The sequence below is a fragment of the Manacus candei genome, unplaced genomic scaffold (genome assembly GCF_025592945.1).
Source record: "Manacus candei isolate 608988 ecotype Guabito, Panama unplaced genomic scaffold, ASM2559294v1 h1tg000027l, whole genome shotgun sequence".
NCBI classification, from domain to species: Eukaryota; Metazoa; Chordata; class Aves; order Passeriformes; family Pipridae; genus Manacus; species Manacus candei.
The window spans coordinates 1,571,076-1,715,254 of NW_026138075.1; the positions used below are offsets into that span (position 1 = coordinate 1,571,076).

General features: G+C 40.8%; 3 protein-coding genes across 4 annotated transcripts; all 3 read left to right on the plus strand.

The window, feature by feature from the left end:
- The first annotated feature begins 15,942 nt into the window (after window positions 1–15,942).
- LOC127471862 (maestro heat-like repeat-containing protein family member 7) lies at window positions 15,943–21,249 on the plus strand. The gene is made up of 14 exons (XM_051789254.1): window positions 15,943–16,191; window positions 16,476–16,537; window positions 16,641–16,781; window positions 16,967–17,121; window positions 17,474–17,621; window positions 17,891–18,078; window positions 18,168–18,305; window positions 18,797–18,911; window positions 19,231–19,368; window positions 19,624–19,800; window positions 19,934–20,089; window positions 20,407–20,502; window positions 20,657–20,811; window positions 21,078–21,249. The coding sequence occupies exons 1-14, from the start codon at window positions 16,056–16,058 to the stop codon at window positions 21,247–21,249; spliced, it is 1,977 nt and encodes a 658-aa protein (XP_051645214.1). The 5' UTR covers window positions 15,943–16,055.
- Window positions 21,250–21,257: 8 nt separating this feature from the next.
- LOC127471911 (maestro heat-like repeat-containing protein family member 7) lies at window positions 21,258–26,266 on the plus strand. Its single transcript, XM_051789413.1, has 9 exons — window positions 21,258–21,683; window positions 21,773–21,910; window positions 22,402–22,516; window positions 22,701–22,838; window positions 23,094–23,270; window positions 23,404–23,559; window positions 23,728–23,829; window positions 24,251–24,353; window positions 24,937–26,266. The coding sequence occupies exons 1-9, from the start codon at window positions 21,373–21,375 to the stop codon at window positions 25,158–25,160; spliced, it is 1,464 nt and encodes a 487-aa protein (XP_051645373.1). The 5' UTR covers window positions 21,258–21,372; the 3' UTR covers window positions 25,161–26,266.
- A 2,134-nt stretch (window positions 26,267–28,400) lies between these two features.
- On the plus strand, window positions 28,401–75,686 carry LOC127471879 (3'-5' RNA helicase YTHDC2). Of its 2 annotated transcripts, none has more exons than XM_051789315.1 (30): window positions 28,401–28,596; window positions 28,863–28,953; window positions 30,497–30,693; window positions 32,403–32,602; window positions 33,269–33,435; window positions 36,151–36,253; window positions 36,778–36,934; window positions 38,713–38,820; window positions 40,537–40,685; window positions 41,063–41,198; window positions 41,581–41,707; window positions 42,011–42,076; window positions 50,106–50,284; window positions 50,451–50,547; window positions 50,628–50,715; window positions 50,808–50,888; window positions 51,757–51,839; window positions 52,842–52,947; window positions 53,082–53,201; window positions 53,570–53,842; window positions 54,351–54,477; window positions 55,476–55,681; window positions 56,105–56,300; window positions 57,440–57,549; window positions 58,831–59,120; window positions 59,537–59,714; window positions 60,716–60,919; window positions 62,721–62,903; window positions 64,086–64,189; window positions 64,329–75,686. In XM_051789315.1, exons 1-29 carry the CDS (start codon window positions 28,416–28,418, stop codon window positions 64,164–64,166), a joined length of 4,284 nt encoding a protein of 1,427 aa, XP_051645275.1. In that variant the 5' UTR covers window positions 28,401–28,415; the 3' UTR covers window positions 64,167–64,189; window positions 64,329–75,686. The 2 variants fall into 2 exon arrangements, with proteins under 2 accessions (XP_051645275.1, XP_051645274.1); XM_051789314.1 differs by having other exon boundaries at window positions 28,441–28,596; window positions 28,891–28,953.
- Window positions 75,687–144,179: the final 68,493 nt, after the last annotated feature.

Genomic DNA, 144,179 nt, shown 5'->3' on the forward strand with positions numbered 1-144,179 from the left:
CACAGGTCTAATCCAATTGATAGCTCCCAGTAGCTTCTGGAGGTCATTTAAAGTTTGGACTCGCTTGTCAATTGACATGGACTGCGGCCTGATGGTTTTCGTAGTGATCTGGAGCCCAAGATACCTCCAGGGTGCTTCCCTCTGCACTTTTTCAGGGGAGATTTCCAATCCTTTATCACTTAGCACTGAAATTGTTGAATTTAGCGTCTTTTCTACAGCCAATTGTGTTTTGGCGGAGATCAATACATCATCCATATAATGGAAGATGATTGACTGCGGAAATTTCTGCCTAATTGGTTCCAACACTTTAGCCACGAACATCTGGCACAGTGTTGGGGAATTTTTCATCCCCTGAGGAAGCACCTTCCACTGGAACCTGTGGTGAGGTTCACAGGCGTTGATGGCAGGGACAGAAAAAGCAAATTTAGCCGAATCAGCCAGATTGAGATATATGTGAAAGAAACAGTCCTTTATATCGATAACCACTAGGGGCCGTTCAGCAGGAGCATAGATGGTGATGGCATTCCCTGCTGGAGGGCTCCCATTGGTTCTAGGACCTCATTCACTTTTTGCAGGTCCTGAAGAAATCTCCAGGAGCATGAGGATTTTTGGATAACAAACACTGGAGTGTTCCAGGGACTGGTGGAAGACTCCAGGTGCCCTTTCGTCAATTCTTGATTCACTAATTCATTTAAAATTTGCAGCTTTTGTTTTGGCAGGGGCCACTGATCTACCCAAACTGGCGTTTCCATCTTCCAGCTCAGTTTGGGGAGCTGCAATTGCTCAGTGACCCCTCCTAAAAATTTTCCTCATGGGACAGGGTCCTCAATGTGAGCTCCCATTGCTCCATAGCGTCCCGTCCCCATAGTGTAACTGGTATATTTAATACGTACGGTTGGATCGATGCTGGTCTGCCCTCTGGCCCATATACTGTAAGTACCACTTTGCTTCTGACGGGGTATTGTGATCCCCCTACCCCACTAACTTTGACGTAAGCTGTCTGCGCTGGCCAGCCAGATGACCAGGAGGCTATGATGGTGACATCCGCCCCCGTGTCAAGAAGTCCTTCCACCTTGACTTGCTGCAGAACCCTGGGCTGGGAAAAGTAAACAAGACAAGTTAGGAGAGGGCGAGAGGTTTTCACGGTGGTGGTCCAGAGGGCTTCCCTCTGCATCCTCTCTCTCTGCTCCTCATCTGATGACAACACGCAAAGCAAGTCATTGGTGGAGACCATCTTCGCCATGGGGAAGCGGTCCTCCAGCTGCACAGGGGGGAGATGCACAATTAGACAAATTGCGATGTTTGAATTTGTCAGCCCCGTCAAAAGTGTGGGTACTACAATTAAGCCCTTCTCCACTGCCGAAAGATGAGATGTGATTAGGTATGTCTTATCAGAGTCCACTGGGGCAGATGGCCTGACTCCAGCCAACTGCTTGTAAGAACTTAAATGTGTGGAAGGGTGTACAACCGAAAGGATAATCCAATTAAGGGGAGTGCATTGATTTTGGGTTGGGATGGGGTCCGCCAGGGGTTGCCGGGTTACGGGGTAGCTGTCGTGTGTGGGATGGAGCGCAGGTGGGAGGCTACTTTTGTCATCGTGCTTCCCCAAGTGCTCTGCTCCCCGTTTCCTGACGGCTCGCAGGAGCAAGGTCTCAGATCTGGTAATGATTGAAACGTGACCCTTTTTTGTAGCTTTGGGGATCTCCTAGGGGGAAGGGGTTCACCATTAATATTCGTCACTGATCGACAACTAGACGACCAATGGCGTCCCTTCCCACACCTGCGACACAGAGTCTTGGGGGAATTAAGCTCGGAAGCCAATTTTGGGCAATGTTTCCTAAAGTGACTCTTCTCACCACATCCAAAACAATGTTGGGGGCCTGTAAACGTGGCAGCCAATAGGCGTGCTTTATGGGAGTTGGAACTGATATTTTTGCATGCATCAATCATTTTGAGTAGAGTGGGATTTTTCAACATCTTTAAAGCTCTTTGGCAGTCCTCATTGGCCTTTTCGATAACCAATTTGCTAAACAGAATTTCTTGGCTCTCTTTCTGATGGACCTGCCTACTTATTGCTTCCTTAAACCGAGATGAATTCAACAAAAGGTTCTTTTGGGCCTTGATTAATCAAAGTAAAAGAGTGTGTCTGCACATACGCATCCGCCACTCTTTTTATGGCCTCTAACGCCAATTCCTTAGTGACATCTAACAATTTAGGGTCAATTCTAGCTTGATCCCCTCTCCTCGAATAGTTCCCCTCTCCATATAACATGTCTATTGCTTGCCTAACAGGGATTCCCCTCCTTTCCATCTTATTATTTACAAATGCCGCAATTAACTTCTTCCATTCAGCCTCAAACACGGAGGACTGTACGGTGGTGAATAGTCCTCCGATTACAGCCCGAATATCATAAGGGATTAGTGTATACGCTTTAAAAAAGGACTCAAATAAACCAATGGTGAAAGGAGCCCCTAATCCATATTCGACGATTGCTTTTTTGATATCCTTCAACATAGGATAGGATATTGGCCTCCATTCGGGGGCCTTTCCTTCGTTGTAGTACACCGGAAACGCTTTTAAAAACTCGGTGTCCTTTGCACTGGTGGCCTCCTCCCTGAAGGCTCTCCAGATGTCTGGAATCTTAGGTTGCCATTCAGGGGAGTGCTGCGCCAGATCACAGTCCAATCCAGGGTTGCGGTAGATGGGTAGGCTTCGGTGTTAAGTGGCCTATGGGCGCGGCCATCTTGGCAGAAAGACGCTTTGACTTTCGCCCTGGTCCCACCCACTGCTGTTCTTCCGGCCCGGGAGGATGACACCTCTGGAGAAGAGGCGGGGCTGGCGGAAGTGGGCATGCTTATGGGTGTACCAGGGGAGGAACTTCTCGTGCGGTGGAACTTCTCCAGAGGGTGGAGCTACAGGGGCCCACCTCCTTCTTTCCCGCACTGATCTTTCCCGCGGTTCCCCTTCCTGCTTTTTCCTCGCGCGGTCCTGGGGTCCCTCCTCCTTGACGCCATTTTGCTTTCGCCACGATGACTCCTCTTCCTTTCCCCCGCCATCTTGTTTGTCAAGCTCTGTCTCCCTCCTGCCATCGTGAGTGTCCGTGTATTCTGGGTCTTTGTCCGTGTGTGCAGTGCTTGTCTTGTGGAGGCTGATATTCTTGCTCATCACCTGGTGCTATAGCACCATCAGAACAAGCCTCCACGCAATAAGCGCCTCTTTTGCCAAGCGGTCCCCTTTATCACTGTCACGCCAGAGGCTGTAGCCTAAGGCTTGCCACTTCTCCAGATTGGTGTTGTCTGTGAGTCTGTAACCTTGGCGGTCAAGCCACCTGGCAAGTGTTTTTGCTGATTTTTTGTCGAATGGGTGACTGTACTTGATGACAAAGTCTTTCAGGCACCGATAAACAAACTTTTGGGAAGTGGAGAGTGTGAGCCCCATTGCGGTGTTAATCGGGTCTCGACGCAGTCTCTCGATGTAACTCCTTCCCTTTTTCTATAGGCTTAGGTGGTGGGTGTTGGGGTAGGGTGAGGAATGTCTGCGACAGCTCACCTGTCCAGCATGCAACCCGTGCGGCTCCTTCCAAGCCCACAGTCATCCATACTGCTGCAGAGGACCGGCGGGACGATTGCCTCTCCTAGTGTCGCCTGAGCCCACGTGAAGGCACAGGAATTCCCTTAATATAAGAGCCCTCAACTGTGCCCCACGTTGGGCGCCACTTGCCACGGTCCGCGGGGGTAAAGGGAAATGGGACTGGGCACTGCATTCAGGGTCTTGACACAGTTGAGGTCTCGTGCAGCAATGCCGCTTTATTAAGGGTAACAGCGACTTAAATAGGGTAGTCTGAGGGGAGGATCCAGAACTAGGGAGGAGCAAAAGATGGGCAGCTCAGGGAAGGTAGTGATTGGGAGGCAGGGAAAAGGTGGGTGGAACTCCTGTGTAACTAAGGGGATGGGCCAATGGGAGCTCTCTCCGCACTGCAGCAAACTGTAGCCAATCAGGTGCGGAGGAGCGGGAAAGCAGGGGAGGATAGGGAATAAACAAGTTTAGGCAGGAAAATGTGAGGGAAGAAGGGGACAATATGGAGGATATAAAATTTTCCACAATAAACTGGGGTACATAGAAATTCACAACAATATACCAATAAACTGGGGTGAAACTGGGGAAAAACTGTCCGTCCGGTGAGTGTCCAGTCCCGCATGAGAATGTCCATTTAGTTTTCATTTATTTTTCTCCACGCCTGGTATTTCTCCCACTCTGATTCTTCCTCCGCCACAATTTACTGCACGGCTAACATTGATCAGTGACTTACAGGGCTCGATGAAGGAAGAAGGACACCTCAGTGGGGAAAGCCAAGGTTACTAACAAACCTATGTCACCCTGCTGCTGCAGAGCTCTGGCATCACAAAGAAGCCCTTTGGGTTCTGTGACTCACCTGCAGGAACTTCCCTGGGCACATCTGTGAGGCACAGAGAACTGACTATAGAGTGGACATACAGAGAGGAAGAAAAGAAAGTTAAAACCCAATGTGGGACGACTTTGAAGGTGGTGGTAGGAGGAAACCAGTGGGCCCAAATGGGCAAGTGCCATTTAATAGGGGAGTTACGAGGCAGAGACCAAAGAGATGAGATGGTGGGCAGACCTCAGGAAGGCACGGTGAGGAAAACAGAAAACCAGAAGCCTTGCAAAGTTTGAAAGCATCCTTCCCCCTTCCGCGTCTTTCAAGCCATTTTTTTCTCCTACGTAAAATTACATTCCTGAGCATTACCAGCAAGGGACTGGAAAACTCTCCTTTGATTTCCTTTCTCAATTAAAAAATAAAATGAAGAAAGAGCTGGGTTTTTGCTGTTTGTCTAGTCTTGAGACCAAGCTAGCAGTCCACATCAGAAGACATCTAGAACAGCTGGTGGGTGTAGGGACTGGATTTCAGGAAGGATTCTGGATGAGGCATCCAGGGAAATGAAGTCCAAATGTACTCCCATGCACATGGGTAATGAGGTACCCCTGGTGATTGGTCAGGGGAGTCACAAGTGGCTTTGAGGTGCATATATAAGGTGTTTTCTCATTTGAATAAAGAGGATTTGGCTCAGAATCCCCAATCAGCTCGCTGGGTCCGTATAATTTATTTACATATTATATTTATACACCACAGATGGGTTTTTTTGGCTCTGTCACCTAAATAGGTGGGATAAATGAAATCCTCCAGCACTGTCTTTTAAGTGTTAGTGAGTCTTGCTTTACATTATGCTTGCCAGGGTGTGTGTAGCGAATAAAGTCCGGCTCCCACACGCTCACACACACAACCTTTCCACGTATTTAGATATTTTTAGCAAACAAATTGGTTCATTGGTTCTAAATTACAAAATTCTCTTTAATAATTAGTATTCTATCCTGTATTGGTTATTGATTTCTCACTACTCATGGTAATTAGTTCACATTTTTCACTCTTTTTACCAGATAAGGAGTCACATACTGAATGGTCTTTTTTGGCCTCTTCTTTATCTTCTCGTTTCTGCAAAATGTCCTTGTGGTACCTAAATTCTGCACTTCTTGTGTCCAATTTCAGCAATACATCTCTCCCAGGATTTGTTCACTGAAGCACATTAAGGTTAGCTTAGCAAAACTTAAAGTTTCAGTAGTTTTCCCAAGCTCTGTTCACAGAAAAGCAGCTTATGACAAACTTTGCTAACTGCTGGCTAAGACTAATTTAAGAATAACACACTGTTTGTGACTAATATACTGGCTATGATTAATTTAAACAATTAATTAAAAGTTAATTAAAACCAATAATTAAAACAATTAAAAAGTTATATAATTTCATTGGAAAATTTAAGAGATTAAAATATAATAATTGCTATTAAACTACTAAACTGTAAATAAAGCATATTAGATCAAGCTTATTATTTTTATCAGAGTACTTCATATCTGAAAACATGGAATCCAATCTTTTTTAAGACTAACTTAACTTATCGTATTGAAATTATCCAGTACCTTAACAGTACTAATGAAGATCCTTAACACTATGTGAACAAACTTAAGTTTATAAAAAAATTCCATTATACAGAGTAGCCAGCCATCCTTTTGAGACCTATTTTAGTTTTAGATAAGATAGTTTTCATTAGATCTGCACATTCTGTTACATCCCATTTTGCTAATTTGGAATAAAATCCATAAACCAACAATTAATACCAAAATTTAGATAATTATGCCAATAAGTTTTCTTGTGATTGCACTTGAATTTGGGATCCATGACATTATCCAACAGATTTTCCCCTTGATTTTCTTGTATTTCCTGAAAGATTCTGGTGTTCTTTCGAATGTCCTCCAAATCAATCTGAATCCTCGAAGTCTGATCTAGAGCTGTTCAGTTTTGTTTGACTAATTTTGAAAGGCTGGTAGTTTCTTGTAGCAAATAAATTGGATCATTTGTTTGGTTTTCTGTTTGTTCAGTAACTCTCGATATGTTCACTGTAGCTTTCTCCAATTCAGGTACTCCTAACCATGGTAGAAATCCTCTCACAAACTTATGGAATCCAGAGGACCTCTAAATTATTAGATTTAAATTTCATTTGTGTCTCGTTATAAAAGTGTCATTGAACACCAGAGGTCTTAATAACTGCTATTTCAACTGACAGAATTTGTGGATCTATGAAGGATTGGACTGCTTTTCTCTCCAAAAGGAGCATCACTCCAGTTAGAGGAAGAGCACTGGAGAATACACTTTGTATTGGAACTCCCATCATCTGAATACTTTCATCTTAATGAACGGGAAATTAGGAAGAAATCCAGCAGTAACTGCTTTTTGTTATTAGCTTGCATTAGTTTTAAGTGTGAATTTTTCTTCCAAGGGTCAGGTAGTATTTGTCCTATTTTTGTCATATTAGAGTGGTCCTTAGGGAAAAGGACATAATTCTCTTTCCCTTCTTGCCCTCTTACCCTCCAGGGACTCGAAGCTGTACTTGCCACTACAATTGTTAGCTGCAAGGCCTTGCTAGGGTGGTTGACTACTCCAGGCACAAATGACTGTGCTGCAATACTGGAAACACTGCTCTGAAACAAAAAGATACACCATTTAACATCTCTTATTGCAGAGCTTTATCTGCAGCGGATTTGCTGTTTGCTGTACTGTCCAGTGCAATCCTTCTGTGTCCAAGGCTGGCTTAATTCATGTGAATCCAGGAATCCCTGCCTGTTGTTTTCATGCCTGTGTAGGCAGTCAAAAGAACTTGAAATGGTCCTTTCCACTTCTACTTGAGAGGTTCTTCACTCCATGACCGCATGTACACCCAGTCTCCCATCTGATGAGGATTTACTTGAACATCCAAGATTACTGGTGTGGCTAAAATGAACTTATGCAGTGATGAAAGTGTTTTTCCCAAGGAAATTACATATTCTCTTAAATTTTGATTACCTATCATGTGGCTCTCTCTAGGAATAGTTACAGTTTGATATGGTCTCCCTTAACAGATTCAATATGGGCTTACTTTTTCCGTGCAGCTTGGCTGGATTCTGGTTCTCAACAACGCCAAGGGAAGAACCTGTGGCTGTTTAAGTGAGATTTCTTGACAGATTTTGTTTATCTGCCTTTTTAGGCTTTGGTTCATTCTCTCAACTTTCCCACTAGATTGTGGTCTCCAAGGTGTATGTAAATTCTTTTTGATTCCTATGTTTTGGACAATTTTTGCACAATTTCTGCTACAAATTGAGGTCCCCTATCTGAGAACATTCCCAATGGAATTTCAAATCGCGGTATTACTTCTTTTAACAATACTTTAGTAACTTCCCTTGCTTTGTTGGTACAACAGGGAAAAGCTCAGGCCATCTAGAAAACACATCGACTAAAACGAATAGGTATCAATATCCTTCTTGTCAAGGTAACTCAGAAAAATCTATTTACCAGTAATCTCCAGGACCATTTCCTCTCTCTGTAGTCCCTAAAGGAGGGCTTTTGTAGGACTGTGGATTGCTTTGCAAACGTATTTTACACTTACTGACTACACTTTTGATGACTCCAGCCATTTTTTACATTGATTGCTTGATGCTTCAAGTTATCTATAATAGCTTCTGCTCCCCAGTGTGCTTCTCTGTTGGAGTATAGAGATTATATGTGAACAATTTCTATTGCATTTCTGTGAGCATTGCCTTGGCATAATTGGGTGTGGACAGTAAAACTAACTGTGTAGTTAAATATGGCTACAGGAGCTGAAGTTAGAACAAAAAAGGCTTTTTGCCAAGGTCAAGGAGGAGTTTTTGGCAGGTGAACAAGTTTTCTCATCTCCTATGGCCACCTGCTGTGATCCAATTAGCACCATACAACAAAGTATGTTTTCCTTATGTATCCAGTGTTCTGTGTACAAGAAACACATGTCTGAGTGTCATAAGCAGTATATAAGGTGTCTTTCTTCTAATAAAGCCAACATTTTGCCGACCATACTGGTCTGTGAGTGATCTGTCCGTACCTCTTCATCAATAACTGGCGCCCGAACAGGGAGTCCTGGTTCGTCGAGTTCTGTGGGACGTAAGGCGAACAGAAGGAGCTGAGAGAAGCAGTCGTTAGAGGTGGCATTCCCCCCCAGCGCCACGAAAAAAACCTGCGTGCAGTACACAGAGAAATCTTACCCTGATCAGGTGAGTCGACTGAGGGAGGAGAAACGGGGTCTGCTCTTTCAAAAGAAGAAGAGGCGGTGCAAAAGCTCCTTCATTTAATTATCTCTGAGAGAGATTCTAATTATGACGAAAAAGCCCTTAAAGGGTTACTAGGATGGGCTAGAGTGAAGAAACTAAGCCCCACAGCTCAAACTGCCTTTGAGGTATCCACATGGAATGCTATAAAGGAACAGTTATGGGAAGAAATGGAAAAAGGGTCAAAAAATGTTAAAAAGTATAGAAAATACCTTAAAGTCTGGCGTTTTGTCATTGAATTACTGCAACAGTTAAGCACTGAGCGGCGAGAACTTATAGCTGCTCAGGCAACTTTGTCGGGAGACAGCGGGACTGCGGCGTGTCTCCGTGCCGATCAGTCTGCCTTTGGGGAGGTCCTAGCGCCTGCAGCTGCAAAGTCTCGAACGCAAAAAACCTTAAAAACAGCGGGACTGACTCAGTTTAGCAGCATGCTTGTGCCAGCAGTCAATGCAGAGACTGTGACAAAAGCGGGAGCAGCAGAGGACAATGCTGGCGCCATGCCAGCGCCACCACCCTTCTCTGCGCCTGCCCAGCCTGCACTGCCACCTTTCTCCATGCCTGTGCTGGTCGCAGAGCCGGGAGTTGTCATTGCTCAAGCACTGCCTGGAACGAAGCTGCTAGGAGCCTCCAGGTCACTAGATGTTGCTACATCGCTATCCCCTAGAACCACCATGTCGCCTGGATATACGTCATCAAGAGTAGTCGCATCAGAACACAGAAGTCTGCCCATGGAAACCGCGGCTGCTGTAACCGGAGCTACCCCTGCAAGTGTTGCTGTAGCAACTGGAGCTATTTCGGCAGGGACTGCCGCCTTGGCAGAAACTGCTGCCATCTCAGTGGGAGCTGCCGTCCCAACAGAAGCCACCACCATTCAGACGGGGACCGGAACTGCTGCCAAAGCGATCATAGTTTCTCCACCGAGACCGGCACTTACAGCTGAATCAGCCTTTGCTCTCAGTGCTGTGCCTGCATCAGTACTGCTGCAAGAGAAGGAAGAAAAACTTAATCGTGGTAACACAAAAGAGCTATTTTCATCATTTCCATCCTCAAGCTTGTCTTCTGATGACAAGAGCTTGGACAATGGAAGTGAGAAAACTACTATGCTTGCAATAAAAGACCACAGAAACACTTTATTGCTTCGCTTTCAAGAGCTTGAGTCTAAATTAGTGGAGAGACAGCTTGTTCAGCTGAATACAGACTCCTCTAATGTTTCAGCTTTGATAGAGAATAAATGCTGGGAAGCTTTAGACTGGAAGACTCTAAAAGAAGCTAAAATAACTGTTACACAACATGGTTTAAAGAGTGATTATACATGATTAGTAATGCGACATCTCTTTGCTGCTCATTTGTTAACACCATATGATATTCATATAATTATAATTGTGTTGCTTTTTCCTTCTCAGCAGGTGCAATTTTTCAATGAATGGAGTGCCAGTTGTGCAGCAACTATTGCACAACCTAAGCAGAAAGGACACCCTCTCTTTGGTGTTACTACTGATATGCTCATGGGCTCTGGTCAGTATGACAGTGTAAATTTGCAAACACAGTTTCCAAATGAGGTGCTACAAACTAGTCAAAGCTTAGCTTATAAATCATTGCTTGCAGTGAGGGATGTAAGGACAGGACCCTCATATACTGAGATCAAACAGGGACCTAATGAACCACATGATCAATTTGTGAATCGTTTGCGTCAAGCTATAAACTCAGATCCAGACATGGATAGTGACATGAAGGCAAAGTTCATAGACTTGTTAGCTTATGACAATGCCAATGACAAAACAAAGCGAATATTAAGCACATCACATAAGGGTGCTAGCACAAGGAGATGTTTAGAAGCTATGGAAAAGATGATCGAGCATTCTGTTTGGCTGATGCAATAAGTGCAGCAAGAAGACCTTTTATGTTTGAAGATACTGATACTTCTTCAGAATCAGATACAAGTTCTGATGATGACAAAGAAGAAAATAATGCTGGAGTTTAGAACAGACCAGTAACATTCTTAGAATTTTTTTCAGAATTATTAGAAAATAGAATTAGTATACAGTGTAGTTTGTTGTAGAATAAAACTGTTATAGGTCTAGAATTACTAGCACAAGAGTATTTAGTAAAGAGATTAGTGATTTAAGAATTTTTAAAACACTTTTGCAAAGCAGAAACGGGGAGAGAAGGATGTCAGGTCCCCCTCTGTTAACTTGTAAAAGGTGTTTCATGTGTTTAAGTTTTTTTGCACACAGGTGTTCTTTGGCTATCTGCACATGGATGAAGCCTTGGAAAGAAGCGGGTACTTTAGAATAAGGCTGATGTTGTTGCTGTTGCAGGTAACAATGAATTAACAAAAGAGCACAGTATTTTTAGTCTTATTAGAACACAGTTTTTTGAGCGCAGTTTTTTCAGTATTACAAAAGCACAATTTTTAGTATTATGAGCACAATTTTTTCAATATTTTTAAGGCACATAAGTCTAGGAGTTAAGAAGCACATAATTATAGATGTTTAGAGTTTAAGAAAGTGTGTTGTGTGCATTTTAGATTATTCACTATGTATTAGTAAAAGAAATTTTATCTGTTTGGTTAAGAACCTTTAACATTATAAGGTACTAGAGAATTATTTTAATCTTTTAGCTTATAAAACACAGCGATATGGAACTCAAAAGTATGTTTGTGTGAAGGTATGTTTGACAGTGGCCACTGTGAGAGTTTGTATGTGTGTATGGGTGTGAATGTGTGATGATTAATGTGTTTTGATAACAAATACACAAACACCTTTAAATAAAAACAGAAGACACATAACCCAAAATTGAAGGGAGTTCCATTTACAGCAGTGTTTTAGACTGAATAAAAACTTTTAAGAATAAATCTTATATTTAGAAGCACTTTTAAGCAAAATTTAAGAGCACAAATCTTGAAATTAATAGGTTATTAAGTTTGTTAATGGTAGTAGTATTGTTATATGTAATTGTGTTTATTGATATGTTATTGGTACAATAAAAAATGTTAAGGAAATGCAATTTAAATTGTTCAAAACTTAAATGGAGATTTGTTGGAGTATAGAGATTGTATGTGAACAATGTGTCCGTACCTCTTCATCAACACTTCTCTGTGTTTATCTTCTGCTACTTGTCTCATCACTGCTTGAGGTACTATGACTTGTTCTTCTGCTGTTACCCACCATCCTTCAGAATTAAGATGGTCTTCCAAAATTTCAGCTAACTTTTCATCTTGACCTTGGTACTCTGGGGTTACATTTGAAAAGTTCATGCATTTTGATGGAGCAACTATTAGGATGCTTTTATCTGCCATGTCTCTACAAGTTCTATCTGCTAGTCAATTTCCTACATTAGTTGTTGCATTTTCAAATTGATGAGCTTTACAATGCATGAAAACCACTTCAGTTGGTAACTGAATATTTTCTAGTCATTTCCTAATAACATCTCCAAATTTTACAGGGGATCCTTGTGCTGAAAGGAGCCCTTTCTTTCTAGATAGCTCCATACTCCTAATGCATATCTAGAATCAGTCCATATGCTGACATTCTTACCTGCAGACAATTCTAGGGCTCACTGCAGAGCGATGAGCTCAGCTTTTTGTGCAGAGATGTTAACAGGTAACAAGTTATCTTCAGTTATTTCTGTTTGGGTCATACACAGATTTCTGCTTTCCTTTGCACACAAAACTGCTCCCATCTGTCAATAGTTCCCAGCCCGGATCTTCTACTGAAGTATCCCTTAAATCTTATCTGCTGGAGTAAACCTGCTTGATAGTTAGAAGACAGTCATTTTGTAAGTCTTAGCATTCTGGTACAGATTCAAGGAATATAGTTGGGCAGTAGTCATTTTCAGTTCTACATCATCCTGTTCCAACAGGATGACTTGATATTTATGCATCTTATTTGGAGATAACCAGTGACCCCTCCTTTTGTTCTAGAACAGAGATAACCATGTGTGGAACATAAACAGCAATTTTCTGGCCCATGGTCAATTGCCAGTCTTCTTGTATTAAAAGGACAGTTGCTGCTACAACTCATAGGCAGTTATAAGTCTCTTATTTACATTGTCCAGTTCTTTGGAAAAATATCCCATGGCCCTTTTCCATGCCCCCAGCCTATGAGTTAGCACACCTAATGCAAGGTGTGAGTGTTCATGTACAAACAGTTCAAAAGGTTTGGTCAAATCAGGTAATTCCAACACAGAGGCTGATATTAGAACTGTACTTAAGTTTCTGAAAGCCGTCTGGTATTCTGAACTCCACTGTAGTATCTCCTTAGAGTTTCTCAGGGCCTCATATAAAGGTCTTACCAACAGTCCATATTAGGAATCCATAGCTGACACCAACCTACTATTCCTAGAAATGTTCTTAACTCACGTACAGACCATGGCTCCAGAGTTTGGCAAATTCATAGAATCATAGAATCAACTGGGTTGGAAAAGACCCCCGAGATCATCAAGTCCAACCCTTGATCCAACACCACCGTGGTTACCAGACCATGGCACTGAGTGCCACATCTGGTCCCATCTTAAAAACCTCCAAGGACAGGGAATCCACCACCTCCCTGGGCAGCCCATTCCAGTGTCTGATTACACTCTCTATAAAGAATTTCTTCCTAATATCTAACCTAAACTTCCCCTGGCACCGCTTAAGATCATGCCTTCTTGTCCTACTTCTGGTTGCCTGGGAGAAGAGACCAACCCCCACCTGGTTACAACCTCCTTTCTGATAGTTGTAGAGAGTGATGAGGTCTCCTGTGAGCCTCCTCTTCTCCAGGCTGAACAGCCCCAGCTCCTTCAACCTCTCCTCATAGGACTTGTGCTCGAGTCCCTTCACCAGCCTGTTGCTCTTCTCTGGACCTGCTCCAGCACCTCCACATCCTTCCTGAACTGAGGGGCCCAGAACTGGACACAGTACTCCAGGTGTGGCCTCACCAGCCCTGAGTACAGGGGAAGAATCACTTCCTTGGACCTGCTGGCTACACCGTTCCTGATCCAGGCCAGGATGCCACTGGCCTTCTGGCCACCTGGGCACACTGCTGGCTCATGTTCAGCTTCTTGTCAATCCAAACTCCCAGGTCCCTGGCTGCTCTCCAGCCACTCTGTGCCCAGCCTGTAGCGCTGCATAGGGTTGTTGTGGCCAAAGTGCAGGACCTGGCACATGGCTTTGTTAAACCTCATCCCGTTGGATTCAGACCATCTCTCCAGCTTGTCTGAAGAGCCCTCCTGCCCTCCAGCAGATCAACACTCCCTGCCAACTTGGACAATCTGCAAATTTGCTAATGGTACTCTCAATCCCCTCACCTATATCATCAATAAAGATACTAAACAGGACTGGGCCCAACACTGATCCCTGGGGGACACCACCGGTGACTGGTGCCAACTGGATGCAGCACCATTCACCACCACTCTCTGGGCCCGGCCCTCCAGCCAGTTCCTAACCCAGCACAGAGTGCTCCTGTCCAAGCTGTGGGCTGCCAGCCTTTTCAGGAATATGCTAAAAAAGCTCCTTCCTTTTTGGTCTGAGGCTTTGCTGTACCCAGGAAATGGTGAATCCCAGATATGTCACATGCTTTTTGGCAATCTGGACCTTCTTGCTGGTTACCCTGTAACCAGCTTGTCCCAAAAAGTTTAGTAAACTTACAGTCGTTTTAATGCATCCAGTTTGAGTTTCTGTAGCAATTAAAATATCATCTAATACTGCAGCAAAGTGATTTCTTCATTCCCCTTTTTCCATATTTCCAATTCATTTGCCAATTGGTTCCCAAACAAAGTGGAGCTATTTTTAACCATTTTGGGAGAACAGTTCACAGTAATTGGGTTTTACAGGCCATTGGGCTTTCCCGTTCAAAGGCAAACAATGGTTGACTTACAGTTTCAAGCGGTATGCAGAAGAAAGCATCCATAAGATCCAAAACACTGAACTGCTCATCAGATCCTTTAATTGTGTTAAAAGTTCATAAGGATTTGCTACTACTGGGTATATGTCTTGCACTATTTTATTAATAGCTCTGAGATCTTGTACTAGCTAGTATTCATTGGTATGTGGCTTCTTTAGCAGTAGGATAGGAGAATTATATTCTGTCTCATGTTTCCTTGTTGCAAAAATTTAGCAATTAATTCTTCTAACCCTTGCCTAGTGTCTAACTTCAAAGGATATTGTTTCTGCCTTACTGGTCTGGCAGCAGGTTTCAACTGTATTCTTACTGGTTCTACTGCTTTCGATTTCCCTGAAATTCCAGTATCCCACACCAACGAAGTGACAGCGTTTTGCACCTCTGGGACATTGCTGCTGCACTGGTAACTAACTGGCTAGGGAGAATTTTAAATGCATTTGGGTTTTCCATGTCAGGGTGGCTACCTAGCCTCTTTCAGACTTTGATAATGATTACAATTGTGATTATTGTAATTTGGATTACTGTCCATTGCATTAAGATCACTATAATAAAATCAGTCTCCACAGTAAAATATACTCCCTTAAACCCCACCTGTGACACTGACATGCTCCCAAAACTGACCTATATAATTGACATTCCCCATCTGCCTCCTGTCAACGTTAGATATCCTCATAGAATGCTAATATGTCCCTGTTTGTCCATTGCTACTGTTAATTGTTCCTATGATGTTGGTTACTACTGCATGCTTATTTATTCTCATTGTTGATTGATTGTTCATTGCTAATGGTACTTGAAGAATGATAATCCACAGTAGGCATTGCAACTCAATAATATTGTGTGTCCTATTAACTTTGAAGGCAAGAGGTGTCCACAGTGTCACTCCAAAGACACTGGTTGGATCATGATGGTGGTGCTGGGGTAGAGTATGGCAGAAGCACCCAGTATCCCCACTTTCAGCATTGTCATTGGTGTTGATGCCCTGCTGAGGAGGGAAAGACCTTCTGGGTTGTGCTTTTTTGTGCTACAAATGAGGTGACTTTGATGTGGTATGTTTTGTCTCCCTGTCTATTTGCACTGTATTACAAGAGGCCTGTGGGGAGGTTGCCGTCTGACCCATTGGGACAAGCATGAGAACCTTGGAGGATGAAGACATAGGGGTTTGAGAGAAGATCTGACAGAGAATCCAGGTAAAGAACACGTCTGGAGCCATCCTCAAGGCAACACATGCCCATAGTTCAGACATCTTCTGTATGAACATGATCTCTCCATCAATAAACATATATTCATGGCAACTGCCTACCACAATAGGCACTGCTGATTGTCGGTACATGTCACAGAGCCCTCTGTGAGCCACTGCCTTTGTGACCTGTCTCTGGCATTGACACAGCCACCCCACATAACGCTGGCAGACAAAACAAGACAGGATAGGACAAAGGGGTGCTGCAAGGAGCCTCTGTACAACCACTTCATGCTTTTCTGATGCAAAATTCAATGGGATGGCAGAAAAATTGCCCAGTATGCCCTGGCTGGCCTGGGTTGGGCGGGGAGGGGAGGAGGAGGAGGAGAAAGGCCGAGGGGCTGCCCAAGCACAACAGCCTGAAGAAGTGGAAACAGTCCAGCCACTGCAGACAGGTAAGTGGCTGAGCTGGGCCATAGGGCTAGGGCTGCAGCTCAATCCTATCCCCCGTGGACATCCCCAGGGAGCAAGGAGCAGTGGGAATGGAGCTGATTCCCCCAGCATCCAACTCCATCCACCAGGCACCCTCAGCCCCAAGCTGCTGCCAGAAGAGACAGGAGTTGGTGCCCCCACTATTCCCTGTCCCAGGACTGTCCGTACCTGGGGAGTGGAAGGCTTGACTGTGTTCTCCAGCCTCTCCAGCAGTCCCTAAGCCCTGACTGTTCTTGGGTTTTGCCAGATCCACTTGGGGAACTGCCAGAGGAGGAGCACACCCATGGACTCTTCTACAGATGCACACAGGTATCCACAGACTTCCATGCCTGGGATGGGGCTGCTGTTTCTGCTTAGTGGATGACAGCTGTCAGAGCACTGGATGTGACATCCTTCTCTTCCCTGCCCTTAGATGTTTTCAGACTTCCATAAGACCACTAATCATGAAGGCATGGTCCTTGAGGGCACAGCAAACTCCAGCTCCTGCAAAGCAGAGGATTGTGCTGCCATAGTGGATATTATCATGGGAAGTGGCAGCTCCCATTTGAATAAAGTAAGTAACTTGTGGCCAGGGCTGGAGTCCCCCATGAAATGTGAACCCTCTCAAGCTGGGTCTGCTGGCCATCCAACAGACTTTCAGATCAGCAAAATAGGGTAGAAAAGGAAGCATTTCTCATGGGAAGCTGTTGAAATGCCTCACTCTATCAACACTCCAGTTCTCTGCTGTGTCTCCTCCAGGTGCCAACCATTGTGAGGGAAATTCACCAACAGCTTATGAAGAACACATATATGTCTCAAGAAGACAGGTTGAAGAAGACCCTTCAGGAGATGACAGTTGCAGAGCCCCATGATGTGGTGGTGACCCTTCTGCGCTGCGCCCCATCGTGTGACAGGTACGGAGCCCACCTTCTCTGAGGGCTCAGGACTCACAAGCCATTAGAGCCCACCAGCCTACAGAGCCAATCTCATGTGGGCTGCCAGACAGATAGAGATTTTCAGGTGCCTCTGACCCCTCTGTGTGCTAGCTGTGCTATGCCAGCCACAGAGCCCATTGCCACACTCCCTTTGTGTCCATCAATGCACCATTACTTGTCTACCTGCTACCTGCAGAGGCAGGCTCACTGAGTGCTGCTGGTGAGGGGCAGTGGACAGAGGCAGGGCTGGTGGCCAGCCAGGGCCTCTATGGCTGCCCAGGCCATGGTGTTGTGGCCAAGACCCCACTGACACAGAATTCTGGGCCTGCAGAGCTGCTGTGACCATGTGGAAGGCAATCGTCTCCTCAACCAGAGCTGCGGAGAAGGTGCTGCCGGAGCTGCTGTGCGTGCTGGAGGACTGGCCGCTGCACAGCACATCCACCTCTGACAAGGACGACTCAGACATCTTTTCCCTGGCTGTGAGTTGCTGGACTAGACCGTAGCACATCCTCAGGGGCTACCTCTCTGGCATCTCTCTATCCTTCCTCCTGCACCAGTGATCTCCCCACCTCATGTGATGGGCTGGAAATCTTGGTTAAGGGCAGGTTCAGAGGCAGCCATGTCAGATGCTCCCCCTGCATCTCCCCTGGACCAGGGCAATGCCTGAACCTCACCCTCCCACACTTGGGCCCTGCCATGGGGATGTCTCAGTGCTGAGTGCAGTCTTTGGGTGTTTTGTTTTTTGCAGGCAACTATAGCACTGTGGGAGATCACCCATCTGCCCCACCATCCAGAGGCACTGATGATGTACTTCCCCCGCCTCTTTGTGGCTCTGCTATTCCAAATCTTCTCCAGCACAGCACAGATGCCAGTAGAAGTCAATACCTTCTGGAGGAGATGCCAGCAGGAGCACTGCCTTCCCACCAACCCCAACAGGTGTTCCATCACAGTCCTCCCGCCCCTCCCATGCCCTTGGAGCTGGGCTCAGGAATCCTGGCATGACCTGGGCTTTGCTCTGTACACAGATTCATAGTGCAGACCATGAAATCACTGCTCTGCCATCTTGAGTATGAGGATGTGGTGTCTGAAGTTGAACATGAGTGTGGCTGGGACACATTCCTCAACATTGACAATCACCAGTATGCAGTGGGTCTGCTGGCCAGGTGAGACCTCCCTTCTCCCTGCTCCCCTGTCATTTCTCCCCAGGAGATGAGGTGTCCCCGACATAATCCCTGTGGTCGTGGGTGGAGGGACTTGTCACTGAGGCATGGCCCTGCAGAGTGGAAAAGCCTGGGAGAGCTGGGTGCTCTGGAGCAGCCACAACCCAAAGTGCCAGTATGGCCTCCCGTGAGTCCTGGGCTGATGGCACAGAACAGGAGGTCTGTCTGCAGCGAACCTCACTGAGGATAGCCTGTCAGGGCCAGAGAGATTTGGGGCCAACCATTGATGGCCATCCACAGCCTGGCTGCTCATATCCCCTGTGCGTAGAAAGGTGTTTTTTCAGTCTGGTCATCCTCAACAGTCCCTGCTGGTGTTGGGTACTGCCTTTCTCCTTTTGAGAGGTGGTGGAGAAGGATCAGGCTTTGGTAATTCAGTCTCCGGAGAGGTTTGCCCACCCTGCTCAGGGTCAACGATGCCTTTTTTCCTCCTCCAGAGCAATGCTCAGGGTCTCACAGTGCTTGTGTTACCGGATTGCACGCTACCTGTTCAGGCTGCTCCGCAGAGAGGAGGCTCGCTGGGAGGTCTCTGCCATGGCATTCTTTGTTGAGGTGAGCCTGATGGCAAGTGCTGCCTCGCTGAGCTGCCTCCCTCCACTCTGCCCTGTTCAACACACAGCTGTGGGGGGAATTGCAGTTTGTGGAGCTGGGGCAGAGGGTGGGCTCTGCTGTGTGCTCTTGGCCCCCTGCTGCTAGAGTCAACCCTGCTTCCAACTTCAGCTTCACATTTTCAAGATTCTTTTGCTTATCTACATGCAGTGCCTGGACATGATGGAAGGAGAAGAAGCAAATAACTTTCTGCCTGTATTTCAGCATCATATTATGCCACGAACACCACATATGACCACAGTCACTGCTCTGTACGTTTCAGCTCCTGCCTTGCCTTAACATAAAGGAATGGGATGAACGTATCCTGCAACTTTTCCCAATCTACCTCAGGAGAGATTGCAGAGAGATGCGTCTCCTGCTGCTCAGATGCCTCCTACTGCTCTGCAAGAGACCCTCTATGGTAAGAAGCAGGCAGCTGGCTGAAGCTGTGCTGGCCATGTGGGGCTGGGTAACACAGTAGTTTGGACTTGTCTGGGCTTCAGGAGCTGTGTCACCTGCTGCCAGCATTCCTGACTCCCCATTCAGCCACTGGAGTCCTTCAGAACTGGCCTCTGGCTTCTTTGTTCTGAGGCAGTAGTGTGGGGTTGAACTGCTGGAGTGGTTTTGGCAATGCAGCCTTTGATTGCTTCAGAACATTGCATTGTGCTCCACGCAGGCCAACACTATCCGGGCCTTGACTGAAAGCCTCACAGAGGTACTGAAGGATAAGGACAGAGAGCTGGTGGGCATGACCCTTTCTGTGCTCAGCGAGGTGCTCCGGGACGCAGATGTGTCAATTGTCAGTTCCACTGCTGTGCAGCTGGCTGAGGCACTCCTGCCACTATTTGAGAACGTAAGGCTCTGTGCCTCCTGCCAGGGGCACTGGGTGCTGCCAGGAAACTTTATACCCTGCGGAATTTCAGGCCCATGCCCAGGTGGGCCTGGAGAAGCTGGTGCTGAGGTCTTGCCCTCTTCATTTCCACTAGGACATTAGCCATGTGCAGCTCCTCTCCATTCACCTCTTTCAAGTGCTAATGGAGTTGGTAGAGGAAGACGGAAAAAAGCTCCTGGAGAAGAGTGTGCGCCAGAGCCTGTTCCTACTGTTCCGCCACTTGCATGATGAGAACCAGTGTGTGGCACAGGTGAGGACTTCTGAAATGTTGGTGTCCATGTTGGAGGTGACTCAACTGCCTCCTGTGCTCCCGTCTCTTCCTGCTCTTAGCTACAAAGCAGCAGTTCTGGGAACCTCTGTTCTCCTGTCCTGGCAGCACCAGATGCCTGAGATGGGGGTTGACCCATCACTTTACCCAGGCACCAAACCCACTGATGGACAAGTTTCCCAGATGCTGCATATTCCCACTAAGGGCCAGGAAAGGCCAGGAGCCTTGTCAAGGTATAAGGGATGCAGGTCCTGTGCCCTCATCAGTGGTTCCATCTCCCGGTATCTGCTGCTCTATAGGCTTTTTGGGAAACTCTGCTTCAAGCCAACATGTTCCTGCAGGAGAGGAAGCTCGAGCAACTGTTGGAAAAGACATGGAGTGTTGACAAGTGCCTGGTGAGGATAGATTCAAAGCCCCAGACTCATCCTGGGGACTCAGAATCCCTTTTAAGGCCAGCACAGTGTTGTAGAAAAGGAAACATTTCTCGTGGGAAGCTGGGGAAATGCCATGCTCTATCAGCAATCCAGTTCCCTGCTATGTCTCCTCCAGGTGCCAAGCATTGTGAGGGACATGTATCAATGGCTCACATTCATAATGGATGTGTCTGCTGAGCACAGACTGGACAAGAGCCTTCAGGAGATGAGCCTTGCACAGTCTCATGATGTGGTGGTGACTATTCTGCGCTGCGCCCCATCATGTGACAGGTATGAGGTTTATCTGCTTTGAGTGCTGAGGACTCACAACTGATTAGAGCTCATCAGACCCATGACCCCTCTGTTTCCCTGTTGTGCCATGTCAATTGTGCCCTCCAGGGCACCATTACTTGTCTGCCTGCTACCTGCAGAGGCAGGCTCACTGAGTGCTGCTCAGTGGACAGAGGCAGGGCTGGTGGCCAGCCAGGGCCTCTATGGCTGCCCAGGCCATGGTGTTGTGGCCAAGACCCCACTGACACAGAATTCTGGGCCTGCAGAGCTGCTGTGACCATGTGGAAGGCAATCGTCTCCTCAACCAGAGCTGCGGAGAAGGTGCTGCCGGAGCTGCTGTGCGTGCTGGAGGACTGGCCGCTGCACAGCACATCCACCTCTGACAAGGACGACTCAGATATCTTTTCCCTGGCTGTGAGTTGCTGGACTAGACCGTAGCACATCCTCAGGGGCTACCTCTCTGGCATCTCTCTATCCTTCCTCCTGCACCAGTGATCTCCCCACCTCATGTGATGGGCTGGAAATCTTGGTTAAGGGCAGGTTCAGAGGCAGCCATGTCAGATGCTCCCCCTGCATCTCCCCTGGACCAGGGCAATGCCTGAACCTCACCCTCCCACACTTGGGCCCTGCCATGGGGATGTCTCAGTGCTGAGTGCAGTCTTTGGGTGTTTTGTTCTTTTACAGGCAACCAGAGCGCTCTGGGAGATCACCCATCTGCCCAACCATCCAGAGGCACTGATGATGTATTTACCCTGCCTCTTTGTGGCTCTGCTATTCCAAATCTTCTCCAGCACAGCACAGATGCCAGTAGAAGTCAATACCTTCTGGAGGAGATGCCAGCAGGAGCACTGCCTTCCCACCAACCCCAACAGGTGTTCCATCACAGTCCTCCCGCCCCTCCCATGCCCTTGGAGCTGGGCTCAGGAATCCTGGCATGACCTGGGCTTTGCTCTGTACACAGATTCATAGTGCAGACCATGAAATCACTGCTCTGCCATCTTGAGTATGAGGATGTGGTGTCTGAAGTTGAACATGAGTGTGGCTGGGACACATTCCTCAACATTGACAATCACCAGTATGCAGTGGGTCTGCTGGCCAGGTGAGACCTCCCTTCTCCCTGCTCCCCTGTCATTTCTCCCCAGGAGATGAGGTGTCCCCGACATAATCCCTGTGGTCGTGGGTGGAGGGACTTGTCACTGAGGCATGGCCCTGCAGAGTGGAAAAGCCTGGGAGAGCTGGGTGCTCTGGAGCAGCCACAACCCAAAGTGCCAGTATGGCCTCCCGTGAGTCCTGGGCTGATGGCACAGAACAGGAGGTCTGTCTGCAGCGAACCTCACTGAGGATAGCCTGTCAGGGCCAGAGAGATTTGGGGCCAACCATTGATGGCCATCCACAGCCTGGCTGCTCATATCCCCTGTGCGTAGAAAGGTGTTTTTTCAGTCTGGTCATCCTCAACAGTCCCTGCTGGTGTTGGGTACTGCCTTTCTCCTTTGGAGAGGTGGTGGGGAAGGATCAGGCTTTGGTAATTCAGTCTCCGGAGAGGTTTGCCCACCCTGCTCAGGGTCAACGATGCCTTTTTTCCTCCTCCAGAGCAATGCTCAGGGTCTCACAGTGCTTGTGTTACCGGATTGCACGCTACCTGTTCAGGCTGCTCCGCAGAGAGGAGGCTCGCTGGGAAGTCTCTGCCATGGCATTCTTTGTTGAGGTGAGCCTGATGGCAAGTGCTGCCTCGCTGAGCTGCCTCCCTCCACTCTGCCCTGTTCAACACACAGCTGTGGGGGGAATTGCAGTTTGTGGAGCTGGGGCAGAGGGTGGGCTCTGCTGTGTGCTCTTGGCCCCCCGCTGTGGGGGTTACAGGTATGACTGCTCTCACTGCTCTGTCATTTCAGCTCCTGCCTTGCCTAAACTTAGATAAATGGGATGAACGTATCCTGCAGCTTGTCCCAATCTACCTCAGGAGAGATTGCAGAGAGATGCGTCTCCTGCTGCTCAGATGCCTCCTATTGCTCTGCAAGAGACCCTCTATGGTAAGAAACAGGCAGCTGGCTGAAGCTGTGCTGGCCATGTGGGGTTGGGTAACACAGTAGTTTGGACTTGTCTGGGCTTCAGGAGCTGTGTCACCTGCTGCCAGCATTCCTGACTCCCCATTCAGCCACCAGAGTCCTTCAGAACAGGCCTCTGGCTTCTTTGTTCTGAGGCAGTAGTGTGGGGTTGAACTGCTGGAGTGGTTTTGGCAATGCAGCCTTTGATTGCTTCAGAACATTGCATTGTGCTCCATGCAGGCCAACTCAATCGTGGCCCTGACTGAAAGCTTCACAGAGGTACTGAAGGGTAAGGATGGAGAGCTGGTGGGCATGACCCTTTCTGTGCTCAGCGAGGTGCTCCGGGACGCAGATGTGTCAATTGTCAGTTCCATTGCTGTGCAGCTGGCTGAGGCACTCCTGCCTCTATTTGATAATGTAAGGCTCTGTGCCTCCTGCCAGGGGCACTGGGTGCTGCCAGGAAACTTTATACCCTGCGGAATTTCAGGCCCATGCCCAGGTGGGCCTGGAGAAGCTGGTGTTGAGGTCTTGCCCTCTTCATTTCCACTAGGACACTAGTGATGTGCAGCTCCTCTCCATTCACCTCTTTCAAGTGCTAATGGAGTTGTTACCAGAAGAGGAAAAAAAACTCCTGGAGAAGAATGTGCACCAGAGCCTGTTACCGCTCTTCTTTCACATGTATGATGAGAACCAGTGTGTGGTGCAGGTGAGGATTCTGAGCTCCTGCTGTCCCCTGTGAAGGGGGCTCAACTGCCTCCTGCCCTAACACCTTGCATTCTGCAGTTGCTCCTGCCTCCTCTTGGCCTTGACCACAGGGATGCAGGTCCTGTGTTCTGGGCTGCTGTGCCATCTCCCAGTCTCTCCGACTCTGCAGGCCTCTTGGGAAACCCTGCTTCAAGCAACAAAATTCCTGAAGAAGTGGAATCTTGAGGAGTTGCTGAAGACAGAAGAGATGTGGAGGTTCGGCGAGTGCCTGGTAAGGATGGCCTTGAAGCCCCAGACCCAGCCTGAACAAGCTCTTTGCTCCCGATACTCAGTGTGTGAGGGTACCAGCTGTGGCCCCTGTCCACTCCTGCACACATCACCACCAGCCTGCACCCCACACACTACTCTCCTCGGGTGTGTGGCCCAGCAAGCTCTTCTCCAGGCTCTTCTCTCTCCCTGAGCCAGGGTGCTGACAGAGTCCTGACCCAGCTGTGCTTTGGCATCAGAGTGATACTGGGGCTCCCTGGGGAGCACTCAGCCCTCTGCTCCCTCCAAACCTTGGCACCAGCCAGCTGCTGGCTGTGTCTCCTGAGTGTCCAAGCAGGGAATGTCAGTCCTGGGTGCAGGAGCTGCTCAGCCAAGGGAAAGAATCAGTGCCAACCCTTCCCTGTGTCCCCTTCTGCTCTCTCTAGCTGGCAGAGGACAGAAGCAGAGCAGACGAGTACCTGCGCCAGTCCGTGTCATACCTGCATAGCCCACAGAAGTCCATACGGGAGGCAGCCATCAGGCTCACTGGTGAGCCACAACCCCCAGAGTCCCTTGCCACCCCACTGCAGCTTGGCCTCAGCTCTAGCTGCTGCACTGGCAGCAGGACCCAGCCCAGTGGCTGTGGTACCCTGACTATGTCTCAGGACTCTCTGCCACGCTCTCCTACCCTTGCCCTTGTGCTTTATACGTGGCTCAGTCCTGCCAAGGGGAGGATTACGTGCAGCTGGGCTGGCAGAGCTGGTGTCGGGGAGCTGTGCTGCTGAGGCCATGATAGGCTGTGTGTTCCTAGGGCACATGAGGGGGCAGGAAGAATTGCTCCAGGTCACCTGTGAGGGTGAATGAGGGCAGCAGGCTGTCAGCAGGGACTGGCATGAAAGGAGGAAGGATCCTGGACAGCTGGAGAGGGTTCTGCTCCCTGCCCAGACAAAGGGCAGTGTGGGCAGAGCAGAGAGAGACTTTAGGAGCTTGTGTGGTATTCATGGCAAACAGTTTAGGGCTTACCCTCTTAGTTCCTGCTCCCTTCTGACCATGGGAAGGGCTGGGTGGGGTGACCCTGGCAAGAGGGGTTCCTGAGGTCCCTAAACCTTGGCTCTGTTCCTCTCTGTTTCAGCACGTCAAGGCACGACAAATAACTTTAGCATCTCCATCTCAAACCTCGCAACTCAAACCCTGCACTTTCTAAGAGCTGTAGAGAGACATCCTTCCTTCAGATTCAGGCTGCCGCAAAACCAGCTCTGCATGGCGTGGAGGAGGCGGCCCTCTCTCTTGGACAATGGCTGGCCTTCTGTCTGCTACAGTGGTCAGCCACACTGCTGGAGGTCTCTGCAGAGCTAATCCTGGGAGCTCTGTCTGCTGGGGCCACCTGAGTGTGCAGGAAATACTAGGTGGCTTCTGGCCTCTCCCGACCCACAGGACAACTCTTCTCTAAGACCATTTTTCTTTATGTCTTTTAAGGAAAGTTCTTTTATGCAAATATCGGCACTAGTTCAGGACCTTTTATCTCAGGCTCCTGCCATCCAGAGCCCACTTTGCAGCTTGCACTGCAGCTGCACACTGACCTATCTGCACTGAATGTACTCCTCAACAGTCCTAACTTTGTTTTAATTGAGCATACCAGGTAATACATTGAAAGGGACAAAAGGAAAGTTTCAAGGCACTTAACCACTGCCCTAACATCAACATTATAACAAGTAACAAACTTAACACAATTAAGGGCAGAAATGATTATCAGTATAAAATCACACAGGATTCTCAGAAGTCTGTTACTGGGACAAGTATTCATCTCCATCCAACAAGCTGGTCTTAACTGGGATATAAGTTCACACACAGAACATGTTGAGTTGGAAGGGACCTACAAGGTCCTCAAGTTCAACTCTTAAATGAATGACCCATATGGGGATCCAACCTGCAAACTTGGTGTTATTAGCACCATCTTCAAACCAACTGATCTCTTAATGACATATTCAGTTGATTGATTATATTTGCTGTAAAATGAGCACCCCTGTCTGGTTCAATTGACTTGGTGCCCCTGCTGCAACTGGATCTGGTTGCAAGAGATCTCTCATCAGGTCCGAATTTCTACACTACCTCTCCACTAGCTATTTTCTGGCTCCTAGTTCTCAGTTGCCTCAGTCAGAGACTTAGCCATTTCTCCTAACTGGGAATCCCATAGCTCCAAGAAAACCAGATGTGGGAGTTTAATTATGGCCTCTATTTTTTCTGGATCTATCACTCATTGCCCCTTCCCCAAAATACAGCCAAATATTTATCTTTCCTTTTGACACAGCTGAAGTTTGGATGGAGATGCATGCTGTTTCCCTTTTTGCTAGTGCAATACATCTAGTATACAAGCATTCTCATCACAATTTGCTAATGAGAAATCACCTACATGGACCGATTGTACAAGAGCTGATACCGAAATAAATGTATACGTAGAAAAATGTGCTTTTATAATTTTTTTAAAATATACACAAAATTACCATCATTACAAGCAAGTAGTAGTCCACAAGAATCTCATATATATACAAAAAATAAAGCAGTGTTTCAGCTGACATATGTCTTCTAGAGAACCTCCTCCAGGCATGGTATTTCCAATTTACACCAAAACAATCAATTCGAGTAGTTACAAAAAGCACATGGTGTGCCTCTACATGTAGATCTTCCTGGTTCCCTCTTTTTGAAGAGATTCCATGTGCACACAGCAGCAACCCAGAGTGAACAATTCTTTCAGTGGGTGTTTGTGCTTTCTAGGGACGTGATCCATCTGTTCACCAATTGCCTATTAGTTGCAAAGAAAACTTAGAGTGTGTTGAAGGAATCACCACACACTAAAACACTGTCTATCACACATGATATAGCACATCTATATCTTTCTAAATGCTTAAGCAACTCTCCTATCAATCTTTTCTTGCTATCCTGAGGTTCAGTTAATCCCTCAGATCATCCCCCAGTGTTTGCAATGCAATGCTGAGAGATGGGCTGTTCACCTTAGAGACCTGCTGTGGATACGGGTACAGCCTGCTGCAGAATGTCCCCCTCCCCCGGATGGCCACGGGCTGGTGAGAGCCTACTGTGCACCGGTAGAGTTCTGCTCAGAGCTCATGATGGTTTCTCTGGGATGGGTTACATCAGCAGACTAGGTGCCACGCACCACCCATCTCTGCCACTCCAGATCTGGGGATCTGAACCAATCTCCCCACTCCAATCGGAGATCATGAACCATCCATTCGGAACAGCGCTTTCCTGGTGCTTAGGACTGACTGACCCATGTTCAACAGCAGACTCTAAACTTCAAGTCCCCTTGCACGCCTTATGATCCCCTGCATGCCTTATGAGCGACTCCAAGCTCCCTGCATGTTTTACAGGGGACCCCCGTCCTCTGCACGCCTTACGAGCTACCTCAGTCCCTTGTGCGACTTGGGAGAGACCCTAAAAACTCCCTTTTATGTGTGCCTTTCACTGATCAGGCTGCTCACCCATACTTGACCCACTACAGTAATTTCACCAACTATGTAAAAAATGCTGCAGCAACAGAGAGACTAAAATAATCTGAGAAATTTAATAATAATAATTTAAGATTCTTATGATTTATATTGAATATGCTCTGAGAATTTTAACACTCATCCTTTGAATCCTCCCTGCTCCAAAGGTCCCAGGTGAACTCACACAGTTTGGGTGTTCCCTTTTTGCTAGTTTGGATGTTTGGAAAAGGGCTCTGACAGTGGTGGGCTAGGGTCCCATTTGGATTGCCAAACTCTTAAGGAAACTTCTCTGTCTGACCACACTGCAACCCATTTGGCTGGGGATGTGATGTTCGTTGTAAATTCTCATCGGGCTGAACAAAGATACCAGTCCATGTGTCAGGGAACTCCTATCCTTTTATTATACAATTGCCTTAATTCTGGCAACGAGACCACTCTATAATCGTAGAAGTGTTGGTTAACAAGCTCTCAACTTTTACAACTAACTTCAACAAGCTCCTAGTCCTCAACACAGACTTTGGTACAAGAGCAAGGGGTAGAATATGATAGCTGCGCCTTGTCACGACAAAACAAGAGAGGAATAAATAAAGACAGAACGGGGAGAAAGAGAAGGAAAATCTTAATGACTATGTGATTCTGTAAAACATTCAAAACAACAACGCTGAGGACTGCGATGATGTTACCCTACATATACCGTCATTCAATTAAATCGCATAATTCCTGACCTGACAGGTATCAGTGCTACTTCTTTAGTTACGGCTGACTGCGATACTATTGCCTACCACCACTCCAACGATACACACTTTTAACATGGGGTTAAAAAAAACCCAACCACGGCCATTTCCTTCCCTTTATCATGCGGCTCCGCCCTCCGCAGACAGCACGGCCGGGTCTCGGCACCGCCCACTGCCAGCGCAGGGGGCGGCTCCGCCCTCCGCTCCCTGCCGGGCGCTGAGCAGCGCGTCACGGCCCCGCGCCGGCCGGGCCCGCTGCTGCTCCGGCGGCGCTGCGCTCACGGCGGTGCGCGGAGCCCCCCGCCCGCCGCGGAGCCCCCCGCCCGCCGCGGAGCCCCCCGCCCGCCGCGGAGCCCCCCGCCCGCCGCGGAGCCATGTCGCGGCCCAGGCACGTCCCGCCCAGGCAGCCCGGCAGGGGCGCGGGGGGCTCGGGCACCGCCGCGGCGGCGGCCCGCGTCCGAGGCGGCAAAGGTCTGAGGGATGTCCGCGTGGACGAGGAGGTGGAGATCGCGGTGAACCTCGCTCTGGAGCGGTTCCGCTACGGAGAGGACACAGGTGTGTGCGGCGGCCCGGCCCCGGGGAGTGGCGAGGCCGGAGCGGGGCCGGCGGACACTGGAGCCCGCGGGCCCCTCCCCGGGAGCGACGTCTACCGGGCCCTGACCCGCCGGGCCCTGACCCTCACGGGCGTGCAGGGGCAGCCAGTCCCGGTGTGCTCGGGAAGCGTGGTGGGTTCGGGGATTGATAAACCCTCGTAGGATCGAGGTAATGTGTCAAGGATACTGCCTCCTGCGCTTTTACTTTTTTTTTAATTATCTTTCTAGAAATGGAATTTCCCTCTTCTTTCACTAGTACTGAAAGAGCGTTTGTTCACCGGCTCTGTCAGTCTCTTGGACTGATATCTAAAAGTAAAGGGTAAGTTGGACTCTGATTTTTATGTATTATTTTCTCTTTTTGGTGCGAATTTATGGAATTTCATTGCTAGCATGAAAGCGATCTGTACTTCTAGTATATCTTGAACTGTTCCAGGGAATAGTACTAGAAAAAATAAAACCTTTATAACGTAGACATAAAATTTAGCACCTGATGTCTGCTTAAAAAAACCTTGTGACATACTAGTTTGAGGTACCTTGCTCCTGTGGATTCCATGTCCATAAAAAAGACTTCTCTCCAAGATGTGTTCTTCTTTTTGGTTTTTTTCATGAACTCCTGTATGTTCAAAGGCTTTGCATAGAATCTCACACCATGACAGATGAAATGTAACTTCGAGCAGCAGGTCCGAAAGAGTGCCTCTATTGGGAAGTGCAGAAGAGGGTTGGAGTGTTGCCAGCAGGTGGAGGGAGGTCATCCTTGCCCACTACTCAGCACTGATTAGGCTACACCTGGAGTGCTGTGTCCAGTACTGGGATCACCAGGAGGACAGAGACCTAGATGGGGGAGAGTTCCATGAAGAACCAACAATGTGATGAAAGAACTGGAGCATCTCCCCTTTTAGGAAGGGGTGAGAGAGACTGTTGATCCTGGAGAAGACAAGGCTCAGGGGGATCTCATCAGTGTGTATAAATACTTAAAATGCATCAGTGTGTATAAGTACTTAAAGTGAGGATGTAAAGAAGACAGAAACTGAGTCTGCCAGAGTGGTTGTGCCTCTCCTCACAGAGACTGCCTGGGCCAGCACCTGGGTACCTGCACCACTCTTCTACTTCTGACAGGAAGGGGGCACTTAGTGCTCTTAGTGTGACCTTCTGTTCTTACCGTGAGAAGTAATTTTCAAAGGGTTATTATGTCATTGTAGCCCAGGCACAAGGTGGTTCCGTTTCAAATGTGTTTACAACTACTCTTTACATTTCTGTGTCCGGGTTCAGTCTGAGCACAAATGCAGTGATACAATTAAATGTTATGGCACTATTTCTAAATAGAAAATTTTTGATAATGAACATAATGGGAATCTTAATTTGTTTTACTGGATTTTGTTAAGGCTTGGAATGTCACTAGCAGGCAACTTGTTTGCCTTCTTTGCCTCTTTGTTGATTTTTAACCTCTAGATCTCTTAAGTTAGTCTAGAAATTAGTTTTGTGTAGTAACTCTCAGTATTGATTGATAGAACTGCCTGTATTTTGGGAGGCAAATGCAGTAATGGACCTTTAACCAAAGACAGCAGAAGAATGTCACATTACAGAGGCCTAATTGTAAGGTTGTGCTGAGCATAGTGATCTGAAGTCTACAGTGTCTGCTGCACTATCTCATGTGAACAGTGTGCCTTTGGTAGTGGATATTGGGGATGTTGCTATTACTTTGGTGTGCGTTATGCTACTTTGGGCATAATTTGGAAGTTTCTGGTTATAACATTATATTTGAAAAAAATTTGACAGCTATCTTGAAAAAATTATGATCAAAGATTGTTACATTTGGGTAACTAGTTTGCTTATTCCTAAAATGCCTTTTTTGTTTTCCCCAGAAAAGGGGCAAATCGATACCTAACTGTAAGGAAGAAGGATGGATCAGAACTAAAACGTGCAGTAATGACTTGTGCCTTGACTCCTGTTACAAAACATGCTGTTTGTACTTTAATTCGGAATTTCCCTGTCACAAATAAAGAACGAACAGAACTTCTGCCGAAGACAGAGCGAGGGAATGCGTGTGCTGTTGAATCTGGTATGTTCAGTATGTCTTCTGATATGGACTTGTCAATCAACACTACTTGTCAAAACAATGTACAATCCAACCACAAAACACACCCCTCTGTATTCTGTTTCCTCTCCTGCCCTACCTGACACCCTTCCCTCCAAACAAACCCATTAATTTTCTTGACTTTTAATTATAGGGTCTTTTAAAACTGGTGTCTTGAGGAGCTCAGGCAGTCATGTCACTCACATTGCAGTGTCTCCCTTGTGTCGAGTTAGTTTTGAATCTTTGAGCCAGTTCCAGCCAAATTTTTTAGAAGTACGTTTCTGAAATGTGGGTTCCTGCAAGTTCCATGAGGTGAGATTGAAATAGCAAGTGTTAATGTGACTCTCTGTAAGAACATCCTTATGAGAAGATGAGACTGGCTTTTCTACCTTTTGAAATCTGTGTTCTTGATAAAATAAGAACTTTGTGTTTTGTTTTGTCATCTTCTAAAATAGATTTGGTCTCTAAGAGGGTATTACCTAAACTTCTTGATTTCTAGGGTATATAAGAGTTTGCTGGATATCATATATGTATACAACTTATAATATTGGAGTTTTTTAAACAATGCTTTTAATAACATTGTTTCTTTAACATTGTAAGAGATATGGTGTATTTCTACACACAAATGAGTGTGGTGAACAGAAAACATACCAGTATGGCTTGTTTCATCAGGTATATCTGATTCATGATGTTCATACTTTAAGTGCTTCCTTTGCTAGTTTTCCTTTTCAGTTGTTTAATTTGTTTAGTAAAATTGTTTAATGAACAGAGTGAAACTATAATAAAAGTACTGAAAAGCAATTCCTTAGCAATGTAAGGCATAAATTAATGAATAGTGTAAAATTTATCTTTCTTTACTTCTCCAGAATGGTCCCTGACTCTTTTAATCTGTTAGTCCATTTCTGTCTTGGTAAGAGAATGCTTGTAATTTAATAAGTCAATCTGTTAATCACACTAAATATGTATAATTGAGTTTACAGTGAGCTTCTAATTCTTCTGGAAAATAATTATTACAGAATTACAGAATAGCATTTACAGTACTGAATTTGAAGTAGCCTCCTCAGAAGACTTGCAGGGTTTTTTTGGCTGTTTATGCCTTGCTTTCTAGTACATCACACTGCTGTGTGGGTCCAGGGCTCTAGATACAGCATGGTTCAATTGGTATGTGTTAACACAAATCTTATGGACTGGAGTATTAGGTTATGTAAGACTGACAGAAAGGAGGTCTTAAAAGACCAGTGAGGATGTGAAGGAAGGCATGTGAATCACAGTAAAGTTATCCTTTTGTTAGAAGACATGCTTGTCACTTTGGAATAATTTAAATGTTTAACTGTATGGTGGATATTTCGTGGCAAGCTGTGCAGATATGAATGTGTAAGCAGCTACAAAGGCCAAGGCAATGTGGTTTAGTTTCTATTTTTCTTTTAGCCCTTCATTTTTGACTTTCAGAAATGTATTGGAATAGTCTGGTTTTGTTCAAAATATGTATGAAAGTAAAAATTCCTTTGAAAAATATTTATTTTAAGTACCATTACAGGATGTGTTATTGCAAATATGATTTTTGAATATGTGATGGGTTTGTCACTTTATCTACAGGGATGCATACCTGTAGTTAGGAATGTTAATTTTCAAGTACAGTTTTTAAGCAGTGTTTTAATGATTTTCCTTTGTAATTTTTTGACTTCTCTTCACAGAAAGCAGAGAAGTGATTAAGACAAGTGGACGACTCAATGATGGTATACCCCAGGTTCCAGTGAAAAGAGGAGAATCTGACTTTGATTCCTTCAGGCAATCACTACCAGTTTTTGAAAAACAGGAAGAAATTGTCAAAATAATAAAGGACAATAAAGTTGTTTTGATTGTAGGAGAAACAGGATCAGGAAAAACTACTCAAGTATGTTTCTTTAATGAAATAAAAAAAGATAACAGTATTTATTAAAATGTAATGCTAGATTTTTAATGTTTCTGTAATAAGGGATTTCTTTACTCTAGTTTTAAGGCTTTTGTTTTCCTGTAAGGTTGAAAGTCTTGTGTTTCAGTTAACTTTCCTACTTTTTAAATACTAAGCCAACAGTTACATACTAACACCATAAATGGTTCTGCACAATTTTCTCATAGATATGAGTTTTTTATTAAAATAATCACAGAATATCGAAGGGAAGGTAGCTATGATTTTGTACAGCCTTTTTCCTTTCAAAGCTAGTTCCGTTCTAAGTATCTAGAGTAGAATATTATCACATTAAAATGAAAGATTACCTGCACAGCTTTTTTTATATATTTCTGAGAGACAGGAGAGAGAAGCTTCAGGGTGTTTTTGTGTTTTTCAGTTTTGTTTGTTTGCTTGTGTTTTTTGTTTTGTTTTTTTAAAACAGATTAGACTTAACAGCAAAAATTTATTTTTTTGGCCTTTCTGCCACTTCACGTACTTTTGCAGTGATAATCCTTTTGTGAGGCCTTTTGCAACCTATGTAATATTAAGATGCAGTTAAGTTGTCTCACCGTGGTAAAAAAGCTATGACTTTATCAAACTAAAACGTAAATTTGAACCACTTCTTTACAGATCCCTCAGTTTATTCTTGATGACTGTTATAAAACTGGAACTCCCTGTCGTATATTTTGCACTCAGCCAAGACGTTTGGCAGCACTTGCTGTGGCTGAAAGAGTGGCAGCAGAAAGAAGAGAAAAGATTGGCCAGACCATTGGTTATCAGATCCGATTAGAAAGCAGGTAATAATGATATTTTTTAAAGTCAGTTGATCTTGTGTTGGTGTCTTTAGTCTTGTGTAGATTTAAACTACAGTGTATTCGGGATACAGCCTAGTAAAATCCCCATGGGTAAAGTGTAGGTAGGATATATTATTTTGGGTAATGAATATTTAAGAGTGAAAAGGACAGTTTTCTTCTGATATTTTAGAGCTTCATGTAGTAAGTTGTTTTATAGAATGGAACTGCAAGTGATTTCTCCTGATGTCTTCTAGGGAGGATGTGTGTGAAAATCCTTGTCATATATTCAAATTAAGTCTACACTTGCCCCCTTTTGTTTTTTATTCCCTACTTTTGACATTTGTCAATCCAAAAGTTCTGCAAACTTTGAAGATAGGTAGGAAGACCAGCATGTTGTAACAAATGCTACATGGTGAGACTTGATAGGGCACGTTAAAGGGTCAACAGCAAAATTGGAAAGTGAATTATGAAGTTGAGCATTATTTACCAATTTATTTTGGGTTAAATTTACTCTGTTTCAGCTTTTTTATTTCAAACATTAAATGGTATGAAAGTAGAGATTTTTAGATGACCTGAAGAATTTGATCCTAAAGCAGAGCAGAAATGGATGTAAATCTGAAGATTGTGTGTGGTTGACAAAGTTTTTGAATTGTGTATATAGTGGGATTTTCAGGAATGGACATTAGATGGCATATGAGTGAGAAGAAGATGGCAAAAAGTATAGCTGGTTGTGTTGCTTGTATGGATAAAGATACATAGCTAATGAATGCACTTAAACAGCAAAGCCAAGTTAAAGAAGAATTTGAATATCATACAAAAGCTCATAAGGCTATTAAGAGATTAAAAGAGCTAGTAAAGATGAATTGCAAATAAGGTGATGACTAATGTGTGGAAGAATTATGCTTGCTGAAGAAGAATAAAGTGTAGGTCAGATGGAAGAATTACTGGAACTGGTGCAGAAAACTCTGCTTAAGACGAATCAAGAAGTTCACTGGAGAAAAAGCAAAAGGGAGAGATGACAATGTTTCCACCTGCCAAAAAGGGTATTGGGTGGAAGTGTTTATAGTAACACAGAATTCTTGATTTGTAGAAGGCTAGTGAAGAAGAAAGGAGTGGAGATGGATAAAGTAAAGCATTTCTATCTTGTATGAGTTCCTTGAATTTAATATGTAAAAGGATTTTTGAAGTGAGGGATGAATTCCAAACTTGGGAAGAAATATACATATAATAACTAGTGAGCTTATATCTTCCTTCTTTTCTGGAAGTTTTCACTACTTAAGTGGCAGTACTGGAGAAAGTAGTGACAATTGCAGTTTTCACTTGCACAGCTAACTCTGCAAGAGGTAGTAGTACTTTTAAGATTTTTAAATTCCTGAAAAATGAAAGCATTTGAAAAAGTTCAGCTGACTTCTTTGTGACTCGGTCAGTTATAGTGTGTTGGGTTTGTGTGGCAAGGTTTTGGTAGTGAATGGGCTCTAGAGGTGGCTTCTGTGAGAAGAAGCTTCCCACATCTGATAGAGCTGGTGCCAGCTGGCTCTAAGAGGAGCCACTGGCTAAGGCTGAGTGGTTGTGCCTCTGGGATAACATATATAAGAAGGGGGGAAACAAATCTGCACAGCAGTAACAGCAGTGCAAAGAGAGGGTTGTGATTATTGTGAGACAGACAAGTCTGCAGATGCCAAGGTCAATGCAGAAGGAAGGGGAGCAGGTGCTTCAGGCACCAGAGGAGAAATTCCCTTGTAGCCTGTGGGGGACCCCATACCAGAGAAGGTGGTTGCCTGAAGGACCCTGTGACCCTGTGGGAGGGCTGTGCTGGAGCAGGCTCCTGACAGAACCTGTGGCCCCATGGAGAGGGCAGTCTGCATTGGGGCATGTTTGCTGGCTGGACTTGTGAACCCGTCGGGGTCCCATGCAGGAGCAGTCTGTTCCTGAAGGACACCACCCCATGGGAGGGACGCCATGCTGGAGTAGTTTGTGAAGACTGTGAGGAATCCTCCCAGTGAGTCCTTGTCCCCCTGCACTGCTGAGGGGTAGGAGGTAGAGAAAGTAGGAATTTAAACCTGGGAAGAAAGGAGGGGTGAGGAAAGATGTTGTAAGACTTGGTTCTATTTCTTATTTTCCCACATGGATTTAATTGGTAGTAAACTAAGTTCCCCAAGTCAAGTCTGTTTTGCCTGTGATGATAATTGTGAGTGATCTCTCCCTGTCCTTATCTTGATCTATGAGCCTTTTGTTGTATACTCTGCCCTGTCCAGCTGAGGAGGAGAGCGATAGAGCAGCCTGGGTGGGCACCTGGAATCCAGCCAAGGTCAACCCACCACATGTAGGCAAATATCAAGACTATATCCAAGCATATGCTGAAGAATTGAAACCTGTTTTTCCAAAGCAGTCCACACTGAATTTTCCAGTAAATTAAACAGCATGTAGGGGTTCTCAAGGTTCTGTTTCACTTGCTTATTAATTTAGAGGAAGATTAAATCTCACCATGTCAATTAATCCCTTGTCTGAAGTTTTGGAGCATGAGCACTAGGAGTCCTTAAGAACTCTTTGGGAACAGGCATAGTTTATAAACAACGAGTATGCATGAACTCTTTGGTGAGAGAACTGTGATTCCACTTCTGGTAAACAGCAGTTCAATCCTTTAATTTTCAATAGTGGAAAGCTAGTAGCATTTAAGTGGTGCAAAAAACTGAAGTATCTTTATGAACTGTTCAATAGGGTTTCTCCAAAGACACTGGTGACATTTTGCACTAATGGCATCCTGCTTCGCACGCTCATGGCAGGAGACAGCACCCTATCTAATGTGACACATGTTATTGTGGTAAGGACTTTATTGTATTTCATGTGAGGGGGAGCAGTATGTATTACTTGTTAATTGCAAGGTGACATCCTAGTTTTCTACATTAATTTACTGAATATTTAAGTTGTTTTTGTTTGGTTAGCATCTCACTTAACTTTAAAGATTTACTGAGCTTTTATTGTTAAAATAAGATTTGTAGGATTTGTGGTTTCCAGTATTATCTTGGGAGTGAGATTCAAGCACAAGAATTAGAGAAGTTTCAGACATTCACTTTGATCTCTGAAATCAAGATCTATGTGGTTTTTACATTACACTGCAGTCTGCTCTGGTATCTTTATAAAACCTTTCGGAGTATTTTTTTACTTTTGGATAGTTTCTAAAAAAATCCTTACTTACGGATCCTTACTAGACTGCCACATTTTGATGTAATGTACCACCAAATTACATATTTTAATTTTCTAAAAAGTTTGTATTTGTGAAAAGTTGTAATCTTGTATCTGTGATGTTCATCTGTTATTTTTGTTTTTCTTTCTTTTTCGTTATAGGATGAAGTACATGAGAGGGATAGGTTCAGTGACTTCTTGTTAATAAAACTGAGAGATGTGTTGCAAACCCAGCCTAATTTAAAACTCATTATTTCTAGTGCAGCTCTAGATGCAAATCTCTTTATTAGGTATTTTGGATGTTGTCCAGTAATACACAGTAAGTATTTATGTGAACACTTATTCTCAGATAAGTGAGAATATCTACCCTGAAACTCATAGATCTTATCGAACTGTACCATACCATTCTGACAAAAGCCGTGTGATGAATACACTGAGAGTTACAGCAGTGCTTTTTCTTTGTTTACTCATGTTTGTTGTTTCGTAACTGTTTGCACCTACTACAGAGGGAAGTGTTTTTATCACTGGAGGTTCTGTAAATTCGGGATTGTCCTGGCCCCCTCCATGTTCAGTTAAGAAGGGAGGAAAAGGTTCTCAAAGTGCTAATGTCCGTGGCAATATAGACCCTAGGATCTGTAAGAGTATTGTCTATGTGTCTATTAATACGTACCAGTAGATTTTAGTTCTTCAGGCCTCAACAGAGATTGCTACTGGTTACTGGATAAAAGACAGATAACTGTACCTGCTCTTTTCAGAAATACAGTCATAGGCAAATGAGGATTTTGTGTTTTCATCACACAATGCCTTGCTTTATTTAGAGTCTTCTCTAAAAATCACTGGATAATTTTAGTGGATATTCCTGAGAAAAAGTTAATTTTTCTTATTTACATAAAGAAGTGTTTAGTTCTCAGTTTGGAAATTCTACCTAGTAAAATGAAGCTTGCAGCTTGTTGGAGGCAGGAATCTGGAAATGACACAGATTTTAGTGTTTGGTAATTTTTTTTTCTGAGAGCAGAAACCTCATTGTAATTGGTGTGTGGCTTTCCAGTTTACTCTTATGGCAGCTTCCTATGCTTTTAGCTCAGTAGGTTTATTTTGGAAATTTTGACTGGTGTCTTCATTTTACTGCAGTGGTTATACTGTTATCAGATAGTGGACTTCACAGGCTAATCACAATTGAAAAGGCGCTTTTTTCATTTTTGATAATTTAGAAATTAAAACAATAGAGCTTAGATACTTTGTTAATGTAATGTAAAAGGTTTGATTCTCTTTCAACAGTATAGCTGGCAAAATCCTGACCACAGAATCCAACATGCTGTAGTTGTGGGTTCTGTAGTAGAGTTTGTGATTGATGTTAGAAGACTTCCTCCATAACAGCTTCTAAAAATATGTGAGTTGTAGCTTGTTCTTTCTGAAGGATAGAAAAGTCCTAGGTGATACAAACTCAGCTGTGGGAAATGTCTGCTAAGGGACCAGAAATTTAAAATGTAGAGATATTAATTTTTCCTGTATAAAACCAGAATTTTATGTCCATAAATAAGGTCAAGTAAGGTCTAGAAAACAGTGATGTTAAAAGAGAAATCAGAGTAAATTCTTAGGAGATAAAAACCATTGGAATGTCTCATTTGTTGGGAAGTATTTGTTAAAGAGACCCAAATTTGGCTGCTCTAATTAAGGACATTGAGAGGAGTCTGTCTCCTCATATACTTCTTATGAAAGAAGGTAGTTGAATACTAATACCCCTAAACAAAAATGTCTGTTTTCTTTTTCTCATTTGATTAAAATTGCAGTAAATAACTGTCAGTCTTACATCTCTTACTGCAACACTTAGAAGAATTAATGAGAAACAAGCTATGCAACTGGCATTTCCCTTTTGAATTGTGGTTTGGTTTTTTTTTGTGGCCCAATCATTTAATGAAAATAGACTTAAATGAAGAGACTCTTACAAGACTTTTCAAGGAAAGTAATAATTCCTTAAATCAGGCCTTAATTATATTTAATTCACTTTTTTTTGTCTGTAAAAATGATTTTAAAAAATTAATATGATAATTAAAGCTAGGGAATATCTAATCTTTCATGAATTTTTTATACTTTCAGTCCAAGGAAGACCTTTTGAAGTTAAAGAAATGTTTTTGGAGGACATTTTACGAACTACTGGGTATACAAACAAAGAGATGATAAAGTACAAAAAAGAGAAGCAGCAAGGTTGGTGGACTTCTTATTCTAAAAGGCTGGTGATGAGTCTCATTGATTGATTGAAAATTAAAATTTTAGTCAGAATATTAAATGACAGCAAGTTAGATGACAGCAAGTATTGTGAAACTCTGTGTTTACAATGTTGATGTAGTTTGTGATTGTGGTTTTTTAAAGCTAAACCAGCAGGGGAAAATGAACTCAACTCAAAAGAGAGATTATAAGTCAGAATAACAATTTAATAAAATAAGTACGATTATACAGACAAACAATTGGTTTTAACCCACGAAACCCAAATGTATAACCCAGCACCCTGGGGCATGAACAGAGTGGTGCTCTTTGGGCCCCCTGAGTCCAAAGTAAAGGAAAAGGGGGAAAACCTGTTGGTGAGAGTGCTGTTGCAGTCCAGTCGAGAGTGGTGGTTGCAGTCTGGTTGAGAGCAGTGATCTGCAGTCTCCCTCTGGATCCCACCAGTGGTTAAAAAAGTCCCAAGTCTCCAAGATTATATATTCTCCAGTTCAGGCAGGAATGCTCAGTACCTCCCTCAGGGCGGGGGGTTCCTTAATGGGTGTTAGGACAAAAACACCCTTCTATCTCACAGGCCTCTTAACACCTAGTTTGTAGCCTGATGAGTCAGGCTGCTCTGGGCAGAGGGTGCAAATAGTCTCTTGACAACAGTTTCTGGGAAATGGCATGGAAGGCTATAGAACACACAGTTTTGGGTTACACCCATCCAGTGATGAACTGGGGCCAGCTGTTCTAACTAGGACAGTAATTTAAAAAAAAATTTCACTTTCTTTCAGTGATTGCACTTCTTATCACTTTCAGTTGATAAATGTTAATTTTTTTTGTAGTTATTATGGAGTAGAATTACATGTAACTGTGGGCTTTGCCCACTTGAAAACTATAGAACCACAAGATACTATATGCTCACTTTGGGGTGCAAATTAAAGTACAGCCAAATTAAAGTGCAGCCATTAGAGAAGGCAGGATTTTGTACATTTTGCATGGAAGTGGTTTCTATTATTAATATTTTTCACTGCATTCTTCACACTTAGGTGTATTTAACTTATATAGCCCAGAAGCAGTAACACACTTGAACTAAAGAGAGGGGTTTTTTCAGTTGGTTAGGTAGATATATTATTTGAAAAGTTTTCCTGGCAGCTGAAAGTAATGATCCTACTGAGTATTTAAAATGGAAAAAAAAAAAAAAAAAGATAAACCTCAAAGCTGTAACATACAATCCTAACTACATGTTTATCATGGAGTTCGGCTCTAATCACTGTGGATAGAAAAAGCTGAGTTAAGTCACTGGTGTCTTCTACTGTTTTCTTCTACTTGTACACAAAAATTAGTTGTAATATGCAGGAATTGTATCACTTCTCTTTGACATTTCACTCCTGAAGAAAGATCTGCACTGAGAACTGTGTTAGAAGATAGTTACTTAGGAAGCTTTTTTGAATGCAGCAAGCTGGAATACTGGAGGCTTAGGGCATTAAGCACCCAGGTGGTATTTTTTACCTTACTGTATAGCAGATGTTTGCAATGGTGCACTTTAGGTGCTCTTAATCATGGAATTTGTATTGGACTGGTAACAGTGTTCTAGATTAAATAAGAGATCAAATAGGTTAAACTTTGTGATTTGTTATGACTATTTTTTGTAACTGAAAATAATAGATTATTAAGATGACTGTAACACTTCCTGTGGAAATACTTTATGCATTCTAGAAGAGAAGCAGCAAAGCTCTCTTACTGAATGGTGTTCTGCTCAAGAAAATAATAGCACACTAGAACCTCAGAGACAAAAATCTGTCCCAAGGGCAACGGAAGAGTATAATCTGTTGGGTGATGGCGGTGATACAGTATTTAATCAACTGGTAAGCTTTTCCTTTTGTTGGGAGGTGTGTTTAAGTCTGCATTAAAAACTATTCTCTAAAGAGATTACTCCTGTAGAATTTCTGGAAGGATAGTAACGTATTTTAAAGATTTTTTTGTTTGTTTGTTTATCATAAAGTACTGAAGTGTGCTTTTCAATTACATTGATTGTACATAACTTTTCTTCAGATTAAATGGCTGAACTTCCATTGCTTAAAATACTTGCATGTGGTACAATAAATGCTTTAACCGGTACTGAATGCTGAGTTTCTGATTGTTATTTGGAAAACTAACTGTTCAGTTTTTTTGTGTGCAATGTATGAGAATAAAGACAACTCTTGGAAGACATTAATCTTTAAATACTGTATTTTCTCTTCAGACTGAAAAAGATGTGAATTGCCTTGAACCGTGGCTAATAAAAGAAATGGATTCTTGTCTTTCTGACATCTGGTTGCATAAAGATATTGATTCCTTTGCTCAAGTGTTCCACCTCATTTTAACTGAAAATCTCAGCGGTAAGTTTCTCATCTTATTACATAAGAAAAAACCAATAACAAAACGACTTGAATTTCTGTAGCTATCCCATCTCTAGTTTCAGATGTTGTTAGCTTTGAATTCTGATGCCTATTGAAAAAGTGAATAGAACTAGCAGAATTAATGAATTATTTCCTTACTTGTTGTACTTGTTTTGGAATATTAACAGATGTTAAGCCGTGTATCTGAAGTAGTGTTAAATTCATGTGAACTGAGTGATGAGATGAACGGAGGACAAAAAATCTCTCTGGCCTGGTTTTTAAAAGTCTTATAAGTCATACTCATACTACATTTAGATGAAAAAATAAGAATGTTTTTATTGTGTTTGCTGATTTATTTATTTATTTATTTTGTACTTCTCAGTTGATTATAGACACAGTGAAACCAGTGCGACTGCACTAATGATTGCTGCCGGGAGAGGCTTTTTGAATCAAGTAGAACAGCTGATCAGTATGGGAGCAAGTATCCACTGCAGATCATCTAATGGCTGGTAAAAACAAACAGACAAACCAAAATACAGATTTATTTGTCAATATACAAATCAATTTGTATATTGTCATTATATACAAATATATATAGAGAAATTTCTATAATATTTAAACTAATTGCTAAGTTATCTGACTACTGTAAGCAGTAATAGGTTTTGACAGTCTAAAGAGTTTCTAACTTCTATTCATCACATTGTATTTTGTAAATTCTAGATTGAATTCCTAATTACAAAATCTTTATTTTAGGCTATGCATCTTTCTTTTGGAGTAAAAATTTAATTAAGATTTTTATATAAATCTTTCAGGATGGCTGTAGACTGGGCTAAGCGCTTTGGACAGACAGAGGTTGTTGACCTGTTGGAATCCTACAGGTAAACTATAAGTGCTTTGCAGAAAAAGTTGTGTAACGTGGTAAGGGAAATTTGTGTTTTACCTTTTAATCAGAACAGTTTTTAACTTTTTATGCCTTAAAATTTGACCTAAATAGCAAGATTTATTTGGGAATAGGAATGTTTCTAAAACTTGTTCGTTTTTTTTTTAAAAAAGTGTCATAGTGATTATGTTTGCACAACTCCTAGGATAAATATAGTTATAGAGATGTAGGACTGTCGCTGTTGGAACGGACCGCGACACAAAATATCCAGCAAGACAGTTTCTTGGAAAGAAAAGGAAGCAGCAGCAGCCTGGAGCTGCAGTTTACAGCTCTTTAAATACAGCTCTTTAGGCATACGTATATTACACAGGTAGGTCAATTCGAATACACAAACCATAATTCCGACAGCTAATAGGTGGACTTTCCTAGTTCTGCTTTCTCACAACATCTTTGCACATCTGTTCTTGTTTTCCTTTAATGTTTATATTTTTCTCAGCCACTCTGTTCAAAATAAGTCCTTGTTCTCACGGGACAGCTTTCTCCTGATGTTTTTCTCCTCTTCTCAGAGTGCATCAACATGTTGTCAGGACCAAGGCTTCCATTTTCAGTCAGCTTTTCGTTCTGTATCAGGGGTCTCGGTCCAGCCGAGATTCTCCACAATTCCTCCTGTCCGTTATTTGAAGCAATTGCTTCAGGGCACCATACATCTTCTCCACGATAGCCTGTCCTGTAGGGGAATGTGAAATAGTCGTAACGTGAGTGACCTTCCACAAGGCAAAGAAAACTTGGAGAGATTTACAGACACAAGGCAGCTCATTGTTTGTCCGCACCTAAGTGGGCGCTCAAAAATGCAGCAAAAGCACGATGGAAGTATTCAATGACACCATGACCTTTTTGTTTAGTATGTGCATTAGTAACCACCACATGGGAAGACATGTCAATGGACACACGGACATGCTCCAGATTACCAATTTCATTGACATGAGTGTCATCCGATTGCCAAATCTGTAAAGCTGTAGGACCTTGAGGGTTGGTACTGAAATAGACAGGGGTACAGGCACTACGACAATCTGGATAAGAGGCAACAACCGAGCGAGCAATAGAATGAATCAAGCCAAATCAACGTCTGAAGCCTTCTGCATGCTGTGCTCTGTCCTCAGCTTCCACAGGGACCACAAGATCATCAGTTTGGAGGAGGCTTTTGGCCAAGCACAGCGTGCTTTTCCCGAAATTCTAAAAGAGGTGAAAAACTATGAAGCTGCGCTGGATCGAAGCATAGCAAACCTACTGGAACAAGCCTCTGCAAAGGAGTTCTTTAGAGTACAAACAACGCTTGAAAAATAAGACCTGGAAATGGACAATATAACACCGCCTGATCAAGTCGCTGTAACAAATTAACAACATATACAGAATCAGTAATAACATTTAAAGGCTGATAAGGAAATAACTGAAAAGCAAGAGTTACAGCTCGATGTTCCACAATTTGAGGAGAACTTGCTTGATGAATAAGTTGATGCTGCCATCCAAATTCTATTTCCACAGTACCGCAGCTTTACCTGTCTTCCTCAAGTTGTCTGTAAAGACTGTAAGACCATCTAGGGGCTTTTTGTTTCTTAAGGAAAAAGATTCACATTTCATTCTGCAAGGTCATTAGTATGAGAAAAAGCATTTGGGGATTTACTTTTTTGCAACCTTTTAACACCAGTTATGGCTTAAGATACAGAATTACAAAGAAGTAATACAAGCCTTGAGACTCAAGTGTTGAACAGGTAACTAGGGTCATTTTTTTCCACAGAAAGATGTTTTAACTAAGACAAACAGAAGCAACAACTTTGTCATTATTGGTAGACAAATCCACTGGACATCATCAGTACAGACACTGCTTCAAGGATACCGATACCCATGCTGTTAAACTGCAAGTGTTAAAGAACGTTCCGTCTGCTCCAATTACTTGACCTTTTCCTCCATATCCCATACCTACAAACCATGGAGGTTTGGTCGTGGAACCTAGCTGAAGCAGCTTGTACTTCATATATGTTTTTCAGACATCACTCAAAGTAATGAGATTGTACAGGTACAGCAATGCGAGCTGGATTTGTACCAGTACACTCTGTGTGTACTCTCAGTACACACCTTTCTTTAGCCTTAATGATGATTTGAGCTATGAGCTCAAATAATCCAGAAGCAGTTTTTGAGCCCAACAAGGCAAAAATAGCCACTCCACAATGTGCCGTGGATTAGATTAATGGTCAGATCACTGTACTAATACTCTAAAAGGAACACTGTGATATGCAAAAATGAAAAATTAGACAATTTGACGATGATCAATTCGTGAAACAAATTTAGAATGTAAAGCTTGCTCTACTTGCTGGATGGTTCAAACTGCTCTGTTAGTCAGTTCTCTCAGTCAGTTCCCTCGGTTCCTGAGAATTGAGCAGGTCAAATAGAGGTGCCAGCTGGGTGTTTGGCAATTTCAAGTATGATTTAATTTAATCTAAAGACCTTAATAGCTACTGTATGTCAGTAAGAGTTTTAACATTAATATCCAATTGAACTGGTTGAGGAATGACTGCTTTCTGTGTACTTGAACCCTAAATATTTCTGGGATTCCTGTCGCTGCACTGTGTCAGGAGCAACTACTAGGCCAAAGAATTGTAGACGCTTTGTGGTTTCAGCGTCCAACACACACCCAGCTGATCCTTAGTGGCCACAGCCAGCAGAAATATCATCTATATAATGACAGTAAAAGACAGTGAGAAAATTGCATTAGTACAGGAGATAATGTTGGAATCATAAACCACTGACAAATTATAGAAGAATTTTTCATTCCTTGGGAGAGGGTTTTCTATGGATAACGCTCGTAGGGTTCTGCATGACTAATAGATGGAACTGAAAATGCAAATATTTTCTCTATCACTGGGTTCCAACTGGATTGTGAAAAAACAACCTGTCAAATTAATAATAACAATGAGTTATTCTTAAGGAAGCAGTAAACCAAGCTGTAATGCTCACACGGTAACTATGATTGCATTAATTTTTCTGAGATCATGCAGCAGTCTTCATTTCACAGATTTTTTTTTTCCTCACAAAGACAGGGGTAGTCAAAGGATTCTGAGATGGTTCAATGTGATTAGCATCAAGCTGCTCTTTAACAAGCTGTTGCAGAGCCAACAGCTGTTCTGTAGGTAGGAGCCTCTGCTTAACTCACACAGGATAATTGTAAGGTAATTTAAAGCAATGGTGAGTTGTGTCACACCTTGCAATATAGTGAGCTTAGTTAACAATCGTTACTCCCCACTGAGATAGAGCATCTCGTTCTGACAGGGTTAAAAATGCCACAGTGACATATGGCCTGACAGCAGCAATTTGACCTTCAGGATCAGTAATGAGCACTGTATGGTCTAAAAAAACCAAAAACTCTGAGCAGTACCTCCTAGTCTCACAACCCCTGGCGTGACTACAGAAGTTCGTTCACCTGGACAACTGACAGCAAGCTTTGAGTGTCGCAGAGAGTATAGGTCAGTTGTGGATGCTACGCAGAAATCAGCAGTGACCAAAAGACTTGTGGTGCATCAGTAGAACCAAATTCCTCATCCCGACACTCACGAAACTCTGCTTGAGGAACATAACTCACAGAAGGTATAAGTTGAGCTATTTGTGTCCCTTTTAGAAATTATCAGTGGTGGATGAGGTGTGAAAACTATAGCACAGATCTACCTTGTATAATTAACATCAATGCCTGCAACATGAACAAAAGGTCCTGCAAGTGTATTATTAGAACAACCGAATAACAAGAGACTTAACTCATGTTGTCTTCGTATAATCCTAAACATCTACTAGTCAGATTATGTGAGCAATAAGGACTCTTTAAAACAACACTTCAGCTCTGGCCACACTGATCAACATGACTGGTCTGCTCTGGCCTCCAGCCAGGAGACCTGGAGACACACCATCCACAACGCTGCAAGGCACGCAGGATGGCCTTGATAGTCTGCAGGGCCCCCCTGCAACAGGCTAACCAGGCAAGGCAGCAACATCGACAACCCCTGATTCAAACCTCGGAAAACACGGAAAAGCTCAAATGACTCTCACTACTGCCATAGCAGATGCAAATGCAGTTATTTGATGGTCTAAGGGTCCCACCTTGGCACAAGCTTGTATTATTGCATCAAGGGTAGGTTCTCCCGGCAGTACCTCTATTACTTTTTGACAGCCTGTATTGGCATTGTCTTTGGCTAGTTGTGTAACCAGTAGCTTCTGTAATTGAGTGTCAAAAATCTGTTTCTCTACAGCTTCTTGCAGCTTTTTTACGAATTGCAAGAATGGTTCCCGGGTACCTTGACGTATGGTTGTGTACCTCGCTTTGGGCTCTGCCAACTCTGCAGCCCGCAGTGATGCTTGCTGGCCTATGGTTTCTACTTGCTCCAAAACTCATGGCCTCCTGCACAGCCCACCCATGGGCAGCATGACACATGAAAAAGGAACAACACCAGTGAGTGGAAAGGCTCCACCTAAGATTCAACCTCCACAAATTTCATACAAGACTGAAAAATACCAATTTTTTGTAAGAATCTCTTATTTAACCTCAGTCTTAACATCTTCTTAAAATCTCGACACCGACGGAAAGTATTTTTAAGTCTACACATTCACGTAGCTTTTCTCTTTCACACAGTCTTTTTCCAGTCACACTGTAGGTGGCCACCTCAGACACTCGTCACTCACACACACATTTCAAGTAGTCATTGGCTGTGCACTTCTTATCAGTTTCATAATTCAAAGGGAATTTATGGCATAGCTGCCAACAGCAATCTGCAAATCCTGCATAACTCTTCATGCAAAAGACAAATATAACAAGAAAAGACGAGATATTATCTTGGAAATCTTCAACCTTTCTTATAGAGCAATGATACTCTGTCATAGGGCAATAGAACTACTTCTGCAGGGGGCAGGACTACCCCCTTTGTCTCATTGTCCCGTCTGCAAATTTTCTACCTGCACCTTGGCCTCGGTGACAACCTTCTGCAATATGCAAAAAGCTAAGCACGTATGTTGCCTTGTTCTTAATCTTGCTTCAGGGGATTTTTTCGTCAGTCTCTCTTTCTGTTTTTGAAGAAAACGTTTGAGAGTGCCATGATCATGCTCAACAATATTTTAGTTTGTGGGAGAATGAGGGATGCCCGTAACATGCATAACACCTATTACTGTAAAAACAGTGCAATCTTATTTGATTTATAAGTTGGGGCATTGTCAGTTTTAAGTTGTCTTTCCCTTTTTCCCCTTTTTCTATCTTTTGCCCCCCCCCCCCGTGTCACCCCTTTCTCTTGAACACTCGTTCCCCCCCCCCCCCCCCACACTGCCAGAGGACGAAGGAGGGGGAGGAGAGGCCTGGTTCACCTGGAGAAAATCAACAGAAGGAGCTAGCAACCTAGTCATGTAGTCTGCTAAGAAAAGACAAAACATAGGAGGGGGAGAAACAGCTGCAAATACACACGTTTCAGAGGGGGGGAGGGGGTTGGTGTAACCAGGAGAAAAGACAGATGGCCCCCCCTCCCCTGACTGCACCCCCCGAAGCCGTTGCTACCGCCATCAACCCGCCGCTCCAGGGAGAGGAGGGTTAGCAGGGGAAACACTCTCTGTGAGGATAGAATCAGCGAAGAAGGGGGACGGCCACCCCGTCACACCACTTGAGACCACGGCTGTCAGCAGTGTGGGGATAAAGTGCCTCCCACCCTCCGCTACCTGGGGAGCTGCTGGCGCACACGTGTGGGCACACCGCTCCGATCGGGGCCGCCACAACCACAACGATCTCGGCAGTGCGCCGGCTGGGGCCGGGCACGGCACCGTGATCACGCATGGAGCCGCTGCCACCGCTGCCCGCTGCACTGGCACCCAGAGCCGTGGGCGCTGCCATCGCTGCCTGCGGGGACCCAACCCGGCGCCATTCTGCAGGCACTTGGAGCGGGCAGACCCGACATGGCTGCGCAGCTCCGCGGCACCGCTCAGACGAGAAGCAGGAAGCTTCTTAAGGTGGAAACCAGTCACAGCGTTCGTAAGGTCGTCTCCTGGTCCATCAGCAGCACTTCCACGCCATAGCCGCTGTCCCCGATCGTCTTGGACATGTACTGCTGAGTTGCTAGTACTGCGTTCATCTTGGCGGGGCTGCTCGGCTGCCCCCGACCCCGCTCCATGACCCCTGGTCCCGCTTCTCGGCTCCGCCCGACTCCTCTTTGGAATGATTTCTCTGTATGATGGCATCTAATAGCATTCTTATGTCCTTCCAGACAAAACCATCAGCCGCAGCGGCCAAAACAGAACCTTCCAGACGATAAACATATGCTTTTTGTTTGCACTTATGGTCTGCCCCTCTGGTGACTAGAAACAAGTTCTCAAGAGCTTCACCTGCCTTCCAAGCACCAGCTGCACTTGCGTTGAGGAGGTGCAGGAGGGGGAGGCGGGGAGCGTGCAGGGATGTGGGCAAAAGGCACTTCACTCACAGGCTTCCAGTCTGCTTTAATGTCTTTTACTGTTTCATATAACAATCACCAAATTGTTTTTCACTAATTTTTTTTCAAGTAGAGACAGTAAAAGCAGTAACAGTGTCCGCTTCATATCCCTGGCTCTTGCACCAAAGCAACATCTTTCGCAAAGCCAGTTCTTTTAACTTCTTCTCCGTTTAAACAGGATAGACTTCCACATAGATACAACACTAGATTCCTGTTTTGCTAAGAGTTGTCCCCTTGTTCCTTGGTGGCTCACCTGTCCAGGTGTCTGCATCTAAGGCCAGACTAGGCAACTTCTCCGTTGCTCTCATGCTTCACCGAGCTCCGTTCCCATGGAAACTTCCTCGCCGCCCGTATGGCTTTCTCTGCCATACAGTATCCACGTAGATGCAGTACCACGTCGGGGTCACCACATGTCGCTGTTGGAACGGACCGCGACACAAAATATCCAGCAAGACAGTTTCTTGGAAAGAAAAGGAAGCAACAGCAACCTGGAGCTGCATTTTACAGCTCTTTAAATACAGCTCTTTAGGCATACGTATATTACACAGATAGGTCAATTCTTACAGCTAATAAGTGGACTTTCTTAGTTCTGCTTTTTCACAACATCTTTGCACATCTGTTCTTGTTTTCCTTTAATGTTTATATTTTTCTCAGCCACTCTGTTCAAAATAAGTCCTTGTTCTCATGGGACAGTGTCCTTGTTCTCACGGGACAGCTTTCTCCTGATGTTTTTCTCCTCAGAGTGCATCAACATGTTGTCAGGACCAAGACCTCCATTCTCAGTCAGCTTTTCGTTCTGTATCAGGGGTCTCGGTCCAGCCAAGATTCCCCACATAGGACTTCTTTTATATTATTAGCTTTTATCATTTTGATGAGGACGTTCCTATCACGATTATATATCTAGGCAGGATGTGATTGTAATAAATAAATAGCCAGAGATCCTGATTCTTCCATGTACCATTTTAATTTCAGATGCTTATTTTGAAAACAAATCTGTTGTATATTTTTATCTATACATTGTTGGTACAAATAGCCATGTTAAAGAAACTTTATAGGAATAACATGTACACTAGGCCATTCAAGAGTTGTTTTTTGATAAACTTACAGTTATCATAGTTTTTTTACCATTTTGTAGAGACCTCTTATTAGAACTCCTCTTAGTGTAGTTTCTGTCAAGGTAGTACCTGCTTATGGGGAGAAAATGTTTGGAAAATATGCTTCTTTTAAGTATTTTTAACAGATCAATAAGTGGTGTCTTTCTACCTTGAGTTCTGACATCTTTGCTTGTGGTTTTGTTTCAATGAAGCGTAAAAAAATTACAGTAAATGCTAAAAATCAAGTTGCATGCTTGCTGGGTTAACACATCAGTGAACAGCAATATTATTTTGGAGGAGCTGTTCTGCTACATTTCAAAATTTAACTTCAAAAAAAGTAGTCTTGCTGGTCTTGATCTAATTTTGATTTTGTGGTTGAATGCAAACCTAAAGCAAACAGCCTCGACTCTGGTCTGTGTATCTGTTTTAGTGCTTCAGCAGGATTTGGAAATTTGGATGAAAGTTCCCTGGTCCAAACAAGTGGTAGTGACCTTAGTGCAGAGGACAGAGAGCTATTGACAGCTTATCATCACAGTTCTGATGATGAAAAAGTGGATCTGGACCTGATTATGCACTTACTTTATAACATCTGTCATAGTTGTGAGGCTGGTAAGTATTACACACACAGTCCCAGTAAGTTACTGTGGATTCAGCTTTTGATAAATCCTACCTTTTTTTCAGAAATACCAAATAGGTAAAACCTTCCAAGTGCTAGTACTGGCATATACTGAAAGTGAACTTTCTGTTTAACTCTGTAAACCTACTTCTTTTTTAGGAGCAATTTTAATATTTCTTCCTGGATACGATGAGATAGTGAGCCTGAGGGACCGTATTCTTTATGATGACAGGAGATTTGCTGATAACGCTCACAGGTAAAGCCCCTAGTCTCTGTGACTGAGGTTTATATTTCTTCTTTAAAGATATTTAAAATGTCCTCTTTGTCTTGGATTAGGTACCAGGTTTTCATGCTTCATTCAAATATGCAGACTTTGGATCAGAAGAAAGTGCTTAAAAGTCCACCTTCTGGTGTCCGCAAAATAGTAAGTGTCAGAGGACTTCCTCAGGTATTATATTGATCTATTTTGTGTTTGCTTTTAACTATAGTTTTGGTTGTTTCTTGTTATAATTGCAGATTCTTTCTACAAACATTGCAGAAACCAGCATAACAGTCAATGATGTTGTATTTGTTATTGACTCAGGGAAGGTGAAAGAGGTATGATCGGCCTAAAATTTCTTTGGGAAGTAAACTTTGGAGAACTGTTTTTTTTATAGTAGGCTTCCAGCTAGTGCATGTCAAGCAATAAAGGTAACTGAGAAGTTTTGATGTTTATTTGTTTTATGACAAATACTGTAAATAGTAACTGTTTAAAAAGCCCTGTAAAAATTATTGTAAGTTGTTATGGTGATATATCTTTTTTTTAAACAGTATTTCTGTTTGATTTTTTTTTAAAAAACAAGTCTATCAGTTGAGACTGGCATCTTCCTGAGACTTAGAGAGCACCGGAAGTTCCCTTTGTCCAAATCTAATCCATTAAGCTTTTAAGCATTGTTTGATGTATTGAATGCCCATTCCTAAATCACTTGTAAGGAAAAGTGAGATATCATAATGAGGTAGTTTAAGACCTCCTGTATTGCTTTTAAAATTACATTTCATAGGGGATATGAAAATTTCTGAAGTTCTCGCAGTAACACAATTTTTCTGTAATTTTGCATCAAATGTAAGAAAATAAGGGTGTAATTTCCAAGTGGGACAAAGAGAAAAACATTAATCACTGTAATAACATATTTTTTCTTGGTTTCTGATAACTTAAAATGCAATCCGTGTCTTTTATTGACTTACAATTACCTATTGACTAGAAAACTTCCATTTAGAAAACTCTGTAGCACAAAGATACTGTGAAGGAGGTAAAAAAAAATTTTGAAACTAAATATTCAGAACATACCTTTGTGCCAGAAACTGCTGATGTTTTAATAGTTATTTTTTAATTTTTTTAAAGAACTTCTGTTGATAAATCATTACTAACTTTTATTTCAAGTACTCATTAAATCTTGGTTTTATGTTCCCTGCTTTGCTTTTATAGAAGTCTTTTGATGCACTAAGTTGTGTTACAATGCTAAAGATGGTGTGGATTTCAAAAGCCAGTGCTATCCAGAGAAAAGGCAGGTAATAAATGCTTTATACTGACTTTTATTTTGCATATATCTGATGTCCTGGCTGGTAAGAATAAAGTACAAACATAATAGCAGCCACACTGGGTAATGTTTCTAACCTAGTCCAGTACAATGTTGGACAATGGCCAATGCTCATGCTCTGCATTTCCTAAGTTGTAGAAGAGTGACACTCGAGAATATCCCAGAACTTGTATTGGATCTAGGTTGTTGTTCCCCCATGAACTTATTCTTCTTCCTCTTTCTCCCATGTAGCAGCAGCAGCCACAGTGTCCAATAAGGTGTTTCACAGCTTATCTGTGGGCAAAGGACTGCCTACTGCTAGTTTTTAGTTGATGTCCTGGCATCTTTGTTAGAAGAAACATTGAGCAGTAATTCCTTATTCACTGTCTCCAAACTATTCATGACTTTGGAGGCCTCGAACATGTTCTTTCCAACACTGTGGGTGAAGGCTGAGAAGTTACATATGTAGCAACAGATACCCATATTTTGTGACGTGATATTGGCATTAACCTACAGGGATTTGAGTGTGAATGTGAGCATTTGCTGTCTCTGTCCCTTCACTCACAAGCTATTTGGTCTTCATTTTATCTTTTGCTCCTAGAGTACCATCTAAATATTAGGGGGCTGTGAAGAGGAAGAAATGAAGTTTACAACTTACTTTCCTTATGGCAAAGGATGGATGAGATTTAGATTGATCTTGAATTGGCAAAACATCCCCATCCCTTTATTTAGATAGCCCTTTTGTTTTTCCAGATTTTTCAGTGTAGGGTTAAAAGTCTAATAATAAATTTCCATACTACCAAAAATAATTAATGTGCTGGAAAACTGTTAACTTTTTGTGTGGGACTTGCTCTTAACCACAAAATTATCTTTCTGTCAGACATTCTTCTACATTTGCATCCTAAGTTTGTGTGGGTTGTTTTTTTTGGTCGATTGGGTTTTTTTTTTAGAAAAGAAATTCTAATTTCACACCCTCCCGTATTTTATTTTCCAGGGCTGGTCGCTGTCAACCTGGAGTCTGTTTTCGTCTCTTCAGCAGGCTCCGATTTCAGAATATGTTGGAATTTCAGACTCCAGAACTTCTAAGAATGCCACTTCAGGTGCATGTTCAGTTAAAAATTGTGACTTTTAAAAAACGTATTATCATCAAACCATGCTATTAATTGCAAAAAAGCATGTATTTGTTTTGGTTTTCCCAAACTTTAACAATATTTTTCTGCTTTTTAACTTACAGGAGCTTTGTTTGCACACAAAACTTCTGGCTCCAATTAATTGTTCAATTGTTGACTTTCTCATGAAAGCTCCTGATCCTCCACCAGCTTTAATTGTGAGAAATGCTCTGCAAATGCTCAAGGTCAGTAGAGGAATAGATTTAAGTGGGAATTGTGTATGATCTGTATTTGTGGTGTAACATATCTTACTATCATTTGTGGTAATGTATCTTACTGACTTTTATTTATACAGAGACTATTGTTCAGTTACTTAAAGATGCTTTGAATTTCTGTTTGTTGTCTGTTTTCATTTTACATGTGTGGATGTATTTTTCCATGTTAAGGGAAGAGTGTGCTTTAAGATCTGGTCTTGAACTATTAGTTATTAGTTTGACTTGCCTTTTTAGTGTTTGGGAGCAAGTCTGGGTAATGTCCAATATTCGTATCCTTTCTGCTTTTGTTCACTTTGCCCTTTTCCCTTCGCCCTCATTTTTTATTTTTTTTTAATCAGGCTATAGATGCCATGGACCCTTGGGAAGATCTCACTGAACTTGGTTATCATCTCACTGAACTGCCGGTAGAGCCACACCTTGGTAAAATGGTGTTGTGTGCCGTAGCTTTGAAGTGCCTGGATCCTGTTCTTACCATTGCCTGTGCTCTTGCCTACCGAGACCCCTTTGTCCTTCCTGCACTGGCCTCTCAGAAGCGTGCAGCCATGCTCTGCAGGAAACGTTTTACTGCAGGAACATTTAGTGACCATATGGTGCTTCTCAGGGCTTTCCAGGTATTGCCTCATTTCAGTAATCACACATTGAAGTAAATGATGTACCAATCAAGTTGGATATAGAATGGTAGACTATGATTAAGTCCTTAGACAAGAAATTTTTTATTTTTGCCTAGTGGCTTTACTGTATATTGGACTCATAATTTAGTGACAGAACACTTTTTGTCTCGTCTTTTGGTGATATTTGCTAACTGGGTTAAATTCTGAATGTTACAGCAGGGTGCCCCTTTATATCCTGCTACACGGATAACTTAAAATAATGATCTTAACATAATAACCTTTATAATAATATAATAATAACATATTGGTCATTAGGTTAGGGAATGGGTAAAGAGAATATAGTATTTAACCAGAAAAAAAAAAATCTGGTTTGCTACATTTTCTTTCTTTCAAAGTGGTTTGTACCCTCATTTTATTGATGTAAATGTATTCTTTTTTTTTTAAATGCATTTTTTTAATTTTACATAATCAAATTAATAGGCAAATGTTCAAAAATTATCTTTTACAGGCTTGGCAGAAAGCACGCAGTGATGGCTGGGAGAGAGCCTTCTGTGAAAAGAACTTCCTGTCTCAAGCCACAATGGAAATCATTGTAGGAATGAGAACGCAGTTGCTTGGCCAGCTTAGGGCCTCAGGTAATAGCTTGGAAAAAGTTGTAATGTAGTTTTAGAGTCAAGTTTATACAAATTGTAACAAAAATAGTGTTCACTTGTGTGATTTTTCCTTCCTTAATTTGAAACAGTATGCATCCATGCTGGGCATGGTGGAGGTGCTAGAGTGAGAAAGTGTGGCTGGGGAACAGCTGATCTAGCTGAAAGCACCCTGGTTGTTCAGCATGCCACTGGCTTTCAGTGTGAGATATGTTTCCTTGGATTTTTCTGTTCTAGTAAATTGTTTCCATAGGAATTTGTTAAAAAACAGTTCAGACCCCAGGTTCTGAGGCAGAGTCAGTTAATTTCAGCTCTAGCTGGATGACCCCAGAGAGGGACCCTGAACAAAGAAATCACTGGGCCTTTATACCCTTACAGTCTGTGCATATAATCTTCACGTGCCCTGCATGTGCCTCACACACTCCTCTTGGTCCAATTTATGGTCTGGGATCTTCTAACACCTCATTGGTTTCTTTCTCCATGTCCACATCATCAGGCCATTAACTGCTCTTATCTTCCAGCCTGGGCCAACCTTGGGCCCCTCTAGGGTCTCAACCCTTATCTGAAAGTATCTCTTCTTTCCTCCCCTGCTTAGTTGTTCATGCCAACAGAGTTCATTTAAAGTTCACCTACACCAGATTTTGAGCAGGGCCCCCTCATGCTAAGCTATCAGGAAGTTACAATTAGACTTAAACCTGCACAATTAAGTTCTGATATGCTACGAGTAAACTAACTTTAAACCACAATAGGAATGTCTTGGTGTTAGTATTATAAGCAGTAATTATATTGTATGCAAGTATAAAAACTCTTCCCAGGGAGGATTTCAGTGTAATGGTTTCTTCTTGGTTAAGGTTAGTAGTCATGAAAAATACAACTAATTTGTAGTTTATTTCACTTTTTTTTTCCAATTCCTTTTGAGAAGCAAAGAAATAGATCTTAAGTACAAGCAAGTATAACACAATTTTTATGTCTTCTTTCTTCAGGTTTTGTTAGAACCAGAGGAGGAGCTGATATCAGAGATGTTAATACTAACTCTGAAAACTGGGCTGTAGTTAAAGCTGCCCTAGTGGCTGGGATGTATCCCAATCTTGTGCATGTAGACAGAGAAAGCCTGGTTTTGACTGGACCAAAGGAGAAGAAAGTGCGATTGCATCCTACCTCTGTGCTTAGTCAAACTCAGTATAAAAAGGTAAAATCACTTAACTTTTTAGAAAATACTGTTTTCTGGCAGCCTATAGAATGAAGAAGTGGAGTTGGTTGATTTTTCCAATATTTCAGTTAGTTCTTCCAAATGGAACACAACAAAATGTTAAAAAGAAAAAGCAAGTTATAAAAGTGTTTTCAAGATGTAACAGTGTGTGCTCATAACAGCAGGAAAAAGTTCTACTCTGAAAACCTTTTCTTTTTTTTTTGAGATGCTTTTTTATAGCAAAATATTTTGTTTCAAAGTGTTTAAGATAGTTCGGTAGTCTGGTTGAATTTCCTTGTGCTTTTTTTATTTGTGTGTGTATATAAATATGCATTTATTCTACATATATAAAATAAGCATTACGTTAAAATTTATTAATTAAACAGAGGATGAAATAGCCTAGCCTTATTTGCTCTTGCACAGATTCCCCCAGCAAATGGCCAAACTGCAGCTGTTCAGGCACTCCCAACAGACTGGCTTATATATGACGAAATGACGAGAGCTCACAGGATAGCGAACATCAGGTGCTGTTCTGTGGTAACACCTGTCACTGTGGCACTCTTCTGTGGACCAGCTAGATTACCAAGTAATGCTTTGCAGACATCTTCATCCTTTCGAGGTATACCGGAACCTGGATTTGGAGTATGGGATATACTAGTAGGTGGTGTGGAAGGCTTATTTTTCATGTATATTTTCCTCATATATTGGCTAATTCTTAAAACAACAGAGCTATGGTTCCTGTAGCTCTTCAAGAATAGTTTGTAGTCTCTGTAATAAATGTCTCTGCTTTATGAATCCTTGTACATTCATATCTATAAATTACACTTAGTTCTATAGTCTCAGAAGTTACAGTATAGTTTGTAAAGAAATAAAAAATGCAAACAAAATGTCTAATGACAGTACTAATGCTGAGAAGTGTAGTATGTATGTCTTTTTTTCTTCAGCCTAGTTTATTTGATTTTTTGAACCAAATTATTCAAACAATAATTTAGCTACAGTCAATATGGCAAATAGTCATATTGCTTCCAGCTGACACATGCATTTTAAAGAATATTTTCTACTGATAACTTTTAATGACAGTTAGCCATACTATTAACTAGAAGCAATAAAGAATGTATCAAAATTTTCTTTTTTCATGTTTAAGTGGAATGCTGTAGGAGTAGAAGCTGTCAGTTCTGTCAGAAGCTGTCAGTATCCTGCTGTCAGTTCTATAGAAATACTAGTTTGAATCAAAGTAAGAGTCCAAGATATTTTTGAAGCTTTCTTGTCTTACTCTTAAACTGTTACTCTTAAAATAGTGTTAATGATGATTAAATTGCACTTTGGGAAAAAAAAAAAAGGAATCCAAAATAGCCATGTGCATATGTAATTTTTTTTCCCCTAATGGGTCTTTAAATATGCTGTTTTACTAGGAAATAAAGCATAGAGCAGTGTGTTGGTTTTATGAACAACTTCAGGCAAAAGTTTGATAGTGGCTTGTTAATATTGATGAAGGTACATGAGTGAGTCCTGTCACATCAATACAGGTGTTTACTGACTTGGGCCCTCGGCAGGTCTGGCTGCTTCTGTTCTGCTAACTGAAGCAAAGACTTCCACTGAGGTGTATTTGCAGAATTTAAAAAGTGTGTTTACAAATATTTACATTTAAAAATAAAATTTAGGAAGAAAATTGTTGCTGCTAATACGGTAGTGTTCAAATTTCTGTATGTAAATGTAAATAATATAGAGGTGTTAATGCATCTTTTGTATTTAATTCAGGGGGTGGGGTATCTAATGAAAGCAGTGACAGTGAGATGGAGGACAAAACAACTGCTAATTTATCACTACTGAAGCTAGATGAATGGCTCCATCTCAGACTGGACCCTGAAGTAAGTAATGTGTCATTTCCATGTTGGTTACACATAGAAGGATATTTATGTTAAATCATCCTAAAAAGATTTGTGAAACATCTGAGTAAAAAAGAATTTTCTGTAAGAATGGTCCCTTTGAGTCTCTTGAATTTACATGACAATGTACTCTGTGAGTTAGCCTTTATTTCATAAGTTGGTTAAGAAATAGATCAACAGAGGCTCAACCCCCTTTTGCCCAGACTAGTCTATTTTGTGAATTCATGTATTCAACATCCAAGTTGTAAGGTTTCCTAACTTACAACCCATAACTCTCAATTCTTGCACCTATGAGCAAAAAAGAATAAAAATTATTAGTTACCTAGCCAGCAATGAGAGTGCTCATCCTTCTTCCTCTGTCATGATGTGGGTGTCCCCTGTATCACACTGGGAAGCAGGAAAGACTCAGCAGTCCAGCTGCTGTTAGATCTGCTTCAAAAGTGCTTTGGGTAAGCTGATGTGTTATACTTTCCAGCTTGGCAGTTTGGTCCATTTCCATAAGTTAGCAGATTCTAAAGAAGATACCAGACAAAAGATAATGGCTACAGGGATGAGCAAGCTGCAGGTGGTAGTGGCTGTATAATGGCCCTTTCTGCTCTGTATTGCCTGTGTGGTGCTCCCAGCACACATTAGACCTTAGTATAAGCTGGGTTAGCCAAAATCTGAGCGGGAGTTGGAAGAACAGTCCCAATAGCATATTGTATATTTCCTTCTCAGAGGATGACTAAAGTTGGATCAAAACGGAGCACCTGAAACTGGAATTGCTGAAAGAAAATTGTTGTGAGATTATAGAAAAAGAATCAAAAAACCTCAGCCTTTGAAGATAGAAGTTTTCAGGTCACTGAGAAGTGCCTGTGGTAGGAGGTAGAGTAACTCAGAGCTCTTTTCCATAAGGTATGACTGAAGAGTGCAGGAATACAGACTGACTGATAGAAAAGGCATAAGACATGAAAATATTGGGGTTTTTTTAAAAAAAAAAGATTAATTTTTAAAGTGAAAAATAAAAAATGCAGTGTGTTTACAACACAATTTTAAATTATGTGCAGAGCTATGTGAAATGTTTTAAAAATTATCATACACCTGGCGAAAGAAAAGGTAACAGCTTAGTTTAAATGTGGGGGTTTTTCCCCCTCTCTGGGACCTTAGTCTTGCTTCTCAGTCTGACAGAATGCCAGCTGCTGCCTGATAGGAAACACTTAGGGTACCCTTTTCCTATTTCATCTAATTTTAGTTAGTCTTTAACAGAATTTAAATTCCTTACAGGCTGCTGATTTGCTGTTGCAACTTAGACAGAAGTGGCATAGCTTATTTCTGCGTCATATGAGAGCTCCTTCAAAGTCGTGGTCTCAGGCTGATGAAGCAACTGTAAGAACAATTGTAGCTGTTTTAACTGCTGAAGAACAGTCTGCAGGTTTGCAGCAACCATCAGGAATTGGTCAGAGACCAAGACCTGTGGCTTCTGAAGAACTTCCTTTAGCATCTACACGGAGGTCAGGCAACAGCAGAAAAAGTGCAGCAGAAACTGAATTCTCTGACTCCTCTAGTGCTGAAAAGTAAGCTGTTGAGATGATCTAGAGACTGTAATTTATTTGCCTCTAAAAGCATGGCTTGAATTTCTGCTAGTATTGAGAAGGAAGAAACAGTATAAATACAGCTGAAAGCTTTGATACTGTCTTATGCTGTGTTGTAGTGATTTCATGGAGAAGTATTTCATATGTATGCCTGCTGGTTAAGAGAGCAGTCAGGAATATTGACCATGAGTTGTGCTCTTTGAGAAATAGCAGGAGAGGTTTAACTGTAACATTCAAAAATCAATGCATGATAATTATATTTTTTTAGTTAGTGTTTAATATGTCTTTTAATTACTGTAATATATATAGTCATGCAATAGGCTGATATATAGATAAAAATTATTCTGTGGCTGCTTGTAAAAGTTGTGGTATGTTCTGTATCTACCTTTGCTCTTTAGAGTTTTAATGAAATCTACACCTCCTGCACTTCACCAGGCAAAGAAGTACAAACGAAAAAATATTTTACACTCCAAACAAACTTCAGATGACAGGTCAGATCGATCATCAGTGAAGTCTGCAGACAGCAGTAGCTATCCTAGCCCTTGTGCTAGTCCTTGTTCTCCAATATCTGGAAAGGTAAAGTTCTCATAACCATATTACCCTGCTCTTCAAAATGAATAGAACTTCTTGCTCGTATCTTTCAGCACCTATCAAGTATTGTATCGATAAATTAAGAACCAAACTTAGATTTTCATTGTTAACAAGTGCATAATATTTCTTCCTGGAACTTAAAATCAAGTCTAAATATCCTTGTTGCGCTAGTTTAATACAGTAAAAATATTATTCTCTGCAGACTTTTGAGGTAAAGCTATCCAAAGTTGAAAAAAATCAGATTTTTTTTTTAAACTTGGTATACTAAACAGTGAAGGTGTGTACGGCACATGCACTTCTGAACCCTTTGGTTTCTGCCTTCCTCTGTTTCTGTAATAGCATACATTAGTACTGATTCTATAAGTTTTGTGTTATCTGCCTTACTACAGCTGCTTGGGCATTTGGGGTTTTTTTATGATTATTTTAACAAAGCACACATTTTTAATTAGGTTATTGTCATAGTTCTCTCTATATACTTGAATAGTAAACTGCAGTAATACTAAACAGATCACTGAGGGGACAACCCATTGCTCTTTTCATCAAGAAATCATTGGAAAATTTAGTAATACCTCTTAAGTCTTTCAGTTTTTAGATTCAGCCAGTGTTAAAGAGAGAAAACTTCATGTTTCCTAAAGATGGAATACGAGTAGAGTGCTGCAGGCTACAGTACAGTATGATTAATTTTGTGTGGAACTTCAGGTCCATCAGACCTTCAAAGAATTGTAATTACTAAACTATTCAGGCCTATTCTACTGTACTTGCTTCCTGCCCCTCATGAATGAATTACTATGTTGAAAAGTGCTTAGAAATGTAAAATAGATGTGAAAATCAATTCAGACAGGAACAGCTGATAGATTCTATGTTTCTTGTATAATCTGGAAGAGGAGAGGAGGAACGCAGTGAAGGGATTTCTGTCTTTGTGTGTGTAAAACTTTAAAACTAAAGCGTGGTTTATTTTATTGTGTTTATTAATTTAATTTTTCTAGTGTTCCAAATCTCCTTCACCAAGACAAAATGTCCCAGTTCGGTACTTTATAATGAAAAGTAGCAACTTGCAGAACATTGATATTTCTCAGCAGAAGGGTATATGGTCCACTACACCAAGTAATGAGCGAAAACTGAATGGAGCCTTTTGGGAGAGCAGCGTGGTTTACTTAATATTTTCTGTTCAAGGGTCTGGACACTTTCAGGTGAGTTCGTAGCTAATACTGAATATTGGCTGTGGTTAATGTTTTAAAAGGGTGCAGCAAATGCCTATGTGTAGTATGGAGGGCTTTCCTTATGGCTCCTGACCTGATAAGTAGAGTAGGATGCCGATGTCTCTGGTTGTTGAGAAAAGAGTACTTCATTCTTCTCTAAAATAGACTGTTTTAATTAACTCAGTTTGTCCCTCAAAGGCTAAGACTAAATTGCATCCAAACATAATGAATCAGAATAGGGTTTATACCCTATATAAATGCTTTCAAACAACTACAATGAAATAAGTAAATAAAAAAATCCACAGAAAGCAAGTGATTGCTGCTCTTTTCTCTGCATACCAAAATAAATATTATAAGTGAACAAGCCGTTACGAATCACAGCTTTCTAAAGTCAGCAAACTCATAGATGGCTTTATTACAGATTTTAATAAAAACTGTTTTGCCTGAATTGTGGTTTCTAAAAGTTAGGAAACTGGGAAGCATGGCCATGATTCTTCCAGAGCTGTGTCTTGACTTCATATTTAGTGAGGTATTTGTCAACAATTCGTTGACAGATTTGTGCCTAGTTTAAAGTTACATTTGACCTGGTAGTGCGAAATTACAGGTTAGCTGTGTTGGAGAGTCAGCTAAACTCAATTGTTCCAGGTGAAGAAAGTTCAATTTACCTCTTTACATATAAACTATTTATAGAAGTCAGCTGAATTTAAAATCTAATGAACCAACCCAAATACAGCTATCTTGACAATACTGCTGGAGGATTGCAGTGAAATACACATACAGTGATTTGGCAAATGCAGTGTAATATTGAAAAGTAATTTTCAGCATGCCGGTTGATGCTGAAAATAGGCAGTTATGTTGGTGCTCTTAGACAAGGAAGCCGGGAAGGAAAGACACACCGAAGTCAGGATGTGGGTGGTTGATAGTGCCTTACCCTTCCAGTTTTGACAATGTAGTAGACCTTTATGAGAATGTGAGATTAACTTCTCTAATAATATTCTGTTATCCCAGGTGTCTCTTTTCTTTCTGCCTTTATTTTTCCTCTGTTCCTTTTGCTAATTTTCATTGAAGTCTGGCTTGAGCAATCTAGGACTGCATGTCTTACGGCAGCAGTATGTGCTGGTAACTTACATAGTGCACTGCATCTCTTGGACTCTTGTATCATAACTGGCGTAAATTTGCCTAAAGGGATGATACATTGTATGTGGCCTTGGTTTATTTTTCATTTGTTTGGGGGGTGTTTTTAAGGGGTGTCCTTAAATAAGTTAGATGCAGCCTTGGATTTGTGGTTTCTTTCATTTTCTTTCTGAATATTTGTCTTGTTGGAACTTCTTTCCACTTAACTGAAGGAGGAACTAAAAGCAACTTTGACTTCTGTCTTTGAAGAACAGCTGCACTCTTCTAATTCTATATGAAAGTTTGTTAACAGAGAGGGAACAGGGGAAGGAAGGAATAGATTTGCTCTAGAAGTATCTACAAGTAACAAGGAGTAGCTAATGGACTGTTCTGTAGTAGAACATTCATCTTGATTCCTTGCACTTCAGATGTTTTTACAACACCTTTTCAGCCTCTGTTACAAAGCTTAAAAAACCTCCAGTGGTAATTGTGAGAGATGAATTCAGAGACGTTCTTTGTGGTCAAACTCTAGAAGATATATTTTAGGTGGAAAAAGCCAAATGATACTTCTGACTTTCTTGATGTAAACATTTTAGAAGTCCACTCATTTATTTAATTCCAGCATAAATAGATATGCTCTCATTATGTCTGTTCTTACATATTTAAATTTTTGTTCCAGGGTTTTGCTAGAATGGATTCAGCAATAGGGTGTGAGAAAAGTCAAGACTGGGGATCTCCTGGTTTTGGAGGTGTATTTAAGGTGGAGTGGATCCAAAAAGAAAGCATTCCTTTTCAGTTTGCACACCATTTGGTCAACCCTTGGAATGACAATAAGAAAGTACAAATAAGCAGAGATGGCCAGGTAATGTTATTCTCTTCTGAAGTCTTTACTTGGTAGAATTGTGTATTGTTTATTAACTTGTTCAGCCTTGACGTTCATCTCAACTGTCCTCATATATCTGTTAATCTGAATCAGAGTTCATTGATCTGCACTGTGCCTTTTGCTAATGGAGAATTACTGTTGAACTAGTGGAAACACTGGATAAAATAAAAGAAGTTTATTACTTAATTTGTATTTTAAAAAATAGATAATTTAAGTCTGGATACATCAACAAATGAATGTTTGAGGGTTTTTTTAATTTCAGAGGTTTGTTCCATATTTGGTTCAGATGTGTTCCCTGAAATAGTCTGTTACACCCAAATAACTGTTCATAATTAGAGCTTTGAGTTTTCTGTAAAACCTGAAGAGAATCTTGATATTTGAGATGGAATAAAGCTTAGGACTGTTCTCCACTTTGTTAAATCTAAATTCAACTACAAAAAGATGGAAAAGAATTGGCACAAGAGTTCTCTGGCAGTTTCTGTGTTCTCCTCAGTCCCCTCCCAAAACATATCATTTGTACAACATTGTAGAGCTAAACTTCCTGTATTGTCTTCTCACTGCTTCCCCAAAACCTCTCCAGTTGTAAGAATGAGGAAAGGAGCATGCTGCAAGAACAAGGACAGGAATGTAGCACATGCTGTAGTTGACAGTAAGACCTAAAGAATCTCAATGATCCTAAAAACAAGTGGTTTATATTGGTTTGTATGATTCCACCAAGAGCCACTGTATGACCTGTGACCTGCCTTTCCATGTTCTCCACCACACTTGATTGAATTAAACTTAAAAGATGTAGAGAATGATAATCTTTAGTTAATGAGAAAGTGACATGTGGAAGGTATGAATTCTGTGGTGGATCTGTTCTTGTATATGGTGGTGATGTGTTCATTGGGAATTCTCTTCATGAGAACTGACATGTTGCAGTGAAGGAAAAAAACCCCAACAGCCTGTAGGCTAGGGTTGCTTATGGAAGTTTTTAATCTCCTGCTGAGCCCTTCCTGTGTGTGGAATTCTAATGTATGACTCAAGGGCAAAAGGAACGACCTTTTTCAGAAAGGTTGAAAGCGTTCACTGGCAACCTCTTCTAAGAATTTTGTAATTAATAGTTCTTCTGTGTCAGTAGTACAGTGCTAATAAGTTCTCTAATTTCTTGATCATTTCTAGGAGCTGGAACCACAAGTTGGAGAGCAGTTGCTGCAGCTTTGGGACCATATTCCTTCAGCAGGAAAAAACTCAACTGATTAAGCATGTCAGATAATGTGATGGAGGTATGCATTGTTTTCTGGTTTTATGATAGAGGAAAAGATTTCTACATACAGTGTATTGTTACAGTACTGCCTTTTGCTTGTAGGTTGTGGAAGAGCAGTTGCACTTGGGACTAATTCTCTTCCTTTTGGTTTCTTTTAGCTGTGGTTGTTGGAACATCAGCTCTAACCACAAGAACCAGCAGCGTGTCTACAATATAAAGATGAGGAAGAAGGTGGCGCAACAGATTCCTGAAGCTGCTAGTCATACTGTGCAGCTAGGAGTGGAAAAATAAGAGGGAATTATGTTGGTTTCAGTGTTTCCTAGTCTTAACAAGTGTCAATAACATTATCCACCAATCTGTTTTTGACTGAATTATTTTTCTACAGTAGCATCCAGTAGATATTTAAAAACATGGTAAAGTTCAACTGATTTTGAAACAATGCAACACCTGTAAGTTATTCTTGGGTTTAAAGTAGCGCAGCAGACTGTTTAAACACACAGTTTACATTTAAAGACTTCTCCAGTAAAATCCAGTAAAGTGTGTGAAAGAAACCAGTGTAATGTTAATTAACCAATCTTGCAGTTTGCGTAAAAGAAATAAATTGAGAATAAATGGCTCCAAATAGAATAGAGGATTCCATAAGTGTTTGTATGGCAGTGCAAATTTCTGTATGACAGTGCAAGAGAGCAGGATATATTCATACAAACACTTAGACAGCTGGAGAATATTACTTTTTAATTTAAATTCATGAGACTTTTGAGTGTGGGTTGGTCCAGTAGTGTTTCCAGTTTCAAATATTTTTTGCCTTTAAGAAGTACTCACACTTGGATAAGCTGGAACAGTCTTTCAGAGGCCTGTTGCCAAATGGCACTCTAATAGTTCACTAACTTGGGCATTATTAGAAGACTTTTACTTCTTTTATAAAAAATAAAAAATAATTAGCAGTACCACTTCTGTCATCTTTCAGTGTAGTTCATGCTTCCTTTCTATACCTTGTCTTTCAAGTTCTTTTCTTTCTTCCATACTACTGTTGTTTTGCTTTATTTCCCTTCTCCGTAGTCTTTAACGTCCTGTACTATAAGGCTGGTATAAATTCAGTCTGCTTATTGTCAGCACTATATGTTTGTGGTCATTCTCAGGTTAAGAGCTTTTTCTGCTCCTGATCTGCTACTTAGTTTCTCACAGGATGTTCTCCCAAATATACCCTGTATATTTGTTCTTGCATTCTGTGTAATGACTTCCATATGTAAACTGTCGGTTTTAGTAGGTTTAGTGCCAAGACTAGCAGGGTCTATGTAATGCTGTAATGCCTAATGCAGTGTTTCTGGAGATGGTGCACACAAGGGAGCTGTGAGGCTCGTATTACCTTATACAGTACTTGCAGACCTGTGCCCATAAAGAAATCTGGGGTGTGTTGCCCTGTGTAGGATTATGGGTCCCCATGCACTGCAAGGACAGAACTGGCACAGAAGGAGAGCAGGGGCAAGCGTAGTGTTTGGTTAAGGAGCCTGAAGAGGGCTTCTGCAGCTTGATGATAAGAACAGTCCAGCCAAGGACTTTGCATTCCTCAAGGGCATTGTCTGGTGTAGGTCTCTTGTTTGGAGAAGAGATTGTGCCCTGCCGCCTGAGTCACAGCCACAGTCATGTAATTTTTGGCATGCCCAGATGTTTTGTCTCACCCAGTCTTGGAGGATTATTTGACTTGCTCTTGTTACAACCCAGGTACTTGTACTACTGATCTGTATTTTTGCCTGTACTGTAATTTGGAGATGGACTGCTTGTCCCTGAAGCTGTTGGTCTGGTGTTTGTAACCATATTCTGTAACCTGGCACAGCTGCCTTAAGCCCTTACGCTCTGGTGTTAGAAGTCGGATGTGATACACTGCATCATGGGCAGCCCTGACCCTGTAGCAGGTGCCTCAGTTGATTACTTCAGGACTTTGCCATGCCCATGCATGTCAGATTCTACTTTGATTAGAGCAAATCAGATGGATGGAAACACAAAGGAGAGTTCCCCTTATATCTTTTAGAGGTACTGAGCAGGATTTGAAGCAATGCAGTTTACTACCTACAAAAAGATCCATCCCTTACCCAGCAAGACCCTGGGGCTGTGATAGAGGAGAAGGCTTTAGCCCCTGTCTGTGTTAAAAGCCATCAGACTAATGTGGGGAGCAATGCGTGATCCTCCAGGTAACAGTATCTGCCTGTGAAACATTTGATCATTGTCTGGAGGCTGTGGAAAAGGAAATCTCTTTATATAGAGTCCCAGAAGACAGGGACTGTTTTAACCAATTGTTAAAACAGAATGTGATGCTTGACAGATGCCACTATACACTCTTTCACAAGCATCTGATGTAGCCGAACTAAGCAGGTGCTGTCACAAATCTGTTACTGTAAACTATTTAAGCTGGCTGGCAAATATGTTACACAGCAGGTGGAGGACACCATCTGAGTTTCAGACTGGAAAGCCTGGAGTCTCACTTTGGAGTCTGGGATCCAACTGCAGTTTCCAACAGGAAGTGCAGATACTCTCTTCCAGGCAGCACTAGGACATGTTCAGAGAAGTACCCCAAAATGATTGAGGACCCCTGGGCCAGTCCCACAGATTTGGGTTGAGTTTGGCCAGGGTGGTCATCAGTCATGCTTTAGAAGTAGCACCTATTGGCAGAGGAACATTGTGTGGACATTGTCCCACATGTTTCATAAGTGCCCGCTAATCAAAAAAGGTCCTGGTCCACTTGGAGCCCATTTCAATAGGCACTGGCCTTACAGGCACAGCAGCCAACCTCACATGGGCCCATCTCTTACAAAAGTTAGTGTCTGGAGAACAGATCTAATGGACTTTTCTTGATGCTGCTGAAGCATTTAAATGCTTATCTGTAAGGACATAATTCTGCTTGCTTTTAAATGATTTGAAAGAAAAAGCTTCAAGAAACTTCCCTCTGATCTCTCTCATTAGATGATTAGTGTTATGGCGACCTTGCTTTCTCAGGGAGACTCCTTTATTTTCTGCATTGTCATCCATACAAATTAGTAGGTCTCATCTAGTAGAAATAAGGACATCTTTATGGCTAGCCATCACTTCAGTTAAATTGTTGCAAAATGTCTGTACAGTTATTTCACTATGGAGCAATGATTTCCCGATAGTTCTTTCTGCAGAATCCTCTGCTCTGGTTTCATGTTGTGTCTGTAAGACCACAGCTTTGAATGTTTTGGAAAACCACTCCCTACAGCCATGAAGCACCTTCTGGTTTCCTGACCTTGTGTATTGACATTCTCTGTTTTCACTTTGTATCACCTGGGTCCCGGAAGAGACAGATCTTGGTAACCATGTGTCTGATGTTACCAACAGTATCATCCCTCTGTGGAAGAGCTTCAGGGCTGCACCTCTGTACTGGGATTTTTAGGGGACACCTCATCTGGCTGATCATGACTGAGTGTGATTAAACTCAGTGAAGTGAAAACTAAAGCAGGATGAAGGCCACAGAGGTGGCCCTCTGTATCTGAAAAGACAACTTTTATCTATGATGACAAATGGGAGAAATAGCCCATCACCCTCTTCTGTGCAACAGTAAAAATGCCATCTTGGAGGTTGTAAGCCAGGAGTGATTTACTCTGCTTTAAAGTAAATGAAGTTCTTGCAAGCCAGACCATTGCCCATAAACACTGGAGTGAGGAGAAAGGAAACATAAATGGAGGACAGCCACAGGTTTGCAAATTTTTTTCATACATGAAAACTTAGCAGTATTGATTCAGGGCAATTCTTGTCATGTTCCTCAATGCAGCAGGTAAGATCTTTGCCAGTGGCTCATGAGAAAACGCTGAGGTGTGCTGCCTTCTCAGGAACAGATTTCTGAAAATAGGTAAAAGCAGCAAGCTGTTTTGCCACAGACAGAATTTGGTTCCTTTTGCTAGGAACAAAAGTAAGTTTGTTAAGTATTTTTTAAGGGTTTTTTTTTGTTAAATATTTTACTTTTATAAAAATCTTACATTTGTATTGGTTATTTGTTACAACTACTTATTCGAATATTTGCTTTTTTAATTTTTTTTGCCACTATTGAACTGGTATAATTTTTGCTCCATCATTCCAACAGCTGTAAAGACATTTCCTCTGGTCCTTGTGGGTTTAATTTCTACTGTGAAATTTTTTGCAGTTTCTGTCAAAATGAAATCACAGCTCATAACTGGCAGATTTCTCTGAGCTGATTGGATCAGTCCATAATTACCCCGAGGTGCTTTGTCTTTAAAGTGAATTAGACTGGTTTCTGCAATTACTAATTTTTCCCCCTTTTTTTTTCTCATGTGGAGCTGAAGTGATTGTCCCAGAGCAACCACTTTCTGGATGTATTCAGTCACTATCTGAATGACATTAGCTGTTAAAAGAAATTTTTGTCACTAGGCTCTCATCTCCATCTGTTAGATGTATTGGCACAGATCAATTATGATACCTAGTAGCTTGATCTTGGTGCCTTAAAAGAGAGACCCCATAAAAAGGAATCCCTGGGCAATTATGCACTTACAGTCTAAACTCCCCATCCCTCATGTGACAGTCCAGACAAACACCATTATTAGGGTCTGTGGTGTTTTTGCTCTTTGTTGCTTCACTGTTTTGTTACCAAGTGGTTGCTATGTGGTCCCCTTCACATCCTCTTAGGTTGGTTTGGGTAGGGGTCAGTTCTGTAGTCCATGGTACAATCTGGTTGTTGCAGTTCACAGACCGTGATCTCTGGGTTGTCCGGTCCAGCTATTAATTTTTAACTAATATTTGGGGGATAACCATGTCTATTCTAACTGTTGTTAATGTTCATATTGTTAGCTCCAGGTTTCACTATCATCCGTCTTTGACTTAGACATACTCAACATATATAGTTTAGATAAAGTTCAACTTGTGGCTTAACAATTCTAGCTACTTCTGTCAAGCAAGCACTTAGCTACTTTCAAATAATACAAAATTTTAAACATTAGTAGTTTGTCTCCTGTTGCTCTACATCTTTCTTCTAGCACTTAGCTGCACTGTTACCTTTCCTGTGGATCGTGCTATGTTGCTTTCAGCCATCTCTCAGCTGTCTCTGTTGCATCTTCTAACAGGTACCACAGGCCAGAAAGTAGGTGATGCTGCTCTGGATTAAAAGCTTTATTTGTTGTTTTGATTCTTTTGACAGATGTTGAAAGGGTGTTGCCTAGATCAAAAGTGTAAATCTGGGTTTAAAGACAAATCATGAAAGTAGACTGAGAGAATAGCCCCAGTAGAGAATAAAAATTAAGAGTCCTTAAGATATTAAAAAGTATGCCCATAATTAAATCAGGCAATTCAGAAAGGTTGTATTTTATTTGTGTCAAACCCAGAAGGAGTTTTAATGCTAATTTCATACCTTGGGGATGTGAAATCATTATTTTTTGCCTTGTGTTGTATAGTGCATAGCTCTGAGGTTCACAAGCTGATCTTGTAAGTTTGCCTGTGTGAGTGGTCATATTGCATTTGGTACTGTTGATATATGAGCAAAGGTTGTAGCTTGAGGCTCTTAAATAATATACCACTTTGTTCTATCCATATGGAATGTCTGGTGAAGCCTAGCAGCAGTCAAATAAGATTAAGAAACGGAACAAAACACAATTGCCAAAGTTGCTACTATATGAGGATGTTCTGGACACTGGGCAGAAACTGTGAATGAAATTGTATGACACATGTAAAATAGATTTAATAACTTCTGCTCTTGTAAACCATATTGATAATCTGTTTTAAAAGCAAGCTGTGTGGAAATAGGAACTGACTCTCTGTGCACCGACAAGCTTTCTGTGAATTTTAGCTTATAGTGTGTCTAGTTAAGAGCACAAAACTTCCTTTATTTGATTGTTTTGATGGGTCTTTTCAGATTAAGCATCTCTTTTCATACTCATGCTTCTTGTATTAGTTTAAGTGCAGTTAGTAATGAAGAAATCTGTCTTGCAACTCAACAATTTCAGCATTTCAATGGCTGCTGCTTTCAACAGCTTATCCACTGCTAAGTTCCAACATGCCCTAAACCAAAGTACAAAGTAAGATTTCATTGCTGTAAGAGAACTGCTGTGCTCTATTCATAGCTTTTTTATGAAAATGGGATCTGCTTTTTATTCTAGGACAGGCCTAGGAAGTGGAGCAGAAGTACCAATCTAGGAGGAAGAGAAAAGAGAAAAGGGCCACAGGACACCTCACAAACAGGCTGTGAAGCTTCCGAGAGACCCATGGACTGATGCTTTAGCTTATTTTCTTGATCACCTGGTTGAATTTTTCTGGTTTACCTGGTTGACTGGAACTGTTAATATGTATGTGGTGTAGGTTTCATGTGTGAATTTTGCTAGTCTTCTGTCTTCAGAGGCACTGAGAAAATATGTTGAAAAGTTCCATGGCCTAGCTTGGACATCAGAGGACTACAGTAGCCGTAGTCATAGTGCTCCTTAGTCTGAAGTTGAGGTAAGGTTTAGCTGCCTAGTTCTGCTTTTGTTTCTATTTAGAGCACTGAAGCTGGATGAGATCAGAAAGTGATTAAAAAACCGCACCATGCTGTGTTTCCTAGGTGAAGTAGACAGAATTTGCTGTGTTGTCTCCCAGTACTCAATTTTAAAAACTGCAGAAAACATGCTTTTGTCAGACTTGAAACCTAATGGGAATGTGCCAGTTCCCATTTAAAAGTCAGGACAATTTTGATTGAACAGGCACTCTGTTTTAACACTCCTAGAAAGGAAATATTGCTGAAAAGGGGAAATATTAGCTTCCCAGGCACATCATCAGTAAGTGGCAGAGCCCTGTTCTCCTAAGGTTTGTTTTAATAGATGTTGCTCCACTCAGTAACAAATCAAACCAACAACAGGTGCTGTCCAGCTTTGGTAAATGTGGACACAAGAGTTATAGGAAGTATCCATGGGTAGAAAGGTCATACCAGTTGGTATAAGGTGGAAGAATGGAAGGAGAAGGTAGCTCTGTTACACTCCTGTGAACACCAGTACTACTTTTTAAAAAAATTCATTAGGTGAGGGGTTTCCTGAACTCTGAACATGTCAGAGCTGTTGAATTGTTTGTATTCTCTGTGGTGAGACAACAGATGAGCAGGGGTGGTACAGGAAGAAGCATTTGCTTTGAAGGAATACAGACAATGGTGTCAGAAAAAATAGGGCTCTGAAGATCCTTCAGAGTGAAGCTAGGTGGTGCAGTTGACTAGCACATGAGCTCTAGTCACCTGAGGACTGTTTAAAATGAAACCTAGTTTTATTAGCAGTTGCAAATAAAGTGGCCTCTCCTCAGGAAAAGTAGTGAATTATGGTAAGGAATTTGTATTATTAGCCTGTTGCTTTTTTGTCTGACATACCCATGAGTTTTTATTTCTTCAAAAAGGAGGATGATGAGAAGTGCTAGAGTGTAGGTAGATATTAGAAGATATGTCTTCAGAAATACTTGTTAATTTTTTTTCTTCTCCATGGAAAGCAGACGTTATTAGACAAGCAATAATATGTTACTTATTAAAGGCTTTAAATAGTAATTTTCTTGTGTAAACATTACTAATTACCTGCAAGAAATGATGAACATGAGGATGGTTTTTCTAAGTAAAAAGGTCAGCTCAGGACAGGGCTCAGGATCCAGCTTCCAGCCCTGGTGCCTCAGACTTGACCAACTCTGTTACCCTTCTTTTTGTTACACCTTCTCTATTCTTTAGCTTAGTCTATTTATTACCTCTTGGTCCCTCAGCACTTGAAAAATATAAGTCCTTGCCTAGCTGAAGTGCAGATACCAGTAGGCTTCTCTGTAACACTGATCTCTGCTTCTTGCTATTTCTGTTGTCCTAAAGCAATTTTGGTTTACTCTGTTTCAGTTGTAACCTTAAGAGTCATCTCTTAAGAGTGCAGGAGACAGCAGTTCCAGTGTGTCTGAAGTCAAGAAAGTGAGGCAGGCCAGCTGAGCTGAGCTGAGCAGGGATTTTCTGCTAGAACTTAGGTGGAAAAGGACAGTGTATGGGCATTGGAAACAAGGCTGGGTAACATGAGAGTACTATACAGATGCTGTTCACCACTGTTGGGAGAAAATTTTTGCAATCAAAGCTTGGTAAGAATTCAAACTGGCCAGCACTGAGAAGGATGATAATAAGGTTTTTAAAGATGTTAACAGCAAAAAGAGGATCAGAGTTAGCATTAGTTTGTTGCTTGACAAGGTCAGACATCTCACAAATAGGGAGGTAGACAAAATGGAAACATTTAATGCCTTTTTCACTGAGGTTTTCAACACTGGTGCTGGGCCCTGGGAGCTCCGGAGCCTGGTGTTGGAAGACCTTGACTGGGTGGATGATAAACTCGCAGCCAACCCTGAGCTTGTTTAAACCTTGCTGCACCAGCTGGACATGCATAAATCTGTGGCACCCAATTGGATTCATCCCCAGTACTGAAAGAGCTGGACAAAGCTACTGTGCGTTCTCTTTCAATTATTTTTCAATGGTCTTGGGAGTCCCGGCTAACTGGAAACTATCAAATATTGTCCCAGTTTTAAAGAAGGATAACAAGAAAGATTCTGCTAATTACGGGCCTGTAAGTTTCACCTCAGTGCCTGGTAAAATTTTGAGAAGGTTATTCCTGGAGGTTCTGAAAAACACTTAAGAGACAATGCAAGTCATTGGCCACAGCCAGGGTTCATGAGGGGAAGGTCCAACTTTAATTTTCCTTTTATAACAAGGTCATACATCTAGTTGACCAAAGGAAGCCAATAGATGTGAGGTTTTTTGGTTTCAGTAAAGTTTCTGATACTTTCTGTAAGGACTTAAAGAGCACAGTTGCCTGTCTCAAACACTCTCCACCAGAAGGAACTTGACATAGATAAGACACCACAGCAGGAACTTAAGATAAGCACGGAAGGGAGGAATTTGCAACAGGAAGGTGCTAATTCCAGACCTGGCAGAGGCAAGATCTGATTTGTACATCCTGGTTAATGCATCCGGAAAAAAATTCCCACTGTGGCAAACTGTAAAGGAAGCAACTGCTCATACACACGCCACCCCAAATTATGGGAACAGCATCTGCAACCATTCCATGGATACCTGGAACTTGGACTGTATAAAGGTGGTACCTGTGGAAGAACGACTCCCAGGACCCCCATCACCAAGAAGCCCATGGTGAAGAAAGACCAATGGGCTGGTGCTGGATCCATGGGTGGTCTGCTTGACCTCTTTGTCTCCTTCTCTCCCTTCTCTTCACCTTTTCTATTTCTTTCTATCTCTCTATCTCACATTCACTGTTAAATAAAATCTGTATTATAGACTTTAGCATATGGGCTCATTTGGACCTTAATTCAGGCAGAGGCATCTCTCACTAACTTCTCAGAATGTCCTTCTGGATAACCTGTGCAGCACACAGCTAGACAAGCCCATAATATATTGGGTGAGCAACTGGCTGATGTGTTGGGCTTATAGTAAATGGGGTGGTATCAAGCTGGTGGCTAATCATCAATGGATTTCCACAGGGTTCAGTTTTAGAGCAAGTATTACTTGAGCATTTTTATAAATCCAGATGCAAGAATTGAAAGTACATTAAGTAAGTTTGCTAATGATACTAGACTAGGAGGAGGTGTGGACTCCCTCAGTGGTAGAGAGGCCTTGCACAGAGATCTGGATAGAATAGAGAGCTGGGCAGTAACCAACCATATAAAATTCAATAAGAGCAAGTACTGGATTCTGCACCTGGGGTGGGGCAACCCCAGATGTACAGACAGACTGGGGAATGAGATGCTGGAGAGCAGTGCTGCGGAAAGGGACCTGGGGATCCAGCTCAATGGCAAGTGGAATATCAGTCAGCAGTGCCTTGGGAGCCAGGAGGGCCAACAGTGTCCTGGAGGGTGCCAGCTGGTTGAGGGAGGGGATTGTCCCTCTGCTCTGTGTTGATGTGGCCTCACCTCAAGTCCTGTGTGCAATTTTGGGTACCTCAATATAAGGAGGACATCAAAATGTTGGAGTATGTCCAGAGGAGGGTGACTAAGATGGTGAAAGACCTCAGAGGCAAGAGGAGCAGCTGAGGTCATTTGGCTTGTTCAGCTTGATGAAGAAAAGGCTGAGAGATGACCCCATCACAGTCTACAACTTCCTCAAGGGGGACAGCAGAGGCTGATCTCCTGTCTCTGGTGACCAGTGATAGGACATGAGGAAATGGAATGAAACTGTGTCAGGGGAGGTTCATATTGGACATTAGGAAAAGGTTCTTCACTGAGAGGGTGGTCAGTCACTGGAACAGGCTACCCAAGAAAGTGATCACAGGACCAAATCTGCCAGATTTGAAGGATGCTTTTATTCGTATAGTTTACTTTTTGGTAGTCCAGGAAGGAGCAGGGTCTTGGACTTGATGACACTTTATGGGTCCCTTCCAATTCGAGATATTCTATAATTTTCTCTGTTGTCTTTTTCGTGCTAGTTCTATAAAGAGTTAGTAATTAGGTTTTCAAGAAGAGAAATGATCAGTTCTGTGTGCATTGCAAAGGAGCATTCCTGCTTTCAGTAGCTGCTATAAACAGCCAAAGAAGAGATGAGAAAGTTAAATAGTCTTGTTCTTGCTTGAGACTTTGCAATAGCGTTTGCAGTAATGTTAAAATAACAACAAAAAAAAGTTAAGTGCACAACTTTAAAGACTCCAGATCAATGCCACTGGATGTTTTCTTTTGGACCTAAACTCTGGCACAGCATCATTAGAAACTTGTTAAATTTAAAACAGGCTATTGCAGGACTTGGTGTAGTCACTAAAAAGGCTACCAGGGATATTAATGGCTCACTGGATCAGAGACAAGGAGAGGAAAATTATATCTAAAAATTTTAAAGGAAAGGAATCTTTAAACATAAAAAAAAAAGTTAAAAAAATTTATATATGTTTTCATCTTAAATCCAGAACTGAATACTCATTTGCACCAAGTAATGTTGTTTAAAATCCATCCTTGTCTCCTTTTGTCCCTTGGGATGGATTTATTCCTAGTTCAGCATGCTGTTTAATTTATATATATAAATGGTCAAGATAACCTACAAGAACCCTGTATTCAGATAACAGTCAAATTCTTGGCATGTTACTACTTGTCTCTGCCAATCAAGATGCAATCCTTTCTTAAACAGGCTTTCCTAAGAAGCTGTGCCCTGCAGGTTCTGCTCAAATGAACACTCTAGTTGAGGCAGCAGACAGATGGAAAATCAAAATCAGTTCTTAGCTCCACTGCAACAGTTTTCTTTCAAAATGAGCTGTAGGAAAACTGTCTCTCTCATTGGGGACATTTTCTGTCAGTTTTTTATAGAATCATGGAGTTGTTTAGGTTGGAAAAGACTTTTAAGTTCATTGAATGCAACTGTTAACCTAACACTGTCAAGTGTGACAAAATAGCCACTTTCTCTTACTAAAGGAGAGTTAGTTGTTGAGAATGCTAGAAGTAAAAAATGGGGAGTATCTGGTGTAAATGAGAAATGAACAAAAGAGCCACCAGATCCAAAAAAGGAAAAAGAACACATTTACTTCATAGAAAATGTCAAGATAGCAGGCTAAAAAAAAAACTAAAAATAATTGGGTGTGTACAAAATGTCTGTAGGAAAATAAAAAATTAGTCAGGTTAGGTGCCTTATGCTATTCCTCTCCCAATTTTCTGCTCTCAACTTTTCAATAAATGCTAAGTATACAAAATTTGAAATTGTTTTTAGCATAAACAAGAGTGGGAAAGATATTTGTGATTAATTTATTAGAACAAAACCCCAGGAAATCAACTGAACCAATTTTCTGACACTTATCATAAGAAATATTTCTAAACTTTGTGCACAAATGAAGATAAGTTGGTTCTCTACTGCTGTCGTTTTGCCAGGACTGCTCATAACTTCTTCATGATTTTGTCTCACACTTCAACTATATTTAATATGAGCTGTAAAGTACACATGATGGCTGTGCACCTCGTGAAATTATTGGAAGTTCTATTTTTCAGCTCTAGAACATTCCCATCAGTGGTGAAAGCTCAGGAAGGTTCAGCTTTTCTCTGTTGCCAGACTTCTGATGTGAATGTGTTCACAAAGGAGATAGTTTCTAATATTCAAGCCTTTCTCTGCAGTTGAAGAAAATGACTAGTACACGATGAAGGGAAATGACAGCTGAACATCTGTGTTGAGCACTCCTGATTTGCCCTCTTCCTCCACTGCTTCTGAATACTCATAAGCCTTGACCTCCATCACTCATTTTACCACTTCACCTATAACACAATCACTTTGGCTTTTGATGAATACTCAAAATGACACCAACTCTCACCCTGTCATCTCAGAGAGCAGAGGCAATTTGACTCTTCAAAGTTGTCCTCTGCTCTTTTTTAAAAGGAAAGTTGAATAATGATCCCTATAGTTAGGGAAAACCACAAAGTGACATCTGCAGAACAGTAATTAAGAAAAAACGTGCTAACTATTTGGATGGAGGGAAGGCAATGCAGCTGTTTCTAACTAGCATTTCAGAAGCCTTTTCATTCCCTATGTTGGGATGGGAGAGAAGCAGCAGCTTATTACATAGAGAAAGTTTTTTGGCATTTATTTTGAAAAAATGTCTGTGCTGTCACTGTCATTTGTATGAATGTTACTACAATATGTCTCCATCTCCTTCTTATTTTGGATAACTTGTGTTTTTTATCTAGATTTGACAGCAGGAATGTGGTGAGGATGATCTTTCCCCTGAAGCAGTGACTGAGGATGGTAACTCTTTTCCCTACAGTTTTGCTGCATCAGCTGTATTATTCAAACTGGAGGAAGGAATCAGTATCCTTTTTACAAAAATGTTGTTTATATACTTTAAATTAGGAGACTGAACATGTGTTGAACGTGTAGTTTGTGAAAAACTAAGGTACTAGTCATGTTCCCTCTGACCGCAACCCAACCTTTTTCTCTGCATGATCAAAGTGGTCATTCATGCTCATTAACATGGCAGAGGAATCCTGATTGTAAGGACCCTAAGAAATAAATTTGTTTCTTTGGAAGAATAGAAGCTGGAAAGAGTCTTTTTCTCGCTAGACTTGAAACTGACTGACATATTGAAGTGAGAGAGAAAATTTCTACTAAGTGTTCAGCCTCTCAGTGTTCCCATTGCACTACGTATTCTCTGCTTGGCATTAGCTCTGTATTTTGTATACTTGGTGCCTTTCTCTATCTTCCAGCTTTTTTTTTTTTTTTTTTGATTGTCTTTGTGCTGTCAAACTGGAAGCTGTATGAAGCATTGTGTAATGAAACAATAGATAAAAGCTTTTGTATTGATCTTGCCTGAGATGGCTCTGCAGCAAATTGTTCTGCAGTCTCCTGGAGTGCTCCCAGTGGCCTGTGGGGCAACCAGGATGTACATATTTACTGCTTAAGGGGGCCATAAAAGTTTGGGTTTGGTTTGCATTTACTGATGGAGAGAAGGTGCTGAGTAGCAGAGGCAGAACAAAATAGTATCTCTGAATTTGGAGCACCACCAAAAGGACCCCCTTGGTTTATATCAGGTGAAGACAAGTGCAGCATGGTGCTAAGCTCCAGCTCCAGACTGGAGAGGTGCAGATTCCACAGTGCTTCCTGCTTGCTGTGTTTGTTAAAATACATGCCTCTGTCTTTCCTTTTACTTACCAGTAGTCCGTGAATCCTGCTGCAGCTGGGCCTCTTTCTTACTCTGCAGAGTCCTGTTTGGCTAGATTGCAAGTAATTACCACCAAATACAGATAGGGGTGAATCTTACTGATGCACTGCTTCTGGAGGTGCCAAAATCAGAGGGACAAATCAGCTGTCTAGCCTTTGGTGTCAATCCCAGGCCTAACTGAAGTGTCATGTGAGAAGAGGCCTATTGGGGCAGGAAAAATGAATAGATTTTCCTAGAGAAGCTTGGTGAAAGCTCAGGGAATATCTACCTAAAGTTCATCAGGATTGAGCCAGGTGTAGAAAACAGTGCATATGCCAGATACATCTGGGGAGTGGAATCTAGCAGTTAGTCAACATAATTAGGTCCTGGTTGTTTATTGCCAGGGTTATTTTGTGTTTTCCACATATTTTTGTTGTTTAGTTATATCATGATTTAACCCTGTCCTAGTTAGAACAGCTGGGCCCAGTTCATCACTGGATGGGTGTAACCCAAAACTGTGTGTTCTATAGCCTTCCATGCCATTTCCCAGAAACTGTTGTCAAGAGACTATTTGCACCCTCTGCCCAGAGCAGCCTGACTCATCAGGCTACAAACTAGGTGTTAAGAGGCCTGTGAGATAGAAGGGTGTTTTTGTCCTCATGCCCATTAAGGAACCCCTGGCCCTGAGGGAGGTACTGAGCATTCCTGCCTGAACTGGAGGATATATAATCTTGGAGTCTTGGGACTTTTTTAACCACTCGTGGGATCCAGAGGGAGACTGCAGACCACCACTCTCAACCAGACTGCAATCACCACTCTCGACTGGACTGCAACCACCACTCTTGACCAGACTGCAGCAGCACTCTCACCAACAGGTTTTTCCCTCTCCTTTTACTTTGGACTCAGAGGGGCCAAAGAACACCACTCTGTTCATGCCCCAGGGTGCTGGGTTATACATTTGGGTTTTGTGGGTTAAAACCAATTGTTTGTCTGTATAATCGTACTTACTGTATTATTTTATTAAATTGTTATTCTGATTTATAATCTCTCTTTTGAGTTGAGTTCATTTCCCTGCTGGTTCACCTTTAAACCAGCACAAACCCCATCTGCAAACAAGTACCACACAGCTGCTTGCTCACTCCCTGACCTGATGAGATGGGGAGGAGGACCAGATAAAGGTAAAATCTGTCCCCAGTTTATATACTGGATGTTCTATGCTGTGGAATATCCCTTTGACCACTTCAGGTCATCTGTCCTGGCCACGGTCCCTCCCAGCTTATTGTGCACCTGCTCACTAGCAGAGCACGAGACACTGAACAGTTTTTCACTCAGGGTAAAAACTGCTCAGCAGCAGCCAAAACATCAATGTGTTATAAATGTTATTCTCATACTAAGTCCAAAACACAGCACTGTACAAGCTACTAAGACGAAAACAAACTCTCTCTCAGGTGAAATTGGGACAGGTTATAAGCCTTGTACATGATTTTTTATTTGCAAATAAAATATTTGCTTTTTTAATCCTTGCCAGAAGCTTCTGTTTCATTTGTTCTGCCTCTGACATGGATTGTATGCTCTTATATGAATCCAAAGACTTCAAAAGCAATTATGTAATTTCTGATTTTGCACATCTTGAACAAGGTGGGTAGATAAAATTTTTAAGATTAGTAAAAAACCACTGATGTTGGCAAAGGAGAGGAAGTCTTGCATTACTGCCTTTACTTGATCCTTCTTCTTTCTCTGGATTTCAGCTGAGGCTCAAATAAGACCTGATTCTTCAAAGGGCTGTTTTTTCTCTGCTTTTTCCTGTGGGATACTGTTGTTTTTTTCTGCCCAGGATGTTCCCAGACTTTATGCAACTTTTAAAGACAGAATCGGCTGTTTTAAATCACACAGCTCGACCTCCTGTACAACACAGACCATTAAATCTGACCTTGAACAGAAGACGTTCATAAACCTACCTTTTACCAAAGGCTTATCATGCTGTTTGAGACAGTAGCTGTGTTTCCTTCAGAGTCTAGTAATTTTCCATAAAGGCTCTGGTTTGTAAGTTGGAGTCAATTTGCAGATTTTCTCCGGTCGAAGGCTAAAGATTACACAAGAACAAAAGTCCCTTTCCGCCCTGTCCCTTCAGCCTGTGGTATGCAGTGGGCAGCAGCACACAGGATGGGAGGCAGGTCTGCCCTTCTGCAGATGCAGTAATTGCTCAGACGGTTCCTGACCAGGCTTGCAGGGACCTACAAAAAGGGACCTACAGGATGTCTCTTATGGCAGATCATTAATTTCTTGCCTCTGTCACTTTGCCATCCTCCTCAGTTATGGTTTACAGATAGTCAAGGACTCTCATAAAGGGATTTCTGCTGAACTTTTTAAGTATTAATACAACTACAGTATTGTAATTGAGAAGAAAATAGCTACATTTATTTTAAGAATTTATTTTGACTGTAGGTAAGCAGAATACTTATGTCTAAGAGTAAACTCAGTATTTTTGGAGCAAGAAGAAGTGTGGCAAAGTAAGTTTGTATTTAGTCAACATAAATTTGGGGTCAGAAATTTTTGAGAACTACAGCTTTACTCTATGAGTTGAGATGCCAAAAAGGCATATTTGGAGAAAAAAGAAAAAGTGGACACCAGAATTTTTGTGTAACCCAGGGCATCTTGCAATCCATAGGAAAAAAAGAGATTAATTTGAACAAATTTCATGTTTAACAAATTAGGAAAAATAAGGATAAAGCTGGGTATCATAACCTAAATTTGACCCTATTCTTATTGACATCTATAGCAAAAAAAGGTCTGTACTTGGGTTTTGCAATGCCAATTTCTTCATGAAGCCTTCAAATGGCACCTTTATTTCTTACCCTGCTTTGGGTTTTTTGTTATTTTCTACTGCCATTATTTTTAGTCACAGTGATGTAGGTAAAATTCCCCCTGACAGGATTCCCCATGGCAACTGCAGGAAAAAAATAGTCACAAAGCTCCAGAATGGGGCCAGAATCTGAACTTTATTGGCAGGAAAGCCATAAATATGAGCCTTCCAATGTACTTCTAAATGATGAAAAAAATTGGGGAGAATAAGCTTTAGCAAGCATTTTAAGAGGCAAAGCACTTTACCAATATGCTGAAGTGAACTTCCCTTAAAGAGCCTTGCTGTCAAGGTCATTATTCCTTGGTTAAACTGACAGAAAGGTAATTTAATTTTCTGGCTGCACCCTTGCTTTTGGCAGAGACTTGTGAGGCTATTCAGTATTAGTTATAGCTATGTTCAGTGTCTGAGCAAGCTGAAAAGTTCAGGTATGTCCACTTTGGAGAAATTATTTTGGAACTAACCTAATTTGTCTGGCTTTTAAATGTGTATTATTTTTTTATCTTCTGCTTACATTCAGCACAAGATAGCAATGACATTTAATTTTACAGGTCTCTGAACACATCTTCAAAAATCTGTTTTTTTTTTTTTTTTAAATGTATTTAGAAAATATGTACTGAATTAGTCTTTATTTTGTATTTCTATCTTGTAAAATTACTCTGAAGGTGAACAGGATATAACTGGATTGGTGGTGTGGTCTCACAGAAAGAAACACTCCGTAATAGTTGCAATAATAAGGTTTTTTCTGGGGAGAACCTTATCTACCTTATCTAAAAATAAGATCTATATCTTGATTCTTAGGTATCTCAGAGCCAAAAAAATATCTGAGAAAGAAAATATCCATTGGACTATTTGCAGTGGTGGTAAATATTCAATTGAATTCTGATATGTACCAGCCTAGTTTTAAAATGTGACATGGAATCAAGACACTCTAATTCCAGTGAATAAGTCTCACTACTGGGAAGGTTTTCTGACAATGTCTAAATTTTCTTTTTCATAATATTTTACTCATTGATTTAATTCCAGTTATATCTGATATTGCTGAAATAAATTGATCTGAGATAGTGCAGGCTGAAAGCCTAACTTTCCTTACCTAAAGCGATCCTTGTACTTAATTATTGACCAGCTAATCAGTCTGTAGAAACCTTCTTGCATTTCATTAGAAAGTTCTTTTCAGCTTCCTTAGGAAGTGTTTCCAACGTAAATAACAAAAAGTATTGTTCCCCACTTAAATTTTCTCTTTTTCTTTCCATCAGCCTTCTGTTTTCAAGTTCTAATGTAATTTCTGGAAGCTCCTGTGAGCACATGCAATCACTAGGTGGTGATGTTCTGCCAAGAAAAGCTTAAAATGGGGGAACTACAGAATCATGAATAAAAGACAAAAAAGGCCTGAGAACACAGAGATTACTGGTTTTTAATTATTGTACATTTTTCTTTACAGTTTTGCAGAAGTTGCAAGTTTGGAAAAAAATCCTCTTTCTGGTTGATTTATTTTAATCTAACAAATTATTTGCTATGGACCTTAACTTGAATAATGGACCTTGTATGTGACTAATTACATCTTCCATCACCAGTCAGTTAACACTACTGCTGTAAAGACCTTGGGAAGGTTGTTGGCACCTGATACTGCATTGTCAAAGCTGGTATCTAAAAATACACTTGCAGTCAATATACGGAAGGGATTAAATAAAGTGCTGAGGTTGACATGTAGTTATGCTAAATTTCTGTTTTGATAAATGTATTTTCTCTCTCTTATGCTTTCTTGATCTATAAGGAGGTACAGAAGTGTTTCCCAAACCCAGGATGGTCTCCTCCATTAAATAACAGGATAGTTGTTTATATCACAGGGAATGGTGTGCAGAGGACTTGGACTTTCAGAAGAATCCTCTCTTTATGATTTTGAAATATTCTCCTGAGTTCACAGCAACCTGTCTAGAAGTTCCTACATGTCTTTTGGGAATTGTGTGTGTGCCAAATGGTACACCAAAATTTTCCCCCCAGATCTGGTTCCTGACAATTGCATTCTAAAACTAGTTTCTGGGGTCTCACTAAATAAAACCAAAAAATAACTCACTTCTGTCTTCTCTGCACCTAAAAAATGCTTTCTAAGAAGGCCTTATTAAGGACAGTGAATAATAAATGTTCAAAGACTGATGCAGACATGTGGCTGTCCATTAACCTCACAAACAATGGAGTCAGTTTTGAAATGCAGACAATAGAGAAGGGAGAGGGAAAGACATTGGGACAGGTCCATGCAAAGAGTTTTTTCAAGTCTAGTGATGTTTGTGAGGGTTGTGGGGTAAAAAATAAAATAATCAGCATTTTTACACCAGCAGAGTAAATGCCTCGTGCAAACACAACTCATTTTGACAAACAAGTCAATACAGTTTATTTCGTTTGTGGCAGTAGTAATAAGCTGTGTCAGCACAAGCAGCCTTGCTGGGTAAGCTGTATCTGTCCTGTGAGGGCTCATTAACTTTCTTTTCTGCAGACCAGGCCTTATAGAGAAGCTTCTTGCTTACTTACTGGCAACAATCAAAACACTGGGAGAAACTTCAAATTTCATCTGACCAATAAGTTCTACATTCATCCTTTTTAAATGTCCTGACTACTCCAGCATGGCTGAGGGTACTAATGACACCCTCTGATATGGAGGTGGCTTTTGGGCAAAAATCAAACTACTCCATTTTAGTTTGCTTTTTTCCCAGCAGGAAAGATGCACCCTGCAGCTATTCCTGCCCCATCTGAAGGCTTTTCTCTCTGGCTTATGCTGTGTCGAATCAGGCTGAAAAGGGAAGATTTTTTCAGAGTGGAAAATACCAAGATTCTATTACTAATCATAACTGGAAGACAAGAGGGCTACAAGAGAGGCAAACGCATCCCATCACTATAATATTGAAACTTTAAGAAATTGGAGAACTGGCAGGACACTGTGGAATGAGATTATGGGTCAACTATAAATATGCCTGTGTTTATTATGCTACTTTTTATTTACATGCTCTCATTTTACAGCCAAGTATAGAGTTGTATCAAATGAGAGGTGGAAGCTTGTCTCTTAGCTTACCTGGATTATTTATCAGGTCCAGCGGATAAGTCCCTAATGTTGGTGGTGAGAGGAGCTTTTAGAAGGAGTTTGTGGTTATCCAGCACATTTTTTTATTTAACCAGAAATCATATTAATAAGAAAGTGAAAGAGTACTTTTTATGCATTCCTCTTGCAAGTAAACATTTTAAGTCCACAGGCTGCTGGCATAAAGTCCATTGGAAAACATTTGAAACCTCCTCATTCATAAGGAAAATATCATACATTTTCTGAAAAAATAGGATTTCAGCTATGCTTTCCATATCATACATTAGGATTTCGTTGAAATAACAGGATTCATTTTTATATATAAAAATTGCACTTCCTCTGCAACTGTCTGAATTCTGTAATAACATTTTAGTTTTACAGATTTTTAATGCTGCAACTTAGTAACCCTGCAGATTCCACATCTGAAATGAATGCAGATCATCTGTAATCATGATAATGTTTTAGGTTAATTTTGTTTACCCTTGACAGAAAGCTAATTTTCTATTTATTTAATTATGCCACACTTTTTTATTTATTTGTTTATTTATTTATTTATTTATTTATTTATTTTTCCTTTATTTATTTTATTTTCATTATGCAATTTAAGCTTTGAGGCTCCTGCTTGTATCCTCAGTAAAGTAGCTCTGCTTCTCTCATATCCTAGCATGGTAGGTCTCAATAATAACCATATTGTTTGGGTTTTATTCAAAAGTAATAAAATGACGAATCCTGTTAACTCTGTTGGTAATGCATTCAAAATGGCATTCATGTTATCAAAATTTAACTGATCCTATTTTTGAATGAGAGGAGATTTTGGACATTCACTTCAGGATTGAAAACAGCCATAGACAGCACTGTAATGCCAGGCTTATGTGCAGGTAACTGCTTTTGGCTGTCTCTTTAGGCTACACTGGGTAAAACTGCTGCCAAAAAATCAGTCATAAAGCTCTTTTTCTCCTCCTGTGGGAACAGTGGGGTAAGCATAACAGTTATTTTACTTACTTTTTCTAGTTTGGAAGCTTTTCATTCATGAAAGCCCCTAGTAATGTCTGTGCAGTGAAGCCATTCTGGTAGTGCCAATCCCAGTGAAGCCACCGTGGGGAGCTTGTGGCTGCAGGGTGGTCCCCTGGAATGCCTGGTTGCACAAGCAGACCAGTGCCTACAGCAGAGCTCACCTTCTGCAGCAGGACAGTGAAACCAGCATCAAATCCTTTATCTTGTCAAAACCCACAAATACAATGAGAAGGTAGCATAGGCTCTTCGCTCACTGGGAACAGAAACCTTGTACTAACAGTTTACAGTGGCTGGATTTTGCATTTGAGAAGGGCACTTTCTTTGGGTCCAGGATGGATACAACTCTTAATTTCATGCCATTTTGTTAGTGCTGTCAGATGGTTGTACCCCTCTGGCCTTTGATACTGCAGAGCTTTGAACTAGTGATACAAAGGCAAAGGGTTCTGCACATGAGAAACTAGTGCTGTGCCTGTGAGCTACTTGCTACTTCCTTGAAGTTCTCAATAGCCTGCTATAGTTTGCACATCTAATCAAGGTAATTAATAGTGGAGTTTTAAGGGTTATGGATATGCAGAAAACATACATGGAGAAGAGTAAAGATTACTTATCTGTAATGAGATAGTGTTTTGTAAGTTTTTTTTAATAAGCTAATAAAGCATTTTACAATGGTAGAGAAATATTGGCAAGATCATGGGCTACATCTCATGTTTTTTTCCCCTCAATTTATTGAGGAAAAAGGCTTCTGGTTTTATTCCTTTAGCTGCAAGTTTAAGTTCTGTATTACCCATTGGCCAGTAGGTAACAGTGAAGGTAGGTGATAGTGAAGGGCTTTTAGCCAGGAGAACTATGGACAGCCTTCATGACAAGTATTGTGGAGGAAAATGTTCAACTGGAGCAAATTGGTTTTTTAAGTAAAGTGTCCCAAGTCTCTACTTACTGTAGAATAAGTTTTGTTGGAGGTCTGGAACAGAGAGAAGTGTTAAATATTTTGAGTATATTGTTATAAAATTGAAAAATGACTATTGTCTTGGCCCTCCATAGCCACGTCATGGGAGATAGTCCTGTAGGGCTTTTGCTTCCTGATAGTTGCACATGACTGATGCTGATGAGACTTCTTTCCACACTGAATTAGTCCTGTGAAGGTGATGTTTTGCAATTAGAAGTTGTGCCTGTGATGCTGCAGTGATTAAACCCGTATTGACCGTACACCATCTCTCTTTCATCCTGTGTTTACCTCCATAGGGAGCTGGTGGCCAGCCCTTCCCAGACTAGGCAATAGTGAAGCAGTTCTTTCAGGATGCTCTGCTGTCCAGAGGTGCTGCTCTGCTAAAAAAAAAAGAAAAAGCGATCAGGGTCTGGATTCCCTAACTGTCTTCCAAAGTGTATTAAATGTTCCAGAAAAATTTCTATGAATCCCTCCCTAGTCCCACCTCTAGTAGATGTGACCTAACAGATTTTTTTGTTGTCTGCTTCAATGTATTTGCAGAATATTCTTTGTTTGTGTGTTCTGATGTGTACTTATAGCCAACAAAAATAAACAATTGGACTAAGCTGCATCATAGTGTTTGGTATGGAGACCAAATAAAGTCAATCTCCTTTTGCAATATTTAATAACTCTTACTGGGTTTTACTTTGGAAGTCTCAAAAGCTTCATCTCAGTAAACTGTAAACTATCAGGGGTGTGTGTTCTGCTTCACTTGCTGTTTATGAGATACTGCTGTTACCAAAGCTGGTATCACATTTCCTTTGTGTCCAGTGCATTAATCTTGTGACTTAATAGTAAAATTTGGAATCAAGATGGCATTAAAAATAGAGAAATGTAATGGAACCGTGCTTGTATGTTTAGTATTCAAGTGCAGAGTCAGCTTTTGACCTTCTCATTGTATTGGCATACATTTCTTCCCTCACTTCTGTGCTAATTACTAGTGATCTGAAGGATCCCAACCATGTGTTTTCTCATATCTCCAGTCTAAATCACATTCGGGAGGAACCCACAAAGCTGTGTGCCCACAACAACAGACTGCAGTGTTTTTTTCCATATGAGGAGGAAATAAAACAAAACCGAGTACTTGCTTCCTTCTGTGTGCGTGTGCCAGGACATGGGGCAGATTTTCATAATCGTCACAAGGGAACATGAAGGGACCAAAAGACAATATGGTTTGCCTTGTCATTGTAGCTGTGGAACTACTGTAGCTGGTGCAGCAGGATGGGAGGTGAAAGATGGCTCCCAAAATACGAGTGTGATCTTAGGAACTGCGTGGATATTAGGTTACTGGCACATGCCTTTTTCCCACCTTGGAAGGACTGACTCAAACATCAGATTTTCATGGAGGCAAATAGACAGAAAAGAGCATGAAAGAGAAAGGGCAGGGACAGAGAACTGAGTTGGAGGGGAAGGTGGGATCGAGATGTGGCTACTGCAGGAATTCATAGGAGAATTTTTATGCAGGTTTTTTGGCAGTGAGGATGGGAAGCTTATGGCTAGCAGCATTCTTGTAACCTGAAAAGCTTTTGGATTTAGTAACTGGAGGCTTTTTAATTGTTTTCTCAGTGCGGGTAGGTACCTTTGTGGCCCATAAGTATTTCCCCAAAGCATAAGCTTTCATAAGCTTTCAGCTTCACTGGGACTTCTTGTCCCCTGTGATAACACCATGCAAAGCTGGAAGGTAAGAGCACAGTCCCAGCATCTCCCTGTGCCCCTTCTCTTGGAGAATTTATAAACAAAGCAACTGACATGTAGAGAAGAGAATGGCAGGACATCAGATTGCTTTTCCTGATGCCTGGCTCTTTGAGGCAGATTCCAATTTAAGTGATTATTATATATGTCTGCAGTGTAATTGGCATTTCTTCTGAATCCTCAGGAGTTACAAGTCATAATAAATGTGAGTGACAGAGCTGAATTATGAAAGAAGCCAGAAATATTTCACAGGGATGTCAGGGAATATTTTTTTAAATATAAGATATGTTTTGCGTAGGAGACTGAAAATACTTTTTCTTTATTATTTAGGATAATAAACTCCCTTCATGCTTAAATGCATTGCTTTATGACCAGCATTTGCACACAGATAGCTCAAAAATTATTCATAGGAATAAAAAAATCATATAAGCATTCATATATTCATGAGCCTCTTGTTTGGGTGATTCCCTCTACCTCCCCCCCTTCTTTCAGTCTGTGGCTGATGAGGCTGTTCAAGGTTTTATAGTGCAGAGAACAGTATTACCAAGAAACAGACAGTTGATAAGAGGTTGCCTGGGAAACCCTGTGCCCATTGATTTTCATTTTACTGCATTATGCACTTGTAGGTGCAACTATTTACAATTTTAAAAAGACCCCCAAATTCTTCCTGTGGAATCAGTGAAGTGATGAATTACCTTTTATTTTCTAGAGAATCCAATCTTAGTTTCTCATTTGATTTTTGATCATCTCTAACTACAGGGGTGTTTAGGATATGTGTGGGTGAGGTGGTGGAGTGATGGGGATTTTTTTTCTTAAATTTCTTGCGGCAGTAGAAATTCTACTTGAGAAAGCAGTATGGAAATGCATCGGTGACTGCTTTGAATGCAGCTCACGTACAACATAGTCTGCCTGCCAACGGAAAAACCCCACCAGCTCTCAAGAGAGCCCTGCTCTGATCAGTCTGAGTAGATTATTCCTTCAGCTTTAATAATTCAAACTCCCTGTCTGCCTTACAGGGAGTTTTCCTCTCTCCTGGAAGACACATGATGCTGACTAGGGAGATCCCCAGTCTGCTGCTGCTCGTGTTTTTAATGATAACTGTGTTCTTGGCACTATCTTCTCAAGGAAAAAAAATGTAATTTTATAATTTTCTTTTTAGTAGGAAAATATGTATGGCATCTAAAAGATTTACGTGAACTTTCACTCCTGAGTTACTTGGGATTTTTTTTTCCCAAGCAAGAAGAAAAACACAGATTTGATTATTTAACTTATCCTAACAGTAAAAGACTAATGAAAATCATGATTAACCTGTTTCACCTGACTTAGTACCCTGGACATCCTAATATACACTGTGTGCCCAAAGTATTTTCTTGATGGAAGATTTGATGCTAGAGTGCTTAAAAAGAAATAAATGAAATCCTGACTCCATGTTGTGCATATCCTCTATGCAGTTTGCACGTGTCTCTGCAGTGGTGACGAGAATACTTTGCTGAGTTTATTGCTGCAAGGTTTCAGCTCTTACAGCCCAAGTGTGAATTGTGAAATCCCAGGAAGTCCTGCAGTCTTATCAATAACATCTGTCCTTCTTGTGTTGGGATGGGGCTCCCCAGTAGGTTCCTGATCTGAAACGAGCCTGGCTGAGATGTGAGAGGTCAGTCAATGAGCCTGTGAGAAGAGGCCACTAGTCATGGCCACAGCATCCTTCCCTCTAGAAGGAAATTAAGTCTGTGGCACAAATATGATTGAGGTAGGAAAAAGAGTAGTGGTAGTGGTGGTGGAGAAGCTTTTCTTCCAGTCCAACTGATTTTGGCAGCTCAGTGCACTGTTGGAACAGCCACAAAGGGATGAGGTTTCCCAGAGCTTGAGTGCAGCATTGGTGCGCTGCTTCTTGCTGCAGCTCAGGCACACTTTGTGGGGGCTGTTGTCACCTGACCACAGGAGAGATGGTTGAATATGAGCACAACCCTTATGTGTTAACACTGGGGCTTGAATGTGTGGGGCAGGAGGGAAAAATGCACCCTGACTTTGTTCGTCTCCCTCATGGAGCAGCAGCGTAGCCCAAACTGCAGAGCAGTTTTGGGTGATGGGGCAGGGAAATGGGGTCAGCTGAGGTTTGAGCAGAGCCTGGTTTCTGCAGGTTTTATGCTTCTCTGTGCTGCCTTGCAACTGCAACACTCTCTCGTGCCAGTCAGGGCTCTGGTACATCATCCTCCTGACTACACACCCTTGAAAATTTTCCACCTGGAGTGAGGGCAGCAACGTGAATTCAGAGCAATGAATTGCTTTTCTTAGTTGCTTTTCACATAAGCAGTGGGAGTGGTACTCGGACCATCAGGAGACCACAGGCCAGTGTGGCGGCTGAAAGATGCCGCAACACAGTGTGAGAAGGGGCCATTCCAGAAATGAGGACAGCTATCTTCGTCCTCTTTGCAGAGCCAAGCTGTCGATGGGGTCATACGGTGCACCAGTAGGTGCAGTACGTCAAAAGGAGAACAGGGAGTTTCTTTCTCTTTTTTTTTTTTTTTTATCTCTCGTTTCTTTCTCCTCCACCTTTTCTTCCCTGTAAAAACTGCACTTGTGCTCAAGCACTCTATTTCCTTTCTGTTTGAGGGTGAAGAGAATCAAACCCCGACTTTTCTCCTGTAATAGTTACTTTTATACCAGATAAATGGTAAATGCAAGACATTCATGTTTTAAAAAGGTAATAGCATAGAATACAAACACCACTGTCAAAATCACTTCTCTTGCTATGCACAAATTTACATTCAAGGTTACACTGCTCCAAATACTTCACTGAAAGAAGTGATACTTATGTTGTTTAAAGTCCTTGTTTGCACACAGCTGTTATTTTGATTTATTCTTTTTTTTTACATAATTTTTCTGCAATAAATGCATATTTTGTTTCCTTTTGGCAGTAATGCAATGCTAAGACTTGATTTCTGTATAAATATATTACATATTCCCGGAGAATTTCAAAACGGTACCAACATTGCTTAAGCACAGAAATTCATTTAGTAAGACAGATTTATTGGAGAAGTACTGAATTAGCTGACATGATATATAACCCCCTGTTTGATATTGCCTTCTGCCCTCTCAGCTTTACAATATTAAGCAGATTAGCTTGACCATGCAGCAAGCTGTGCCTGCAATTTCCTCTTTTATGGAGAGGTTAAATGAAACACAACAGAACACTTGTGCTGACTGTGCTAATAGAGCATATCTGTCTGGAGAAGACAGAAATCTCTTCATTCCCATTCCCATACTCTACTCCAATGGTGGCACACTCTTGTTGAGTGTCATAGCTGTCAGATGCTGTTTTCCATGAAAGAAAAAACAGCTATAGGATAATTTTTAATAAGGAATTCCAGGTATCCCCTGCCAAGAATATGTATGGGTTTATCCTGAATCCAGCTCTCCCAGCCTCGAGGAGAGACTGGAAATGTGAATTGTAATAATTTCAAAATCTCTTACATGTTCATTTCACCTCTGTCGGTGATGCTGTTTTCCTGATTGCAATGTGGAATTGAGTTCAATTGTTCGGTGCCATGGACCACAAAAAGTCACCCTGAAATTCCATTCCATGGCTTAAGCAAAATCACTTGAGAAACTGAGGAGAAAAAGTGTATGGCAAAATTCCCTTCTCCTGCATGGGGAGAAGACTTAGTATAGCTAACCATATCTTTATATGTGTATATATACAAAGATATAAGTTTTCAATTTACATTTCCAATTAAGTATATTACTCTCTAGTGTATTAGTACTTAAAATGTAATTAGGTTATTGTAATCTGTTTCTATTTGAACTTTGGAATGTTCTGCTTTCTCTTACTAAAGTGTATGTGGTTAGATTTTGTTTCATTTAATACTCTTGTGGTCTGATTCCTCCAGAGCAATGTCACTTTCATTTCCATATCTCCTATCAGAAGAAACAATATACTGCTATGGGCAAAAAATGTTGGCCAAGAACCCAAATGGTAGCGAAAAGTAGAGGACTTAAAAATACTGAGCTTTGAAAGACACAGAAAAGATAGTTGGAGATGAGATATATGGGGACACAATAAATAGTCAAGATAAGAGTACAAGGGTAGGTATTTCCTCAGTGCTCGGTCATTTTTCCTCAGTATAAGGGCTGAACCACTTCTGATGTTCCTGAGATAGATAGTGGCTTAGACATTCATCAGGTCTTGCTATTTTATCCTACACTGACAGTCTGCGTTGAATTTAGGGCCCAACAAGCCTAAGTTTTCCTTGTATGTGTATGCCAATATATGTATAACCTGAACTGGGACATCATACTGTAACTTGGAGAAACTTTTCTGCATCTGAAATTGAGATTTCAGATGGTCTTTGCTGCTACTGCTGAAGTTACACCAGAAATTAAAATGAAGTCTTTCACAGCTCTGAAAATTAGTTGCTGAGATACCAGGAATCCAGGCCCACCTAAAAATAGGTGTATGTAATAATCCTCTCTGACTGCAAACTGCCTGCAATTGTATTTTGTGCTAAGATTTGGAGCTTTTAGGTGAAATAATACGTATCCAATAAAAACAGACAGCAAACATTTGTACAAATTGGCTACTGCCATTTTCTACCTCTTATGGTCCTCAGCCCTACCGCCTTCTTTTGCCACCACTCAATCACTCCGAAGCACACTTCAACATGTGCTAGTGAAGATGGCCAAAAAGATATCCAAAGTCAGTTAGAGGTGTCTTTCTCTTAGCATAGGTCCCATTGTCTTGGGCAACCTCCCACTCTGAGCAGTTGGTGTCAGAGCTTCCTAAAAGTGCAAATTGCCAAAGGTTGGTCCTTCCAGTGCATCTCCCTTTTGCATACCCCATGAAAGCCACCAGGGCTTTCACACTGCTGCTGAGGATAACCCCATTGTTTTTCAGACCAGTTTTACCCTGTTGAGATTAGTTTCCATCCCTTTACCTGGCCCCCATCTTTACCTCCTTATGCTCTTCATGTTCTTGCTGTCCTCTCTTTCAACCTTCAGTGGTGGGAGATTAATACTTTCTTCCAGGTAGCAAAGTGAATTTGTTCACTTTCCAATAGCCTCCAGAGGCCTATTGGTCCTTAGACTCTTAAACTATAAGCTAGACTGCAGAAATAGACTTTGCAAAACCCAGAAGACTAATGATCCATCAGCCTGACTGTGAAGCCGGTCAAGCCTCAGTACTCATTAGCTGCTCTTCATTTTTAAAAGAATGATAGCACTGTGCCAGCTCAGTTATGTCTAAGATGGTGTCTGTTTAAAGGCCAAAACCTAAATTCTTGAAAATCCACATGATGATCCAGATTGTCTCCAAATTTGCTGTTTCTCTGGGGACAGAGGCAGTTATTGAGATTTGGATACTCTGAAGCTTGCAGCCTGCCCAGAACAAGGTCTCTGCAACCTTCTAGCTCCTCTTGCTTTGTGGGAATGTTGGAGGCTGAAACTTCGGTTGACTTTTCTTCAAGAGGATCTGTGTTACTGGAGATTTACCTGGTATCTGGTGCCTTTTGGCAGAAACACACAGTGTTAAATGTAATTAAGGATGAAATTTGTAAGACCGTATCCCAGTGGACTGGGAGACTAGAACGGATGTGTGCAGAAAAATTAAGTCAACATAAGGTTTTGTTGACAGCATCTTTATGCAGACATAATCATCTCCAGGCAACTTATCTGCAATCACAAAATCTCAGATGTATTTGTGCTTAATGAATTTAAAAATTACATTAACAACTTTCTGTAAAGGTATGCAGTGAACTGCCCCAACTGAGACCAGTACTGTAGAGCAGTTGAGAACTCCAACATGCTCTACAATCTGTAGGCTCGTCCTGATAATATGTTAGATGGAAATGGGCACTGTAAGTAACTCCACACCTGAATGGTGCAGGTGGTTGTCGTGGCCTGTCCTTTTGTACTGCATGTGACACATAATCCCAGAAGCAGTAGTCCATTACCCAGCTCTTTGTGACTCAGCAAAGAAAGAAGCATGACTATTTACAGCTCTCCCAACTAGTTCCATGCTATTTGCAAATCCTGCTCCCAGGAGTTTTTCTTTTTATGTGACAAATGAGTGGAAGGCAAGAGGTGAGGCTGATATAAATTCTGCTTTGTGTCTTTCTCTTTTCTAAGTAAGCCAACTGACATCATGACTCTTTCTTTCATCAGTTGAGGAACCTCCCATCCCACAGTAGTGATAAATAAAAGGAAGACATCTTTTCACCATTGTTATCTTTCTCATAAGGGTAGATGAAAGAATAGTATTTGCTTTAATACATTCCTTAATCTAAGCAGGGACTTCAAAGAGACTGCATCTATTACTGGTATAAAATTCAGAAAATAGTATAAATCAGATACATCTCAGTTTGCAACTGCTGCAGCATCATACTAAATTTGTGAGAGGACTGTAAAATAGTGAATATTCACACCAAATGCAAAGCACAGTCACTCTGGTTACTACAGCTCCTTCTCTCCTGATCGTGATTATAATTTTCTTTTTCTTTTTTCCCTCATGTCAACTGCAATGGTAACAAAAATAAAGTGACAGTTAAATTGTGGAAGGAAAGTCATCTATAACAGACATTCAGAGCAAGAATCAACTCGACTGATAATGTTCTTGTGCTGATAGAGGCAATGCAAACCCATCTGCAATGAAGATGAGAAATGTGAGTGAGAAGTGGTGCATTCCCTGTGTTGTGTGAACAGCTTGAAACAAGACAAATTGTATAAGAGCAACTGACTATGTGAAGCGAAAACACTTTGGGGCTTGGGAACAGCTGCTATTGCCAGCTTAGCTGGTAATACACATCTTGCTTATTAAAAGAGACTTTTCTTGGAGCCCATCACAAACAAGAGAGGTGCCCTCTGGAACCTCAGCTAAGTTATGAGGTGGATACAAAAAATACAACCTCTTTTTCTTTCCCTTCTAGGTAGTGCTGTACTTCAGAGTTTGAGTTATGCTAGTGTTTGGCTAACATAACTCATACAAATTTCATACAAATAGTTCATATTGACATGTGATCAGAAGTGTGTTTCAATGTGTCTTTTTTTTCCCTTTGGTATTTTCCTGTTTTTACAGTCATGAGAGTCTATGACCTTAATAGCCTGCACCTTAATTCTGTTCCGGAAGACAAGAACTTGATTTTCTTTTCTTAGCTATTACTTTCAAATTTCACAAGATGTCTTCCACATTGTATGCTCATCAAATCAGTTAACTACCTGTTAATCCTTCTTGTTGTCATTCATGTACCCTTTTTTTCCAGCAGCCATTTATGCTCTAGGCTCAAGGAATCCTAATCTATTTATCTTCCTCCAAGAGCCAGCAACACTGTTCAGCCACACCCCCTTTGCTGTAGCCCTTCAAGTTCTGCAACAGCCCTCTGAAAAGCAGATCTCCTTTTCTGTTTTGTTTTTTTTTTTTTTTTTTGCAATTAGATTGTATGAGGATTTTTAATTAGATGAAGCTGCACAGAAGATCTATATGTAGCAGAGTCCTATTTCCTACTCTGTTCTTGATTTCTCCCCTAACATTTCTTACTGTCCTATTTGTCTTTTTTACACCTGTTAAGTAGTAATCTTATGTTAACATAGAACTGCCCCAAATGCTCTCAGCTTCATCCTGAGATATAATGGCTAAGTTAAAGCCCATAATTGCATATGTATATCATCAGGAGTCTCCCTTCTTCCCACCCAAGGTAGTTTGCATTTATTGATGCAGAATTTCACCCATCATTTTATTACTATTAAATCTACTTGAGATGGTGATACCCACCTTCAACTTGTCTCAGTTACTTTTTACTGTGATTCCCCTGAAGAAATTCTGTTATCATAGAGTTCATTATAAAAATCCTTTGCTTTTTTTCTTAGTAGCTTGGTACAATGCTGTGTTTTGGACTCAGTATGAGAATAGCATCATTAACATAATGATATTTTGTTTGTTACTAAGTAGTGCTTACCTAAATCAAGGACTCTTAAGTTTGCCATACTGTGCCACAAGTAGGTGCATGAGAAGCTGGAAGGAGAACAGCCAGGACAGCTGACCCAAACTGACCAAAGGGATATTCCATACTGTAGAATGTCATGACCAGTATACAAACCGAAGGGAATTGTCTTGGAGAGACTGATCACTGCTTGGAGTTGGGCTGGGCTTCAGACAGCCAGTGCTGAAAAATTGTATTATGCATCGCTTGTTTTCCTGGGGTTTTATTCTTCTCCCTCTATTTTTCCTTTTAATTGTTGTTGTTGTTATTAATGTTATTTCAATTATTAAACTGTCCTTATTTCAACCCAAAGATTTTACTTTTAACCAGTTCTCCCCAACCCACCAGAGTGGAGGGACAAGGAAGTGAGTGAGCAACTGTGTGGTACTTAGTTGCTGGCTGGGGTTAAACCAACACAGTACTTTTTGGTGCCCAATGAAGGGCACAAGGGGTTGAGATAATAACAGATCTGACCAGAGTACATTAGAACAAATTTGTTGTAAGCATTCATTTTATTAGTTTAATAGTTGCTAGTCGCAATGTTGACTTTTTTTACTCTCAGAGTTGCATTTGTTCCCAGGTTTGTTTTATTTAACAGTTTACTTGCAGCATGTGTTTCCTGTTGTGCTATTTATAACCTCTGAGGGCTGGGTTTAGGTTATCAAGTTGTTGTACTCTGTAATACTGGCTTGTGATATGACAGAACTGGCAGTCTTTAAACTAATTTTGTATGCAACTCAGTGCTGCCATCACCTCTGTACCTCAGGAGCCATCTTTTGAGAACTGCTAATAATTACACCCTCTTGCCTTTTCTCAAAGAACCAGCCTATGGAGAAGACATCTTCACACATTTTCCCCTTCCTCTCCAGGCTAATTACAATAGCGTTTGAGAATTTTGGAAATTTCGAGTACCCCTGGGGTGTTCAAACCAGCATGGTGCTATTTCTAGGAAGCATGGATATGGTTCAGATCTTGTTTAGGGGAAGAAACTATTTGTGGCTAATCCAAACCCTGGGAGAAGCACTGTGGCTGCTCAAATTCCAACAACAGACACTGCTTCTACTCAAACCCTCGTGACAAGTAATGTGTACTCAAACCCCAGCAACAGGTACTAGAGCTTCTCATACCCCAGTGATGGGTGATGAAGCTGAATCTGAGAACAAACCCAGAACTGTATCAGTTGCCCCTTTACTTATGAAGAAATGGACAGGAAAGGCAGCTTGTTTACTAAAGGAGGACAAAACAGGGACATCACAAGGACAGAAGGAAGAGGCAGAACAAGAGGTATTCTCTTGATCCCTATCCCTGAGTGAGCTGTATGAGCACGTTGTTGGTAAGCCAGGCTGCCCTGATGCTGGCATAAGGAGGCCAGTAGCCTGGAATAAGAGGCTAGGAAAGTCAAGCAGCTGGATCGCTTTTTAGGGAAAGGTGCATTGACAAGGCAATTGTAAAAAGGACACAAGTCCTCACACTCTCTGGAGTGACTCCTGTTGAATGTAAAGGAAAGGCATCCCTACAAGGAAGGTGTTATACAACACCCAGGCAAGTGGACCACAATGGAGAGAGGTATCCAGTACCTGAGGGAATTAACCATGCTAGAGATGACTTATTAACTCCCAAAACCCATGTGATTACCTACAGATCCAGAAAAAGTCCAATGCACATGAGCCATGTGTGGACCAGTATCTCAGCAATTAACAGTAAACCTTCTTTTGCTCAAGAGAGAGGATATAGAAAGTACACACCATGGGGTACCTTGTATGTACAGAGAGGACATGGGTAAGTGGGAGGGAAAATCTACCACAATCCTAGAGGCATGGGTACCCGAATTGCAAGGGAAAAAAATCACAAGTGCAGGTTCTTCCAGTAAGGTTGCTATCCACCCTCCAGTGTATCCAGATAGCTCCCCAGGCAGAGTTGAAGGGCTGATCTTACTCCAGATCCTATGGAAAGGAATTCTAATTCATTTTCACCAGAAGTGAGTAAAGAATCCTACGACCAGGACTAGAGGGGCCTGCCCACAGCCAGGTGAAGGAGAGGAGCACTGTGTTTTTACTAGACTGTGTGGATCTGATGGCCTGGCACATCAGCTCCACAGGGGTAACAAGCCTCTAGTAGATCCCAGTGCACAGTGTACCCTAATGCCATCAAGCTATTCTGGAGTGACAGATGGATCCCAAGGCCTGACAGTACTGGAGGCTGAAGTCAGCCTGACTGGAAACAAGTGGAAAAAGCACCTCATTATGACTGGCCCAGAGGCATCCTTGGTATAGACTATCAGGAGAGGATATTTCAAGGACCTGAAAGGATAACAGTGGGTCTTTGGTATAGCTGCCTTGGAGATGGAGAATGTTAAGGAGCTGTCTACCTTGCCTAGTCTATCAGAGGGCTTCAGTTTTGTGGTTGCTGAAGGCTGAAGAACAGCAAGTACCAATTGCTACAACAATGGTGCACCAGTGCCAGTATCACTCCAACCAAGACTCCATAATTCCTTCCCATTTGGTGATTCACTAACTGGAGAGCCAAGGAATGAATAGCTGGACCTGATCACTCTTTCCAAGTCTCATAAGGCAAGTGTGAAAGTCTAACAGAGAATGGAGACTAACAGCAGATTATCATGGCCCAGACAGGGAAGGGGGTTCCAAGGATTCAAGGATCACTTCCTCCAGGGTGAAGAATGAGGCAACCTGATGAGCAAATCAGGCAAAGGGGCAGGAGACCTGTGTGGATGAATAAAGGACTCCTGTCATTACTCAAGTGTAAGTAGAAAACACACAGGAGATGGAAGCAAAGTCAGACCACTTGGAATGAACGTAGAGAGATTGACAGAGTTAGTAGAAACGAGACAAGGAAGGCCAGGGCCCATCTGGAATTAAATCTGGCCAAGGATGTGAAGGACAACAAGAAGAGCATCTTCAAATACATCAACAACAAAAGAAAAACTGGGGATAGTGTGGGCCTGTTACTAAGTGAAGAGGGGACCCTGGTAAGAGAGGATGCAGAGAAGGCAGAGTTACTGTGCACCTTCTCTGCATTGATCTTCACTGACAATACCAGCCCTCAGGGATCTCTGATTGAGGGGACCTGCAGTAAAGGAATGTTGAGGGGTCCAGGGTAAAGGAATGTTGGAAGGGACTTTCCCTTGGTCAAGGAGGATTGAGTTAGAGAACACCTAGGAAAACTTGACATCCACAAATCCATGGGCCTTGACAGGATGCATCTGTGAGTGCTGAGACAGCTGGCAGACAATATAATTAGATTGCTAAATCATCATCATCTTTGAAAGGTCATGGAAATCAGGAAAGGTACTTGAGGACTGAAAGAAAGTAAATGTCACCCTGGTCTTAAAAAAGAGCAAGAAGGATCCAGGGAACTACTGGCCAGTCAGCCTCACCTCAGTCCTGGAAAGGTGATGAAGTGCCTCATTCTGGAGGCCATCTCTCTACATGCATGACAAGAAGGTGATCAGGAGTAGCCAGCATGGATTCACTGAATGGAAATCATCCTTGACCAACCCAGTTGCCTTCTACAATGAAACAACTACCCAGATGGATGAGGGGAGAGCAGTAGATATTGTCTATCTCAACTTCAGCAAAGCTTTCAACACTGTCTCCAACAACATCTTCATAGACAAGCTCAGGAAGTGAGGACTGGATGAGTGGACAGTGAGCTGGACTGAGAACTGTCTGAATGGCAGATCCCAGAGGGCTGTAATCAGTGGCACAAGGTGTAATTGGAGGTCTGTCACTAGTGGTGTCCCACAAGGTTCAATATAGGGCCCAGTTTAACTTACCCATCAATGACCTGGATGGAGGGGCAGATGCCTCCCTCAGCAAGTTTGGTGATGATTCAAAGCTGGGAGGAGTGGCCAATACCCCAGAAGGCTGTGCAGCCCTTTAGAAGAACCTGGACAGGCTGGGGAGATGGGCAGAAGCAAAGAGTCTGAAGTTCAACAAAGGCAAATGCAGGTCCTCCACCAGCACAGGCTGGGGGCTGACCTGCTGGAAGGCAACTCTCTGGAGAAGGACCTCTTGGTCCTGGTGGACAACAAGCTGTCTGTGAGCCAGCAGTGGGTCCATGTGGCCAAGGAGGCAAATGGTATCCTAGGGAGCAATAGGAAGATCATTGCCAGCAGGCCAAGGAAGGTGATCCTGAGTAGAGTACTTAGCCCTGGTGAAAATCTCACCTGGAGTACTGTGCCTAGTTCTGAGCTCCTCAGTACAAGAGAGACATGGAGCTCTTGAGTGGGTGAATGGGTCCAGTGGAGGGCTATGAAGGTGATTAAGAGACTGGAGCATCCCTCTTACAAGGAAAGGATGAGAGAGCTGGGCCTTTTCAGCCTTGAGAAGAGATGATTGAGACCAGACCTCATCGATGTCTGTAAGCATCTGAAGGGAGGGTGTCAAGAGGATGGAGCCAGGCTCTTCTCAGTGGTGTCAAGTGATAGGATGAGAGGTAACAGTCAGAAACCAATGCAAAGGAAATCCCACCTGAATATGAGGAAGAATTCATACTGTATGGTTGACCACATACTGGAACAGATCTCCTGGAGAAGTAATGGGTTCTCCCTCACTGGAGATAGTCAAGAACCCTCTGGGCACATCTTGCTCAGGGATGGCCCTGCTTGAGTGGGTAGGTTGGACCAGATGACCCACTCTGGTCACTTCCAACCTTCACTATTCTGTGATTTTGTGAATGGAGTCATACTACCACTGACTAGTGCCGTAGTGGATATGCTAGAATTCTTATATGAAGCCAAGTTAAAGGCAGCCCAGTGGTACACCACAACTGATATCATGACATATTTTTCTCCATCTCTTTGGCAGCAGAATGCAGGCCACAGTTTGCTTTCAGTTGGTGGGGCTCCTGTACACGTGGAATCAAATACCCCAGAGTGGAAACACAACCATGTACTAATCCAGATGGGTGTGGACAGATTGAGCCCAAGGTCATGGTCTAAACGAATTAATTGGACTTTTATAGGGAAGATGCATAGACTAAGGAAGTTGTATCTGTGTGTATATTTATCAAAAGACAGGAAAAATGATGGGTCATTGGGAAGTGTGTGATGAAGTAAATGATAGGGAATCTGGAATGGATACTATCCTGTTTGCAGCTAGGATAAGAGTTAATTTTGTTCTTAGTGGCTGGTACAGTGCTGCATTTTGGATTTAATATCAGAATAATATTGATAGCACAGGGCTGGTTTTGGCTGCTGCTGAGCAGTGCTTACTTCAAGTCAATGACTTTTCAGTATCTCATGCTCTGCCAGTAAGCAGGTGCAAACGAAGCCAGAGGGAACCATGTCCATATATAAACTGTGGGGAGTTATGCAGAAGGGGACCAATTACTGTTTGGGCTGGGCTTCAGTCAGCAGGTGATGAACAATTGTATTGTTCATCACTCATTGCTCTTGGGTTTTATTCTTTCCTTTTCATTAAAATTATTATATCTCTTATTATTATAATTATTGCTGGTTTTATTATTAGTGTTATTAGTAGTATTATTAAACTTTGTTTTGTTTCAATTTTTAAACTATTCATATCTCAACCCCTGAGGTTTACTTTTTTCCTTTGATTCTCCTTCCTACTGTTGCAGAGGAGAGTGAGCGAGTGGTTTCATGATTCTTTGTTGCTAGCCGGGATTAAACTATGACACCTGGTCAAACAGAAAACAACCCTACCTTCTACCACTAACACAGCAGTTTCTCTGCTCAGTGCATAAGAATAACAGACTGGATGCTACTGAAGTTTGCAATCATGCCTTATCCAGATGCTCTTCATTTCTCTGTTGCTGTTGTCTGTTGTTCTTCATACAACTGCAGCTTTTTGAGCTCTAATATCCTGCAGCTCAGAGGGAAAGGATGTGCACATTTTTAGAATAAGCAATGTGTGTTGCTAGTTCTAAATACAACCGGCAAGCTGAAGCACATTAGTCCTACTGACATAATTAGAGTGATGAACTGCCACATTTGATGAGTGCGTCTTCTCCTGTGTATGTTCATTTGTCTTCAGAAACCACTGTGTCCCTTGCCACTGCTTTTCAAACTGTGCAGGCTGTCTGTAGGCACTTGTTCTTCAAAGCCTTTACTACTAACATAAAAGGATTGTTAACTAATAAACAGACATACGTAGTTGAAAGGGAATTCCTCCCTTTTGAGTATTCACACATCAATGTATTCTCCTGTGGAAATTATTAAAATGTTTTTCTGCAAGGCAGATAAATTAATCATCACTGTAATGTTGTCAAATGAAGTAAAACTTTTATGTAGAGAACTTCTCTAACTTCTATGTCACTCTTCTATAGCAACTTTCATTCAAGAATCTCAGAGAAATTTACAGATAGCAATAATCTCCTAGTACTGCTGAAAAATGTAAAAGATTGAGCCTTACACTATAGGAAATGAATGTAAGGTGCAGGAGAAATAATTTACTAGGTATTTATCAAAAAACAGCCATTATATGGCAGAACTTAGTACATACTAGTAGGGTCAAAAACCTCCTACTGGCCTCCATCTATTAAAATATCCAGGACCAGCTTTCCATGCCTGCACAATCTTTCTGAAAACACAAGGAAAAAAATTAAAACCCCTTGACTGTGCTTTGTAGTTTTCAGATTCTGCGGGACAAAAATCTTCCCAGATGTATTAGAGTTTGGAGACTGGAAATATATATTGTGTTGCTTCCCAGATGTATTAGAGTTTGGAGACTGGAAATATATATTGTGTTGCTAAGCTTTAAATATAAGACTGAACTCTACAGAAAAGAAAGGTTTAGATGTGAAAGGACAACAGCAATACATACTGTTTAAATAAAATTATTTAGCTACTGCTGAGGAGCAGCATAAAAATCCTTTGGTCACCTTTTCTGTGGACAGGTCACAGGCTCCTGTGTCAAAGAGTGTTGTCCAGCTACTTCATGAACACCAACAAGCTTGGGGCCTTGACCACTTCTTGTGCTTGACCACCCTCTCAATGAAGAAGATATTTCTAATATCCAATCTGAACTTCTCCTGATGCAGCTTTAAGCCATTCCCAAAAGTTCTATTACCAGATGCAAGAGAGAAGAAATCAGTATCTCCCTTTCTGATTTCTTTCATGACAAATGTATAGACAGCAATGAGGTTATACCTCAGCCTACTCTTCACTAAACTAAACAAACTAAACATCCTCACATGTCCTCTAGTCCTTTCACCATATTTGTTGCCCTCTTTTGGACACATTCTAGTATTTTTTTATGTTGGGGAGCCCAAACTGCACACAATACTTAAGGTGATCCTACACCAGTGCTAAGTATATTGGAACAATCGTTGGTTTTGGCCAGTTAGCTGTACTGTGCTCACATACCCCAGAATATGGTTGGCTGCTAGGGCACATTATTGACCCATACTGAGATACTTATCAGTTAAAACCCCCAGAGGCCTTTCTACAGGGCTACACCCCAGACTCTTGATCCCCAGTCTAAATATACATTTGGGACTACACTGTCTCAGGTACAGAATGTAATGTGTTCTTGTTGAATTTTATGTGGCTGGTGATAGCACAAAACTCTAACTAATCAATACCTCTTTTTGTAAGGGCTCTCTACCCTTGAGGCAACCAATGTCTTCTCCCAGTTTAGTATTGCCTGCAAATTTACGTAGTGTGCACTCCCCTTCTGTGTCCAGGTAGCTGATAAAAACACAGAAGCCTTATACTGAGCCCTGGGGAACACCACTAGTAACTGCCCACCAGTCAAATGTTGTCCCCTTTACTACAACTCTTTGAACACAAACCTTCAGCCAATTTTTCAGCCATTGTATATGTCCACCTGCATGCTGCATGCTCACATTTTGTCCAGAAGGATACTCTGAGACACTGTGCCAAAAGCTTTGATAAAATAAGAAAACCCCATATCCATTACCATCCCTTTGTGCACGGGGCAGTAACATTGTAATCAAAGGATGCTGAGTTAGCAAGGCATGACTTTCTCTTCAGGAACCCGTCTTGGCCTTGACTGATGACTACATTGTCTTTCAAGTGTTTTACAGTAGCTCGTAGATAGTCTTCTACATAGTATTACCAGGAACCAAAGTGACACTGATTGCAATTAAGCTTTGGTTGTATGAATTTTCTCCCTATATTGGCAAACAACACTTCTGTAATCATCCTGTGGAGCCTGTCCTTGCTTCCAAAGCCCATATACTCCCCTTCTCTTCCTGAATTAATTGGGAATTCCTGATCCATAGCAAGTACCAGTTTGGACCATGTACTCTCTTTCATTCAGCTCCTATTCAAGGTTCAGAGTTTGACTGGAAATTGCACTTTTAATCTGATAGCATAGTTTCTAGTCTTGTCAAAGGCTGAGAATTTTGTTGAGGATGTCTAAGCCTCAAGTATAGAAAGACCATTTTGATCCAAATAACACAGTACAGCATAAATTTCTGTAGTATTGGTCACTATTTTATGCTGTAGAAGGAACCTTTATGGCTACCTAATGTGGAGCTTTCCAGCTGAAAGCAAGGATGTGATCAAATCCACTTAGCATTATTATTTGTTCCCCTTTTTGCCTCTTTTCTACTTCAACTTGAATCCAATTATTACTTCATGCTTTCATATGGGGTTTAAATGTAAAAATAATTACTGTGACATTACTGTTCTACCTGAAATACTTTTATTCAGTAATTGCTTATAAATGACAGAGGAAAACTGGAAAAAATTCTCACAGCCAGTGTCCAGAAACAGTGAACGTATCACTGTGTTTTTGGTATCAGACTGTGAATGGTTAACGATTGGCAGTCATATTTAGCTAGATTCATCCAGTTGCATAAACTATCTTTCAAAGAGAAAGAAGATAAGAAGGAAAATATTTGAGTTTTTTTAGTTTTTTCCAAAAAAAAAAAGATAAGAAATCAGCAGGTCATGCTGATCTGAAAACTTGGAAAGTTAATTAAATACAGGATTTAAAAAACAAAAGCCCTTGCTTGCATCATGTGGCCCTTAAAATAAAAAGTAATTACTGACATTTCACCAAGCTTCTATAAGTAAGTTGTTTACTTTTGATAGAAAAAATAAATTTAATTTTTAAAGGAGAATAAAGATTTCAATTCTGTATGAAATTATCACCACACAACTGAAGTGTAACTCTGTGAAAATTGTGCTTTAGTATTCTATCTCAGAACCCTTTATGATCTAATAGTATTTATTATTGATTATTTTAAAAACTCTGAACCCATGTAAGAATACAAGAGTTCTACTAAATCAACAAAATGGAAAACTGACAGACATTGAAATCCTAGCAAAGTAAAAATATCTTATTAAAAACTTTGTTTCTTCTTTTCAGATGGTACACTTTTTAAAAACAGATTAATGAGCTATTTCTTCAAATGCCTCTCTGTACTTTAGAAGAAGGATGACAAATTAGTTCATTTTGTATAAAACTGTATAATTGAAAATGCTGATAAAAGGAGATAGAATTTCCTGCATTAATGAGTACTTTAACCTTCACTATGTTTTTATGTTTAAAAGGTGTGAAGACATTCAAATTCTTCCCTGACACAGATGTGCCTCTCTAAAACATGTTTTTGCAGTGAAAACCTCTCTGTCTAGCCTGAACACACCTCTCTTGCTAAAGGAAACCAACAACATCAAAGCATCCAAGAGTCTTACTAGGGCTGGGCAGGTTCATCAGTAAAGCAGGAGATACAGAATAAATGACAGTATTCTGGTAGAAATGTTCAGGCCAGGTCTGCCAACCTGACAGCTGCCAACCTTAACACCACAGACCTGGAGACCCTAATTTTCACCTATCAGAGTACTAGTAGGATTCCAGCTTCATATGACTGAGAAATAAGACCAGGAACGAATAGTTCATATTTACATCTATTTACAAAGTAGTGAACTCCACAGTTAGTATCCAGTTCCAGAAACTGGGTTTGATAATCAAGAAATCCAGCAGGACCTGAGGAAGAAATTGTTGTTTTGAGATGCCAGCAAAACCTGTAAGCATCCTGTTTCTTTGGGTAAACTCAGCTCTGCTGGGGAATAAGAGTAGTTAACACAGCTGCTGTGAATCAAACTAGCAGTTTTCCTAGTATTACCTAATTAAAAACACCAAAGTTTGCTTGAGTAGACGAATCACAAAGCAACAACATGATTGCCCAGGACTGTGTTGAGGTGTCTTTTTAGTACAGAGACTTCACCACCTCTCTGGGCAACTTGTACCAGTGCTCAGGCACCCTCATAGTCAAAAAGTGTTTCCTGATATTCATAAGGAAATTCCTGTGCTCCTACTGGTGCTCCTTGCCTCTGGTCATGTCACTGGGCACCACTGAAAAGAGCCTGGCTCCATCTTCTTTGCACTGTCCCTTCAGGTATGTCTATACATTGATGAGATTCCCCTGAGCCTTCTTTTCTCCATCCTGGAGTCCCATCTCTCTCAGGATTTCCCCATAGGAAAGGTACTCTAGTCCATAATTTTTGTGGTCTTTCCTGATTCCTTTCAAGTATATCCATGTCTCTCTTCTACCTCTCTTCCATTTCCTCCCCTTCCTTTCCCTGCCCCATCCCACCCCAGTGGACACACTTGATCCAAAGTCAGTAACTCTGTAGCAAGGAGTGGTCTAAGAGAGAGACGAAACATTTCCACTCTGAATTCTGTTCTTCCATATCTTTTCAAAACTGAATTGTAATTCTGAGCTGCACGAACGACTAGTATAATGATAAAATAGAAATGATCACAAAGAATAACCTTTACTTTTCAGAAAAGGTTTTGAAAGGGATAACATCAGAACTATACTGGGGAAGAGCTGCCGCCCATCTCCATACATTGCACTAAACATGCTGTAACAGTTACCTGGTGCTGTAGTGTAATTTGCAATTAGGATATGAAATACTCCATAATAATGCGTTTATTTTGCTATTCATATCCCCTCCAAGCTCCTGCAAAAATACTGGCTTGCATCATTGCTGGTTTCAGAGCCCAGCCTGCTCAAAAACAGCAAGGTCAAAACCAGGACAGCTGTTCCTGTCAAGAGAAGACAGTCAAGGCATCACTTGTCAAGGGAAGACAGTCAAGACATCAGTTCAGAGTCTTTGCTGGTTGTCAAGTCAATTATAATGCTCTTCCCTTCGCCACAGCAGTCATGGGAAGCAGCTTTCCTGTGTTATGCAAAATAATTATTATGCTGGCAATAATGTCCCCCTTTTGTTTCATCTGGACATTATTTTCATCAATGCTAGTTCTTCCTCTTGTTTGCAGACAACTATTCATTAAGACTTGCTAATTGCAACAAGCAATAGCATTCTTCTTACTTAATGACACTATTTTCTCTATCAGGTGTTGGCTGAATATAGAGGTGCAGCCTGGGATCTGCACAGTGATTGATTAACCTGAGACAGAGACAGCATCTTAACCTTCAACACAATATTCCTCAATAAACAAGACAGATGTTAAGGCTTAGTTGCTGAAAGACACACTGAAGTGTTGCCTGCTTATTATCTTTTGCAAGGAGCATCACAAAACCCTTCCAGATTTTCTGTTCATCTGTAGAGTGATTACACTTTTAGTCACAAATAAATAATTAAAGCATGTTCAGCACTGAATAATTTTCAGTGTTTAATTCAGCTGTGTATGAAACAGTTAGTGCAACTGCCAATGTTAGTAATATTTGTGTACCACAAACTATACCCAGCTATTCTTTCTTACTATATCCTCTATTTTCCTCAAAAGCCCGAAAGTTACAGATTTCTTTGCACTTCTTGCTTACAGGAATAATAAATTATGCTTTTGTGAGCTGCTTTGGGACACTATTAATAATGCTTTTATCTCTGCAAACAATAAACCTATAGAACAAATATACTAAAGACTAGAATGTTACATGGCATGGATCTGAAGCCTGGCTTACACAGATAAGAGATCCAGCATAAGCATGCAAGGTTGTCTCCATTTCTACAGATGGTAGAACACAGATTTATGAATGAAAACACTCTTTGCATAATTTTAGCTTTACATGCATCTTTTTGAATTTATTTTTGGAAGGATTTTCCATTAAGATTTGGTACAGTTCCAGTAACTATTTTGCAAAAGTTCTGCAGTGCTTGTTGTTTGATTTAACCACATGACCATAATAACGAGAATGGATTGCTTCCTAAAAATTAACTGCTTACCTCACTCAGACTGTATTTTGCCTAAATTTTCGTAGTCATTCTGAGATTCCCCAACCCATTCTGTACACAGGTGATATTCCTTAAAAGGAAACAGAACGTTCTAATTATTCCCGAAAAAGCAAGAAGTGAAACTCTCTTGGACCTGCTAGAGAACCAGCATAGATGCTTAGAATGGTTATTGTGTCTACAGATTCCTCTCTGCTGAACAATGAGTTCCACAGAATTTATTAAAATTTTATTGCATAATTTTCTGCCACAAAGCAGGATTTACTTTAGTAATTATGTGGATTTTCTAAAACAAGTTTATGTGGAATCCTTTTGTTTGTATCCTGATAATGGTTTCACAAGTACAAAAGGGAGAGCTTTCAGTTTGAAAGGCTGAGATGGTTTACACAACCTGCAAATAAAATTTTTCAAGCAGCTGTCTGCATCGTTTGTACATAATGTTGTTAGTCCACTGCCTCTGTTGGGCTGTGGGCTCTGCTCTTTTGTGATGAAGAGCCCAATTGTTTGTGCCTGCATATACCTTCCTTCCTTGCTTTTCTATTCTTACTCTTTCCTTCTACAAATTCTCAAAGCGAGGGTACCCCCTGTGACTACCTTCCACAGCCATAGCAGCAGGGTTTGGGATTGGATTCAAGGGGTAAAGGCTTACTGAATACTGAGGCTGTGGTGGCAGAGGAGATGCAGTGGCCAAATACCCTGATTTACAATAGGACTGGCGTAATTTTTCTGGGTTTAGTAGTGACAGACACATATTAGTAAAGGGATATCCATTGCCACTACCTCAGCCTCACCTCCATGCAAATTCTCCCCAGACTGTTTTATACATTCTGATTTGTTTGGGTTTTCATTAGGGGTGGGAGATTAATGAAAACCTCAGTGTGGTGGTTTCTGCTGTTGGAAGTGCATGCATTAAGAGTATCTTTGGGATAGTATGTGCTCTGCAGTGATGTCCTGGAAGTGCTCTCTGTACAGTAGTACTCATAAAAAGGGCCAGACAGTTTCAGCAAACTGTGTTCTTATGCTGCTATAGGCAAGAAATGCAGATTGACTGCATTGTTGAATCAGGTAAGAGCTACAGTTGTCATCTACTTGAACTTCTGTAAGTCCTTTGATATGCTCACCCCAACATTCTTAGCTCCAAATTGCAGACATATGAATTTGATGGAGAAGGAATTGACTGATGCCAGCATCCAGTTACAGACAATGGCTCAATATGCAAGTGGAAACCAGTAAACAATGATGTTCCTCGAGGGTCCATACAGTGACCAATACTACCTAATATCTTCATCAGTGATAGAGTCAGTGGGATTGAGTGCACCCCCGGCAAGTCTGCAGGTGACGCATAGCTGGGAGGTGCAGTCAATTTGCTAGAGGGAAGGGAAGCCATCTGTGCTTATTTTGGCTGGGATAGAGTTAATTGTCTTCATTGTAGCTATATGAGGCTGTATTTTGTATTTGTGCTGAAAACAGTGTCGATAATTCAGAGATGATTTAGGTATCTTTGAGCAATGCTTACACAGATCCAAGGCCTCTTCTGCTTTTCACCCCACCCCCAGCAAAGTGACTGGAGTGTATAATAAGCTGTGAGGGGACACAGCTGGGACAACTGACCACAAGTGACCACAGGTCAGATCGAATAGCATCACACTTTCCGCACCACACTGGGGAAAGAAGGAGAAAGGGGGCATATTTGGAATAGCGGCATTTGTCTTCTGAGTCACTGCTACACATTATGGAGCCTGGCTTTCCTGGAGACAGTTGAACACCTGCCTGCCCATGGGAAGCAGTGAATTAATTCCTTGATTTGCTTTGCCTGTGTGTGCTTTTGCTTTCCCTGTTAAACTGTATTTATCTCAACTCACTAGTTTTTCACTTTTAGTCTTCCAATTTTCTCACCCATGCTATAATGAAGGTGTGTGTGGGGATAAGAGAATAACTGTGTGGGGCTTATTTGCTGACTAAACAAGACCTCTCTGGTAAAATAACACCATCTAGAGAGGTCTTGACAGGCTTGAAGAGTTGGCCTATATGAACCTCTTAACATCCAACAAGGCCAAGTGTAAGGTGCTGCACCTGGGTCAGGTCAATCCCAAGTGTCAATACAGGTAGGGAGAGAAATGGATTGAGGCTTGGGAATCCTGTTGGATGAAAAATTTGATGTGTCTCGACAGTGTGCACTTACAGCCCAGAAAGCCAACCATATCGTGGGTTGGAGCAAAAGAAGCATGGCCAGTAAATTGAGTGATTCTGTCTCTCTTCTCTGCTCTGGTGAGACCCCACCTGGAGTGCTCTGTCCAGCTCTGGGTTCCTCAGCACTGGAATGATATGGCCCTGATGGAATGAACCCAGAGGAGTGCCATAAAAATTATTAAAGGGCTGGAACACCTCATAAGGAAAAGCTGAGAGAATGGTGTCGTTCAGCCTGGAGAAGAGAAGGCTCCAGAGAGACCTTATTGCCACCTTTCAGTACTTAAAGGCAGCTTATAAGAAAGATGGAGGGAGTAATTTCAGCAGGATGTGTAGTGTTGGGACAAGGGACAATGGTTTTAAATTTAAAGAGACTATACCTACATTTGACATAAGGAAGAAATCTTTTACGATGAGAGTGGGGAGGCATTGGAACTGGTTGCCCAGAGGAGCTGTGAATATCCCATCCATGGAAGTGTTCAAGGTCAGGTTGGACAGGGTGTTTGAGAAACCAGGTCTAGTGAAAATTGTCTCTGCTCGTTATAGGGAGCTTGGACTATATGAATTTTAAAGGTCTTTTCCAACCCAAACCATTCTCTGATTTTTAACATATATGCCATTTAGGAATGGGCTGAGGGAGAAGAAGGACCTAGGGCAAGAGCATCAGTAAAACATTAGGCTACTGGCATATGGGACATTCTTCATCTCTCTTACTAACATGTCTGTAACTGAAAATATGATGGTGCCTCTTGATTTAGATGTAGGGAAATGACATACAAGCTAGTGGTGTTACTCTGCATCTACACTTCTGCACAGACAACAACAGGATTCAACTACTTGTACTTAATCATCCCAATAATAATGGTTTATATTATAAATTCTATCACAGTTTGCACAGAGACAGATGAGCAGCGATGGATGCCTTTGGATATTAGATGAGGAATGGATATTTATCATACCAAAATCTGGACATTTTTATATTAAATAGATGGCAGTAAAGCATTACACAGTTTATCATCCTAATTAAATTGTTGCATTTTTAGTATGGAAACCCTGAAAACTACAAGCCTTGATCCATGATGAGTGATGCAGTCATTTTTGTACTGTAAAGTAAATGCCTCTTCTTGCTGTGCAGTGCTAATTTGAGGAAGGTTCATCCTAGGCAGTCATTTGTGCTTGTTCACTTGGTGCCACTGATGGTTGCTGAATGTACCAAACTATCCAGATCCATCTGGAAGGCCTCTTTTCCCATGAAAGTCAACAGCACCCCCAGTTTGGAATCATCATCAGGCTTACTAACAGTGCATTTGACTCCTGGATCCAGGTCATTGGCAAATATATTGATTATAGGCAAATATATTGAACAGCACAGCCCTAGAACTGAGCCCTGAGGAGCACTTCTGGTGACCTGTTGCCAGCAGGCTGTAGCCCCGTTCACTACAATCCTTTGAGCTCTTCAGACAGTTCTTCACCCAGTGCACCCTGAACCTACTCGTTCCACAGCTGGACAACTTGCCCAGGCAGATGCTGTGAGGGACAACACCCCAAGTCTTAAAAAGGTCCAGAAAAACTATCTCCACCAGCTTCCTTTTTTCTACCAGGTGATGAAGGTTCCCATGTCTGTTCTTTGAGGATATCTGTGAATGTGAAATAAGACATTAGGTTGCCTCCCCATTGGTCACTGTCTATGTCTGTCCCTTTTAGTCTGTGCAAAGTAATTTTAGCGCTTATTGTCTTCTCAGTTTCACCCACCCGATTTCTGACAGAGTGTTTTGAGGGCCTACACTTCCATAAAGGAAGAGGAGCTAGGAGTCAAGCACAATAATAAGGCAGATGAGAGCAGGGATCTCACTGAAAAGGTGGTGGGAAGTGGACCAGCACATCCAGGTCAGCATCAGTGCCAGAGGCAGTGATCAGGGTCATACACAGCCCACTGTATGTTCTGGGTGTGGACTAATGGATTTGGAGGTTTCTGTTTCTGACAGGCATCTACTGTTGAGTGGATGCACTGGCAAAGTCTGGTTCATGGCTTGTTCTTGGTCTTTGTTGCTGTTGGTGTCTATCAATAAAGGCCATCACTACCATTATGGGAATCTTTGACAAATGTTGGTATGACTCTTAAATGAAGGGAATCAGTAGGAACTTCCTGAAGACAACAGATATTTTGAGAGATAATACTATGTCAACTGTATGACCATCAAACCTTGAGTAGGTATCAGTTACCCAAGAAGCAGCAACAGCTTAAACCACTCACTCTCACCTGTCATAAATGCTGTCACATATGAGGGTTTCTGATAGGTCTTGGAGTAACCTTGTGTGCAGGGAGTTGTTGTTTCTGCTGTGGTTTCTCATCTTTCTCTCTCATTGAAGGCAAGCAGCATTTCCTCACAGAACTATCTACCATGTTTTGGCCAATGTGGTGGGCATGCCCATCACACAGGATCATGAGCCATCCTACAGCATAGGAAAAACTGCAAAGAGGAAAAGCAGTGTTTCTCTGTCTACTAGTCACAAATGGCATGTCTGAACAGTCTCTTTTTTTAAGAAAGGGACAATTCCATGCTCACCTCATTACAATGTTTTCCCTCTAAATCTGGAGGATACAAAAACTTTTAAATTTACTTCTTACTCTGTGGGTCTTTTGCTTAGTTGTAAGGAAAAGCCCAATTACCAATGCTTCAGTAATCACACGAAAGACTTCATTTTATGGATGGTTGAACTGGAAAATAAAAAGTCATTACCTGTAAAATATCATAATTGAATTCTTGATGGCAGGGTCAAATGCATTTTTTAAAGTAATGTTTAAAAGAGGTTATAGTTTCAAAGGTGATTTTTTCCCCCATAATTTCCAAATATACTTCTCAGTGGAACGAGCATTTTATGAAGGTTAACGTGCTCTTTTCCAGTTCAACAGGTGCTGGAGCATGTACTTTGCAACTGAATACATGAAGAGTTTACCTTTTGCAGAAGAAGCACAGAAACCTGAATCTTGAGGAAGATCTGAATATCATGATTTTAAAATGCTGTCTAAAAGTAAAACTGTCCACTGTTTGAAAAGATGCTCTGGTCTTCTTTGAAAAATGCATGTAAATATAGCATTTCTGCTCAAAAAATTACTTTCCTGAAGCTATTAAATATTGGGTTTTGTGATTTTAGAAACTGGTTGTTGTTGCTACTTTATTCATGTTACCAGTGGAAATATATAGAGAGATGAGAGTAATATCTGTTCCCATGTACCACCAAGAGAATTAGAAGGGTCATAGGGGTTAACATGAAGATTTCTAAAAGTAATTTGGTATGTTAAAAATTTTCCATAAAAAAGACAAGATTCTCTTTCAGAGTCAAATGTGTTGTGACTTACATGAGTGCAAATGGAATGCAAAGATGACTAAAATAATGCTATTGGAGAATTTTGTATTGGCGTGGCAGTAAAATAAGCAACTTACAAGGTGCCAGGTGTCAGGAATGTTAGGGCTGACAGTCTTGTCGTATTCACTTTCTGAACACAGATGTTAGCACAAGGAACTCTTCCTGGCAACAGTGTGATGCTTCTTTACATCTCTGCTAATTATATCCTAAGCAAGAAAAGACGAAAAATTAAATTGGCAGAGAGAGAGAGAGAGACTTCTTTAAGATTCAAAGTTTTGAGCTCTTGCTTCACATTCATAAGACTGAATAAGACTGACCAAATCAAGCACTGTATCTACAGGTCCAGAGTAAATGTGGAGTAATTTAGAAATTACTTCAGATTCATAAGAGAACTGCAGAACAAGACCCTTTTAGGCTTATGGGCATATTCTTCAAAACAAAAGTCTTTGTCTGTGGTGGGAATATACCCTTGAGAAGACTGGAGGAAAGCTCCAGAGAAGAAGAGGTCAAGCTGGCTGTTTGCTAACACGAACACTGTCACTTCCCAAAGCAACGGCAAAATAAATGCATTGGGAGAAACGTTCTCTGAGCCATGGCCTGACAGCCTAAGTCTGTCAGTATGTGACAGGAGCATGTGAAGAATAGTAAAAATGAAAGCTGCATACGGTTGTGTATAGAGGTCAGCAAATACAGTAAGATAAAGAGATACTGGAGTGCAAAATGTCCAAAGCCTGCCTAGCATGGTCAGCTTGTATGATTTTTGGCAGCTTTGTTCCAAGATCCTGATTTTTTTGTTTGTTTGGTTTTATTTGTTTTATTGTTTGATTGGTTGGTTGGTTTTGCTTGTATTTTCTAACCTACATCTTCTAAACTGCATCTTCTGTAGTTATACTTTTCAGATCTACTTATACCCAGTTCCTGACAGCGAAAAGCATGCTGTCTTTGGCATATTCAGACAAGGGATGAGGTCCTCCTCTGTATGGATATTTTTGATATTTATGTTGGACAAACCTCCACTAGCTGGGCATATGGCAGTGCTAGAGGTCTGTTAAGATCTGCCAGGAAATGTCTTTTTGAGGGATACTGTTATGTTGCAGTGTTACCTTTACAGTATTAGGGAACCAGCGTATTCACAGCTTAACCATTCAGTCACTAAAGCTATGCAGTGGCAGTAATCTATTGTTTTGCATTTCAAAGGTGGGTAGTAAACCTATGGACAACGCTGATGGCTACATCAGAGTAAGCATCATGGCTCCTCTCTCAACACACATCTGAGCAAACACGATCTGGTTCCAATCCCAGGTCTTGGTTTGCTCAATCAGTTCCTGCAGAAATGAAGTGTAGCAATCACATAAATACAGACTGGCATAAATGTAACTCTTAAATCTCTCTCTCCTACCTCTTACTGATTCCGAGGTCCTGTGGCAACTTTTTCAAAATTTTCTATGTCTTGATTCCTTACCTTGGCAGCCGAGGGAGGTGAAAGCTCCCAACAACTCCCACTCTGCTCAGCCCTGTGGGGATACTTCCCTCCACACAGTATTTATAACCCTCAATCCTTTTTTCTCTCTCACATATGCCACAAGTTGCATCTTTACATTCTCATCACTCTAACTGATCATTTTGTGTGTTAACTCCTCTAGCTTTTTTAGCCTCTTCTAGACCTTCCTAGTTTCTGCAGCCATTCATGGACACAAAGGTTAGGGAAACTTCTGACAGCTCACTTGAGACAGCTGTGTACAAAGACTTTTTAGAAAGAGAGATGGGTGAATAAATAAAATTCTTCCATTTCTTACTATTGTGTCCTCATGATGACAGTATCTTTTCTGGATGCATGGAAATATCAAAATGTTAGAAAACCTCTCATCAGGTGTAGGAATATTCATTCTGTCCCAAACTGTTTCCCTTCAAGTGCTTTTCTCCTTCCTTTATTGAGAAATACTCATTAAGTGTAATTTAATGTTATTGCTACTTTCCCTCCTGTCTTTCCCTCTGCCTTGTGTTTGGGCAAGTTCCCAAACTCATTAATTATGCAAAATCCTTCCCCTGAGGTAAGCTTGAAATTTATTTAGGCTAAAGCAAATAAAGGCTTCAAAAGTAAATACAGTCTTCAACATCCAGCTTTTTTCTTTTTTTTTTTTTTTTTTTTGACATATATTTCTATCATTTTGGTCTGAGAAATGAGATGTGGCTCTGAGAAGGTTCCAATAGTAATTTCCAGGCTACAGTCTACTCAGATAACTAACTCTGCAAAACATGAGAGTTAGTACAAATCTTCCCAAACTTGGAAAGAAAACAGTGCATAGCTAAAGCTCAGTTGTAAAACATTCATGGCTGGCTTTAAGGTAACTGCCTGCCAGCACATGAAAGGTTTGACTTGCATCATTTCTTCCCATTAATAGTCCTTCAGGATGAAAATATATACAGAATGTGAATTTCAGCTTAGTGCATGGCTGTATTTGACAGAACCTTTGTGCTGATTGTGTGAGTTTAATTTGAAAGCCAATTACTTCTAAAATTGATTCTGCTTCTGCCCTTTTCTGTGGGTTGTGCTAGAAGTTTGCTTTATTTTTACTAATATTTGAAATAGAAGGGTACATCATATGCTAGGCACTCATTTCACAATCAGATTTGTTTCTCTTTATATGTTCTCCTACCTTTTTTCTTTTATAATTCATCTGATCAAAAAGTACAAATTATTTTATGCAAAAAAAAAAAAAGGCTTTTTGAGATATCTACTGTTGAACAATTTTCTTCAAAATCTGAAAGGATTTTCTGAAAGAATGTGTCTAAATACAGCCCTGTGAAAATCCATCTTGTGGCTTTACTCTGGAGCTGAGGAGGCAAACACGTGGCTTTGGGACAAGAAGCCAAGTCAAACTTTCCTGGCTGTCTATGTAGATGAGGATCTGAGGCTCCAAGAGCTGAATCCCTGACACCATTTGGCTACTGGCATTCCTGTTGGCAGACAGCAGCTGTGAGTGCTATGGGTTTCCAGGTATTCTGGTGTGGAGCTGAATTTCTGGGCTTGAAACAGTTGATGCTAACTCCAGGCATTCAAATCATGGAAACCCAACATGCCCCCTTGAACACCCAGATACAATTTCTGAGGAAATTCTCATGATGATTTTTCAGAGCAGCAACAGGGTTGAGGTGTCCCTGAAATGAGATAGCTTCTTATTTCAGCATTTCTCAAGTAACTTCTATGTAAAATTTTGAGGTTTTGAAAACGTTGAAAATCCTCTCTTGCCTGGAACTACTTTTTTTTTGTTTTTAATTTTGAAAGATGTATTCTGCATCTATTTTCTCCTATGTGTTCCTATCTCCTCATAATCCTCAACTGACAAGAGCAGAAAAATGTGTTGTGATGTATTGTTTAAAGACAGATAATGAACCTTGTCTCTTCACATTTTACTTCAAATGTCATTTACTTTGTTTACTAGTGTCTTTGTCATTAAATGCCACTTTTTGACCTTTTCAATCAATGTATTTACAATATTTAGGGAAATGAAAAGAGATTAGGCTCTTTACATCAACAGTGCTTCAATGTGTTCTTACAATGAAAACCTCCCACATTACCTGAATTTCCTGAAATTACCTAAATGTGTTTATTTACTATTTCTGCATTTTTATGGCCTGTTTTGGGTTTCCTTTTTCTTATCTTCAGAAATGATAATTGAGGGAAATTTGGGAAGTCGGAGACTAGATTAATTTGCTTTGAGACAAGGACAAGTGAACTAAAATAAAAAGATCCCAAGATATTTAGCAAACAATTTTGCAGAACTGGAAAAGTGCTTCTGAGGAAAGTCTCTTACCAGAGGTTTTTAACTGTCTTTAAAATTGAGAGGTTTTCTCAAATACCTATCTAAAGTTTGCAAATAAATATTTTTCTGAGTCACATCATGCTTTGGACATGGGGAACTTTGGATCATTATGTTCCTCTTTGTAACTTTCTCTGAATTATCAGAATGTTTTAATTGTCAGTCTCCATGTTCCTTGTAGACTAAGCCCATTTCTTCCAGATTTTTTTCCTGGCTGCTGTTTTCCCTGCTTCTCATAACTTTTGTTGCTCTCCTCTGAACTGTCTCTAAATAATGTATTTTTCTAAGTGTGATTTGGAAATAAGATTAAATACTCCAGCTAAAGCTGTGCCAGCACTAAGTTAAGCAGAATATCAGCTGCTGTGTTTTACATATAATATTGTGAAATGAAATTTGCCCTTTTTTATCATATGCTATCTTGTTTACAGATTTTACAGAATATTCTGAGTTGGAAGGGATCCACAAGGATCACTGAGTCCAACTCTTAAGTGGTCTATGTGGAGACCGAACCCATAACCCACAACCTTGGTGTTATTAGCACCATACTCTAACCAACTGTTCACTCATCTTCAGTTTTTCATACATTCCAGATATCTTTCCTGATTCTGCATGTGATTGTTCCCCCATATATGTACTACTTTCCACTTAGCTGTGCACTGTTATCATCTATTCATTTTGACTTCTGATCACTCTTTTTGGTAATTTTATCTTGACAACATTTCTCTTCTCACTTTGGTTCTGAGAATACCACGTAAGGCTATGTTAAAGCCTATATAAAGTTAAGGCACGTCACATCTAGCCCTGCCTGCTGAGACAAGACAATGATGGAGGGGTAAGTAATTTCGACAACTGAATAAAGTAAGGCTTGAATACTGTTCAGCAGTGTTCTCACTCGAGGAGTATCAGGTCCCTTTGTATTTGCTTGGTGTTGACAGCCGACAGGAAGGAAGGGCATACCTGAACAGGCATGAGGTCCTGGCTCCATGGCCTGGATGGGTCAGGCTCCAGGTGCTCCTGAGTTGATACTCTAAGACTCCAAGCCCTGGGACCTGTCAGCTCATGGACTTGGCTAGGAGTTTTACTTTAATATATAGATATATATATATATATACCTCGAGGTAGCATCAGAAGAATAAGCCACAGGCTTGTTCCCAAGAAATTTCCTTAGTAATTTAGGGGAGCAAATAAGGGAACTTGGCCAAAGTTCAGAAGGACACCACACAAGCTAGACAAAAATGTTCCACCATATCACTGATGCAACATATACTATTAATCCACAACATTTAAGTCAAAATCCAATAAATCAACACTTAAATCAAGATCCAATAAATCCACAACACTTAAGGCAAAATCCAACCAATTCCACAATCCATAAATCAAGATCCAATCCCTCCAGCTCCAAGCCACCCTAATCATCAAGAAAGGAGCAAAGAAAAAGAAGCAGAGGGAGCAAGAAGAAAGAAGGAGAAAGCGGGAGCTCCACTGAAGCCTTGTAGAAGACCAGCTCTCACAAATCCAACAGCAGGGCCATGACATGGGGCAAACACATGCCTATGGTTTTATCTGCTCCGTTCCCTGTGGCCAACCCCTCCAGGTGGGGTCTCTGACCCACCAGCCACTCTGGGGGTTCCAGGCCCGGGTGAGAGGCAGTGTCCTCACTGTCCCTGCCAGTCGGAGGCTGGGTGAGGGGCTCCAGGAGCTGTGGTGTGTTATAGTTTTCCTGGGTTGTTTGTGACAGACAACTACTCTGGGGCTTCCCCATGTGGCTCCAGGGGCTGCCATGAGGGACACGACAGCACCTCACCTCCATGGGGTTTGACTCACTGCTTCCCCCTCCACACACACACACACACACACACACACACACACACACACACACACACACACACACACGCGCGCACACACACACACACAGACACACGTACACACAGACACAGACACAGACACACAGACACAGACACACACATACTCCCCACAAGGTGGTTCTGAACGAATAATAACTGATCTGGTGCCTAACATACTCCTTAGCCTGCAATCTGCACTACTGGCTTTGAGTACGCCCTTCTCAGACAGATTAGATCAAGGCTTTTCAATCCTTTTCAGGTTGCAGTCAAACACTCAAAGGGTGTGCTCACTAGTGCATAATGAATTTAAGACTTGTAACATGGGGTTTCTTTTTTCCAGTAGAGCCAATATGTTGGACGTAGAACTACTGCTTTAGAGAACCCTGTGAGATCTGGAGCTTAGTCCAAAATCACTTATAATCTCTCTTGCTTAAGTCTTCTCTTCAGCCATTTAATAGTGTTAGTTGCTTTCATCTGGATTCTGAAAAAAAATAAAAGATCACACTTTTTAAAAAATAAGGGTTTATTTTCCATGTAAAAATATGCAGAGAAAAAAAACCCTTCTGTTTCATATTACTTGACCACGACAGATTGGGAAGGCAGTCTTGCTTTGGATGGTGAGAACTACCAAAACCACATATACAGCCATTGAAAAATGTGGCATGAGCAGTCATGGACTCTTAGCACTGGGCTTTGAAAATAGCTATGGCACATATGGCTTATATGTGCACCAGGAGCGTGTCAACATGCATCCTGACAGATGCTGTGGTGGCTCCAGAGGTGGAGCCCTTTGCACCCCTTTGTGGCCAGGAAGAGCAAGAGTGTGCTGGTTAGGGCTGAGGTGCAAGGTGGTCACCATTCTTTTCCTTAGTGCCTTCCTGCTGGGACCAGGAGAGGTCCTTTCAGCACCAGGTTCTACTTTTTCCTACTCCCTGTCCTCTCCTGCTGTTATTGTAGCTGTTATCCTGGAGGTGTCTCTCCAAAGCTCAAGCCCCTTAGGCAGCCACCTCCTCCCCCTCCCCCTTCTCTTCCTGCATTGTTGTAGAGTAGCTGAGATGGTGCAAGTGTGCAGGTGTATTGAGGTGGCATGGAACTTGCACTGGGCACACTCCTGTGCTGCTAACCAACCTGCATTGGTTGATAGCACTACTTTGTTCACTTCTGCAAATTTTCCTTACCCTGGTAGCTTTCCAAACTGCATGTTTTCAGTCAGATAGTTTTCCCTTGTTTTGTGTAAAATGCTGTGCAAAATGATGATGGCATAGACAAATTCTGATCTTCCAAAAATCTGCTTGTCCTTTGGGACAGGGATGTATGTGTGGCATTTATTTACCCTACAGGACTTGCAGATGCAGAAATTCTGTTGTAGAGATGACTGGATGAAGTGTACATTCTCAATTTACTTTTAGCCCCCAAGCTGCAGCATTACTGTTATGTGTTGCTTGAATAAAACTTGAATGACCCTGATTAGATGGCAGGAACTCCTTTGTGGAGTTATGGTAGCACAATTAATTTAAAGTAGTTTGGTGGTGACAAAATCCTAGTATGAAAATTTTGTCTTAGAATTACTCCTTGGCCATATGGCAAACATACTGAGCCATGTATTTTTTATTAAAATAGAAAAAAGAAAACACAAAAAAAAAAAAAAAAAAAAAAAGAAGAAAAAAAATTGTAGTGCTGCTAATGGGTTTTAACTCCCTTCCAAGGGCAAACTGTTCTTACTTTTTCAAATTTCATTTTTGATTGTGGCTTTTTGAAAATGTTTCTTTATGGCTGTTTTTTTTTTTTCAAAAACTGTATAGACAGTGTGGAATGTAAAGCTTGATTTCAAGGTATGGTATTTAAATCATACCTCAGTGAACTAAGTCAGTGTTTGAGTTTTGATGTGCTTGAAAGGTGACATTGGTGACAACTTCTAGAAACATTTTCTTTGCCCACATGACAAGAGACTGTAAAGATTTCCTTGATAAGGCAACATAATTTCTGTCCATATGACATTATTATTATTATTATTATTATTATTATTATTATTATTATTATTATTATTATTATTATTATTATTATTATTATTATTATCTTAATTATGATTAATTTTTATCGGTACATTGAAAAACTGATTTTTCATCTTAGTGGCTTTCTTCTTATAAATTTTTTGTTTGCTGCTATTTTGTTGTGATAGTTCTCAGTGGCATATTGTCCTTCTCATGGTAGATGCAGCAATGATGGAAAGAGTCCCAAATGACTTTTCTCTACTCCTTTTTATGCTGAAAGTGGTCTTATGGCTGCAGAGCACAAGATCTGGAAGAGTCTGGTGGGTAGGTGTTGTGTTTGTGTAAAACAAGATACAGTGAATAGAAAGTGGGAATTTCAGGTCAGAAGAAATAAGCAGTGTGAAAACAGTAGTGGGCGGGTAAACTGTCTTTTTGGGTTCCTTAGCACTGCAAGCTTGACTTGTCAATGAAAAATCACAATCCTTGTTCATCACACCCCACCACATGTATAGCAAGCTGATGAGAGGGCATTGCTGCTATGCAGCTTCTGTAAACCTGTCTGAAGACTTATAGATGTGTTAGAATAAAAACAGTGTCAGATTGTGCTTCCCTCAGGAAAATTTTGGAGTCTAGATGACTGAAGACACATCAAGAGGGCTCCCTTGGCAAAGGTATTCATGTAATCAGTAAAGCAGGTTGAAACTGGAGATGCTGCAGCTGTGATGGCCACTGTCTTGATTTATGGACTGGGGAGCAAACTGGAAAATATTCAGAGTTCAAACACGCTGCTCTTGCTTGAGCAAACATCATTTTGGTAGGGCTGTAACAGATTCCTCTTCTCTGAGCTGCAGACAAGGAGGTGGTCTGTGAAACATGTTAACCTGGGTTAAAAATTTCCCCTGCTCAAAGAAAACCCAGCCTCGGTATTCTCAGCCTATCTCCATCCTTACCAAACCTGTATTGTACTTTGGACTGTTGATTCCTGGAGGACATCAGGAACAGCAGGTACAGGTTCAGATATGCAGATGGGCTCTTGTGCACTAGCACTGGCTTCCTACTGTGTAACAAGTTCTCTTTCCTAGTTCAAGAAGAATTTGCTAGTTTTCTCCATATTCCTTCACGTGCTGAAATCTCTGCTCTGAACTCTGGAAATCCAGAAGAGCTTCCCCAGGCTCCCACTGGAGTCAATAAGGAGAGAGGGCTCATCCTAGGAATCGGGATGAAGTTCATTATGTTTTCACATAAATTTCCCAAAAATTTGATTTTCAAACTGTTCCTTGGGAAAAGAAAGGTTAAGGATATTTGTCTTTTCTTTCTAGCCTGGGATGGCAGTGAGTTAACTTTGTATTTATGTATATTTGCATATTTAGAAATCTCTAGAAATTGTGGTTGGGCCCAAAATTTTCACAAAAGTTGACTTAAGAGTTCAAAGTAGAACCAGGGTCTGGATTTGTCTGAAGTTTAGAAATGCATAGGGACTTTTTAAAGCCTTACACTTCATCCTTGATTATAACTGATTTGGAACTTCATTCAAGGTAAAGAATGAGGGGATGTGTTTAACTACAAAATATTTAACTATAAAACTGTTTATGTCAATGGAGTTTAAAAGCAAGCATAGACTGAAGACTTATTGGAGAATCCACTTGGAAGAAAGCCAAGAAGCAGCTATGTACTTTATTTTAAAATCTTACTTTCATTTGGTTTTGGAAAATAGACTTCCTAAAAAGAGAGTGATAACAACATATTAGGTCAACACCAGAAGGCCTGCATTTGTTTCTGCAGTGTGATGGAATAAGAGACTCATGAAGTCAGATAAAGAACTGAATAAAGAATGAGTAAGCAGTTGTAGGAGAGAGAATTTGTTCCCTGCTTTCTTTTGTCAAGCTTTTATAGACATGTCCTCATATATAAAATGCTTCTGGAATATTTACTTTAAATGGTCTTGCATTCTAAGTTCAGAACATAGATGTGATGCATTTGAGTTTAATTTTTGCCCTAAACAGTCTTCAAAAGCTGGGGCCTATGTATAATAGAAGACAATCTAAATAAAATGAATTAATTATTTTTGCAAACTTTATTACTATGAGAATAATGTAATATGTACTAAAAGCTGTCATCATGAAACAGTCATGGTGTCTGCAATATTGATGATCTCAGGATGATGAGCAGCAATATTTAACAGGTCAGATGAGGACAAAAAGGTCTGAAAATTTTAACTTCTAGAATTTGGAAGGTAAATTTAGGAATGAGACAGTTTAGACATATAGAGTTATGCTTCTACTAAAGAGTAAAATCTGTACAACAGTCTGTCTTTTGTTGCCATGCCACAGATATGGAGATTTTATCTGGACTTCTCTCAACTATATTAATAAAAAAGAATTTGGAAATTTGAATGCAATCCTATCCAAATGTCACCATACAGCCTCATTTCTGGTAATTGGGAAATGCAGATCAAAATAAAAATACCTGTTTATAATTCAGTTCCCCACAGATTGAAAAGCTCAGATTTCTCTACAGGAAGTTTTCAAAAGAGAGGCCGGAATTCAGCTATGAATACAATAACACCTTAAAAACTAGGAAGTGCCAACTGGTGTCAGCCATAAAATTTTTCTGTCTTTCAGGACTAGAACTTCATTCAAACTAACTTTCTTATATGTAGAAGGCTTCATAAGTATATAATTTCTTGGATTTTTATATATTAAACTTCTGCTTTGAAATACACTTAAGTGCAACAGCAAAAGTGAGTCCTTGATTTGGGGGTAAGATTTCTGTCAGAAGAATGACATTGTATATATATTTTCATCAAAATCAAGAGTGGACAATAATTTGTCTAGACTTGGAAGCATGAAATGTTCTTCAAGGTTAATTGATTAGCCTATTAAAATTAATTTGCTTCCTTGTTTATAAAGCAGCAACCCATTAATGTGCTAAACAGTCTCACACAGTCTGTAGTAAAGAGTAGAAAAAAACCCTGAAGTATGATATATGAAGGTCACTTGAACCAGTTTTTCCTAGCTTGTCTTCTACTTTGCTTCTTATATGTGAACTTCAGTTGCTATGTCTGGTTTTTCACACTTTGAATATATTTGCTTTTATTTTATTTTGAAAGTGAAGAGAAAGCTACTATACTGGGACACTGCATGGAGCTGGTTCTAGCTACAGTTAAGATAGGCAGTTGCCTATGGCTGTTGGTTACTTGGGCCAGGCATGGTGCTGATATCTGCTTGATCTGTGCTAGAAGAAGAGAGGAAGAGCAGCCTGTGCTGTCCTAGCAGTTGATGTCTGCTTCTGGTTTTGAACTTTGGATGTCAAGGGATATGTTGATGAATACCTGCATTACTCAAGACACCCCAATTCATCTTTCTGTCCCATTGCTGGCTGCAGAAGCTGCTAGTGTTTAATAAAGAGTCTGTTCCCAGGTTTCCTGACCTGGTCTCCTCTTTCCTTTTCATAGTGGGAGGATGTCAGCTCTGGCCCAAGCTTTGGTTTGGCTTGCTATGATTACGAGAGAGAGTAGTCAGCAGGACAGTATTAGTGTTGGGGATAAGATTTAGTCAATGCCAGTTCATTGGGCTAGTTTTTTGGGGAAGATAGTATGTTAGGAGTAGTCATTGTTGGCCAAGGGTGGTGATTAGGAGCCCATGTGTGATAATCTTAGTTCATAGGAATTTGGTGGAGGCTGTGGGGAAGGAGGAGTGTAATCACTGGAAGGACAGTTTTTAACATTGGAGGAGGTTTAGAGTATGTAAGTAATCAGAACTATGGGTTCTGATCCAGGCTTTTATTGTCTTCACAGGGAGACAATAGCGGTATGAGTACAGGTATTAGGGTGGATGACACTGCTTAGTTTTCAATAGGTCATTTGATAGGGTATTAGTTCTCTTCTCAAGCATGACTAAGGCATGATCTACTGGACAATGACACACTACCCAACTAACCCTTCCCACATCGTATCTCTAGTTGACAATAACAATCACAGTAAAACTGGGACTAGTGCCATTCCACTTATGATTCCCAGAAATGCTTTAAGGCTCATCCCTAACCACTGGTCTATTACTGTCAACAATAATGAAATTTCCCCCAGTGACCATTCTCTTCCTAATGTCTCACTCACTTAGCCCAACACTGCCAGTGCTATAGCCATCACCTCAGCAGCCTTAGAGGGATGAATAGGACTAAAATAAACACAAATTTGAAAAGTCCTAGCCTTCTCATCCATCTTACCAGTTAGGCTGAACAGCCATTATCATTATATATATAAATTATATATATTATATATATATATATATAAACCCAACCTCCCACTACTAACTATCCTCCCTTAATAACCACCACTCAACACAACCAAGACTCTAAAACTATCACCAAAAATAACCACACAAGGAAAAGCCCCTACATTGTATGCAACCATTTTTCTTCATAACAGGAATTCCACCACTATTAGTTTTCCTGTCTAAATGACTCTTTATCCAAGAGCTCACTAATCAAGAAATAACCACAGCATTCACAATCATAATCCTACTATCACTACTAGGATTATTCTTTTACCATTGCCTCAAATAATTATATGCATAACATTATCTACATACATCAACCTATCAAATCAAATTCACCACCTTTGCATCTCAGCTAATGACTGAGAGACCTCTCAATCAGGGGATTTGATTCTTTGTGTAACAGAATATACAGAATTTAACATAAATTGATTATGATTTTATTTCTGAAGTAGAAAAGAGTATATTTTACTATTCTACTTTAAAAAAGTAAATAAAAGGATCTCTCAGATTCTTCTGCCTTTAAAAGTAACACAGTAGGTACTTCACTTTCCTTTGACTACGGTTTTCAAAAGATTGTAATACTTGCTGCAATATTTTTTAATCCTTCTTTTAAGCTATGTCAATTTGGAGGCTGATTGCTGGGTTTTAATCTTTGAGTCTGCCTTCAGATTTTTAAAATTGCTTCATTTCATTGTCATATTTAAGCTCTTGTTATACTATTCGAAGCAGACCTACTTGGTCATTAGAATGTGATTCAATAATCTGAAATATATTCTAAAGCTGTTGCTGTAAAAGTGGTACACTATTCAAGTTTAATTTGAAATTACAGAGCATAGAAGAGTCTAGTCCATTTTAATATTACAGACACATTCATCTAGTGAAGAAAGGAGAAATTTTTTTACTCCAGTTAACTTTTGTCTATTTTGTGAAACATTTCTGTTTCTGAAGTTTTATCCTGAGTCTCTCTGTCTCCTTTGCACAACTCATCTGAGTGTTTTTTCTAAAATGAGGTAGTTGCATCACTGCAATCAACAGGATGGTAGGAAATTAAATTGTCACCTCAATAATTATCTAAGAGCTATTAACATAATAAACACAACAGATCTCAAACAAACAGAAAGGGTTTCTGGAATTGGTCAGAACAGCTCTTCTGAAGACCCCCATACTAAAAAGAGAGGACAGGATATTTTGTAAAACAAAGAAAAAAACTAGGGAAGACAACTGCATTCCAGAAATGAAAAAAAAGTCTCCTCAAAAGAAGAGTTAACCTTCTGATCTTAACAGGGAGGTTTGCCTCAGATGCAATTTCTAGAAACAACTGCAGGAAAATTGTGGTTTACATCTTTTTTGCAGCAAGAAATCTTGTTTCATAGAAATATGGGGACCTCTGTGACATACAAAGGATGGTTTGTGTGATCTGATAATCCTACCATAATAGTAAGGAATTCAGTCCATACATGACTAAAGTGGCCTTTGAACCAACCCTGAAATTCAGTGGGGATAACTGGCAGTTATGGTATCATATCATAATAGTTAAAAAGATTTTCTAGATGTATTTATATAAGAAATATAGGAGAACTGTATAATGAAAAAGTTTAGAAAGATAGTGATGCTGTTTTTAAAGAAAAGACATTATGGTTGACTTTACTAAAAGGTTGTTGGTTGGCTCTTATTGATGTGACACTTGAAAGCATTAGTTAAACTATGTTGAGCAAAACAAAAGAAACAAAAAACAAACTAACAAAAAAAGAGAGTGTTGCTGCCTGTATCAAAGGTACTATTATGTGCTATAAAGAATGAAATATGTATGGAAAGCTCTTATCCTATTCATTTGAGAGTAATAAGCTAGTCCTTACACATATATTTGTAATATATACAAACAGCTACTTTCATTAAGATTTGATTTCAACATGCATGACATCTCAAATAGCCAGAAAATGCTTCAGATTTTCTAAAAATGATAGGGTTGTTTTACTTCCTTAGAACTATTACAGCCAAATTGCAAGTTGGATATATGTAATCGTTAGAGGTAGATGGCAAAATTCCAAAAGTTTGGGTTTCAGTTTTTTTAGGGGTATTTAGATGTAGCAGATATTTCAAATTTGTGTTTGGAATTGAAGAAGTGAATCTTTCCTTCCAAGATGATGATCTTGAATTAAATGGAACATTTGCCATCTGTAACAAAGGAAAGATGGGAAGATGCTAAAGATAGACATAAAATCATAGGATTAATTTAGGGTGGAAGAGATCTTGGAAGGTTATGTAGTCCATCCTACTTCCTAAAGTGAGACTCATCTCAAAACTGGATCATGTTCCTCAGGGTCTGAGTCAGGTCAGGTTTAGAAATCTCCAAGGCTATGACGACAGTTTTTTTCAGCCTTGTTGAGAAAGGTTTAAGGATCCCAAAATTGGAAATTGAGTTAGGAATCAGGTTCAATATTCAGATAAGATGTACTGACGGAGGCAGCTGAAGGAGTATATGAAAGAGGCTTATTGCAGCTTGGAAGCTTTTTATTTGGAGATGCTCTGACTTGTGCTTATGAGGCTGAGAAGGAAAGCAGAAGATGGAAGAATTGATCCGTGGTGTTTTTTGTATCTCATAGTCTTAAATCAATGAATTCCATAGTTGTTCACACACTTAGAGAAACGAGCAGGACTACATCTGTTAACCGACAATAAAAAGTTGATGTTGACAGCTTTTTATTAGGTTTATAATCAAATTACATGTTTCAGAATAGTATGTGGAGTTCTTTTTAATTTCTCCATGCACAGCTGTTGAAATATAAGGTAGTAAAGATAGCAGTGGTTACAAAAAAGAAAGTAAACACTCTGGAAGCTGGAAACCGTGTGAAGAGAATGTAAGTTCTGCAGTCCTGAGTGAAATCCTCTCTCTATTGATGCTGGGGTGATACATCTTTCTACCAAGTCACCAAACTGTGTGACAGGAAGATTTGTTTGGAAAGAGACGTATTTTAGAATTGTGAGGGCAGACAGAGGAGATGGAATGTGTAGAAAATGCCTTCCTTTGCACTGTTCAGGCTGGGAGTAGTTAAGTGATAATGTGTATTTTTTGGTAATGTGCTTCTCTATGGCATGGGGCATTGTGTGGTGTGACTGGGAGCACAAGTTGCTGGACCAGGCCTTAGGCAGATCTGGGCCTACAAGACTCAATTCAGTCTAATCTGCATTAAAACTCCATTTTTTGATGCCAAGACTGTGTTACTGAATACCTTCTTTCTAAACCTCTTTGGATACCAGTGCTCACTTAAGTGTGGTGCAGTGAATTGGCAGGAAGTTTGCTCTGAATTTGCTCAGGATGGCAGGATGAGAGAGCACTGAAAAGTAAGTGATACGTAAACAGTAGGTCATTCGCACCTCTGGTGTATTTGAAGATGCTTGTACGTTCTATTTCCTCACATTTGTGTCAGAGTGCTGCCTGCCTTAGTGTGTGTCATCCATCCCCACGGAGGGCCTGCTGGAGGTTGAAGTTACAGTTGCTACTTGGAGGAAGAGAAAATAATATACTTAAGACTGGAAGTACTTATCTGGAATTTATTGTATTATATTATGTTACTGTATATCTTAAGGGCTCGAGAAGCTTGGATCAAGTAACACTCTTACAAGATGTTTGTTAATACCTTGGTATCTTTGAAACTCAGATGGGCTTGATAAGGAACTATTTTTATTTGAAATCTACAGTACAGAAAGTCTGTTTGTCACATGTTAACCAAAGCAATGAACTGTAAAGCAACTTTATGTAATGTCAAATAGTCTACCTTAGCAACTGCTCTCTTATTTTTTAATTTTTTTCGCTGACAGAGAGAATAAACATTCTCCATAGAAGCAAGAATATTGATGGGCTGAAAACTTGTTCCTCAGCCATCCAAAACTGGAAGTCTTTTGTGAGGTTTCTTGTCTTTATTTCTGATGTGGTCTTCACTTTTGTTGAACAGTTTCAAAGCACCAGTTGTCTATTCAAAGAAAAACAAGTTATTGTGTCAGCTACCTCAGCTGAACCAATAGGTTCAGTGCAGAACTGAGGCAGATAAAGGGGGGTTCAGTCTGCACAAAGCTCAGTCAATGAGGACAACACAGGTATAATTACATAACAGAATGCAGGATGTTATCAGTATTCAGCACAAGATAAGATCAAAGGGCCCAGAGAAAAACATGTTGACGGGAAATGAAATTTACTTTTTATCTTTCCTTATCAGTACAATAGTGTTGGCATTTGGCCCTATCTTTCCTCAAGGTGAGTGCAACCTGCATTTGTTAGATTTGTTGCAATAAGAAATGTGAACTGGAGAGGTATGTCAGATCTGATATGAAGGCTGGGCATGATAAACATGAACTTAGATGAAACAGTCTAACTTTGTTATCAAAAGTTATTATTATTGAAAATACTAATTCTTATATGAATCTAGAGGACTGGGCTGGCATCTCCTGCATATGAAATAAATCTCAGAGAAACAGCATTCTACTGACTAGATTGAATGGTCTTATTAGTTGTTTCTTAGATGGTTCAAATCTTTGTTTCTTAGTGCACAAAAATAACATTTTTTGATATTGTAAAGTCGGGTCCTCAAAACTTAACTGGATCAAAGTTGCCCTTAGAGATTTCATCAGGTTTCTATTTATCCCATAGTATTGTATTAAGACGAAGTATCTAACCATAGTCTAACCTTCTGTTTGTTTTCTTTTCATTCCTCAGCCCTTTGGCAGGTGAACAAAAAAGGATGTTGCATGCCTCATGAGCAGCTATTAGGTAATTTCTTTTTTTTTTTTTCAGGGTATATACTTTAATTAATTATTGAATAACATTCAAATGCTGTTTTGAAGGCAGTTGATGCAAATCTTCTTTTGAGTATGTGGGTTCACCCTAAAACACCAGTAAATCTCAAAATTCCTGAAAGTTCAGGGGATGTTGTCATTCCCATTTTATAAGACTGAGGCACAAAGGCAGTTGAAACTTCAATAATTAAGATGTGCAGTATGGTTTTCAGAGTACTTAACATTATGTAGCAGTTACTGTATAAAAACTACAATTAAATATTGCTTTCAGTTGTAGGCTGGAGTACTTGGTTCTTCTTTAGTTCAGATCTCAAAGAAAGACAACTCTAGAAAATTTAAAGTCTACAGGAAGAGATCAACTACTCAGTAAATGGTTTGTGTACTTGGAATTACTCTGTAAAACTCTATGATGGAGCAGCAGGAAAATTTCTGATCTTCTAATCACTGAACTTCCTAATCTCCTTTTCTAATTAGAATTCCATTTCATAATTTTACATTTAATTTTCTTTATCTCTTTACAGCATGACACTTGTTCTTTCTCACAAGTACTGAATCGGAGAGATTTAGTGCAAAAGTAAAATACAGTCATGCAAATGTTTTATGGTTTCTTTCTAATTCACCAGAGTATTTGGAGGACAGAAGGGTTGAGTCAAGCCAGATAAAGTGAAAATACAGACTATGTAACACTTCTGTAAATTAAGCTGTAAGACCATACGCAGTATGTTTGTAAGTTTAGAAAACTTGTAAATTGTAGCCTGGAGAGAGCAGGGACAGCTTGGAAGAGCAGAAGGCAAAGTAGAAGTGATCTGAGAACTATGTGCTCTACATGTATCCCTGATGCTGACACTGTACCACGGGCTGGTCTGTGAATACAAGGCAGGGGTACCTGTGTGTATCAATCAGTTATTGAACAATTTAAGGTTTTCTGAGTGACAATGCATGTGTGCCAAGTTGAAAAAAACATGGCATAACTACATTTTTGTATTACACTGTGATTGGTGCTGATCCCATCCAGTGTAAGTAGGGAATAGCTCCACTAACTTAGAAGCATTAAAGTGTTTAGAGGTTTTCTGAGGTGTGGGTCAGGCTCTGTGTCTTTATCCTATTTGGAGCTCTTGTTACATTACACAATGTATTTGAGTCTTCAAAAATTTTTATGAACATCCCTTGACCTACTCCAGCATAATATGATGAACCTCTCTTTTGTAAGGTCTGTTTCTGCACAGAATGAAGCTCACTTGTTACTGCTGTGATTTGGGAATTTGTGCTTCTCCCTGTGTACACTAGCATCTGGGACAAGTGTGCGAGGCATTGGGGAACCACCTCAGTATTTATCTGTTTAGAAATTTATCACATTCTGTGGCAAATGCACACTTCTATCTTATTAATTATTTACACTTAGATAACTCAATTATTTAGGGAAAGAGTGGTTCAGCTCTTTTAGTGTGTAAATATTAAATATGTTTTTATGTAGCAGCCATTAATTTGGCAATGCAGGAATGTGTACAGTTGTGTTTTGTTTTCTACCTGTGTACCTGTGTTGCTGAGTTGTGTGTTTCTTTTTGCATACAAGACATATCAGACACTTTGGACCTGGATGTGACTCATAAAAGGCTTTGTTTTATTTCAGACATGGAGGGTACACTGAGTACTGATGTCCCTGTACTGCAACCACTGGACTCAAAAAACTCCTGCTGAAGTGAAAAGAATTTTAAATTCAAGTTTTTGTTTTGAGGTCTGCTATTTAGTTGTTCTTTGACTTGTTTGAAGTCACAAATTTTAAATATTGTCTTGGTTTTGAGATTTATATTCTGTTGCAGATAAACTGATACTGGACAATGTAGCTGGTTTTGAACAGCTCGACATTTAAACTTATTGCACTTTAGTTCATAACTTAATTTGTAATTAAAACAGGCTTGTTTATGAAGCCAATTCAAATCATAATTCTGGCTCAGAAATTTTGAGGGTGTTTTGGTGGGACAATGTGACTCAGGTGTATAGCTATAAAAAAGAAAAGCAGAAACATAATGAAAAATTTTAGGCAAGGCACTGAGTAAAGGATTTTATTTTTGTGTACTGAACACGACATAACAAAATGCGAAAGCTAGTACTAAAAGCTGTAACATGGAAGTATTAAATAAAGAATGAGTGTTAAATTATATCACACATTAAATGTTTCATTTATCTCATAAGCACAATAATGGTAAGTCCTTTAATTTTTAAGATCCTCAGCTGGAGTTCTTGGCATAGTACTACTGAGAGGCAAAGCCTGAATGAGGTTGGAATACTTTTAAATACCAGCCTCAAAAGAAAGCAAAAACTAAAGACATCTTACTTGTAGGTCTGTCTCAGCAGTTTTTGTTGATCCCAGAATCAAATGACAGAAAATACTCAGGGCCTTATGTACACTACAAAAGTGAGGTACCGTGGTTGATGATGTAAGTAAGAGAGGAACCTATCTGTTTTTCTTTCAACACAGCTGTTACTTGAGATGGCTTCTAATCATGTGGTAAAGTCTTCACTATCAGATAGGGAAAAAAAAGGTGTGATAATATCCTGAGTGTCAAATTCAGATTTTGTAACACTGGTTGTTAGGGAGCTGTTGTAGTGAAGAAGAACAAGGTAATTACTTATCCTTTACCTTCCCCATAGTATGCCTTGCATAAGACTAAGTCATCAGCAAGTAGAGCCAGCCTGCTTAAAATCAGCTGTTTGCAGGATGTTCCTATGACACCAAAGCTGAAGTCTGCATCTGATGTAAGTGCCTCCCCACAAGGGCTTTTTCAGGCAGAGCACCCACACTGAGTTTTTCCTTGTGGACATTTTTAAATCAATCTATGTTTGCCTCAAAGGTAAAACCTGGCCAGACAGATCTGTGCCAAGCACGTGCTACAGGTGTCTTCACAGTAAGCCTATATTTAAGTGATTTCCTAGGGGAAATGCAGCATACAGTGACTGGCACAGCTTAGGAAGAGGATGAAGTGCTGGAAACCTTCAAGCATCTAACAAAGGATTGGAGCGCTTTAGTTGTGCACACTGAGTGGCAATTCCGGTTTTGTTTCCTGTAGCACTAAACCTGCATTCTATGGGAAAACTGTTGTTTAAACATGTCTTAAAATGGCTTTTTGTGGTCTCTTTGCAAACATGCTTCTTCTTCCCAACACCCCCCACGACAAGTTGTCCTGTGCAGGAATGTCCTGAGAAGATATCCTGAGGTGTTCTCATTGACCCCTTTTAACCCCTTCCTATTGGTTGTTAACCCCTTCCTGCAACCTGAAATTGGTTACTCTGTGAATCCTCCTAACCCTATAAATGTAAACCCCCAACAATAAACACTCTCTTGCCTCCTCTCCGCACTGGTGTGCTGTCTCTGTGCCTGCCATGAGACCATGTGGGTGGAAGGAGGGGAGAGCACCTCTCCCCTCCAGGCTCAGGACCTGAAGAAACCCTTGGTGCTGGAGTTCCCTTTCCCTATCCACCTCAAGCAGTTGGAAATGGTTCCTCAGATGGAAATGGAACTAGCACTGGGCCACCCCACGCCATGGGGGGAAAGGGATCCAGAGTTTCCTCCAAGAGGAAGGTACTTTGTATGCACCCAGGCTCCTCTGTGGTTTGGCCTGGCATTTAAAAACAGGATGTGTGGGGAGATTTGCTTTGAAACTGCTCCCCTGCCCCAAGCCAAAACACATGTGAAGATTCAGCCATATTGTTTCAGGCTGGGAGAGGCAGGTTTACCTGTCAAATTCACATTGTGAAAATGCTGCATCATGTTCTAATTGCTTTTAGGGAAATTAATTATCAATACTTCAGATTCAGACCTAATTATAGGTTGGTCAAGTAGCACTTATTGTTCCTTTTTTGTGGTATAGTAATATTTGTGGTCTGCATCATAAAGCTTCAAGTCATTTTTCTCTCTGCAGAGTGTAGCAGAATGATCAGGAAAGAAGCCAGAACTCTCTTTCATGTTACTGAGAAGTAGTGAGGACAATTTTTACAGGCTTATATTATAAGCCTTTCCTTTGAGACCCATAGGGAACAAAACAATATTTTTGCCATCACTGTGTCCTGTCATACAGAGAGCCTTTTTCTTTTCAGTTTATGTTCTTTTCTTTTCTTTTTAGTTTATATATTTTTAGGGTCCTGTAGATGGTGTAGATGCAGAAGCTTCTTAAAGGAGCTGTTAACTACAGTTCTTCCTAGTCAACAGGGGAGTATTAAGGAACAGAGGGTTAGGGGTGATGTTCACTGGATGTGCTGTTGAAAGAGTACTTCTTTTCATAAGTCAAAAAATATGATTCTAAGGTGCTATAGTTTAACCTCAGCCATTGCCTAAGCCTAACACCAGCTTGCTCACTGTCCTCCCAGCACAGTGGGATGGGATACAGGATTGGAAAAGTGAGGGGAAAAAAATCATAGGTTGAGATAAAGACAGTTTAATAGGTAGAGCAAAAGCACTCACACAAACAAAGCAAAACTTCCTATGGGCAGGCAGGTGTTCAACCATCTCCAGAAAAACCAGGCTCCATCAAACTTCGTGGTAACTTTGAAAGACAAATGCCATCATTCAGATCGTCCCCCTCTTCCTTCTTCCCCCAGCTTTATAAGCTGAGCATAACCTTTACAGTCTGGAATATTCCCTTGGCCCGTTGGGGTCAGCTGTCCTGGCTCTGTCCCCTTCCAGATTCTTGTGCACCCCCAGCCTGCTCAGTGGTGGGGTAGGGTGAGGTGAAGAAAAGGCATTGGCATCGTGTAAGCCATGAACAGCAGAAGGGAAAACATTCCTATGTTATCAACTGTTTTCAGCACAAATTAAAAACATAGCCCCATAGTAGCTGCTATGTGAAAATTAAGTCTATCCTAGCCAAAACCAGTACATAAGGTAATACTACATTGTGTTTGTTGTGCCCTGTGGGAGGAGGTGTAAGCAGTCATGTGTACCAAACACTGTTTTTCAGGGCCTCTGAGATTTTATAAAACTTGACAAGGTAAAAAGTATTGTAAATTTTATAGTATAGCAATATATCTGTGTTAAAATTAACTGGATTTATACTGTTGTGTGGTGAAACTAAGCATCTTTCTCTGATGATTTAATCAGAATTCACACAAGATCACATCCAAAATGTAATTCTTCTTCTATGGCTGAGGTTTCCAGTTTGTGTCAGCTCACACACTTATTGCCCAGAACACCCTCTGATGCTGTCTGTGATTACGGGAAAAGAAACACTATCACTGGAGTCAACACCAAAAGCAACCTGTGTTGTAATTCATTCAGAGTTGTTGACCTTGGGCCAACTCAGTTACCTCTAAAGGTGTCTGAACAGATAAAGTAACAGAAGATGGAGCTTTAGAACACGCAGCCTAGAACTTGGATTTTGTTGGTTGAACTTGAACATTGTGGAGACTTTCCACCATTACAGCACTTTAAATATTGATAAAAGTACTTATTCTGATAGTAGACAATGTAAGTCAACACTACTATATGGAAAATATGCAGGACTAATTAACTCCCACCGTTTTTTACAGAAAAATAATAAGAATGCAGGTTAAATTTTAGTATGATGTCCCAGGGAAAGGGAGAATTAAATGGCTTCTTGAGTCTCCTTCCATCCTTAGTTTTTGGTAAGTCAATTGTTGTGAAATATGAATATAAAATTGTAAGATTTTCTAAAAAAAAGTCTTTATAGTTATCCAGGTTAATGCTAGTATGGAGAACACCAACATACAGCCAGCAGGCTGTTGAAAACTGACCTTTTTTTCTAGTTAGACTTCATACACTTACAAAGAGGAAGAATATTAAAAAATCACATAGTTTTATACACATTTACACTATAAGAATGGAATTAGATTGCAGTTTTCAAATAAATAGATTTGTTATAGAGTGGAAAGGAGTAATCTGTTCTCTATGACTGTGATGAGTAGGGAAAAAAAAAAATTAAGATTAGAATGCAATGAGGAGGACAAAAATGAATGAGATTAGAAGTTACACAAAATAAAAAAAAAAGAAAAAATGTTAAATTTAGCCTTAATAATGGAGCACTACAGAAGATTGTTGTGGGAGCTGATATTACTATCAACATTTTTAAGAACTGCTTGAAGAATATTTCCCTGATTCTACCTCGATACATATTGCAGAGGAGACCCAGGCTTCTTTTTCTCCCTGTTTCTGCCACTGTGATTTTACTGTTGTGAGGCATTATGGGTGACAGGGTAAACTTGGGGAAGTCTTTGGAGCATCAGAAATCTAAAAGTATTTTCTGTTGCTCCACTGAAAGGGAACTGTATGCATCTTCTCTGGTGTTTTGCTGCTTGCATTTACTTACTATGTTTGGAAGGAAACGTATTTTTGAATTGGATTTGTAAATATACACCCACCTTAAGTAAGTTTGTGAATTCATTAATGTTCAGAGAGGTCGTGGACTTTCCCTCAGTATTTAAGAACCGTCTGAATGTGACCCAGTGCCACGTGCTCTAGGATGACCCTACTTGAGCAGGTAGGTTGGACCAAATGGTCCGCTGCGGTCACTTCCAACATTGCCCATTCTGTGATTTTGTGCCATCATCTGAGCATTTTCTTGATTCTGTAGAACTTAGTTTACTGAAGAGTGATATACACATGCATGTTGGTGAGTGTTCTGTTACTTTCGGGGATGTTACAAATTTGATAGTGTTTTCTTTAACTACAAAAGTGCTGGACAAACGATGATGCTGTGAAGAATACTGGACTGCCTGAGGTTGTAATGTAGTATTTTACATCATAATGTAGTATTTTACATTAATGTAGCATATTTACATCATGCTTTCTCTGTCCTGAAGTAACTGAAGAGTTATATGAAACTCCAAGTTAATTAGTTGAAGAACTACTTCACTTAAATATTTACATATGTCAATATTGTATATAAGTTTTGTGAGATTTTATGTTTGTAGAACCAGGTATTAGCCAAAATGACTAGACTGATACTGGTAAGTGGAGCTTTCAGACTGTTTCAAAAGTTTGTAATATAAGACTTTCATGTAGGGTGGAATATTCAGTTCCCTGAAGAGGCCAGTGAGGTGTGGCTCCTATTGAGGAATTACAAACTGTAAATGCTGTAGTGGATTTGGGAGGCATAGATTGTAAGGTATCATTAGGATATGTTTGGGATGGATACTGACTTGTGTGACAATTGTGTCAATCCTGTGCTACTTTGGTCTAAGGTTCCAACTGCAATTCAGCAATAATGTGAAGGTTCTACAGGGGTCAGTTTCTCTGTCCTAGAAGATTTCAGTTCCTCCTAAAAAACATATAGTCATCCTATACTCACACTTATGTGTAAGAATTCTTCATCTCTCATTTCAAACAGACTCTCCTCATCCAGTAGTATACTGGTTATTTTTGTCAGAATCACACTTATGGTCAATTCTGCTCACAACTGTTCATTGTGGTATTGATTTTCTCTGTGGATACACTCCCAAAAAGCAAGGAGACAATCTTTCTTAAATAATAAATATATTTGATTATGCTATGCAAATGTGCTGTGCTTATAATCAAAGGTAAAGGGATGAGGTTTTGGGGAACTCTTTGTGAGAGCACTGGCATTTGCCTACTTGAGTGAATCAGGACAGTTTTGCTTTCATTGCAAAATATATGCAAAGGAGAAGTAACAGGCTTTTTTTTTGATTATATTTTTTGCTCTATGAAACCTGCATGGGACGTGTGCTGATTGGTCTTTGTGCTGCATTCAAATCACAACAGGTTAAAATAGCAATACTGATTAAAAAAAAGATAATTAGTTCTGGTCTACACTAGTACACAAAAGTGTTTAATTTAAGATTAAAGGACTTAGGCTGAGTAGCATCCTGTGGGATAGTCCCAAGTACTAATCATTTTCCTAGGGAGAAAGATATCATGGAGGTTGTTAATAATTTGTCAAGTGCCAAATTACAGTGACTGTATAGATATACAGTGCAGGCACAGAAAGGTTTAGATTTAGGATTAGGTGAGCTCTAGAGGTGCTTTCCCAACAACAATTTCATGTTTCCTTTGTGTAGTTACTACCTACAAGGAGCAGGTTTGAGAAAGTTTAGGTTAGCATTAGGTTGAAGGCTGCTTAGAGTATTAGTTGAAGCAAGGATGCAAAGGGCCAGCCAAAGCAGGAAGCGGGCAGCAAAAGTAGTTCACCCCTAAGAACATCTCTATCCCACCTTGTGCCAAGACAATTTTTGCAATTGCTGTTCATGTGGCATGTGAATATATGCAGATTGGGTAATATCCAGTTAAAGTGAAGGAAAGGATCAGGATTTACAGTAGTCTGTACACAAAGACAAACTGCTGTCATAGGGTTGTGAAAAGAAAAATATTGATTTGGGGAGTACTAACAAATGAAGTATTTAAAAACGGAAGGAGAATTCTTGGGCTTGGTGTCTACGAAGCCTCAGCTGCAGTTGTGTGACTTTTTAACACTATTCATAAAAAGGAGATAGAGAGGTTAGAGAATGATCAGAACAGCCATGAACAAAAAAAAATATAATTTTATTAAACACGATACAAGATAAGCAGTCTAAATTAGAAAAGAGAAAGCTAAGATGGAAAAGGTTTCAAATACAGGCAGGTTGCTATTAAAGATAATAGCAATCAGCTATTCTGACTATCAGTTAAGAACTGGGTAGGAAGAAACTGGTTCATTTGCTCTGAAGGAGTTTAAGGTTGGATAAGTTCTACATGTGATTAGATTATGACATTATGGAATTAACATGACAGGAGACTTTTAAGAATGGATTAGCTAAAATTTGTCTGCTTTGTGAGATTATGCTTAAAATAAAGAGGTTTCTCATGCAATTTTAGTCTACTTTGCTTTTATGTAATTTCTCTGAATTTGGAAGAAAGAATGGTTTGAATACCAAGCCAACACAGCTGTGTGGGAGCTTCCTCTTCACGGGTATTTAAGTTTAGCATGAGATTTGGCACATCAGCTGGAAGTATGGCAAATTAGCTAATTTAGTATGACTATAAAGAACATCATGATCCTTTCAACTTATCACAGCACTCTGAGTCTGGAACTTCAGTGAGTTGTACTTGGCTAAATTTTCTGGCGAAATTCTTGTTTGTGAAACTTCCACCTCTTTGTGCCAGCTGGTGACAGAACCAGCAATTCAAACCTGGATTTGTGCACCCTTCTTCCACTAGTTTTGGATAATTTAAGGATCTGTCTTTCGGAGTAGTTCATATGAACTGTTAGGTTTTCTTTTATTTTAATGCCCTCACCACAAATCTGAATACATTAGGCTGAAGAGGCATTCATTCTTTTTCTCGTGTATGTTAACAAGACGTTGGATGATTAAGGTGCCCTGGTGTGAGGATCCTGGTTATGAAACCAAGGGTTTCAAGCAGAAACTTTGTACTTCCTCACTGGCATAGCAGAAACTTAATATAGAGTCAAGATTTACTTGTGCAGTGTTCATTTCTTTATTTGGAACTCTAATCACAGCAATTTAAAAATAGATTAATTATGTACAACGTGTAGTTCTGCCCATAATGGATGGTGAGTCCAAGAGTCTACTTTCAGTTTTGTTTTTCCACTTGGCAGAATGAAAGTGTAAGAACACTAAAATGACTTGGTGCTCATGAGATTATGTTCATAAATGCTTCCTTTGAGTCTGTCTCTGCTGGCACCTTGCTAGGATATACTTGCTTTAGTAATATTATTTTTTAATTGTGCAGAGCAGAGAGCCTCTGCTTTGCTGTGACTGATGTCAGTGTTCATGACAGAAGAACTCATGCGGTGCTGTTGCAGTGGCCATATGATTTCTTGTTCTCTCTGTTTTGCCATAATCAATTTCTCATTAAGAGTATATAGTTTATTGATATAGATGAATTTGAAAGACAGAGAATGCAGAAGGGCAATTTCACTTAACGAATTGTCTGTCTGTCTGTCCTTGTTTCCAGTGCTAACTTTAGAGTTCTCATTCCCAACAAAGTATATTACTGGTCTGAAAGACTAATATGTGGGAATAAATAAAACAATTTTTTACATCATTATTTGGCTTTTTGCCCCTTACATACTTGAGATGCTTTATTAAACTACTTTGCAAATAGTAATTTAGAGCATGTAGAAGGAAGGAGGACTGGGGACATAAGTGTGCTGTTGGTTATATGTTTCTCAGCCATTCATACATGCATGAGGATATTTGCTCTTATCATGTACGTGGGTGTCTGTTAGCCATGTGCAGCTGAGACACTGAGGGGTAATTGAACCAGTTTTTGTAAAGAGTGATTGAGTCTTTCCTAGCAGTTCTGGATTTGTGAAATGCCTCCAGATAATATCAAAATGGCCAGCTGGGATTTTGATAACTAGAAATTGCTTGTGAAAAGAAAACTCAGGCCAGGATATAAAGCTACTTGTCACTTAGCACTGTAAGGAAATTGTAAGTGAAATATATTATCCACCAGAGAAAAAGAGCTCTTTGTCTGAGGGTCAACAATTATTAAGCCTTAGGAATCAAAGTAGTAATGATAATAGTATTGCTATTTAAGTATCAAGTGTTATTTCCAGGGATGATGAAAAGTTCACTCGTGGTCAGCCAATTAGCCACAATTCAGTTTCGGTACAGTACAGCTTCTGCATTTACAAAACCAGCTCATTCCAATTTGTCTTCTGGAGAGGTCTGAGGTTGCTGTGATAATAGACCAGAGCCATTCAAAGAATACATGTTACACTATAAAAATGGAATTTTTTTTTTCATATAGTTAGCTCCCTGTCACCATAATAAGGTACTATTAAGTGGGTTTTTTTCAGTGTAAAGGACAAAGAAAAGTCTTTTTTTTTGTGTGAAGCATAGAGGGCTGGTTGGATAGGTTTGTGCATTTCAGATGCCTGCTCTTCCTCATTCCTTTTCTACAAATGTAACAGCACATTGTAAAAATTGGAATAGTAGAACATGATTGAATACCATCTCATTTTTTCCTCAGTGCCTTTCTTTAAAATACTCATTCAACATACTGCATTTTAAAACCTCTGTTGATATAAATGCTTATTCCTAAATTAGCAGTTGTATTTTCAAAAAACTCGTGTCTATTTATTCATGAACAGGGAACTAGACAGTTGCTAATGGCACAGAAGCCCAGAACTGTGGCATAGGTGACATGGGTCTGATTCTTAGCTGTGCTGCAAATTGTTTTTTGACCTGTCAGATGGTTGTCCTCTAGTTCCTAGCAGTTTCTGAGGAAGGTAAGCTGCTGATTACTGCATATGTCCATGTGGGCCTAGGGGATGGGATGCAAGGAGGAACAGAAAGGCAGGAACAGTCTGGGTCCTGCTGTGCCTCAGATTACCTTAGGCAAAATAGAAATAATACAGCTGCTGTATTATATTCTTACAATATCCCATTTATATATTGAAGCAATTACTTGGAGCAAAATAAAATCTCTGGAGCAGCATAGTACTTTTCATTGTCTTGCACTTGCTCTTCAGCACCATTTTGCAAGGCAGCAATACCACTCCAGTGCCGGGCAGAGTTCTTGAAGGGCTCTGTAATGTGAACAGTAGCAAACAGAGCAGGAGGGAGCTAACACTGCAAACTGGGGGTAAAATGACATGCTAAAATTTAAAAGAACTATACAAAATAGAAAAGAAGCCAACAAAAAAAAAAATGAAACCATTGCTTCTTTTTCTATAATCAATAGTGTTTTCTGTGGCTTTTTATAATTTCACCAATTAAATCCACATGTAAGTGAAATCAGATCACTCCCTCTTGACAAATAGGAAATGAGAACTAACACAGCAGCTCTCTTGGGTCTCCCTGTTTTAATTTCCTTTGTACTTTATTGTGATTACCTATGGGTAAGTTGGACACTAATTTTGAAGTCCAGGGGAATAGTTAACTTTTGTGTAGTGTGTAAGCAGCAAATGATTCCTATAAACAGTTGCTTAAGATTCTCTTTGATTTAATAGAGATATTTTTTATTCAGTCTTTCTGCCTAACTCTGAGGTTGACAGACAATCATTTGGCTGTCACAGTAATATTTGTGCAAAAGTAATTTCAGTCTTGAAAAGAAAAAGAGCTGCCACAATGTAGGTAACAGAAGTAGATAACTATTTCTGAGAGAAATCACTGGTGCATGCTGTTTAGTTTTTATTCAAAAGACTCAGGCTGATGGGTTAATCTATCACCACTGCATGATAGCAGTATTCACTGTCAGAGATAGAGGTTTCCATTGAAATTCAAAAAAGAAAGAATGTTTCCCCTCCTCCTCCCTGTTGTTTGCAGTGTGAGGGTGCACAAACAAAGCATTCTTATTTGTTCAGTTTATTCAAACGGGTGGATTTAATTCCTTGTTGGGAAATAGTCCAGGAATCAGCTGGGATTTTTTTCTGTTTCATAGCAAGAGACAGTGAGATAAGAGCAGGATTGTCTTGGGAGGAGACATTTCTAAGGAATGGGTAGCAATTGTGTGGTACATGGTAGGAGACAAAGATGTGTTATGGGAGAAAGATTTGGGCAGTAGACAAACCATGGTGTTTTGTCTTGACAATAAGATTTTTAAAATATAAGTCTAGCAGGTAAATATAGCTTGTGGCTTGTGATTCACATTTTTCTTATGTGTGTAAAAGTCAGAATCTAGCAGCTCCTGTTTCCTCTCTCAGGAAAGAGCACACACTGTGATAGCAGAAAATATGCGTGTTTAACATTGTGGATGTGGCTGAAATTTGTCTGAGTGCTGTTAGCTTTATGCTAAACAACCACTATTAAGACAGCTGTAGTCCTGCATACTGTGGCTAGATATGATGTTGCTAAATTAGCTCTAGTTTGTGAAAGACATTTGCACTGAGAATTCAATGCCGCAGCATTCCTTAGGGACTGGAAATGAAAAATGTTTTCAAGGAACACTGGATTTTTCTAACTTCTATGTTGCTTTGAAAATGTATCCAATGAGATGTATGTAGGCACCATATTGTTTTCAAAACTGTGTTTTTATTTTCCTGTATTTCTTCTTTTTACTTTATATCTGCAGTTAGAAGTACTGATGATGACTGCAGGGGAGCTTATTAGTAAAAGACAAACCACATCCTTTGGATGTCTTCGGTTACAGCTTTTATTGAAGTCTGTCAGAGTCTATGCATGAAGTTAAGATATCACATTAAGATTCCTTAAAGTGGTGTTAGTCCTCCTGGACCCTGCGCTGCTTACCAGTAGATTTAGGGAGTTGTAATGGAAAACATGGTAATTCCAGCAATTTCAGTAATTGTTAGACATTGCACTGGTCTAATATATTCTGAGCTGTGCTTGGTCATTGCAATTACAGCCGTTGGTAAGGCAGCTGTTTTGTTTCCTCTACCTTTACAGTCATTGTCTGCTGCAGCCATGAAGCTGTGCTTCCAGCTTTGCAGGTATCTCTCTGTGTCCCAGGTTGTTTCCTAGTGGGAAAGAGTGGTTAAATTTCATTCCAGTATACATCTCATTTCAACAACGATAGATGTAGGTAACCTTGTGAAAGTGACTTTCCTTTTTCTAGCCTTGGATAAATGTGATTTCCCTTCAGGCCATAGCACTCCGACAAAGCTATTTCTTTACAGGTATAAGCACATATATGAGCACATATATGTGGACAACTGTGATTTTTTATGGCGGAAAACTGAATAAATTAGATATTTATTATACTAAATAACTGGAAAATCTGTTATTTGCAGAAAACTAGTAATGTGGGAATCATCTTTCTTCAAAAGACATAAAAAGGGGAAAAATGAAGTTTAGATGATTTAATTATAGTTAACAGCAATTCACTCTTTTAATTTCTCTGGGCTGAGACTCAACTCTCTTGTGTCTTCCTGAATTTTAGACTTTTTTAGACAGTTTAGCAGTTTTAAAACCATAGAAAGCTACAGTGTTTCAGGCAGTTACTGAGCAGTGTTTTGCTGCAGCTAATTTTCTGGTGACCACAACAGTTTTGGTGACCACAACTGATCAGCTTGTAAGTATTCACAGAAAATTGTTTAAGTAGTTAAACGTCTTGGATACAGCCGCGCTGCTGTTCAGATAATCCAGCTGTTTGCTCATATATATTTCTTTATGTATCTATATCTATCTATCTATCGATCTATGAACACACTCCTGACATATATTTATGGTTAGATGCAAGTGAGTTGTGGACAAAGGCAGCTTTATGGTTATATGAACTCTGACTGCCAGTGATCCTGAGAGGGCTGTAAAACCTATCCTGTTCATGCTGAGAAAAGTGGCCAGAGCCTTGAACCAAATGAGTAGGGACACTGTTGTATGCAGATCAGCCTCTGACTCTGTCTTGTGACATTGTCCCTTGCTGCATTGTCCCTGTGGTATGTATTTCCCTTCCACATTTGAGAAGACAACTCTGACACAATTTTTTTGTGTGTCTGAGTTGCATTCCCTTCCAGATTGAGTTTCA

Bases quoted from the DNA above. Each gene is read 5' to 3' on its own strand.
- LOC127471862 (XM_051789254.1), top strand. From the start codon at position 16,056: ATGGCAGAAAAATTGCCCAGTATGCCCTGGCTGGCCTGGGTTGGGCGG. The intron at 19,801-19,933 runs GTAAGGCTCTGT...CATTTCCACTAG, and splicing joins TCCTGCCACTATTTGAGAAC to GACATTAGCCATGTGCAGCT. The intron at 20,812-21,077 runs GTATGAGGTTTA...CTGGGCCTGCAG, and splicing joins TGCGCCCCATCATGTGACAG to AGCTGCTGTGACCATGTGGA.
- LOC127471911 (XM_051789413.1), top strand. From the start codon at position 21,373: ATGCTCCCCCTGCATCTCCCCTGGACCAGGGCAATGCCTGAACCTCAC. The intron at 21,911-22,401 runs GTGAGACCTCCC...TTCCTCCTCCAG, and splicing joins GCAGTGGGTCTGCTGGCCAG to AGCAATGCTCAGGGTCTCAC. The intron at 22,517-22,700 runs GTGAGCCTGATG...CTGTCATTTCAG, and splicing joins CCATGGCATTCTTTGTTGAG to CTCCTGCCTTGCCTAAACTT.
- LOC127471879 (XM_051789315.1), top strand. From the start codon at position 28,416: ATGTCGCGGCCCAGGCACGTCCCGCCCAGGCAGCCCGGCAGGGGCGCG. The intron at 52,948-53,081 runs GTGCATGTTCAG...TTTAACTTACAG, and splicing joins TTCTAAGAATGCCACTTCAG to GAGCTTTGTTTGCACACAAA. The intron at 60,920-62,720 runs GTGAGTTCGTAG...TTTTTGTTCCAG, and splicing joins AAGGGTCTGGACACTTTCAG to GGTTTTGCTAGAATGGATTC.